At 38.2% G+C, this 144179-nt stretch overlaps 4 protein-coding genes across 8 annotated transcripts; all 4 read left to right on the plus strand.

Annotated features, from left to right (window-relative positions):
* The first annotated feature begins 743 nt into the window (after positions 1-743).
* Positions 744-4748, plus strand: ZNF770 (zinc finger protein 770). Its single transcript, XM_050897489.1, has one exon. It carries the CDS (start codon positions 875-877, stop codon positions 3065-3067), a length of 2193 nt encoding a protein of 730 aa, XP_050753446.1. The 5' UTR covers positions 744-874; the 3' UTR covers positions 3068-4748.
* Positions 4749-14214: 9466 nt separating this feature from the next.
* On the plus strand, positions 14215-73939 carry AQR (aquarius intron-binding spliceosomal factor). Its single transcript, XM_050897231.1, has 35 exons — positions 14215-14325; positions 15213-15269; positions 16448-16488; positions 17506-17541; positions 18534-18654; positions 19969-20109; positions 21755-21823; positions 22316-22416; positions 23095-23171; positions 24421-24485; positions 26446-26562; positions 27531-27644; positions 28468-28571; positions 28805-28907; positions 29981-30101; positions 33048-33189; positions 33985-34163; positions 36031-36198; positions 36641-36810; positions 42567-42808; positions 44460-44603; positions 45173-45242; positions 48400-48510; positions 50028-50137; positions 53374-53509; positions 55273-55482; positions 56071-56208; positions 57100-57171; positions 60609-60796; positions 62470-62641; positions 65347-65517; positions 66251-66336; positions 67731-67905; positions 70089-70202; positions 73413-73939. Exons 1-35 carry the CDS (start codon positions 14242-14244, stop codon positions 73659-73661), a joined length of 4398 nt encoding a protein of 1465 aa, XP_050753188.1. The 5' UTR covers positions 14215-14241; the 3' UTR covers positions 73662-73939.
* A 31479-nt stretch (positions 73940-105418) lies between these two features.
* ACTC1 (actin alpha cardiac muscle 1) lies at positions 105419-110252 on the plus strand. Of its 5 annotated transcripts, none has more exons than XM_050897180.1 (7): positions 105419-105562; positions 106687-107011; positions 107666-107827; positions 107943-108197; positions 108376-108411; positions 109327-109553; positions 109924-110252. In XM_050897180.1, exons 1-7 carry the CDS (start codon positions 105434-105436, stop codon positions 110065-110067), a joined length of 1278 nt encoding a protein of 425 aa, XP_050753137.1. In that variant the 5' UTR covers positions 105419-105433; the 3' UTR covers positions 110068-110252. The 5 variants fall into 5 exon arrangements, with proteins under 5 accessions (XP_050753137.1, XP_050753134.1, XP_050753133.1 ...); XM_050897177.1 differs by lacking the exon at positions 108376-108411 and having other exon boundaries at positions 105426-105562; positions 106687-106813; positions 106925-107011; positions 107943-108134; positions 109372-109553; XM_050897176.1 differs by lacking the exon at positions 108376-108411 and having other exon boundaries at positions 105426-105562; positions 107943-108134; positions 109372-109553.
* A 20042-nt stretch (positions 110253-130294) lies between these two features.
* On the plus strand, positions 130295-131866 carry GJD2 (gap junction protein delta 2). Its single transcript, XM_050898047.1, has 2 exons — positions 130295-130365; positions 131023-131866. The coding sequence occupies exons 1-2, from the start codon at positions 130295-130297 to the stop codon at positions 131864-131866; spliced, it is 915 nt and encodes a 304-aa protein (XP_050754004.1).
* The last annotated feature ends 12313 nt before the right edge of the window (positions 131867-144179 follow it).

Genomic DNA, 144179 nt, shown 5'->3' on the forward strand with positions numbered 1-144179 from the left:
GTGTATACACATGGTTAGGTATCACAACTCTGATATTTAGCTCTGTGGTGAGATAGTGAACATAGCCTGTGTTCATCCTTGTTTTGGGGGTTATCCTCGTTCTGGTTGTAGTTTATGATTAGTGTGTTGCTCTTGCTGACTGGTTCTGGTGTTTGCCATTTTGCGATAAAGCAAAAATGATTACGCTACTGGATACGGTTGATAAGATGCAGCAATGTGAATAGTAACTTTAACAATACACTGAAACTAAGTATTTTTACTTCTCACTAACACTGCATTCATTTAATTTTTATTTCTGAAGCCCAAGAATCCCTAGTTCTTCTCTATTTCTCTCATCTTCATAAATATTATATCTGAGAGTTGGAATTACTGCTGTAGGGAAGAAATTTATTACAGTAAGTTCTTGTGGCTTGTTTTTTTTAAGAATATGCTTTATTTGTAAATAACCGAAAATATCATGATGTAGCTGAACTGTATGTTATTTGGAAGTATAGCTGCGTTTACAGCACAGATGACTTAAACTTGTTTGTTTCTTCTGGAAAGTAGTCTAGTTTTTCCGTATCATGTAACATAACGAGTGATTACTCCGTTACAAGGAAAGCATTTTAAGCTAAGTTAAATCAGGAGTATTCTAATCTAGATGCTTTTGGTCTCTTATGTAGGAAACAAGAGACAAACATACGCATTATTGTATTAATATAGGCTAAAATAATACTCTCTTTCTTATTTTAGGGACCTGTGGGATTTAAGAATATCTCTCCTAAGAAAATTTGCTGCTTCTACAGCCTTCCATCTTAGTGTGCAATTGATGATTTCGCTTGAAATGCCTGTCTGAAGAAACTGACAACAGGCGAGGTGTAATTGCTTTTTAAAAATGTTAAAAGTTCAGCAGTGTGTAACAGCTGACAGGATACCCAAGAAAAAGCCATATATTTGTGACATCTGCTATAAACAGTTTGAAACTCCATCAAAATTAGCTAGACATTATCTGATACATACTGGTCAAAAGCCATTTGAATGTCATGTATGCCACAAAACATTTAGGCAGCTAGTGCACCTGGAGAGGCATCAGTTAACCCATAATCTGCCTTTTAAGTGTATTGTTTGTTATAGAAACTTCAAAAACTTAATTACTTTCTTAAAGCATCAGCAGCTTCATAATGAAAATTACCAGAATGATACCAAGCATGCAGAAAACTCTGTGAATTCTGAGCAAGACAGGGTCACTTGTGGCGTATTTCGATGTTCTATGTGCTGGAAATCTTTTACAACTGAAGAGAGGTGGATGCTGCATCAGTGTCTGAAGGCAGATCATCTACATGGTGCCAGAAGGAGAAAGAAAACTCATGCTTGTGAATCGTGTAACAAGACATTTCCATCAAGATCTAAGCTAGAAAGACACTTCCTTATTCACACTGGCCAGAAACCTTTTAAGTGTTCTTCATGTGGTAAATCTTTCAGACAGTCAACACACTTGAAAATCCATCAGCTCACACACACAGAAGAAAGGCCTTTTCAGTGCTGCTTTTGTCAGAAGGGGTTTAAAATACAGAGCAAACTCATGAAGCACAAACAGCTTCATGCCAGAAATAAGACTTTCCCCAATATTGTATACAAAGCAAAGACTCTTAAATATCCCAGACCACACAACCTGTTGGAAGGAAAGAGGGATAGTTTCAAGAATGCTGACACTTACGAGTTGCAGGAGAATGACCCACATGATGTTCACTCGATTTATATTGTACCCTTTCAGTGCCCAGCATGTGAGCAGTGTTTTGAAACAGAGCAGGTTCTAAATTTGCACAAGTGTTGTTATCTGAGAGATGGCAAAAGTTCAAATAATGGTACAACAGCATGCAGCCACACAGTCAGCATGAAAAATAAGATCCTGCTGAAGCTGAAGCATACTGGAGGAAAGGCAACAGATTTTTCTCTGACTGACAGAAAAAAAATAAAATCAGGTCACTTTAAAAGTCCTGACCTGGTTGCAGCTAGAGATCAGTGTTCTGATCAGCATGCTTCCACTAAACCTTTCAAGGATTGCCATACCAAGCTTGACATGCACAAGGCACTTAGTAATCGGATGAAAAGAACATTTGCTGTGCCGTTACCTTGGCAAGAGCACCCGCAACCTCACGACTTTGGAATTAATTTAAAAGGTATGCTGACTGGTGAAAGCATGTTAAACATCGATGATTCGCTGGATAATAAAGATGACGCTTTTTATGGTTCATCAGATGATGGTTTCTTTGATAATCCAGAAGTACTTCACTGTGCTTTTTCAGCTTCTGCTAAAAATATACATAACAGACACAAAGTGTGTAAATGTGACAGATGTGAAAAAATCTTTCCGTCTTCATCCAAACTTCAAAGACATTATCTTATACACACGGGACAGAAGCCCTTTGGCTGTAATGTTTGCGGGAAGACATTTAGACAGTCAGCTCACTTAAAAAGACATCAGCTCACCCATACTGAAAAGACACCCTATAAAAGCCCTGTTTGCCAGGTAGAATTTGAAAACCTGAACAAACTTTTCAATCATCAGGGAGATCACATTGAATTTAAGTCTTCTCAGCCTGTGGGTTATTCGGGTTATTCTCAAACACCTTCACAGGCATCTGGGTTTCAAGAATTTGAGCTGATTCAGTCAAACCAAGCAGCTGAAATCAAAGTTGAAATTGAGTCAGGGGACTTTGTTCTTGACACCAGCAGTAGAAACACACAGCCGTATTTGTGTAGTAAATTGCTGGAAACAGAGCAAAGCTGTTACAGCTATTGGCATGATTTTTCTGAAGGTACTGAAAAAAGTGAAGTTGTTAACAAATTGTATCAATGCAGTATCTGCTTTAAAACTTTTAAATCGCCTTCTAAGCTTGAAAGACATTACCTAATGCATGCTGGACAGAAGCCGTTTGAGTGTTTAGTTTGTGGTAAAAATTTCAGACAGGCCCCGCATTTGAAAAGACATCACCTTATTCACTTCAAAGAGAGCTTAAAGCTGAGTTCCACTGAGCAACAACCGGAGAATATATTGTTTTTATCAAAATTGGATAATGTCCTATGAAATTATATATTACAATTTTTGGTTGCATAATTATTAAAAGGCTTATGTTAGACCGAACAATTGACTGAAGGGGATTATCTTTTTCTATTATGGAGATGACCTGGTGAAGAGTTGATTTACTGTCTTCAGAACTGTCTGCTTGATATAATTTGTGATGAATGTGAAAAGATGTTTAAAACAAAAAAACATGTAACAAAAAAGCCACTTTGCATTTATTTTCCTAAATTAGTTTATAAATACATATTCTTACTGTATTAATAATGTTGCAGCAATCTGCAGTGCTCCATGAATCAGATATTTTAAAAGTTATACCTTTTCCCGTATAGTATTTTATGACATTATGCTGTCCGGTGAAAACTATCAGAAAAGTAAAGATAAAAAGGTAATTTCCAGAATATAGAAAAAACAGTCCTTTTACTTTCTTCTGGCTCCCTATATTTTGCAAAGGACACTTGCTGTATTTATTTCATGCTTTTTAAAAAAAATAATGTTTATTTTTAAATAAAAGATGCAAAAAAAGAAAGTAGAAAAAGGGGAAAAATTTAGTGAGAAAAAATGTTGATGTGGCATTATAGAACAGTTAATAGAAAAAATTTAACTGCTTTGTAATGTGCTTGGAGATCGATGGATGAGGAATTAGATCTTTTCCCTTTTTATGATAAAGTATAAGTAGACTGCTAAAATAGCAGGGTTTATAATCAATCCATTTCACCACTTCATTATCTCCACTTCTTTGTATATCCCTTGCCTTTTCTAGCTTTTTTGGCCAATTCATGCAATACTGAACTATTTTTCTGCAAGAAAAGAGGACAAAAAATTATCATTAACATTACAAATGGGCTTACTATCTGTTCCAGTCCTTCTAGCATACATGTTGCACCAGTAAAATAAATGTTCTCTAAGATGTGATAATATCTCGGACGAGTAGTTTTTTCGGGAAGTCATGTTCTCGTTACATTAAATATAAGCATCTGCAAATGACTTTTAGGTCAAATTAAGTAATTCTGATTTTGTGTTAATAGAATCTGTAGTTATACTTTCTGGTAAGTACAGAGCTTTGCCCATTGTGCCTGTGGGGCTGGCAAAAAGTGTAAGTGCAGTGGAGCTTTATTCATTATGAACAAGAATGAAGTTTGTTTCTTTTTTTTTTTCCCTCTGAAAAACCTACCTTTTAGGATATTTTCCTTTGTTATGCAACTTCTGAATAGTTGAAACCTGAAATTTTAAATCCTATTTCTAAATTAACATATCTGTAAGATACATGGCATTCTTTTCACTATTTAAATAGTTCCATATTTATTTAAGTAAAATGGGTCTGACTTTTTTTTTAATTTTTGAAGTGATTTATCTAGGTTTTGCTGTGGCATGAGGTTTGTAGTATTTGGTATAAATGAAGTGAAGGGTGAAGAGTTTTTATTTTATTTTCGTACATGTTATACTTTCCTATTTGCAGAGAGAATAAAAACAGGAAAGATACTCAGAAACAGTCTGTAGTTACCGTGATTTTTGTATGACGGACGAATTCAGTATGTTAATAATGACTATAGTTATATATTGAGATTTTTTTCTCCCTATGTGAATCGTTTCATATTGAAAGACAGAATACTGTATAAAATGTTTTGAAAGTGTACTGTAGAGCTCTTTTAAAATACTTGTAATAAACTATTTTATTTATATTGTACTTTTATTGTGTACTTCATGTGCAAACCAGAGTTTTGAAACTACATAACATTCAATATGCAGAAAAGTTTAAGACTACATATCAAAATAACTAACTTTGCATGTTAGAACAATAGGTTTTGTTTCAGATATTTTTTGTTATAGAAATAAAATAGAAATATGTTTAAAGATAGTAAGATCTTTCTTAAGGAGTCACAGTCATTTTAAAAAATGCTATGTTTGAGAGTAATGTTTAGAGAACACTTAACTTGGTATGTTTTGAAAATACCAATTTGAGTAAAATGAGGGGAAGGTAAGAAAGCTACTTTTCAGGGATGAATAGACATATGTGGGAAGTGTTACTGTCTGATTAATTTGGAAACTAATGTAATCTTTGGGCTCCATGGGATTTCAGAAGGGCAGTAAGGGCCACTTTGTTTATCTGGCTCTCTACCCCTTTATGAAAAGTTTTGTGTCAGTATAAATTCACAATTTTAGGGGGATTATAGCATAAACTAGCTAGAATGGGGTAAAACGGTTTCTAAGAGTCAGGAGAAAAAAATCTAAGATTCAAATCCTGTTTCTTTTGAAGTTAACAGTAAAATTCTCCAAGTACCTTTGAGAATTTGAGCTAGAATGGTTTTCCCAGTGTTAGCAATAACACTTTGTGTTGTTCATTAGTATGTTAGTCATTTTCCATAACACTTCAAGGCAAGTTCAAGCCATCAATCTTTGAAGTATCTTTGGTGGCAGAGACATTGCCTGTGGTTTTGTTAGAATGAGCTGATGGCTAATAGTAATAATCTCATAGTACTGAAGTAGTGGATTTTTTTAAGACTACATGCAGAACCAAAGCATATTGTAAACAGGAAAACAGCAGGTCCTCCTGTGTTAATATTGAGCTCCCCCGCAAGGAGAACTTCTCAAACTGCGTGGATTCAGCTTTGAGGTAGTTCTATGTGGAATAAAAGAAGGGTCAAATATTTTAAAACAAGCAGAAAAAGGTAAAAGGGATTTTTTTAAAGACAAATAAAGTATGCAATACTAAATTCACTGGAACTGCAGTACTAACTGATCACATTGTCCATTTTCTATCTAGGAAATGTGGCTATGGATAACTTTAAAATGTTTATGATTTTGATTTCTGTGCTATCCTTGCAATGTTTGCAGAAAGTCAAAACTTGCAAAATATATATATATATATAAGTATTCCTATATATGTCTAGGGAAAAATTCAAAAAGGAAAAAAAGCCGTCATAAACCACAGAAAAACTGTTTAATCACTTTTGTAGCTGCCTCTCACTGAGTGTTTGGTTTCTCACTTGTCTGTGATCTGCTCTCGCTATTATACCCAGAGCCCACAAGAAAAGTTAGTGAGGCAAATGGAAGATAGACACAAAAGAAACTTAACTGGAGTTAATGAGACCTTAGGCTCCAAATTGAGATGCTGGATCTAACGTTCAGTTTTCCTGGCTGCCTTCTAGTATAAATGTGAAACTTTCAAAGCCATAATCACGCAACAGTAGCTCACTCAAGTAACACTTAGATAAGTACAGTTGGATGACTCTTAAATCAATAAAGACTATGGATTCAGTCCTTCTAATGGCCCCTTGTAATAATGTTGAAAATGCCTAGATCTCCTAAATAACTAAAGGGGTCACGGTTCATATTCCTAGCACAAGGTTTTGTGGATTTTTAAAGTGCAAGTTTTAACTTAATAGCCTAGTTTTATGGTTTGATGGCTATGGATGAGATGTGTCTGAGAGGCAGTTATCATAAGGAAAACTGAAATTACAGAAGTGACTTTTCTGTGCTCTCATACACCCTGTTTTCTCCAGGTTGAGCAAATTAATTGTACTTCTTCATATAATGACTAATTCTGTCAAGCAGCTTTTAAACAGCATCTTTTTTAGTATCTGTTAAAAAAGTGAATCTTCAAAGTCCATGCAAGCGAAGGAGAAATCAGCCTTATGCCAACAAAATCACTCACAAGTAGAATTGATCATTTCCTTGTTCAGAAACTGCCATTGCAACATGAAAGTGTCATGTCTGCCCTGAGTTATCACAAGTCTTTGAATGCTGTTTTACTTCTGTACTCTGCCATTCCAGTTCCTGTCTGCTTCCAGGATATGCTAATATGTGGCTTGATTCTGCTGTACACCTGACATAGTTTGGATATGCGGCTGAAATTTTTCCTCTTCACTGGAATCCTTCCAGTGTCCCTGGTCGCAATTTGTATGGATCTGTGAAACCCCGTATGTGACTTACGGAGAGTCATGGAGCTGGTTGTTTTACGTGTGCTGCCACGGCATGCGAAATGGTGCCTGAGGATGTGAGTGCATGAAGATGTGAGAAGCTGACCGGCTATGATGTAGACTGTGGCCTGTCATTCTCCACTGAAAGTGGCCTGGGTATGTAGGGTAGTAAGAGCATATGGAAATGGTGGCTATCCAGCTTTGCCTATGGCTTCTTCACCAGATGTGGCACTGGAATGTGCCTTGCTGACATAGTGAAGGAGGGGAATACGGAGAATTATGTGGCCACTGCTGTATAAAAAAGTAAAATTCTATTCCTAAGCTAAAGAAACCAGCTACGCATGGTGTCTCCCATTTGTACTGCTAATGCACTGCACTCAATTTCTTTTGACATCAAGGAAAACACTATCTTCCTAGTATGCAAATTTGCATTATTTTATTTGTGCATTTTTTTAAAGAGTGTAAATTTTAATGCTTAGTATCTGTTTGCAAAAGTAGCTTGCTGAGCTACAGAAACTCAGATGATTTCCTCAACTTCTACTTTACTTTGGTTCTAAGAGGATCCTGAAAATACAGCTGAGCAGATTCCTGTTAGTGACAACACAGTCCTACCAAACTGAGTAGAAATCTGCTAAGCCATCTAGACACCTCAAGTGTATCAGTCAATTTGAGGATAATTTTTAAGATCAAAACACGTTATGATTTTTTCAGGACATTGAGAGTAACCTTGGATTAGTATCTTGGCAACCTTGTTTGCCGTAGTGCACTTTATCTTGTATTTTATACTCTGTGTCTTAATAATAGCAGGTACTTGGGTAGTGATAAGAGCTTCATAAGAATTCCCTCAGGCATCAAATAGCATGTCTGATGCTAGTGCAATTAGCAGAGGAAAAATGTCCATTTGCCAATAAGCTAAAATGATTTGTTGTGTAATATTTTAGTTTATATCACAGTAGAACGGTTTTTTCAGTAAAAGAAATTATTAAAAGTTAACAATTTTTTTTTTTTTAATAACACCAGTGTGAATTTTGCTGTTTTCAATAGGTATTCTGTTTTATTGCCACTTTATCCTCTCTTAAAATCCTGACTCGCTAACAGAAATGTCTACCAAAAGCTTAGAAAATATGGAGAAAGACAAGGATGAAAGCTTTAGGAGACTGGAGCTAGCTCTCAGCATCGTAGAATTGTTCTCTCTTGATTAAGTTTTATGCTGCATATTAGATATGCTTCAGTTTTGTCTGCAATCTGTATTTTTTTTCTATATCGTGAGAAAGGATATGTGATTGAGAATCTACTTTTACAATGATGCTGCAAATAGACTCAACTTTCCATAACATTTCTCATCCTAGCACTAGCAGAAAGGAAATTATATGCCTTAGAATCTCATTTCAGTGACGAAGACCTCATGTTCCATCAAACAGATTTATCTCACATTCATCTTTTTGCCCCATAGGAATTTTATCACCTAACAGCCTCTCACAGGACTTCTAGCAAGTATTTCTAGCGCTTTACTGGCCATTGGTCTCTTTTCTTCATACCACTGTTCTGCTCCAGTTGGTAGGAACCTAACTAAAAGTCTCTGAAGAGAATTAGAATAGCCCAGAGTCTGCTCTAACTTGAGCTGTTTCCCAAATGTGTGCCCAGCAACAGAAAGCTAAGAATGACATAAACTCTCGTATTTCACCACCTCCTTCACTAGAGGCACTGCTTGCTATTCTGGGATATACAAGCAGCTGGGTTGCTGAATAAACCATATTTTTCTCTAGTCATGAGCTCAGAATTTCCATTGAAGTTACTGTAAGTTTTGCACAAAAATCAAGGGCAGTACATTGGCCAGAACGTGTGCTAAATAAATATTTATACACAAATCAGAATGCTACTGACGGCTTCTTTACACTTTAAAATTCTAAATATTTTAAGAAGCATCTGTTACTAAACTGAGGCATCATTTTTGAAAGTACCCATATTTACTGAGTGGAAGTACACATATTTACTGAGTGAGTACCCATATTTAATGAGATGAACACAGTGACAAACTCTTGGACTAGAAGAATGCACATAAATAAAATAGTAGAAGCAATGTGATGTGATTGAATTAAAACTATAATGAACAGGCTGAACATTTAGTTTACGTGAATATTAACTGCTATGAAGGATAAGCTATAACCAAAGGAATAACCTCTGTCATTGTGCTTCAGCTTTTTACATGTTGAAAGATTCCTCTGATCTTTTTTGAGAAGCTTTTCCAAATTTTATTTACCTGAAAGCAGGTTAAATCAATATGTTTCTTCTATAATTTCAACAGGTAAGAGACACAGGAGGTTTCTGGTCTTCTTTGAATAATGTACATATTTCATTTTTATGCCATTCATCCCCCCATCCCTTTCTAAAACTTATTTCATATAACTTTGCAAGTAATATTTCAAAATGCTGCATATTCATAGTCACTTTCCTTCTTTGGTTAGAAGAAAAGCTGTATGTGCAAGTTTGTACATATACATGATGAGACTTGAAATTCTCATGTTTGGAGCTTTCTGTTTCAGAGCTTTTCAGAGGGATGCCTCTCAAAAAAACTTGTGTTTATGTGTAAAAGTCAACAAGCTAGAGATAAAAGCTGATTTTAAAGAGATGCAGTCTCCTAAGCTTTACAGCCTTGCCTCACAGAAAGCCTACCCAACATGTGGCTTAATGTCACTGGGGCTGGGATTCATCTGCCCTAAGTTAAGGTATCCAGGGTGCAGTTAGGTACTTCCCAAAGCTAAGCTTATGTATTTAGTATAATGCAATTATATATTCCTGTACAGCAGTGAGATGCACCCCAGATATCTAGACCTCCATCCTGAGAAGCATAGTTCTATTAAAAATCACCTGGACCACCTCGATATTTTTAAGTTTAAGTTGTGCACAGGGAAAGCACAATTCAGCCATCTCCCTCTAGGACTTATGTGTTTTTGTCTTTCTGCATACAGAATATTGCTGTCAGAACAATCACAGCTGACTTTTGAAAAAAGTAATGTAGACTTCCCTTGGCCTCTGAGTTATGTACCACAAGGTCCAAGAAACACTAAGGGTATTCAACATACATAGAAAAGAGTAAAAACTACTGTTGTAAGCGGAAGTACAGCCATGTTCAATGATTTTGGAAGGAAGAAGAGGCCCCTGCATCTCTATCATGAAGTAATGCAGGCCAAAGACTCAACAGCCTTGATCATGCACTGGAGCTTTAGGCCTAGCTTGAAATTGTACTGGTGGACCAGCAGGAAAACAACCCCTGGGCGGGAGAGTGTGGAGCAGTGTGACAACGCTGCCAGTGAGCTGCTTTTCTGTTTCATCAGAGCGGTGTTAGCATGCCCTCAGCTATGAGGGAACAGAGTCCCCACCCTGGCAAGAAGGTTTTGATATCTTCAATTCCATCTTATGTTAGGGGAACCTCCGCCACCTCTGCTCCCCTGGTGACTGGGAGTTCAGGTGATAGTAGAGTTGTGATAGTAGCCACCCCATCGTTCCAGATCAAAGAGCCAGGAGTAAGCGCTGCTGCTGTACGGCAGTGACCAGGCTGAGGCACATGGGGAATCATCTGTCCCTAGCACAATGCTTGCTTGGAGGAGGAGGAGGAGTCAGCTGATGCCTGTTCATAATTTTGAAGGAACCTGATGACTAGAATGGGTAAGGTAATGCCATTTTGCACTCTGAGCGCAGTGCTGCTATTTGTTACCTGCTTTGGAACAAAGCTTGCTCACCAGAGTTTACATAGGTGCAAGATGGTATCCATACTGAGTCTGCATCTCTCAGTGCAGGGTTTATTTATGTCTAAGAAGCTGAAAGATAAAAGATTCAAAGGATAAATCTCTGTATTTGTGTGAAAGAGAAACAGTAAAAAGTGAAACAACTTTTATATTAGAAGTATGTAGCTGCTGAATCTAGTTTCACTGGCCATGTCTCACTGAAGACCCTAAACAATAACAAACCTTAAAATCAATTAATACTAGAAATCCTTATAGATTAATTGTTTGGAGTTTTCATTGCTAGAAATTAATCATTTGTGTGACTCTAGGTAGAACCTAAAATAATCTAAAGGGTAGACAGGACAGAACATAGAATCAACCCCTGCTGATTATCACTAGATACTTCCTGACCCACTGATACTGTATTCGGGAGAGTATCATTGAGATAAAAGCAATGGCTAGCTTATTGATGACCTTGGCTCGTATAGTTTACGAAGAGGAGAAAAGCATATTTTTCCTGACTACAATAATATAGAAGGGCAAGCATCCAAAACAAGAAGAGCTAATTAAGCAAGAAAGCAGCATTGAATATAAATTGACCAGGACTGTATGCAGCTTAGAAATTAATAATGGTCTTGAAAACTGCATCTACTCAAATGTGTGACTTTTTAAATAATACATGTCTTCATGAATGAATTAACAGATTTTTGAAGAGAAAGAATATTTGATTTTCTTGACGTGTTAAGTCAATGAGTACAGAAAGATGGAGAACTTCACAGAAGGCTGCGGGGATGACAGGGTGCAGGGTTTTGTTTTACCCCTGACTACAAAGCCGTTTGGGGTGGAAAGTGACAGATGTGCCTCCACTCTGGGGGAAACTGAGACCAATCTTAATAGACAGTTGCGAGCTGGGGTGAGAGTCACAGATGGGGACACAGGTACAACACTGGGTGCCATTATGCCCGGTCTCACCACAACTCCTCTTTAAAGGTTCAGCTGCTCTTGAGGCTTGAAAGCGATGTATTTTGCCAAAGCACTCATTTTTACTTTTGCTATTCATTTGTAGTCCTACTGTCCCAGCACTTTGTAACTAAACAATACCCCTTAAAAAGAAATATTTAATCCATTATTTATAGGGAGGAGATCTTTATCACTTTATTTGACATTGCCACTGAGGGATGTAATCACATTGCCTAACATTAGGCATCTAATATTAGTTTCTGATATCAGAAGCTCCTTCAGAAAACAAGTCAGAGCACTTAAATTAGTTCTGATTTGCCCTCTGGAAGGACCTCTGTCACCACATTGACTGTAGTGAGGTTTAAGACAACTAACCTCCTCACTGGGACACCCAAATGCCAAAAGTTAGGTAAACACAGATTCCTCCTTGAGCTTTCGCAGCTTTGATACCATATGGAAATTTGTGGATTTTGACACATGCCTGATGATCTATCATAAGCATAGGTCAGAAGGTTTAAGTTAGTCTTGCAAGGCTGTTCTAGAACATTTACCAGGTCCAAAATCTCTTTGCCTGCCTACTTTTTGGCATGGTAATAATTAAAAAAAAATGTCACCTTGTGGGCAACACTTGAGCATGTGATTAGAAAAGAAATCTAAGGTCATCAGTTACTGTCACCTCTGATCCCAAGAAATCATCATAGCCTCTCCTAATTGTCCCATGGTCCATCTTAAACACAAGCCAAACTTTTGGCTCCTATCTGAAAGCCAATTTTAGAAGCTTTCCTATTTTCAGCCTATATTTATAGGTAATGAATTTACATTCCTTTATCCTTTTTTATCACTGATTTGTAGCTTCAATAGTTCCTTCCCTTCCTGCCATTTATCCCTCTAGTCTACTTATGGATAGTAAAAGTACTCTCTTCTTTTGTTTGCCAAACTGACAAGCTGTTACATTTCTACTTGTTCTGAGACATGCGAACATAAGCTATGTATGTTGATTTCTGAGGTAGTCAAATATAGAACAACCTAACTGTGGAGGGTAAGTTGGAGAGGACACTGTAGGCAGTGTTACCAGCTAAGATGCAGCAACATGCTAATATGGCTCAGCTAGCCAGCTCAGAGCTTAGGTAAATTTTACTTGTATTTTCTACACCTGTCCATGGATGCAAGTGCTAGCAGTTGTACCCAGTGATGGAGAAAGGGCAGACACCAAAAGGGGTAGTCATATTTGCATAGGCTTATCAAAATCTAAGTCAATCACGAAGCTGGAACCTCTAGGTTGATTAATTTAAATTGAAGCATCTTCATACACCATATTTTACCAAAATTTAAGTGTCAGATGGGGTACATTGCTTTCAGTGTATTTTAAGTAAGTGCTTTGCATTTGCGTATTTTTCATCAAATACAGATCTCTCCGAAGGTTTCAATCATTAGACAAGACAATGCTCAATCCTTGTTATTTACAGAATTTGTTACTGGTACTTTTGTAACTTTTTGATTTTACTGGTTTTCATAGAGAAAACTTAAATTTTCTGGATCTTTTAAAGCAAAGGCATGCAGTAGGCATATTTATTTGAATGCAGCCATTGTCTGATCCTATTCAAGGTACTGTCATTACTTTTTCCATTCCCACTGTACATTCTAATTCATCTTCAAAAAGAATATTTAGTTTAACCTCTGCTTGAAGAAATGAAATGGAGATCACCTTGATATCAAAACAAAGGAGGTCATATTCAAACAGACTTCAACGGTATCTGCCTGGAAGTTTAAAGTACTCAAGTGGCAGGTGCCGGATAATGAGCGCAGAAACAAAGCACCGTAACTTCTCCAGGGAGTCTGCTAATTTCCTCCTTAATTAATCCGTTTACCAAATAGAATAAGTTAATTGCAAACCATTCTAGATCATTACCAAACCACTGACTTCTGTGAGCGTGTAATCCTTCCCTCTTACCTTTGCCTCTCCTCTCCTCCACAGATTTCCTGAATTACAGGGACGCCTACCAGGCAGAGCACGCAGCTATGCTCAGGTCTCGGTGGCGTTTGTTTGATGTTAATAAGAAACTTTTGCTCTAAATGATAAATAAAATAGAGGGAGTCATCCTAAGCGGGTTTACAGAGCGTTTGAAGGGCGAGCGTAGACGCAACCCGGTGCGTTACCTGCCTCCCTCTTCTTTTTTCACAGCCTTTCGGCTTTTACAGACTCCTGAACAGCTCGTTGAAGTGCTCCTTGCAAAGGGCGGCTGCGCTGACGGGGACGGCCGGGCCTAGCAGCCCGCCCGCTACCGAGGCTGGCCCCGGGACAGGCCCTGACAGCGGCCGCCGGCCCAGGCGAAGCTCGCCGACCGGGAGGGCACGGGGAGCGCCGCCGGCGGCAGTGGCAGGGAGGGCGCGGCAGGTGGCGCAGCCGCCGCCGCTCTAGCGCTCCTCGCCCCGGAAGCGCTCCCCTCTCCGCTGCTCCTCACGCGGAGGTTACTTCCGCTCGGCCTCCGCTCCGGGCAGCGGTGCGCTGGGCCTGGCCGCGGGGCTGAGAGCGGCGCTGCCCGGCGTGTGCCAGGCGGCTCGGGCCGGCGTCACTATGGCGGCGCCGGCGTCCTCGGCCCCGCCGAAGAAGATCGTGGCGCCCACCGTGTCGCAGATCAACGCGGAGTACGTGACCCAGGTAGGGCGGGCGGCGGAGCGGCCCGCGGGGGTCTGCGGGCCGCCTCTCCCGCTGCCGGGCCAGGTCCTGGAAAGGCCGTTCCGGCAGCGGCGGCGCCTCGGCGTTTAAATAGTCTTTGCAGTCCGTGGGTGCTAGGGGAAGGGTCTCATTTTGTCGTAAGTGAAGAGAGATTTAGCGCCTGTGTTACATATGAAAGGGTATGTGCCCCCAGCGCTTCCAGACTAGAGGGATTTACAAGAGCAGTGCTACAAAATAAATCAGGTTTGCTATAATACGTGAAAAGCTGCTGACAGTTTCTGGTAGCTGAGCGTTTTAAGTGGTTTTATACAAGTGTTCATTTTTTGTGCTGCAAATGCTGCTTTCCTTCCTCTTCTGCAGCATAAAGAAGGTTGAATAAAGTTGGTTAGGAAGCTCTTGCCACCATAGCTCAGGAGTTTCGGTGAAGTGATGGCTACAGTGAATTGCTTTAAAATATTAGACGTTTATATATAGTCTCTAGTTCCTCGTGAAATTCCTCAATGGGAGCGTAATCACTTGCAATCTGGGGTTTGCAGTCCCTGAAAGATCATGGTATATTTTTGAGGGATTTGCTAGAAGCAACTTAGGAAAAAAAAATTGTTTATTATATAGCAGTATATGCAGCTGAAATTTTTACAGAGAATTGCACCTCTGTTGGAAAAAGTTTAAGCGTAAAACCTTAAATGGTTGAAAAGCATTGCTGTTGGAAAACATGATTTTGTTACCTGTAGTTACTGTAAGCTGAAATTAAGCAGTATACTAGTGAAATAAAGTTTGGGGATGGGATGTGTTATAGAGTTATTGTATCATTACATCTGAAATTGTATATATTTAACCTTTTTTTATTATTTATTTTTTCTCCCATACAGTTAGCAAATAAATACTGGGCTCCACACGTGAAGAAAAAATTGGCTTTTGATTCAAAGGTAAATACTTCTACTGGAATTGTGTTGGGGTGTAAAAGAATGAGGATCAATCCTTTTCTGATATGCCAACCTCCAATGGTGCTTACTTTATATTAGAGTATAGGAGGCTGCTTGGAAAGTCAACAGTTGCTTAACACACTGTAATTTGTTATGTATTTGTAGTTTATAAATGTAGGCACTATTATGAAGGTGTGCTATAGCAGTGCAGTTCTTTTAGATGCTATTTGTTCAGTTTATTTTGGCCAAAAACTTAGGAGAGTAAAAGATTTTTGAGCATCTCCTTTGAGGTTAAAAGATGTTTGAGGAGGGGCTACTCTTAGAAATCAAAGAAGGATAAAAGATGCAAGTATTACTGCACTGTATACTTCTTTCTAAAAGCATCTTCAGAGAGTTTTGATCAAACAACTTTAGTGCTGGTGGATATGCGTGTTTTGAATGTTTAAAATTTGACATGATGTGTTTGGTTTTGTGTTGGTTTTCTGTAGTGCGGGATTCTTGAATGTTAGGTTTCTTTCCCTTGTGGGTATTTGGCTGAATCTCCCTTTCCAGCCTCAGTTTAGTCACTCTATTTGTAGCATTTGTGATAGGATTTGTCTGCAATTATTAGAATCAGGATGTATATAAGCAACAGGATTGCATCTCTGTGTCATGGGATGTCAAAGTGTGCCTACTGCAACAGGTAGTGCAGATTCTTTCATTCCTGTTGGAAAAACTAGGTAAAAGTGTCTGGATTTGGTTAAATGTCAGTTAAATAAACAGTGACAACAGATAACTGAGTTGATGCAGACTTGACTCTTGAAGACTGTTCTTTAAATTCAACAGTAAGCCAAAGATTAACAATAAAAAAGTTTGTGTATCTGTTTGACTTTTATATAAAAATGTCAGTGAGATGTAGGTTGTTCCTTCAGAATAACTTGAATGAAAGTCCTATCAATTCTCTATCATTGTGTGCTTTCCCCTAAGTTGATTTACTTTCTTTGTGAGAATGTATGTCTGTGAAGCTTTTGGACTCCTCAGAGCTGAGACATAATTGTTACATTCTTGATCAAATAGCAGTAAGCAGAGACTAACTAATTCAGCATAACTTTGAGTGCATAAGATGTCTTAATGCATTTTTAATCACTTTATGAAGTATATAAAATTCTTAACCATTTTTTTTGAAATATTCTTTCGCATAGGTTATAGAAGATGTATATATAAAAGAAATTGTCAGGTCAAAGTAAGTACACTAGTCACTTTTGCTTACAGACAAGCATTCCAACATTATCTGTATTGAAGTGGTTTCTAATGTTTCCTAGAATATTTTAAAGTACATTAACATGTTGAAAGCAGATGGAAACAACTCGAGTGCATTTGAGTCGTTTAATCATTACAGGATTTCAAAGTCTGAATGTGGCAAAAAGAAAGTTCATGAGCTCATGATCCTTAAATGTGATGGTTGAACATAATATTGTTTGGTTCCTTGATGTGGTAGTCTGTTGTGTTTTATGTTGGTTTTGTTGTGATAGTTATAGAAGGCTGGTCCCTTCTTTTGTCACTAAGGTATGTAAAGAAAAAAAAACAGTTGAGGAGTGTGCTGCCTCTAGCTTTTTACTCTTTCTCTAATTATTGTTACCAGGTTTATAAAGGGCAAGTCTCATTTCAATGAACCGTAATCTTAGATGGGGAACACAAAGAATTCAAGATAAACTGCACTCTACAGCTGTGTATACAGAAGAGAGTTGTAACCATAGCTGTTTGGAGCTTTTCAGGGGAAGTTTGAGGTCTGAAGAGAATTCTGTTTATCGTTCCTTTATGAAAGTAATCTAAGAATTGCCATACAGGATCAGAGCAAGCTTCCATTTCCAGTCACTAAGAAGAGATACCATTACGAACTGATTAAATATATAGTTGTAGTTTTCCAGAAGACACTCTCAGCTTCTAGCAGTTTATTTCTTCAAGACTATTGGAAGCAATGTCTTCATATTTAAAAGATCTAGATGGATTTTTTTTTTAATGTGAGTTTGGTTGCTTAATGAACCTGCATGAACTTTAGCTTCCACAGTGTTATAGCAGTTGCTTCTGCATTCAAGTGGTTGCTCTTGGATGGAAATGGGGAGGCAGAAATAATTCCTAGATGTTTCTGCAGGTTTCGTTATATAACAAAATAAGGGAAAATATAGCCATTTTCCATGCAGCTAAGATGTGTATGGGAGACTTTCTTTCCTGTGTTAATTGATTACTTTTTCCTTTTTAGGTTTGCTATTAGAAAGATAATGCTTCTTGAATTCAGGTAAGCTAATTGGAGTGAAGTTTTAAATTATTTTTCATAGGAATCTGTAAAGATGAGAAGCGAATGCAGGGCAGTAAGTCAGTTTGAAGGTAGTATACTTGTTTGTTCCTACTTACAAAAGCTTTGAATTGTGTGCCTAGGAAAATTAAGTGAGGAGAGCTTAATTTAAGGAGGAAGTAATTTAATAACATATCAGAGTATCTTGGTTTATGATTCTGAATTTCTAGTGTAAGTGAAGCACCAAAGAAGGGAGTATGAATGAAATAGGTGAAAAACTTGGGTCTGTAATTTGGAATGTGTCATTAAGCCTTAAATCAGAACTCACCAAAGTCAGAGGAAGTTTTAGGATTAAGTCTCTTACTGTGAGGGTAAAAATGAATTGTGCTGCAGCAGCATCACTAACATTTTTTTCACTTGAAAAGAAATGGAAGTCTGTTTAGAAGATTCTTATAGCTAATTCAGACTTTCCTGGAGGAACTTATAAAGCATGTCTAAAATGATGTAAAATAAATACCTGCAATATTTACATATTTAAAACCACAATATTTAGTGTTCTGTTTGGCTCTGTTTCATTTAAGACTACAACTATAGTTCTACAGTAGTTGTCCTTTGCATCTTACGCTAGGAAATGCTGCATGTGGCATTCTTCAGACAAGTGAAGTTTTTTCTTTTTTTTGTTCTCCTTTTGGAAAATAAACATGAATTCATGCTATGACTTTGTATTCAGCTGTGGCTACTTGTTACACTTGAAAACCCTCTGGTGAATGTGTCTTCCTGATAAGAAACTCATCTGTCTCTTGTAGCAGTTACCGAGTCCAACAAGTTTTGCTGCAGTGACCTAGATGAGACATAACTTCAGGAACTACTCACAAACTATAAAGATGGCTTTAAGGAGAAGGAGGAAAAAACCCCTGTGGATAACTGCTCTTTTGAATGAGTGACGGATTATGTGGGTGGCAGCAACTAATGAAATATTCTTTGTCTCTTCACAGCCAGTACCTTGAAAATTACCTATGGATGAATTATTCTCCAGAGGTGTCCAGTAAGGCATATTTAATGTCAATCTGCTGTATGGTGAATGAGAAGTTCAGAGAGAATGTCCCTGCGTGGGAGGTAACCAATTTCAATTACAGCTAGTATTGACTTTGATGCACAAGTTGCAGCTTTTGCGGTGTGCTCACTTATACTGACAGAAGGTAGCAAAGCTTGTAGTGTTAAAAGTAAACGGTACCTCAGCTGGAGTGTTTTAAAGTGTTTTAGAGTGTGTGTTCTTTTTGGAGAAAGCAATGGACGGATGAAAAATCACCTGATCCTTCTGGTGCGTGAGTCCTTTGTTCTGCTGTGTGACGCCTTTACATCATCATTAGCATTTGCTTTTTTTGGCACTTGACTAAAGTCAGGCATTTGCAGAGAAGTTCTTGCTCTGATATTGGAAAAAAAAAAAGAGGATTTTTATATCTGTGGATATAAGAAGGCACCACTGGAAGTCTAACATATTATCCAATAGTGTCTTGCTTAAAACCTGTGAATATGGTTTTGTAGCTTTCTTGCATGAAATTTTATACTAAGGTAATCTCTTATTCTGCTTTTGTGTGTAGTGTTTTTTGTAATAATAGGTTTAGAAATGATTTAGTGTTTCTACAAACAGTCCAGTTCTCACAGGCCATCTCAACAACATGAGCCTCGTTAGAAATTCTATGCAGGCATTATTTCAGAAGCATACTTACTCTGATAGTAGTGCCATTACTTCAGTGCTGGCAAAGCACAAAGGAGTAATAACTTGCTCATATGATATCTGTGTCTTTTTTTCTTCTGGCATACGTACTAGATGCAAAATGACAGGTGCATGTTACTTTCCAAGCAGCTTAGTTAAATTTGTTATTGGGTACATGGCTGCCCTTGTAAAGAAACCGTTTTATCTTGACAATTATTTGATTTATCTTTTTCCTGCTGAGGTAGCTGAATGGGAGTTCCACAACTGTAATTAATATCTGGTGGTTTTTACCTGCTCACTTTTTGCAGATCACTAAACAGCTGCCATAGTTTTGGCCAAAATCTACCAATTCTCATCTAACCTGTGTCATTTTACAGTAATTCTGTGCGATCACCAGTTGAACATTCCCACAACACAATCCACTCCACTTGTGCTTCTTGTTCGGTGTGTCCTATGCATCACCTGTGTTAGACTACGCAGAAGGCAGTAGTCCGACTAAGAGCATTCCCATAGTGCGAGGATCCCTGGTCAGGAGGATATGATTAGTCTGTTTTGCTTGTGCTGCCTGGTCAGAATAAATAAAAAAGAGAGAAACTAATCCTTCCTTTTATAGATTTAAATGGATTTAGAGAACTTAAGCTATGTTATGTGAATGAAGATTGAAATTATTTGTATCAACCTGACTCAAAATCAACTTGCTCTTCTATTCCTAGACATTCAAAAAAAAGCCAGAACACTTTCCCTTCTTCTTCAAATGCATACTGGAAGCGTCACTGGTTGAAAATGACAGTGAATACTCTCTGCATGAACAGACAGTCCTGCTGCTTTTCCTTGATCACTGCTTCAATAGTTTGGTATGTTAAAAGTAACTGTAATACTTCCAGTGTGTTTATGCTGTTCTGTGTTAATAGCAGTTTAGTTTGAGCAATTTCTTCTTATGAGACAGATGAAGCAAAATTCCCATTTAAGGAGGAAGATGGTACTGAAGGGCTTTTACCCCTCTTTTTGACTCTTGCTTTGTCTCTCTCATCACGTTTGCTTTTCTGTGACACAAGGTCATAGAAGAGACTTGAAATTGGAGGATTGGCACTTACTGCAATTTAAAGGCATGTATTCAGACTTATATTTAAAATGTTGCTTAAAAAAGTATATTTGAAAAGCTGCTCTACACTTAAAAGCAGATTACTTATTACTGTGCTCTTTTTAGTTTGGCTGGGAAATTGCACAAAATTATTTCCATCAACTATTGAGAAAGACAGTAATTTTTTTCACTTTTGAAACCAGGTTTAGATAATATTTCAATCTGCATTTCTCCTGAGTTAGTTTTAAGAAAGCATTGGACAAAGTTGTGTTTTCAGTCTATAGTAAAAACACAGTTACAGATCTAGTAGCAGTTACAGGTAGCAAGTGTGGAGAATAATTTACAATTATCTGTTATATGACACAGTACTTTGTTACGTCTCTTGCTACTGGGCTTTTTCTTTACTTACATTGCACACAGGATGTATCAGTTAAAATCAGGGTCTGCACAAGTAAAGAACAAAATCGTGTCTCGCAGACAAAACAATTTAGAAAGTGTATTATTTGATTTTGGAATTAGGAATGATTATAGGAGTCAGTAATCATCCTGAACCTTATGTGTATAGCTTATTGAGGTAGTATTTTTCTGCGGTGGCCATGGTACAATGGATCTTCATTTTAAAGGAGGGTTTGATAGTGACTGTATGGAATCCTACTTGCAGAGCATGTTTCTCATATAACATGATATGGAAGCCAGTAAAAAAGTGCTTGTAAAAGCATACTGCTATTAGAAGCTGCCCTTCTTTGAGAAATGTGGAACAGGATAGTCACAGTAGTGTTTTAAGTAAGGAGCACTGAAGTGTGAAATTTTAGAATGCTGAGAAGAGTATTTGTCCATGAAGACGTATTTAAGATGTTAATGGAAGTTTTTCAGTAGTTTAGGAAAGAAAGAAAACTTCGTGGATCCAGATCACAGGCAGAGTTGGAGAGAGAACATTTGAAACAACAGTTGAAGTTACATGAATGATAGAGAAAATTAGTTATTTCAGATAATGGGAAGAGTGTAGATGAAGTGGGAGAAACTTGATAAATGAAGGGCTTCAGGAGAGAACAGAGTAAAAACAAATAGAGAAAGCACAGTAAGAAAGGTCAGTTCAAGAACAAGAAATGACTGAAGAAGGAACATCAGTTCTCATCAGCTTCTATGCTAAAAATACTTACATGGATGGGGCCTCTGCTGAAGTATTAAGGACTGACAGAATCCATGAAAAGAACCTAAAATGCGAAAGTCATCAACAGTTTTAAGTGTTACTGGGTAGGGCTATTGTGCGGTTTCCTGTTAGGAAATTGTGAAATCTAATATAACAACATACATACTTTTGTCAGATGGTAGTGTACATGGATGTGTTTTGTGAGACAGGCATGTCAGAAAACATAAGAATTTTTAAAAAAAGTTTTCTGTCTGTAACTCTCTAACAGGAGGTGGATTTGATCAGAGGTCAGGTGCAGCAGCTCATTTCCTTACCGATGTGGATGGCTCTACAACCTGTAAGCATAACACTGTAAACTGGCAGAGCAGTCTTCTGGGCATTATCCAAGTCCTGTAAAGTGAATTCTTATGGAATACTGTTATGGAAGTCTAATATTTAAAGCTGCCTGCATTGCTATGGAATTATGTTTTTGTGTGCTTGGTAAAATTTCTTGTTTCTTGTTAATTTCCATGTAATTGTAATTATTAATTAATTATGTAATTTTTCATAAAACTAAGCTTTGTTGCTTAGAGCTTCTTCAAGCTGTAATTTGTAGACAAGGTCATGAGATCACAGGGACTAGGGAATGGAGCTGACATGTAGCCATGGCTAGATTCTCTCTAGCAATATTACATTCTTGTTTTACAGTGATACTTATTGAGATTAGTCAGATACAGCTATTTATTTCAGTTTGTTATATATTTTTTCTTTTTTAATAAGACTGGATTGTATTTTTATCTCTCATGAAAACAAGGATTCTTGGTGACTGAATAACATTTTAACATTTCAGAAACGACTGGAACAAGAGCTGAAAAAGACACCAAAACTAAGAAAATTCTGGAATCTAATTAAGAAAAATGATGAGAAAATGGATGAGGAGACAAGAATGCGGTATGTTACAGAAACCTTTTTTCCTGTTAAATCCAAAGCCCTTAATGCGTTCATTGTGTTTCAGCTAAAATAAATTGTTTCAATAAAATTGTTTTTTAAAAAAACTGTAAAGATGGCTAGTAAAAATTGATCATGTGTGGTCTCCTGGAAACTATTTTGTTTTTCAGTAGTCTTTATGCAAAATACTGTTACAGAACTTCATATTTTATTTGATCAGTGAATTTGTGATACCAAGTCTTAGAGCTATAGGATTAAAGCTGTAAGAGAATATTCATGTAGTTACTTGTATTTTTTCATGACCTTTAGCAAATGTTTAGCTCTTAAGCAAATAGCTTATGCAAGTATTTGAATAAATTTGTGTGTATCTCACTAAAGTTAAATGTTCCAATACTTTTGTGTTGCAATGTGGCAAGGTGTAGGTGGTGACATACTTCTCTTTGACTCAGTAGAAGCATAGTTTGTTAATCAGTTCTGTGCCTAAAAATGTAGACTTTGCTAATCTGTCTGCCTGAGTGCAGAGAGAAAAGTTATCATGTAGACAGTTTAGGTGTGTTTCAAAGCAACCTGCTACCATTATATGAATTTTAAAGCAGCTAACTTTGTATTAGTGAAACATACGATGTACTTCTAGTCTGTATTTAAGGAATATTAATGCTTTTGTCACATATCTGATTTTAGAGCATACCAGGAGAGAAGATTTCTTTCACAGCTCATACAGAAATTCATTTCTGTGCTAAAATCAATACCTGTCTCAGGTAACTGTGGTTCTTATATTACTTTGGTATCTGGTAATCTGTCTTAAATTCTTTTCTGTTCCTGAAGCAACTACTCCTTAGGATACCAGCCTGAGGTTGGAGACCTTATCTGGATGGGGGTTTAGTGAAATCCATGCCTGTCTGCATGGATTTCATGCCAAAATTAGTATTCAAATCTGTATATGCTTTAAAAATGAAATAGCAGAAAACTACTTTAAACCTCTTTTCCTTCTGTTCAGTATGGACTTAATAAAAAAAAAATTTCTGGGTACTGATATTCTTTATTGTGTGCTTACAGCCTTCTTACAGCATTAAAGAATTTTATACATAGATGCCTTGTTAAACAGGTGGTATAAATGCATATAATAAGGCTGTATTCTGTCAGTACTGTTGATTTACGGTAAGAACAAAAGCGTAAGTGAAGTGAAATTTTGTAAGATTTGACTGCTCTTGATTTATAAGTCATTGTGACAAGCAAAATTATATGCTTGCCTGATTTAGAAAGGAAAAGTGTTTGTACAGGAAGGTGTTAGCCTTTTGACAAAAAAGGCTTATTATGCTCTAAGTACAGCACAGTTTGGGTGAAATCACTTCCTGGAGTTCTGTTTTTGCTCTTAAACTCTTAGCAAACTTCAGCTCTTAACTGAGCTCTAAGGGGAAATTCTGTGTATTGTGGCTTCCTCAGAAAGGATGCCTATCCCCTCTGTTTTCCCAATTATGCAAGACCTGTTTAGGAAGATTTACATTAACAGTTCTTTGGAGGCTTTAGGAAATAGATATTCATTAAAGCAGACTTAGTGTTGTGTTTTGAAATGATTCTAAAGGCTCCTTAGTAGTCACCGAGTACTTTTGAATATTGTCAAGGCCTTTTGCGCGCACCTTGATTGCAGCTTTTAAATAGGTATTTTTGGAGTACCCGGAGTTAAAAGTTCTTAAGAAGCTTAGCGGGCCATTGGTATCTCGTGGAAGTGTGCGTTTTTGTATGTTGTGTTGGTTGTTTTTTTCAGAGTGGATAAAATCACTCCTGAAACTCTGATTCCATTACTTTCTCATATCCAAAAATTTTCTAGTTTGCAATGAAAGAAAAGATTGTTTCAGAAGGAGAAGAATGTGCTAGTTAACTTTTTAATCTTGTTAAAAGCTAGTACTGATATATTAGTAGCAGTTACTATTAAAGAATAGTTCAAGTACAAATATATTGTGGTGTGGCTCAATTGCAAAAAAAATTTTTTTTTTTTTTTCTATTTAGGTCCTATTTCTATGGACAAAGTTCATTATTGTGAGAGATTCATTGAACTCATGCTAGATCTTGAGGTAAGTTATTAAATTCTTTCAACCTATTTCCAGGTGTACTTTTCTAGGTTTTAAATGTGTAAAGTCATTATTACAGCCTGATTCCAATTAGCAGTTGTGCATATGGTTGCTTAATGGTGGTTTTCTGTCTGTAAATGGGACGTTGTAGCAGTGCATCCACATTGGGAACTGACTAGTAATGTTTATAAACCAGATGAACTGTTAGAGAAAGCTAGGATCCTAAATTGCTCAGTGAAGACAACTTTGTTAGTTGAAGTAGTGGTAATAATTCTGGCAATTGATGAAAACGTGTGACGCTTTAATCCACTAGGAATAACCCAGAAGTATTCTTCCCAATGCATAATAGGTTACTTAAAATATCTTTTGTGTTGTAGGGTATAACCCCAGAAAGCGTCAGTAGTTCTGCAATGCAAACTATTTCTATTTGACTAGAATTCATTATTTAGAAGTAACATTTCTGGTGTTCTAGGTTTGTTACAGGCTCATAGGAGGCCAAGCAAGGTTTTGTGAAATTTTTCAGCAGGTACTGAGAAAGTGGGACAATTTTAAGTTTCACAGTAGCAGAATTAAAAATAAAAGACATTAATTTACGATTTCGCACGTGAGTAGCAATTTATTTAAAATAACTTCAGATGTAGAAGACATTCTGAAATAAGACAGAGTTTTCTGAAACAGTAAGCACAGGGAACTTTAAAATGGCTTGATCTTGAACTCATACAGGCTAACTGTCCTCTGCTAAATCACTTAAGTAGCCTGTGGTTGTAGTTGCAATAGAATGAATTCTTTAAATTAGAGCTTGTTGTCTTATGGGTGTAATCTACTCTCATAAGAGAAAACATGTATTTGAAGTTAAACTTAAGTCTGGCTGTTAGCCAAAATGCTTAGAGGCAGTACATTTAATGTTAGTTCTCACTAGGTATTACAGGAAGGTTAGAATTCAGACAGTTTATGAAGCCTGTTTAAGTGACTGGAACAAGCAAATGAGAAATTAGCTGTAAATCCAAGTCTTTTTGCCTCGATAGCGTGTACTGTGTTAATGGGCTCTTTTACCTATGTCGAGGCCTTTTTCAGAATATTACTGTTTCATACTACGGTATATAGACTACCATCAAAACTTGGTGATTTGATAATTTGAAAGGAATGACTCCATGGAAAGTTCTTACGGTTTTCTGAGTTTGTTTTTTGTAATTATTGTGCAGGGCAATTAACATTTTCTACTACAGATTCTTTTATTTTCTTTGTCTTAGTTCTAAACACTGTGTTGATGCTTTGTGGCTTTGTAAATTCAGTCTGTAGATTCCATTGAGATCAACTCATTTATCTCTTCAATTGTTGAGGTGTACTACTGTATGCTGTTAAACAGTTGCTACATATAGCAGCTTAAGCTATTTACATTGAGAAGATCTCTGTTTTGTTTACAAAAAACTTTTATAGGTTTTTAATTAAGATTTGGAAAATTCTTAGATCTAATTTGAGTATCTTACAAAGAATAGAAGATACCATACCATATTTAGAAGAAACACAGTTTGCAGTCTTGAGAAAGACAAGCTTACAATTAATGAAATAAGTATAGAAAGCAAACATTTAAAACAATGTTGCAGCAGTTTGACATATCTTTTGTAGCACACGGTCATTATGTAGACACTTAGTAGTAGAACAATTGCTTTATTTAATTTACTTTTATTACTGGCAGGATGCAATCTCACTAATGGCAAGTTTGTGCCGTGCTTCCAGTCATATAAAAGGCTGTGTTCATAGCAGCCTTACCTGCATAAAACCAGTGTCTTGGCATACATAAATGCTGCTTTAATATGAAAACCTCTGTTAGGGTATTAGATATGTAAGTAACTGTGCAGCAATCTTATCTTGATATGTCTTCTTGAAATGGAAAATTATAAGAAACCAGGATTTCTTACATTTTGAAGAATTGCTTGTATCAACATGAGGTTGTTTACCACAGGCTTTGCTTCCCACACGGCGCTGGTTTAATACAGTGTTGGATGACTCCCATCTTGTTGTTCACTGTTACCTGTCCAGTCTTGCTAAAAGAGAGAAGGAGGGTCATCTCTTCTGCCAGGTGAGATACAAAGCTGTTGAAAATAACTTCTTTATTCTGATGCAGTTCTGAATACTGCAATTGTTTCATTTTATATTTGTTTGTTAAGACAGGTTTTTCTGATGGATACAAACTACATTTATCTAAATCCTTCAGACAGTAGTTCTTTCTTACCTGTACCTATGTGTGTGACTGCTCTTACATTTCTGGCTCTGTTTTTGAACAGTTCTTAACAGTACAACCTAGAAAACAGTGCAGTTTCTGGCATGCTTTACCCCACGTATAGCAGATGTTGTCACCAATGCATTCTTCTGTGCTTTGTTTTGACCTCAGACTGTTCTACAGTGCAGCTGTTTTTCACTACTGTCCTTCAGTTTACTCAGTCATAGACAGTGTATTGGTTTTTATGGCAGGATCTGAAGATCAGTCCCCTTTCCTGCATCTCAGCTGCTTTTCCTGCTGCTTGCTGTTCCCCATCTGTGACATCTGTTCAGTTTCTCTGAGGGTCAGTATTGATGGAACACAAAGCCAGCAGCACATCTGAATAATTTTCTTCTTCTGAGTTAAATAATCTCATTGAACGGTAGGATGAATTCCAGAGCTGGTATCAGAGAGGGCAGGAGGGAGCAAGACCTCTCCCTTTTGGTAGCGGCAAGCCGTAAGTTGGATTCAGTGTCCCAGTGAACCTCTGGCTAGATCACGTTAGTGCAATTAGTTTCAGTTTCAAGTCCTAGTATGTAAAAGAAACCACACTGGTTGTGGGCTGTGCTGTAATTTCTATGGCTTGCAGATGAGATACCGAAACAAAATCATTTTGTGCATCAGCCAAGTGTAAAATTTAGATACCGGTCCTTAGTCCATTCCTTCAAGAACTTTGAGGGGTTCTTGTTTGTGCATAGTGCCCAGATTTGTCCTCTTAAATTGTGTTTTTGTTTGTGGTAGGGTGTCTCTTATTGTTAATCCACTAATTTATATGGATGATGTCTCAGCTTTTAGATATGCTTAAATTCTACACTGGCTTTGAAATCAATGATCAGACTGGAAATGCTTTGACAGAGAATGAGATGACAACAATTCACTATGACAGAATTACTTCTCTACAGGTAGGCAGACAGCAAAGTGCTTATGGGAGGGAAAGATTTGGTTTGGTTGTTTCAGTCTAATTTGCATCTGGAATAGGCATTAAGTTATTTCCCAAAGCAAACTCCTTATTTTTCCTCTTGACTTACAGGAATAGTTTTAACTTCACTTTCTATACCATATTGAAGACGCTTAATGCTTCAATGTTATGTATGTGACTATGACTAAGTAATATGCTCTAGCAAAACACCACCACTTTTGATTTGATATTGTCGAGATGAACTACTTCCATTAAATCTATTCAGAAGGGAAAATTAAGTGCTGTTGGAACTTAACTTACGATTATGCAGTAGGTGGCACCATTTCTTCAAGATCAGTGCACACATATGGTAGCAATAGTGGTTCCTTGTGCGTAAGAGACAAAATAAAAATTCACATCGCTTGTAGTCATGTGAAGATAGTTACGCTCGACAGAATTTTTCCCATCAGTTTTAACAAAAAAATTCAAGGAAGCATGGTTAAATTAAACTTGTTCCTTGTTTTCCTTAGTTGTCTGCAAGGCTACATATCTGCCCCCTTATGTTTTATTTTAATGACAGAAAAAATGCTGATAGAAGGATGTATAAAGAAAGATACTGTGTTGGAAGCACAGGAGTAGGAAATAAGTGGTGCTCACTAAGAAAAAAGGAGATTTCTCATGGTTTTTATTTCTATCCTGGTAGTGTCCATAGGGTGCTACATGTTATGAATCAGAAGAAGCTATGCTTTTGTATAAATATTTAGATTGTTACTAAATTGTTTCATTAATATGCTTACATTCACGTTTTGGGTGTGGGTCTTTTGTAGAGAGCAGCATTTGCACATTTTCCAGAGTTATATGACTTTGCACTCTCAAATGTAGCTGCAGTAGATACTCGTGATTCACTGGTGAAGTTATTTGGACCCCTTAGGTAAGTTATCAAAATGAAATTTAATATGGAATTGAAATTCTTTGTTCTCAGTTAATTGTTAAATATCTCAAACTTCACTTAAAATACTGATCTGTAATTGTTGGTCTCTGATGAAATTCATAGTTGGATTTTTTTTTTTTTTTTTTTTTTAAGAAAAAAAAGCTATGGTAAGTGCTCTCTCTCGGGTTTCAGTGCCAGTGACAGAAGCTTCTGTTTTTCCTTCTGCTGTGCAGCTCAAATATTCTCCATCAGGTGGCATCGTACCTCTGCCTCCTGCCACCCCTTCCTGACGGGGAAGACTCCAGCTATGAAAAGGAGTTTCTGCTGGAGTTGCTGGTAAAAACATCATTAATGTTGCTTGTATTTTTAATTTTGCAAACTCAAGGCATAGCTAAATCTAGCAACTACACAAACAAAAGTAGCCATTTAGGACCTTTTGCTGAACCACCTGTGGACCACAGCAGTGTTACAGCAAGCAGTAAATGGCATACTAAGATGGTTTAAAAATGTGTAAATTAAGTATTTGAAAATGTTTATTTATAAATGTAGTTTCCCTGAGAAACTAGTATGTATGTGTTTGGTGTAATTGTAAAGGTCAATAAGCAGAGTCTCAGCAACAATTTTGAGTTCTTCTGGAAGAGTTGCTGCTCTTTATGTAGTAATCTGTTTGTCCCCTTTAAAAACAAAAAATCTGCTAAAGTAGATCTAGATATTCAGTACCTGTTTGGTTCCTCAAGCGCATTTGAAGTACCATTTGATGCACATAATGTTTTTTTGGATATGCAGTGTATAACAATGTTACTGTAGGCTTCTAATCTGATATCAGTGTTAGAATGGCATAGCTGTTTTTTAAAATCTTTTTCTTAGGCTTATTTTGTGGTTGTTGATTTCTGTAAAAATCGTTCACGTAATTTCCTAAGGTTTAGATGGTAGTAATATGATACTTATGGATGCCTTGGAGAGATATTTGTTCAGATGACATATTGTAGTATTGGATGGCTTTTTTTACTCCCAAAGAGAGAATTAAGACTAGCTGTTGCTGGATGAGCAGTGTTAGTTAGCTATTGACCATATGTTTAATGGAAAGCAAAATAAATTTTATTTGAAATTGATTCTCTGCTAAGCCTTGACTGAATATTTTCAGTTCTGTTGTGCCATTTTTGGTCTGTTGAGTAGCCAAACGATTGTTTAACTCTAGTACTATGACCGATAGTTGGACTATGTGTTTGTTCATCTTCTGATGTCACGTGTGCATTTAGTTATATTTAATTAAAAAAACTCAAAACTTATTAAAAGAGAGGTAATGACAAGTGACCACCAGCAGTCTTATGGATTAATGTGTATGTTTCAAAAATAGCTTTGTTGTCCCTTTTTGCTCTATGGAAGTTTAAAATGCATCCTTTCTTTAGGTTTCCCGTCATGAGCGACGAATATCTCAAATTCAGCAACTCAACCAGATGCCTCTTTATCCCACAGAGAAGATTATTTGGGATGAAAATATTGTACCAACTGAATATTATTCTGGAGAAGGTATGATCAGTAGTTCAGTAAATGCTGAACAGGACAGTAAATGCTGCAAATAAAGCAGTTCTGATGTCTGTTCATTCTGTCTTTGGAACTTATATGCAGTACTTTGGCATCTTCCAGTATCTTAAGAGTAAGGCCAACTTTTTTTGAGTTGTGAATCAGGAACTCTGAGATGAAATTGTTAGCAAATTTATAGTGGATTTAAAGAAAAATCCAAAGGCTATGTTTACACAAAGACATTTATTTGCTTCTGATGTGGGTAACATGTTCTATACCACCAGCTGTGGCACAGGTAGTTACTGTAAGGTGAAACAGGTTGTAAACATGCAGCAGAAAAGCTGTTGTCTGTGCTTTGCTCTTAAGTATGTTGAAGAAAGCCTTTTAAAAAAGAAAAAAAAGAGTGGTGATGGGAGGAAATTAACGCTAATTATCTCGTTTATTTCAAGGTAGAAGTGTACACATAGTCACTGAAAGGTAGTGTATGCACTCTAAATTCAGAACCTAGTATTCTTGCTTGATGTGCTCATGATCAAGGAAGCAAACTGCAAGTATTGCAAACAAAGAATTATATAATTTTAAGCTTTGCAATAAACAGCACATGAGTTTTTTTTCTGGCTACTTTAAAAAACTGTTGTTTTAATGTGGATCATGAGAATTTTCATTAGGAATGTGAAAAATTTAATTTCGAACGTGGAAATTCCAAATAACAACATATATCTTCAAAGACTAATATTAAGTATGTTTCTGGTTTGAGCAGTGAGTATTCCGTACCCTGCTCCATGTAGTTTTGATTCAGAGTTTTTTTGTGTAGGTATAAGCCTTAAGTTCAGCTGCTTAGCATAAATTAGTTTTTTTGGATAAATTCTCTGTGTACAAGCATTAATGAGAAGAAAGAGATTTTTGAAATTTGACCTCTTTAGATAGGCAGGGTTATAGGCAACAAAGGATCTTTTTCCAAACAGATATGATACAAATGCCATCTAGAGATCTGTCCAAGAAGAGATAAAGTACTTATGTTTAGTATGATGCAGGTAGTTAAAAGCTGACTCAGATTCTTCTGAACAATAGGTCTCCTGATGGGGTTTATCCTTAAAAAAAAAGCCACGACAAAACAACAAAAAACAGTCAAAAAACCCCAAAACAAAACAGCAAAAAACTAAAGCAAAAAAAAAAACCTCCACAAAAAACCCAAAACAGGGTGATTGCTGTAATGTCTAGGAAATTAATATATAAACCAAGATTTTTTTAATTTTATTTTTTATTTCCGTGAACACCACCTAGCTTGTTCTAATGCTCTGAAACATTCAGGTTCTTAAATACAAGTCAAGGTAGCTTTACTGTCATTCAGACCGTATTGGAAGGCTGACTTTGCAGTACTTAATTTGTTCAGGCACTATGTGTTTATTTTGTGTTTTATTAACCAAATATATTAATCACAATATATGTGTTATTGCTGGGGGAGGGGGGGAAGGGGGAGAAAGAGCAGCTCATCACACCTGTTTCTGCGCTGTTTTGTGACTTTATAATAATGCGTTAAAGAAATTTTATTAATGGTGAAATATAATTTTGGCAAGTAACAGTGGTTGCTAGTGGAAACGTTTCCTCCTTCTGTGGTGAACTCTTTTGCTATTATTCATGTATTGATAGCACTGTTGTGAAGCATTTCTGTTGCTGCCAGACTGTTACAAGTACTTTTCTATTTTGCTTCTCTCGGTTTACACTTTCTGTTTTTAATCTCCATGTATTCTCCAGCACGGATTTCAAACAAGACAGTTTTGTTTTCGTGGTCTTGGGGTTTTTTTGTGTTCTTAATTCTTCTGGTCTAAAACTTAAACAAGACTAATTTAGCCCAAGAAAGATAGGAGTATTGTTTCTGTTTTCTTTCGGAAAACGAGGGAAGAAGAATATCAGTCTGATAAATGCTGTGCAGCCTTAAGGAGGTGTTGCTACAGGCCCTGCCCTTTGTGCATATAACGAGCTTTACAGGACAGGATTTGCTACGTGGTGTTGGGAAATGTGTTAAAGTATTTTATCACCATGAGGCTTTCCAGAATAGAAATTACTGTGTTCTACCGCCTTTCTTTACTGCCGTTGTATCTCAGCACATGTGAAAGCCTATATGTAGTACATATACCAGTGAAAGGTTTCAAGGATAATATTGCAAGTTACAAAAGCCTGATGCTTTCACAGGTCTTAAGCATAGGTGTCAAACTGGAACGTTAATCCAGTAATGGTAAATGAGTAACATGTAAGAATTTTTATTACGGAAAATTTGCATCTAAGACTACCCTAAAGCTATGCAAGCTTTAGGACCTGTCTAGGAGTTTTAATACTCCTTGTTTAGTTAGATCTAATCTTCCCATGTTTTTCATTCTCATTTAAAAAAAAAAAAAATCTATAATCAGTAACAGAAATTTTTGAGGAAAGTTGTATATTAATATCTGATTTCTTGGCTTAAAACTTTTTTCTACATTAATGGTTTTTGTGGCTTCTAATAAACATAAAGGATTGGAATTGGAGAATTGTTGGATAATGCATGGGTTTTATTAGTTAATGAGCTTTTTTCATCGTTATTTAATGCTGGCTTAATTGTTGCGTTCCCAAAGTACCATTACTTTGCCCTGCATTTGATTTTATAAAAATCAATTTTGTTGTAGTCTGAATACAGGGAAGGAGTCAGTCTTTAAATAGTTCACTGTATTACTGCCAGAAGAATGAAAATTCCTTTAATCTTGTGCAGGTTCATCTAGAGAAAACCTGAAAAATGTGTGCTTTTTAGTGGCGTATATTTATAAAAGGAGTAGTTCTTAGAATCTCCCAGGATAACAACTATAGCAGTTAAAGAATAATGTGTGTATGTATTTATGAATTCATAGAACCAATGTATTAATTCATCTTCTTTTTGTTTATCCATCAAATACCTCTTCCCTTCCACCCTTACCCCTTTAGGCTGTCTTGCACTTCCCAAATTGAATCTACAGTTTCTGACTCTTCATGACTACCTGCTGAGGAACTTCAATCTTTTCCGCTTAGAGTCTACCTACGAGATCAGACAGGACATTGAAGATAGTGTCAGTAGGATGAAACCATGGTAATATTTATTAACTGATGCAAACCAGTCAGTTCAATTGTAATCAAAGTGCATTCGAGAATGAATAACTGACATTGTGTATATACTAAATACATAGTAACAAATATATTTTAAGTTATTACATAGATACTATGTTTTATACTAACTTCTTCCATAAGGTGTTGCCATCCTGTGGGATGATTTCGTAAGGGTGTGTTGATATGTGTGTGCGTAGATGTGTTAAGACAGTATGTTGGATGCTAACAACCAACCTGTATTGTGTTGAGATGGATGAGTTAGTTTTCCAAAAGTACTAAGCCTTGGCTGACATTACAAAATCTGGAAACTTAGCACCAACTCTTCTGGTTTATGAGAGGTGTTACTGAGTATTCTTGAATTTGCCATCTGCCACATTTTGATCCTTTTTAGATTTCAAGGAATCATTCGGTGTGATATCTCTTATACTCAGTAGTTGCTTTTTGTTATCTTCCTTTTTTCCTCTCTGTCTGTGAGTTGTGTTTTTTTTTTTTTTTATAATGCCGGCATAAGTTGCCTTTGTTTCTTGAAATTTAAGAATAAGTCAGTTCATGTTATGCTTCACTTCTAAAATGCAGGATTATGTGAATCTACTTCAGTAGCATGTAAAATTAAGCTTCTACTTTTGTCTTAGAGCTGACTGTGAGGTAAATTGTTTCACAGTTTAACAAAAGAACTGAATCTGTTATCAAATAATGACTAACAAAACTTTGGTGTTTGGGGTTTGTTTTTGTTTTGTGGTTGTTTGACTGGGTTTTTTTGTTGTTTTTTTTTTTTTAGGTTATCAGAATATGGAGGTGTGGTCTTTGGTGGATGGGCTAGGATGGCACAACCCATTGTCTCTTTCACAGTGGTCGAGGTGGCAAAGCCCAATATTGGTGAAAACTGGCCCATGCGAGTACGAGCAGATGTTACAATTAATTTGAATGTCCGAGATAACATCAAAGATGAATGGGAAGGTACTTACATTCTTTGAAATAAGGTGCTCAAAATAGGTGCTCATCAAAATACACTTTGATGTAATCTTATTTGTAAGATACAAATCTCAGGTAAAAAAACCTGAGATACAGATTTGCCAATGTTAATACACTGTTGAAAAGTCAGTTACTCAAATTCCAAGTCGAAGAAATTTATACTTCCCTAAATTGAAGGTTGAAATTATTAAAGTATTTACACATCCATTGGGAACAGAGTGTTTACTATTTCAGACTGATGTCATTCAGTTTGTAACTGTAAAATTCTGCCCTTTACAGGCAATGTGGAAAAGTAACTTAGCATTTTAAATTAATATGCATGCTAATAATGTCATATTGGAAAAGTAGTGGGGAATGTGCTATACAAGTGGAGAGGACAGATTTTGATGTAATGCAAACCAGTACATTTTAGTAGTTTTCAGTATATTTGAATGTTGTTAGGAAGTGCTGACTGTACCAAATACTGTTTCTTGTAAGTATCCACAGGCGACACTTCTTTTGCTTGGGGAATTGAACTTTAGTTGACCATGTTGGCAAGTGGCATAGAAGCATGTACTTGTACTTGGATTATCAGTAAATGTCACTCCCTTCTCTTTTAGAGAAACCTGTTAAATGTGCTGGAGCTGCATAGTGTCATTACAGGTCACGTAGCACAAATGCTAAAGCCGGAGTGTGTAATAAATAAGCAGATACAAGTTTGGGAATGTAGATTTCTATTAAAGTAGAAAAGCTAGGAGGATGGCAGCAGACTTCACTATACTGAAGGTAGCTATATAGTGGTGCACCTAGCTTTTTAAATACTAGAACAGCCTCTGTGATTTCAAAAGCAGTAATGCTTTAACTTAATCAAAACTGAGGTGAAGAATTCACGAATCATTGCCTGACATAACAGGGTCTTGATGAAACTGCTCTAGGTTGGATAATAACTGGTGCGTAATGAGAAATTACTTGTCTCGTATGAAGAATGCAGCATGTGTTTACTAAATTTTGAAGGTGTCTTCGATCTGTGAGAATCTGTAGGTACACTGGAGAAAGGATTAGTGTTCAAAATTACATTAGTGAATTGGAGAAATTGCATTTTAAAAGTAGGGTGTAGTTCAACAGGGATGAATATTAAGATACTAAACTTAAGCAAGAACAAGTCACTGCACAAATGCGTGTTGGGGGAATAACTTGTTAGGCAGTAGCTCTGCAGAATGAAAAGAGTCTGAGGTCATCATCGCTCAAAGGCCAGTGTGACTCCACAACATGTTACTGCTGAGGGAAAAATTAAAACACTCAACCAAGTCATATCGGGATTTATGAACTGGAATGTAGCATGGAAAACAAGTAATTTGTTTAAGTGACCTTTTACCCTATTAAGTAGATAACTAAAGTAACTTTGTTTAGGATTTTGTGCCCAGTTCTAGGCACTGCACTTAAATTGTTGTGGAAAAAAAAAAAAATTGGAGGTTAGTCCAGAAGAAAGCAATGAGAATAAGAGATTAATGACACACTACTTTTGAGATAAGACTGAAAATATCTAGGTTGTATAACCTAAGTAAGATTATTGGGAGACAAATAATCTTGAAATAAATAAGTTTGTTGTCATGAAAAAAGCAGTCAATTTCTCCTTTTCGTATCTGAAGTCCTAGCAGATATTCGTGTGTAGGTATAGTGGAAAAGATGACAGTATCCTATGGTTCTGTATGCTCTAAGTTAAAGGCATATTTTGAAACAGAACAGATTATTCTCTAAACAGGTGGGGTTTTACTTAAAAGAAATTTTCATGTATTCTATTGTATATATGTTAAGGACCGGATAAGGAAAATGGCATTCAATCAAATCACTGAATGTTCCTTTTTGGAATCAGGTCTGCGTAAACATGATGTCTGCTTTTTGATTACGGTACGTCCCACGCAACCTTATGGCACCAAGTTTGACAGACGACGACCTTTTGTTGAGCAAACTGGCCTCGTGTATGTCAGAGGCTGTGAAATCCAGGGCATGCTGGATGAGAAAGGACGTGTTATTGAAGAAGGTAAGATATACAAAAAATTGTTTGAAAGAATTTTTTTCTCCCCCCCCCCCCCTTTTTTTTTTTTGTTAACAGCCTAATCATTGCTTGATTCTCTTTTAAGCAGTGTTCATTGAATTCATTACCTACTTGAAAAAACAAACTAATTCCATAAGCAGCCTGAGAAAGGTTAACTAGTTTCCTCTGGTAAAATCTGATGTAATTAGATTAGTTAAATAAATCCAGTACACTTTGGGTTTAGGAATAAAATAACTTATATTCAAAAACTATTAGAAATGGGATGAAAACATGAAATAAGAATGTTTGTAATGCCACACAGAAATTAGTTTCATCATGTGAATTTGTCTAAATTTCATTTCAGGAACGATTATGGATCACTTAATTGAATGATAATCTGCTTTTAGCACTACTTCAAATTCTAATCTTACTGTTTCATTATGGGCAGGACCTGAACCCAAACCAAGACTTAAAGGGGATTGCAGAACATACAGAGTATTTCTGGACCCAAACCAGTATCAGCAAGACATGACCAATACAATCCAAAATGGAGCAGAAGATGTTTATGAGACATTTAATATAATAATGAGAAGAAAACCAAAAGAAAACAATTTCAAGGTGAAGTATTTGCTCATTGACTCTTAGGATGAGAGTTGGTCTGAATATGCCAGCAGTACTGAGACATGTTCATTTTAGATGCATGTAGTTAGGCTTTTTAGGTGGCGTTGGATTACTTCAGGAAGTTAGAGCATGTCAGCTGGTGATAACTTCCCCCTGCAGATAAGCATTGAAGTAACTGAAAATCAAAGCACTTCTACTTCATTTGCGTATATAATAAAACATTAGTTTATAATTTCAGTCTTTTAACAGGTAGTCTACAGATTAGTTGTATTTGGCCTTTTGGGTTAAGAGAGTATGTGGAACGTTTTTGTTACCTGATGTAATAGTAGTCTGTAGGAAAAGGAGGAGTAACTAGTCAAAAGGTGAAAAATCAGAGAAACCTGTTAGCTTTTGGGAGCATCACTGGATCAGTTTCTTATTGGGCTTTGGAGGGTGTCAGACAAGATTTTTAGCACAGATGTATTTGATAGTCCTTATAGAGATTGTATGCTAACTGGAGCTTTGTCCATTGAATGGTGCTTTTTTCCCTGCCCTAACAGTTTTCACACAGGTGCAGTGCAGTGCATTTTACTTCCTTGGGTATTCAATGTTGGAGAGCCTTCAAGGAATTTGATCAGAGTTCAAAATAAACCTGTTGCTAATGCATTATGATACTGTATATTGCATATAAGTAAGATTAAAATTATGCACACAACTTTAATTCAGTTTTGCATGTAAATTCAGCAAATGTTTTTTGGGAAGCTTATCAATAACTTAGCTTTCCTTACCCTCTGTTAGAGCAAGAAGAGGAAAGTTTTCCAGCAAAGTTGAAATGTGTATTTGAGTTTCTAGAATTGTGAATTGACGTAAATTTAACTTTGACCAAGTGGTCTGTGTTGCCCATAGTAAACTTTTTTGATCAGGTGGCATAATTACAGAATCACGGAATCATTTAGGTTGCAAGGCAACTCTAGAGATATCTAGTCCAAGCCCCCTGCTCAAGCAGGGTCACCTGTAGCAGGCTGTCCAGGACCATGTCTAGTTGGGTTTTGAATATCTCCAAGAACTAAGAATCCAAAACTTCTCTGGGTGACCTCTTCTAGTGCTGAATTGTCCTCACAGTAAAAGAAGTGTTTTCTTGTGTTCAGATGGAATTTAATGTGTTTTAATTTGTGCCTGTCTCCTGTCCTGTCACTGGACACTACAGAGAAGAGTCTGGCTCCCTCATCTTCATTTCCTCCTATCAGGTATTTATCACATTGATACGATACCCGCTGAGCCATCTCTTTTCCAGGCTGAACAGTCCCACCTCTCTTGGCCTCTCCTCATGTGAAAGATGCTCCAGTCCCTTAATCATCTTTGTGGCCCTGCACTGGACTCGCTCGAATAACTCCATGTCTCTGTTTTTATTGAGGAGCCCAGAACTGAACACAGTGCTCCAGATTCAGGGATGGTATGCCATTCAGAGGGACCTGGACAAGCTTGAGAAGTGGGCCTGTGTGAACCTCATGAGGTTCAACAAGGCCAAGTGCAAGGTCCTGCACTGGGTCAGGGCAACCCCCAGTATCAATGCAGGCTGGGGGATGAAGGGATTGAGAGCAGCCCTGCCAAGAAGGACTTGGGTGTACTGGTGGATGAAAAGCTGGACATGAGCTGACAATGTGTGCTCACAGCCCAGAAAGCCAGCCGTATCCAGGGCTGCATAACAAGAAGCATGACCAGCAGGTCGAGGGAGGTGATTCTGCCCCTCTATTCCACTCTGGTGAGACCCCACCTGGAGTACTGCATCCAGCTCTGGAGTCCTCAGTACAGGAAAGACATGGACCTGTTGGAGCGGGTCCAGAGGAGGGCCACAAAAATGATCAGAGGGATGGAACACCTCTCCCATGAGGAAAGGCTGAGAGAGTTGGGGTTGTTCAGCCTGGAGAAGAGAAGGCTCCGGGGAGACCTTGTTGTGGCCTTTCAATACTTAAAGGGGGACTTACAAGAAAGATGGGGACAGACTTTTTAATAGGGCCTGTTGCAATAGGACAAGGGGTAATGGTTTTAAACTAAAAGAGGGTAGATTCAGACTAGGTATAAGGAAGAAATTTTTTACAATGAGAGTGGTGAAACACTGGAACAGCTTGCCCAGAGAGGCTGTGGATGCCCCATCCCTGGAAACATTCAAGGTCAGGTTGGACCAGGCTCTGAGCACCCTGATCTAGTTGAAGATGTCCCTGCTCATTGCAGGGGGGGTTGGACTAGATGACCTTTAAAGGTCCCTTCCAACCCGAACTATTCTATGATTCTATGATTCAGCCTCAACAGTGCTGAGCAGAGAGGAAGGAGCACCTCCCTTGACCTGCTGGCAACTTCCTAATGCAACACAAGGTACTGTTGGCCTCTTTTGCTGTGAGGGTGCATAATTTTGTACACCTGAAAATATTTCTTGTACGCATGCTCAGTTTCTTTGCTGTTAGATCATTTGGACCTTTGAATCTCTAACGTTCCTTGGGTTTTCCATGATGAAAATGCAACACAAATGAAAAACTGCCTTTCTTTTGGTGCCTTAAAATCATGCGTTGCATAATTGAAGTGATTTTCATTTTAAAGGATTCTGCAGCAAGTTTAATTGAAGTGATTTTCATTTTAAAGGATTCCGCAGCAAGTTCTATGCAGATGGATAAAGAGGGAGGCAGGAAGACTTTGACTTTTTCTTTTCTGTATCTGGAAAGATGCCTCTGGTGTGCAACAGTAGCTTGTGGTCTGCACAGAGCATTCTGGTGCCATCCAGCTGTGGATTGGTATACTGGCAGTACTTCATAGGGAGTCCTTTATAACTTTACGTAAAAAAAAACCCCAAACCCAGAACTGATTGTTAATGTTGTGTGTCTGTGGCAGGTTCGTTTTACATTATAAACACAAGTGCTCTCTGCCAAAGCCTGTTGGTGTGCCAGCACTATAGATGTGGTTTTTATTCGCATATATATGCACTTTTGTGTAGTCAGAAGGAAAGTGCTGCAGTGAATACTTAAGTTTGCTCAGAATTGCTGTTAGATGTGAGTGTAGCTTTCAAATTTGTACTGTGTGCTTGCAGCTAATCTACAGGCAAATCACAATGCTAACCATTGTATGCTGGTTTTTACTTAAGTCTCATACATTCATTTGTCAAGAGAAACTAAGGTATTTCCAGATCTATTACATCGCTACCAGTTTGGGTGCAAGCATTCCATGTCACTTGCAAACCTTTCTAACTTCAGCTGGATAAAAGAAAACAAGGTATCACTGTGATTAGTGTTGATAGTGTATTGAGCAGATAGAAGGCAGCTTGAAGTTTTAAGCTGAGCTTGTAGGAGAGAAGACGAGAGAACTCTTGTGCAGTCTTAGTAAATTAAGCAGATGAGACAGCAGGGGAAGTGCAAATACAATGTGTTTGCTGGAGGTGACACCACTACGTCACTACAATTGGTCAGCAGTGTTAGTTCTTGCAAGAACTAATCTTACCATTTTTAAGTCTATAGAAGTTACTTTTGAAAAGCTGAAGCAAAGTTTTTGTGATATAAAACCAAAACATTAGCTGTTAGGGACATATTAAACTTTCTTCTGAGAAATTGATCATCTAGATTTAGAAATACTACCTGAAGAAGCCACGTTTTCCAATTTATTTGTGCTTTTCTTAGCACAAATGTATTATGCTATGCTTAATATACATTTAAGCCAGAAACACTTGTTTTATATTTGCAACAAAAATATATTTGTCCATCAGTATATTTTGGGCCTTTGAGGTAATTGCAGGGCCTTTAGGCTTCAGAAGTTAAGTGCAGGACACCTCTGGTCCTGCAGGTCACATACTAAAATGTTTGTAAGACCAAGACCAAGAAGAAATACACTATGTGCCTTGGAGAACCAAAGGGAGAGGAGGCTTCTGGAGTGGTTTGTAGGCATCACTAAGATTCTTTGAGCCATCCCCTTTATTATAAAATGGGGCTGAGCTTGAGAGTATACTTTATGTCACAGTGGTATTTGATGCCAGCTGTATTATCCCATGCAGGTTCACTTCTTCCAACAGCTAGGAATTTGACTATCCAGAGGTTCCTGTACAAGGACAGACTTGCTATGACGTGTTTCCTTGGTATGAGAATTAAATTTGAAACAGTAGAAGCCATTCTGCTGTTAGACAATCAAGCAACATTTTTTGATAAGGAAAGGATGGAGCATATAACTTAACATCAGTCTTAAATTTTATAGTGCTAAGTTGCCTTCGAGTTAATAACTTTACAGAGGTATCACAGAATCCACAGCATGGTTGAGATTGGAGGGACCTCTGGAGATGATCTAGTCCAAGCCCTGCTTAAAGCAGAGTCAACTAGAGCAAGTTGCTCAAGATCTTGTGACTTTGTACCGTTGGAATTGGATATCTCCAGCGATGGAGACTGCATAACCTGTCTAGACAACCTGTTCCAGTGCTCAATTACCCATACAGTAAAAACTTTTTCACGTATTTAAGTGGAATTTCCTGTATCTCAGTTTGCATCCATTGCCTCTTGTCCCTTCACAGGGCACTACTGAGAGGAGCTTGGTTCCATTGTCCTTACTTCCTCCCATTATTTTTTTTTATTATATAAACTGATAAAATTCTCCACCACCCCTGGAGTCTTCTCTTCTTAAGGCTAAACAATCCCAGCTCTCTCAGCCTCTCATATAACAGATTCTCCAATCCCTTAATCATCTTAGTGGCCCTTCGCTGGACTCATTCCAGTGTGTCTGTGTCTCTTGTCCTGAGGAGCCCAGCATTGGACACAGCACTCCAGATATGGTCTCACCCATGCTGAGCAGAGGGGAAGAATCAGAACCTTTACAGAGGTCGACTGCTTAAGCAGGAATGATGATCACATTACTTTGATTCCTTGAATGATACAACACAAGCAGGAAGAGGGCAGAGAATCCTACCCTTTGGAGCTGGATATGTAAATTTAGACTATCAGAATAAAATTCCATACTTTGTTTTGGCTGACTGTTCTTTACAAGATCGACATTTGGAAGATCTGTATTATATCCTGGTGTGGACTGCTGATGCATTATGTTTGCCATCCGTTTGTGTCCGTGTTTGATGGCGTGGTAAGTTGGAGGATCTGGAAATCAGTGCAGATTTCATATCCTGTGTTTCTTCTGCTGAAAAGCGGATGCATGATGTCCTAATACCAAGTTTCAAGTAAGGTGGTTGTTGAAGACTTGCCACTAAAGTAGCCTTTAACAGGAAGACTAAAGTTCAGCTACCTCTTAGTAAAAATGCACACACTCTGTGCAAGTCCAGGGTCTGGAGCATTAGTGTTTTCATGGGAAAGGGAAAGGAGAGAAAATACTGACATAACCACAGATGAGTAGAGAAATTAATTTGGGGGTGAAGAGCAAGCTTTTGGAGGGAAACTTAAGCTGGCTGCAGGGATGAAATTTATAGGGTTGAAAGAGAAACCTTAAGCTGCATGAGTGTCTTCTATGCCTTTTTTTCCCCCTTCTGAGTGTTCTGGAATGAAAACTTTACTGATGGTTATGGTCCTCTTTACTAGCACTTTACTAACAGGATAGTTTAAGAATTACATGGTTTGACACTGATGTTTTGTTGCATATATACACTGTATATATAATGACTCAATCTAACCAAACACCTGTCAATTAAAGACTATTCTATTCTAAGAAGTTAGCATATACTTGATTAGTCTTCAGTATGTCACGTTTTCTTGGTAAAAAGTCAATCTCTCTAATCATATTTTTTCTATTTTTCTAATTTGCAGGCTGTTCTGGAGACTATTAGGAACTTGATGAACACAGATTGTGTGGTTCCTGACTGGCTGCATGACATCATTCTCGGATATGGAGACCCAAGTAGTGCACACTATTCTAAAATGCCAAATCAGATCGCAACTCTGGATTTTAATGACACTTTCCTGTCCATTGATCACTTAAAAGCCAGCTTTCCTGGATACAATATTAAAGTGACCGTTGACAATCCAGTTCTGCAAGTACCCCCCTTCAGGTGATCTCAAAATTTCAAGTACTCCCGGTCTGGTATTCTTGCTGATACACGTTGTCAGGTGGAGTTGAATTCAGTGGTTGAAGGGAGGTGCTCTTCTTTTAAGAGAAGATGTTAATATTAAGATTTAGGTAGTTAGAGTTAACTGTACTACAGTTAGGCTCAGGATCCGCGTTTGCTCTATTCTGTACAAAAAGGCATCAGAGCATTGCTTGTAGATCAGCCTATTGAATGTATGGGAAAAGCAACAGTACGAGATAGAATCAAGACACATAGTATTCACTTCTGCATTATGGTATCTAGCCTCCTCAAGTTCAGCCTAAAGATTTTTAATTACATAGTTTCCTTACATGTCTCATTAAAGTAAGCTAAGAACAGCAATTTCAACATCAGTTAAAATTTGAGCTTTTGGAAACACCATTCAATCAAAATAAAGAATTAAGTCTGAAATCCCATATTGCTTATTTTATTTTAGAAATGGTTTCTGAAATAGGATGCCTACCTTTGTGACCGCTAAATGAGATTTACATTTTTTGTTTCAGTGGTGCCGTTGTCCAGCATTTTTAGACTTGACAGTTCTGTCCCTCCTGGTGGACCTCGTTGGACTTTGGCAACTGAGTTTCACAGTGCATAGTGTTGGAGAATAGTTTCTTCAGCTGGACTGAAGAAACTGTATCTTTTCTCCCTTATAAGTTAATGAGCATTGAAATATGTTTCCTTTTGAAGGAATAGATTTGACTGGGGAAGGAAAAGATAGCTTTCCCCCCCACACCAGTCAGCTCTTATCATGGCTAAATTGAATCTTGAAAAGCAGGGAGGTAATCTTCCATGCTTTTTTTTAAGTACTGTATGCAGAATATATGTGGAGAAGGCACTAACTCTATATAATGATATAAAAATAGTCTGAAGGTATCAAGACAAGAGACAACGCACAATTTCCCTTGATGAACTAGTGTTCATTTTCAGTTCATAGGTTAAAATACAGATATTCCTCTTTATGAAGAGCTATTGCTCTTCCTGCTGCTGCATTTGTCCTGTAAAGAGACTAAGAGATCATTGCTGTTAAAGACGTCTGCATTGTTGTCTCAAGGTAATTGGATAGCCATTGGAATTCCTTCACCGTGATTTGTTTCTGAATTAGAGAAGCTTGCTAACATATGATAGAGGGCTATAAAAAAAGTTGAAATGGGGAGATAAAAGGCTTCATGTGTTGGAGCAGTTTAGAACATTGACATATCTTGTGTTTAAAAAAAAAAAAAAAAAAGAACAAAATCAAGTTATTACTGCTGAACAGGCAGTGTCGGTGGCTTTCTATTCTAACTTTACTCCTGTCCCTTCCATTTTCATTTATGAACTCTTTGCTTTCAGTGTTTTTCCAGCTGGCTCTCAGCACTGCTTCTGGCTTTTCAAGCTACGTAAAGAGCACTTTTGGCATACTTTTTGTCAAATATGCTTTCTTAAAATCAGCTTCATCAATTTATATGTCATTCCTTTTCCTTATCCTCATTACTACTATGTCGTTTGCAACTCTTGTTTCCCTATTGTGTGAAAGTTTGTCTTAATGGTGACAAAAAAATCTTTCTGTATAAACTTCTAAGACAGTCTGGTATCATAGCAAATGTGTTGAAGTGTAGTCTTAAATCATGTGTTACAGGATAACTTTCCCAATAAAGGGAGGTAAGGGAAAGAAAAGAAAAGAGGATGGGAATGAAGAAAAACCTGAAGAAGCTAAAACACTGATTGTAGAGCCTCATGTCATTCCAAACAGGGGACCATATCCATATAATCAACCAAAACGGTAATAAATGGGTGAGAACTTATTTACAAATGGTAACACATGCATAGCAGTTAATTTTCAGAAATACTTAAAAAATAATATTGTTGATTATAAATGAATGTCATTTTGATTTAATTACCGACAGATTTGAATATGAGACTGTTTTGTTTTATATTTAAATCAAACTATCCTATTATCCCCTCTCTGTTAAAAAAATTCCCTTGAAGAACAATGAGAAATACTGTCTTTTAGTATTGTGTCAGGACTTTGAATATTAGGAGGATCATACCTAAATAATTTTACAGCATTCTCAGCAAATAATAACTAAAGACAGACAGTCTTTTAGATGGGATGATTTTGTTGTCGCGTGCACAATGTGATTTACTGTCTTGCTTAGAAATTGCAAGATTGTCATGTCTATAAAGAAGATAGTTGTAATGTTGATTTAATTTATATAAAAGTTTGCAAGCATATAGTTCTGGAGAAACATGTAGCCAATTAATTTAAATCAAACTTGTTAAAAAAATTGCTTTTATCAAAACTGTTGGCAAAATCTATCAATTCTCTGATCTTGTTTTGCTTTGTTACAGCAATACTATTCAATTTACCCATACTCAGATTGAAGCTATACGTGCGGGAATGCAGCCTGGGCTAACTATGGTAAGAATATTTTTAAGCATTTTATACTCTTATTTATTTGATTCTGGCTTTAGGTATATTCAGTGAAATACCCAATGCCCATTTCTGTAGCTTTGCTGAGGTCACTTCTATTAATAGTTTAAAAATATGAGAAATTAACATACAAAGGTTCAACATCCTCCCATCTTCACAGAATCATACAGAAACACATTTGATCTCTGTATAACTGTATCCTGTGTTTCAGTGACTGAAGACTTTTGTCCTGGTTTTGGGAGGGATAGAGTTAATTTTCTTCTTAGTAGCTGGTACAGTGCTGTGTTTTGGATTTAGTGTGAGAATAATGTTGATAACACACTGATGTTTTAGTTGTTGCTAAGTAGCGCTTATCTTAAGGATTTTTTCAGTTTCCCATGCTCTGCCAGCAAGCAGGTGTGCAAGAAGCTGGGAGGGAGCAGAGCCGGGGCAGCTGACCCGAGCTAGCCAAAGGGATATTCCATACCATAGAATGTCATGCCCAGTATATAAACAGGGGGAAGTTGGCAGGAGGGGCGGATTGCTGCTCGGGCATCGGTCAGTGGGTGGTGAGCAATTGCATTGTGCATCACTTGTCTTTTCTTGGGTTTTATTTCTCTCTTTTTTTTTTTTTTTCATATTCCTTTTCATTACAACTATTATTATATTTTTATTATTATTGTTAGCATTATATTTTATTTTACTTCAGTTATTAAAGTGTTCTTATCTCAACCCACGAGTTTTACCTTTTTTTCCCCAATCCTCCTCCCCATCCCACTGGGAGTGGGGAGGGATGAGCGGCTGCATGGTGTTTAGTGCTAGCTGGGGTTAAGCCACGACAACTTTCCACAACAACTGAATTTGCATTTTCAGTGGTTGGATTGCTACTTTTAGACTGTAAAGCTTTTGCCATGTCTGTCATTTTTGGCTGTTTTAAATTGCATCATTTTTAGTTTGATCTAACTCCATTAAAGGAAACGAAAGTCATTGAATTGTCTTCAGGGAGCTTTTTTCTCCTGTCTTGTGAAATGTAATGTGCAATCCTTTTAGAACTAAGAAGTTACAAACCAAACCAAAGCTGTAGATTTGTCATGAAAATAATTTTTGATCAGTGAATTTCTGTAAAGGTCTTTACCACTCTCAGTTAGACTTTGACTACAAGTACCTGTCTCCCAATGAAGTACAGTCTATCCTGATAGTGACTCAGTGGAATATTTGAATGACTTTTCTCTGATACTCTTAATTTCTTCTTGCTCTAAATAGGCAATAATGCTAAGTTTTAGGTTTTTGTATTGGTATTCATTAATACCATACTCTTCCTTCTCCCCTTCCTCCTTATGTTTTACCACTCCCTGTACACTCTGTAGCTAGCACACAAAAGATGCGAGGCAAAGGAAAAACTAAACTTCGGTAGAATTGTATGCCTTTTGTCCCTGCTGGACTAAGTGTGCTGAAGTTAGTAGTGTTGTAAAAGCGTATAAAAGTTACCTGAATTCTTGGCAGTGTTTTTTGAGTATGGTATGTTTTCTAGTAGAACACAGCAGAACTTTCTGGTTGTTGATAGAATGTCAACCTTAAGGTCTATTTAGAAATTAAAGCTCTTTTTTTGACTGCTGTGAAAATGCCACAGTTATAGATGCTTTAAATTTGGTTATTAAAACAATGTTGGAAGGGGTTTTTTTGGAATGATTTGAACTGCTACGTTTTACATAGAATGTTTGTCTAAGAATACTCACTCCAGTGTGTAGGAGTATTGTTTTATATCAGTAGTATTGTCAATAGGAAAGAAGTTTGGGGAATTAAAATCTTTATTACTGTTTTGTAGTATATAATTAACACACAAAATACTAGACGGGGGGTCTCTAAGTTATCTAGTTTTTATTTTTGTCTTATTTTTTTTAAATAGCATTGCATACTGTTTATTAGTATCATGTCTGTCGTGCATAATGCATTATAAACTACCATCTACCTTACTTTTGGAGGGCTTTAAAGAAGAAAAGTAACTTCCTGTGGCTGGTACTCCCATCAGCTTTCATAAATAGTTGAGAAGATGGTCGTTATATAATTTGAACTTTTCTACTAAAACCACATTTGTTGATGTTTTAAGAGGTTAGAGAATGAGAGTCTATTAGGTCAGAAGGGAAAAACAATGATAGTGTCAGCTTTTTGTTTTTGAGGATGTATTTCTGATTTTTTTTTTTTTTTTAACATCACCACCCACTTTTTTGCAGGGAGAGAAGGCAGAGTGAGAAAAGAGTTACATAATACAGGCCTATGTTTTATTTTCTGTCATTGTCATGTATTTCTGTCTTAATGTTTCGAGAAGTACAGTCCTACTTTTGAATCCAGTGATCAATGAGATTCTTTGAATAAAGCAAGCGTGATTTCATAGCAGTTTGTAATTTTATGTGTAGATACATATGAAACCTGCTATTCTGTGCTTCTTAATGCTGAACAAATTACTTTGAGATGCTTTATAATACGTGGATACCTTTAAAATGTCTCAGGTGTCAATTTTTGAATGTTGTTGGTATAATCAAGCCTATAAAAACATTAGTTGTCAGTATTACTTCTATATCATCAGTTGTAGATTTTTGAGTAAATAAAAAGAACGGCCTCTCTTTTTCTGTTCTTTATAGCTGCCTCACCTTATTCTTTTTCAATTGTGTGTTTTGATGCTTTTTTCACAGTTTCCCCTATGTTTAGCCTGTCCTGAGGCTAAACAGCCTTTTTTCTCTGAGGAAGTCTGTTTTCATGGGTTGTGAAACAGAATAGTACTTCCTATGCTGGATTACCGTATTTCTTTTAGGCAGGAATCTGCCTAACTAATCTGAATTAGTCTTTTATGATATATCGTATTTGTTCTTGAAGTTCACGAAAGCCAGCAAGTAATTGCTGGATTACTGTGTTCCTCTTAGGCAGGAATCTGCATTAGCATTGGGCTAAGTCTTTCATGGTGTATGTACGTGTTCTTGAAGTTCACAGAAGCCAGCAAGCAATTGTACACAAAACAGAAGATTTTTTTTGTTGTTAATGTATGGTATCAATGTCTTGTGAGATTGTTCTGTTTTTTTCTCAACTGGCTATATTTCTGTATTGTGCAATATTCTGATAAATTGTGTGTTGATTTTTGTTTGTTTTTAATTTTTTTCTTGTCTGTTTATAGGTAGTGGGTCCACCTGGTACTGGAAAAACTGATGTAGCAGTCCAGATAATATCCAATCTTTATCATAATTTCCCAGAACAACGAACTCTTATAGTTACCCACTCTAATCAGGTAAAGTGTTAGTCATATATGAAATTTTCCTGTAATTAAAATCAAGAACAGCAGCAGGTATTGAGATCAGTAGGTTTGGGATTGCAGTTGTCTCTTAACAACGAAAACTTGAGTTGGCTTTGTGCAGTTTTGCCAGTTTCATAATGTTTGTAGTTCTGAGCTACTTATCAGAAGTTTTCAATATATTTAACTGGTTGGGCGTAGAAATTAGGAAGTATTTTGAAAAAGTGTCTGCGCAGTTCTTACAGTTGCACATTCACTGCATGTGTGCCGGATTTTTGCTAACTAGTTTTCTCGGGCTCTGTGCTTTGTGCTTCTAAGGGAAGGCCTCTTCAGCTGAATGATTGCTTCCCATTCATAAGAGGTGGAGTCTAGCTGCTAATTCTCAAGCATATATAAGATAAGAATAATAATTATAAAAGTCTTAAAGATTCTTACTCTAAATCTGCATATGGTTTGGAAGGATTTGCTTGGAAACCAGGGTAATCTATTTCCTGGTCTCCCTAATTAGCCTATCCTATCTCAGTTATGAGCTATTTTAACTAAACATACCACTTCGAAAATATTTCATCTTTTTCCATCAAAGCAAGATCAGGCACTTATGCTGTTGATCGAAGAATGGTGAATGGGTTCATTCACCCATTTTGGTGAGGAGTTACAACCTGGAATAATATAGGCCAGTCTACAATGGGTTGCGGGAGAGTAACAGGTAGTGAAGTTGAGAGAAAGGGTTGAGAGCATGTCCATTGGGGAGAAAAGGAAGGAAATGATTTGAGGCAGGTAGGAGACTTCTTACCAGACAAGACTTAGGTGAGAACATGAACTTGAAATTGTACTTCAGGAAATAAACTGAATCTCAGCAGGGTTTGTTCCCTGTGCCTTCATGCTGTACTTCAACATGTTTGCATGTCTTCCAGCTGACTTGAAGTACAAGTGGAGCTTGCTCATGTTTATTCTTAGTTTCATAACTTGATGATCCAGTGCTTACAAACTTACTCCTTTGAAATACACTGAATTGGACAGTTGATATTAAACTGTTAGAGAATTGAAGAGTTTAAGTCAGGAGACATAGCACACCTGGAAGTTTAGTTCAGCAAAATTTATTACCAGTACCAGATCACACTCTTCTAATGTACAGTAAAAGTTACATGGTTTAAAATCATCTAACAAAATCAGTGTTTGCAAGGTGTGCTTCTTGAGACAGTTTTATGAACTGATAGCTTTATCAACTAAATTAAATAGGTTACTGAAACGATTTTAAAATTGTTTTGAAGTTGTAAAATCAAATTTAATTGTTGTATAAAGTATGCAAATACAAGAGTTTTGATAGGCTAATTTCCCTGTTGTCAGGATTAAGAGCTCTAGTTTCAGTATTAACTTCATGTTGCTTTGCCTTCCATTTATACCAAAATAGGCATAATTGCCTAGCTGGCTTACCAGTAATTCTTCAGTTTTCCCCTGCAAGAGCCTCTGAACTTCTAAAAACTACGTTTTGTCCTGTTCTTGTCAATCTTTAGGCCTTAAACCAGCTGTTTGAAAAAATCATGGCTCTAGACATTGATGAGCGCCACCTCCTGCGTCTGGGTCATGGAGAAGAGGAATTGGAGACAGAGAAAGATTTCAGCAGGTGAGAAAGGAGGTGCTAATGATAAACTTGCTTGCATAAGCATTGTAGCAAGATGTATGTGTTGAATCCATTCTGCCTCCCTTGTAAATGAGCAAGGAGCTGTGCTTGACAAGTTTTACCTTTCTCATATTATTGAATCCCAGTAATGCAGAGTGCACTTGTGTCCTGGTTTCGGCTAGGATAGAGTTACTTTTCTTCCTAGTAGGTGGTATAGTGCAGTGTTTTGGATTTAGTAGGAAAATAATGTTGATAACATGCTGATGGTTTTAGTTGTTGCTAAGTAGTGTTTATACTAAGTCAAGGATTTTTCAGCTTCTCATGCCCAGCCAGCAAGAAGGCTGGAGGGGCACAAGAAGTTGGGAGGGGACACAGCCAGGACAGCTGACCCAAACTGGCCAAAGAGCTATTCCATACCATGTGACATCATGCCCAGTATATAAACTGGGGGGAGTTGGCTGGGAGGGGCGCGGATCGCGGCTCGGGAACTAACTGGGTATCAGACGGTGAGTGGTGAGCAATTGCATTGTGCATCACTTGTTTTGTATAGTCTAATTCTTTTAGTATTACTGTTGTCATTATTATCATTATCATTATTTTTCCTTTCTGTTGTATTAAACTGTCTTTATCTCAACCCACGAGGTTTTTTTTCCGATTCTCTCCCCCATCCCACTGGGTGAGAGGGGAGTGAGCGAGCGGCTGCGTGGTGCTTAGTTGGCAGCTGGGTTTAAACCGTGACAACTTGTTTTCAATACAGGGTTAAGTAATTTTGGTTATTATTCAGTAGAGAAACTGTGTTTCCTTGAGAATCCAAAGGCAGAATCGGGCAGTTGCTTGTTCACAAACTCAACTGCTTGAATAAAAGTAGTACATTATATTCTGGGCCCATATACGCTTTATAGAATTGATTTGTTTTGTGAGAGGAAGTTGAATAATAAAGGTAGGTTTTTGCAGTTACGAATTTTTTGTACAAATATGATATGACTTCTACTGGCATGGTGAATATTGCATTAATAAACACAAACATGAAATTAAACTTTCTGCTTTTAGTTCTTCAGAATATTGCTTAACTACAAAGTTGCTTATTTAATTCTTCAGAATATTGCTTAACTACAAAGTTGTGTATTTCATTGGTAAATAACACATTTTGAAGAATACATACCTAAGGAAAGCTATCAACACTGTATCAGTACAAAGACTTAAGAACCTGTTCTTGTAAATATTTGTACGTTTGTTACATGTTAGTCCAATTGATGTCAGTAGGATTACACACATTCATAAATGTAAGTGGGAATATTATGGTCATGCACTGGAAATAACTGAACTGTCCCAGTACTGGATTATTATAGCAATACTTTGACTTCAAAAGCTGTAGTAAAAATGTATATAGTCACTAGAAGCTACCCACATATGCATAGTTGAGTTTCATTTAGCAAAATAAGTACTTTGTGTTTGGTTGTTTTTTTTTTTTTAAATTTGAATGCTTTGACATAGTCAAATTATTCCAGAAATTTGATAGCCAAACTCTTTAGTGAAATGCCATGGCAGATATTTATTTAGTGATATTCACGGTTTAGTATATTCCTTGAACAGTAGTGCTCACCATTAAAAGGAATTTTCTTTGAGACACTCTACATTGTCTATTTTCATTCTTTTTCAAGGTGACTCCAGATCTATGGGACGTTACTGCAAGTCCTATGGGTTCTGGCAGTTTGGGAGGGAGGGATAGGGGTTGAGGAATGTATTTGAAGGCGGGCTGCACTACTGTGAGAAGAGAAGTTTATTTCCCATATGCCTTTTTTTAGTTTTTAGGTTGCTTCTGAGTTCGTGATTTTTCTGTGTCAGGCTGCTTTAGAGGGCACAATACTACTTAAGGAATTTCTACTGCTTGCAAGCTTAGTGTTCCTTTTTTGCTCCCTCTGCAGGCACAGCAAAACAGGGCAGGGGGTATAAGAACATAAGGTGGAGAGGAGCTGATTAAACTGGTACTGTCACTTAAACACAAAGGGAATCGCAGCTAAAGAAAATTTTTGTAGCAATGAACAAATACATAAAAGAGGACAGACATATGATTTGAATTGTGAGAAATAAGAGGACATTGGAAGTGTGAGGAAAAAGAAACCAACTGGTTGCAGTCACTTGTAATTATAATGGATTGGTTTTGTTGAAGAAGAAAAAAATATTTAGTATTCCAAGGATCTTAACTGTCATAGTTCCTGAGGAACTTGTTTTTTCCAGTTGTGAACAATATCATATTCAGTTGTGTCTTAGTAAATTCAAATCTCCAGCTTTAACTACTCTCACCCTTCTAAATAAGACAATAGAACCCACTGTGATTACCACGGATTGTGTCATTTCTTTTCTGTGCAGAAAGCATATTTGATGAATAGTAAGTTTAATAAGAACTTGAAGGTTAGCCTTTATTCACATTTGAGCTTTTAACTACGCATGCATTTTTAAAAGAAAGTGTCCTTTTCTTCTCACTTCTTTAATGCCACCAATTTATACCACTTTTTAATTTGTTTTCTTTTTTAGAAAATATGATTCATTGGTTTTTGTTCTTCTTGTACTGCTTCTGGGAGGGGGGTGGTGCATGGAATAAGGAGATTGATTTATAAAGGAAAAAAAATTGGGCTTGAATTCTGTAAGAGGAGGAAGAATGGAAGGACTAGGTTACAAACTAATCATAAAAGTCATAAAAGTTATTCAACAGGCAGCTATGAGTACAGGACCTCCTATGTGTGGATGCAGACCTGTCTGTTATGGGGGCTAAGCATTATTGCAAAACATTTGGTCTGTTGCCAAAGGAAGTCAGCCTTATCATACTGAAACTTCGGGTATAGGTTCTGTTTATGATTTTCCATAGACTTGTATAACTTGCTTGTGTTTGTGTAACGTGTAGTGTACCATAGTTCCCAAACAGTACCTTGGAAGTAATGCTTTTCTGCTTTACAGGTACATCATGAGAATGTTTTACTAACACTTACGAAGCTTTTGTTGAAGTGATAGGATAAAAGGCGCTTTTTCTACAGTAATGGCTCTTGCATGGCTTTGTTAATTATTAGGGCTCAACTGATAGAAATACTCGGCATGTAGCAAATTGTTGGGGTTTGGCACTGGGTAGTAGTTTTGGGGGATGTTGGGGTTTTTTATGATCTCTCATTGTGATACTTAGATAAAACAGTTTTGAATTAAATACATTTAAATACAAACTACATTATATTTAATCCATTTTGTAGGTATGGAAGAGTTAATTATGTGCTGGCTCGAAGACTTGAACTTCTACGAGAAGTTGGGCGATTGCAAGAGAGTCTTGGAGTCCCAGGAGATGTTTCTTACACTTGTGAAACAGCTGGCCACTTTTTCTTATACCAAGTAAGGACTGAAATACTTCTACAGCGACTGTATGACCTCAGTATGTTATGAAACACTTCGTAAAAAATTGGAGTGAATTTTTCAGAATTGGGTCTAAAAAAGAAACGCATTTTCTTTGGTGGTTCAAAATACAATAACAGCTAAAGCTATAACTGCAACATTACTTCTGTTGCTATTGTTTTAAATCCTGCCTGATGATTCAGCAATTGAAAGGCTAGCATTGCAGCTCTTGATGATTGCTGGCAAAGATTCTAACCTGAAGTTTCTCCTTCAGATAGGAAAATCTGTGGGCTGCTTTACATTTTGGACAAGTGTTAGAGCAGCTACTTGATGGTCCTGCTAGAAGGCTTTTATGGCATTAAATGCCAGTGTGAAATCGGATGCATAGTACACAAAATAGTGATTTTCTGTATATTGTATATCCCTCATTTCCCTTCCATGTATTTTTCAGTGACATGGTCTACATTAGCAATTAGTGTGGCTTAAGGAGACTTGTAGAGTGGTACTTAGATCAAGTGCATACACTGTATGTGTTTTTACAGAAGTTACTCTAGGCTAGCTGTAGAGTGGGCCTAAACATTAAATGGACATTAGTGTTGGAGAGTGCTAAGGAGCACTGCTACAGCTCATCTTCTGGTTCAGTTTCCTTGCAAAGGAATCCCACTTGGTATTTAAACCAAAGTACTGTAAGTGTACTCAAGAGTACTCAAAGTACTCAAGAGATTTGCTTCTGTATTGGGTTTATGTGGCAAGGTTTTGGTAGCAGGGGGCTGCAGGGGTGACCTCTGAGAAGAGGCCAGGGGCTGCCCCGTGCTGGACACAGCCAGCTCCAGTGGCCCCACTGCTGGCCAAAGCTGAGCCCATCAGCGGCACTGGTGGTGCCTCTGTGAAAACACCTTTGAGAAAAGGTCAAAAAACACTGTGTAGCAGCTGGGGGCAGAGAGGTGTGAGAAACAACCCCACACACCAAAGTCAGAAGGAGAAGGAGGGGCAGGAGGTGCTCCAGGCACCGGAGCAGAGATTCCCCCATAGCTCATGGAGAGGACCATGGTGAAGCAGGTTGTCCCCCTGCAGCCCGTGGAGGACCGTGTCAGAGCAGATATCCACACTGCAGCCCATAGAGGACCCCATGCTGGAGCAGGTGTATATGCCCTGAAGGAAGCTGCAGCCTGTGGAAAGCCTGTGCTGGAGCAGGGCAGAAGTGTGAGGAGGAAGGGGTGGCAGAGATGCGGTGTTATGAACTTGAATGACAAGCCCCATTCCTCCTGCACTGCTCAGGGTGGACAGGAGGTAGAAGAGTTGGAAATGAAGGAGTGAAATTGAGCCTGGAAAGAAAGAACGGGTGGAGAAGAAAAGTGGTTTTGGTTTTGTCTTTGTTTCTCACCATCGTACTCTATTTTTAATCGGCAATGAATGAAATTAATTTTCTCCAAGTCAAGTCTATTTTGCCTGTGATGGTACTTGCTAAGTGATAGCAAGTAAAGACCCTGTCTTTATCTCAACCCATAAGCTTTTCCATCTTATTTTCTCCCCCTGTCCTGTTGAGGAGGGGGAGTGAGAGATGCTGGGTGGAGTCTGGCAGCCAGCGAAGGTCAACCCACCGCAGGTTCAAAAATGTTATCCTGATGCAAGGTCAAATGCTAATTTAGACACACCTTGCTTTTGTGATAATTTTTTTTTTAATACTATGTGTGCAAGACTACACCCTGCCAATGACTTTATGATATAAAAACATGTCGGTATGACACTTTTGTTTGCTATAGGTAATGTCTCGTTGGGAGGAGTATATCAGCAAAGTGAAAGTTAAAGGTGGAAAATTGCCAGATGTTACGGATGTCTCCAGTTTCTTTCCTTTTCACCAGTATTTTGCAAATGCTCCTCAACCAATTTTCAAAGGCAAATCCTATGAAGAAGATATGGAAATTGCTGAAGGGTGTTTTAGACATGTTAGGAAAATATTCACTCAGCTTGAGGTAAGCTGAAACATGTAACATGGTAACATGTAACTATTAAAGGTAAGTGGATCTGGCTGATCCTATAAAAACTTTACACAGTTCCAAAATTCTCCTTTGCCCTACATCCTAAAAGGAGTATATACCTCTAGGCAGCTTCATTAGCTTGCAAGGCATTCAGGTGAGAATTTCCACCTTTGAGTAATATAGGCGTGTTTCACAATAGGGACAAAGATCTAATCTGTTTTATTTTGATTTTAGGAAGCAGTCATTCTGCGTGTTCCATTTTCACTGATTAGGTTACTAGGGTTGGTACGCCTGTCACTGGTCCTCTGATCCTCAGAGGGTCTTTGTATTTACAGTGAATTGCCTTTAATCAGATAACCTAGAAGTAACTTAAACAGATTATCTTCTGTTTTGAAAAGATTGGTTTTTGAAATATTTAGTTAGGTTTAGCATAAAAAAATTATTCAGATGGGATTGTTAACAGTAGATACCTTCATAACTTTCTTACCTAATTATATTAAGAAGGTGGCCAGATAGTTTGAGTGAATACATTTTATAAGCAATAATTTTTTGACTTTCAAGATTTTCTTTTCTCCTTCATAGGAATTCAGAGCATTTGAACTTCTCCGCAGTGGCCTGGATAGATCCAAATACCTGTTGGTGAAAGAAGCAAAAATCATTGCCATGACTTGTACTCATGCTGCTCTGAAACGACATGACCTGGTTGAATTAGGTTTCAAAGTAATGATTGTACTAGTGTTACTACACTAATTGTTTTTTGGGTTTGCGCCATCCCGTCCCCCCCTTGTATAAACCTTTTTATCTGTCATAAATCTAGGCAACTAGATTATTTTGAGTTGCATTTTTTTACCAGTAAGTTTCAATTTGTAATTTTACTGAAAAAAAATTTAACTTCTGTAAGTAAAAGATGAGATCACTTTTAAGTTATTGTATATACAAAAATGCTTAATAGTGCATGTCTATTAAAAAAAAGTTAGTTTTGCCATATTAGATGATGAACTGCAGTGATACAATTGAGTAATAAGAGGCAGAAATGAGAAAAAAAACATGGCCTTTATAACTTTGTTTACCTAAAAAATGAACAATTTGAGGAAAAAGACCGATGATGCGATGCTGTTTTCACTCTGCAGTGTTAACCATAGGTATTAATTTAGTACAGACTTTTACCTGAAAAAAACAAAACAAAAGCCCACCACCAGTAATTCTTTCAGTATTATTTTTCTCCAATACTGCACTGTATTGGATCACAAAAGTGCTCCTTTTCTGCTTCAGTGCAAAGATACCAAATTAGTTTGCTCCACTGCAGAAAGCTTTTCTCTTGCGGATGGGTTATGGCATATGGGAAGCATGTCAGGTGGTTCAGTCATGGATTCCTTCTAGATGTAAGCCCTGATTGGTACAGATAGATCCGCCATTGATGTAGTAGGATTTTACCCGCTGACATTGATTTTTGGTAATACTGATACTTTGCCTATAAGGTAAAATCCTGCTGTAACTGTCCCACCCATCAAAAACTGAATGAGTAATTGATGCTTTCTTTTGGTAGGCTGAATAACAGCATTAATTTGTATTACTTGGTTGATGGACATCTCTTTACTTTTTCGTTCTCAGTATGACAACATCTTAATGGAAGAGTCTGCTCAGATTCTGGAGATAGAAACCTTTATACCTCTCCTGTTGCAGGTTAGACATGAATCATAAAACATATTACAAAAAATGATAAATTGAAGTCTGTGTTCTTGAACAACATAGAATATTAAAAGGAAAATATCTTGTGCAGAAAGTAACCTAGAACTGATATTTGCCATTTGAGTGGACAGTAAGAACTTTGACATTGCTCTACATTAGTTGTTTATCCTTGTTTTTTAATATTATGGAGTAAGCTAATAGCTTCTAAATATGTTGCTTTTATTGACTAAATAGTAGGATTAGCAGGCTTTCATTGTGAAAATGAAAAAGCGAAGATACTTATGTAAACTAGGTCCTGGCTTTATTCTTTCTCATTTAGTAGTGATTATTGCTAATTTTAAAAATTGTTAAAATTATTACTTCTTATTAAATAACGGTTTTGTTTCCCAAGAATGTAAGGCTTACATAATTGCTCTGTGTCATCCTGTCTGCTTGTGGTGTTTGGTCACTTTCAGTCAAGATTAACAGAGATAGAGAGACACCAAGCACTTACAACTTTCAGGAAAACTGGAGCCATGTAGAGAGGAGACATTCCAATTGATGTTACAACTCCACAGCAAGAAAAGAAATCGTTACTGGTTCTACTTCTACTTTTGCCCGATAATTATGCACCTTTTTTCTAGCTAATTGGTAAATGTTTAGCCTGGATCAACTGCAGCTTGTACTATGTTTGGCAAACCAACAATTTGTAGATAAAGGAATGCAAATGTGATACAGTTGAATGTAAGTCTTGCAGCTGGAAAGGTATTGCTAACACAGGGAAGGAAAGAAGGAAACTGAAGCTAATGTGGCACAGGGGATATTTATAGCACAGTCTTTAGGAAGCCAGGTAGCAGTAGCTCTGTAATGTAAGAGATTGTTGTAATAGAGGGCCAACACTGCTACTTTTGAAGTTGAGTATCTTTCCCTAAAAACATTGCTCTGATCGTTCTAAACTCAACACGTTCACTCAGACTGTCTTGAAATTTTTTGTGCCTCCAGTGAAGATTATCTGTGGTTGCTTTTAGCAACTTGAGCTTGAGAGACATCACTTTCCTCTTTTAAGAGCTAGAGGATTTCATAAGTAAACAAAATGTGCTTCTCGCACAGCTGTGGCTCTGTTATCTCTGTAATCTCAGACTATCACAAGATAAAATTTCACCTCTGGAAGTGAAGAATGGGCTCCCTCAGGAACTCTGTGCAAACTCTTTAGCTGCAAATCGGAAGCTGATGTGTGGGAAGTCAGTAAAACTGAAGATGGTCTGTACTGTTGATTTGATTCTTACTCTAGTGGCTTTCTGAAAAATACACAGTCTGCATTTGTTCATATTCTAAAATTAAATTTCCTTTCAGAAGTTTTGCCTGGAGCAGATATTTTCATTGAAAAGCGATAGTTTTAAGTCTTCTAGAAAACCACATCCAAGCTTTTGGATTTTCATTTTAAAATTAATCTCAATTGAAAAAGGCATGATAGAAGCTCCATGAAATATTTGATGTATTTGAATTGCAGCTCATAATTTTTCACTTTGCTCTTTAACAATGGAAATTAGAATACAATTGCAGGAACGTAATTCAGTATGGGCCTAGTTTACAAAAGAATGTGCATGTCCAAGTTAACCATATTGCTATTAAAGCCCAAATCCTGTTCTCAGTTGCTGTTTAACTCTGTAGGTTTTTAAGTTTTAGGGATATCAATGTAGTTCTTCAACACCTTCTCGATGTGTTAAAGACTGCTGAGTTTTGATAATTCTGAGCAGGCAGGCAACTAATTCACCCTCTAAACCGCAAATACTGCCTGAACTCTGAACAGGAGCACCTATTTCTCCATCTTGTTTGGGGTGTTTGCAGAGCAAACCTCTATTGGGTGAGGCTTCTTACAAATCATAACACAACATTGTACTGCAGTGCTGTATAATGAAAAATCCTGTGTGGCTTTTACCATGGTTTTCATTGATTATGAAATTATTCTATTTAGTGAAATAAGCATCTTATAGTGTTTTTCAAATGTTTGAATGAACATTGAATAACCGGATGCATCAGGCTGGTGAGGAGAATTAAGTGTATATGACCCATGCAGAAGCTGAAGAGTTTTGTGTAATTAAAGCAGACCATTCACCATAGAGCCATATTCTGGGGATATTCCATGACCTAATTTACAAAAGCCATCCAAATAGTCCTTGAAAATTGAGGGTTTGGTTTTTTTTTAACAAAAGCTGAAGAACTAGGCTTACAGAGTAGTAGTACTTGATTTCTTGCACTTGCAATTCAGAGTAAGAAATTTTTAAAAACAGAGTTCTTTGGAGCACTCTTTGTCCAAGATCGAAATTGCTGATAAGAGCAGAATGATTATATACAATGCTTGGTCTTCTCCAAAGCAGTAACCTTTTGGGAGGGCAAAAAAAATTAAATATTTTTCCATGCCATTGAAAATAATTTCCATCCTCTTGCTTTCTTACTAAGACATCTTCAGGTTTGATGAGCTGGACAGTCCAGAGTTCAGTTTTCCTTCCTTGCTCTCTGATCAGAGAGGGCTTCAGAGCTCTTCCACTTCAAGTGGCAAGAAAAGGTACTTAAGGCTCTGTCTTGAATAGTGCTCCTATGGGGAAAGGGAAATATCACAGGAGCGTGTAACAAATGAGAGCCTGAATTGTAAAACTGGCAGGTGGAAATCTTCAGGATTCTAACTCCTGGATAATGTTACCCACACATCTGTTCCTTTTTTGTCCCTATGTTACAATGTTCCTTCATGAGCTCTGTCAGTATATAACATAGGTACTCAAAGGATGATGAGGAACTGGAAAGAGATATACCAAACATACTGAAGAGCATTCAGTCCAAGAGCCAGGGTGAGGATTAATTAGAGGCACGTCCTGGTCATGGAAGAGGCCATGTGGGAGTTCCAGAGGTAAACAGGTGAAGCACATGAACTACAGAGACACATGAAAGGCAGGTTCAGTTTGTGCCTCAGACATGTGAGCACTAAAACTGTTTCAGATGCTTCAGGCACTTCGTAGTCACTATCTCAGAATCCAAAAAGTAAAGTTTAAAGGACTGTTCTAGGGTAACACTACTATGTAGAAATCAGGTTTTTTTACTACTGTAACTTCTGTAATTGTGGTTCTTCCTTTTGTCCTCTGATAATATGTTACTTCTTGCCTTTGGAACAATGTAATATGATATTTATCCTGATCTTTCTCTACTGACTTTAATAGATAAACTTACCTGCCGCTTTATAAGAAACAAGACTTTATTTAAAATACTACTCCCTTTTTCTGGTAGTAGATTGGAAAGAAGCTAATAGTCTTTAAAATGACTGCAGTTCAGTGTAGGTTAAGAACAAATGTTGACATTTAGGGCTTAGACTAAGACAGCCAATTTGACTATTCATGTGTTGTAATTGAGTGCCTCGATTATATTGTAATAGTTGTAATTGTGTAATTGTTTAATTCTAGAACCCCCAGGATGGATTCAGTCGTTTGAAGCGGTGGATTATGATTGGTGACCATCATCAATTGCCACCAGTCATTAAGAACATGGCTTTTCAAAAATACTCCAACATGGAGCAGTCTCTTTTTACACGGTTTGTTCGTGTTGGAGTGCCAACTGTTGATTTGGATGCACAAGGAAGAGCAAGAGCAAGGTGAGACAGAGAAAATTGCATGTCTAGCTTGTAAGAAAATACCAGGTTAAAAATTGGAAAAGTGCACATATAATTTTGGAAACTTTGTTTTTGTTGTTAGGACAGGAGTTTGCAAAACTGTAATTTAGTTGTTTTGTTCCATTTGTTTCAACTTAGACTAGGAAGGCAGATTTTACTTTGCTGAAATGCAATCAGATTTACTTTTTTTTATATAGTAGTACTCTGCTATTGTATGAGTGCTTTAATGAAAATGATATTTAAAGGAATTTTAACAGTCTTAAGTGTTTGGGGTTTTTTTACAGCTGAGGCTGTTTTGCAGAAGCTTCCTTTTCTAAAGTAATATATTTAATACATTCAAGGCTAAATAAAGATTTGATTTATTTAGCATTGAATATATATTTCCCTTAAAGTCTGCAAAAGGGTGCTTTTCTTGTAGTATTTCAGCAGAGGTTCAGCTTTGATTAGAGACAACCAGGTTGTCCACACAAGGGCGTAAAGCCTTTTTTTATGTTAAAAGAGATACTGTGTCTCTGTAGTAAGATAACTTTTCTTTTTTATCCATGTATTTGTCATTTCACTGTGGTAATTTACATGTCAAATTTATTGAGTAAAGTGCATATTTGTGGTGTCATATTAAGAAGGAAAAATAAAACCAAAGAAGAGAAAATTACTGCATATAAAATCTTGCTACTCCAAGTTTAGTTTTACATCCTAATTTTTTTAGGCATAAAATGGAGTGAACAATATGAAGGAGAACTTTTTTTTTTGTGTAGGAAATGTTGGGGGTGGTAGAATATTATTTTCTAGTCATACGAACAACGGTTCAGTATGATTTTTAAAATGCAAATTATATCTAAGTATGATGATAAATGAAGTTTATTTTGCCACCTACTATTTTGCAACATCTTAGCGAATTTCTTAGAGATAAGAAAGCATAAGAATTCCTTCACTTTGCAAGCAATTTCTTGATCAAGGATTTTTTCTATACTTTCCTACACTTTGTCTTTTCTGATCATAGGTAGCTTCCTCATGAACTATCTGCTACTTTATCTGGTCTGGATATTGTTGTGCATTTGTGAATGAGGCATTCTGGTTATATTACTGTCCTTATAAATACCAGAGATGATTCAGAATTGGGTAGATTTTGGTTGCTTCCCTTCACGTCTCATGTTAATACATGGCAATACACAAAATAAGAAAATAAATTTCTTTTTGCAGTAAGAAGCTTTACAACAGATAATGCAGAAAATTCTTTTTCCCTTTCTCCTTCCTTTTTGTAAAGAAGCATTAATATTCTGTAAGTTTTGTTACCCATGAAAATTCCTACTAGATTTCTTTGCAAAATTTGTGCCCTTCAGTGTAAAGCTGATGAAGTGGAACAGGCTTAAGGCTGTGTGTGCTGCACTGAAGTTTTCTGTGAGAGAGAACCAAACAGAATCAAAACTTAAAAAATAATATTGCTGGATAGCTTGTACAAGTGTTGTTTGTATTGTACAAGTATAAATACGTTCATTTATGTACGTACAGGCCATCCAGCAAAATTATTTTTTTCATTGAAAATGTACAGAAGCATTAATCTTGAAAGCGAGGGGTTGTGTGCATCTGAACTTTTTGATTGAGTTCAAGAACCGGCTTTAACTATTTGGGGTTTGTCTCTGTGTGTTTTTGAACAGTTTATGTAACCTCTACAACTGGCGTTACAAGAATCTGGGTAACCTGCCTCATGTGCAGCTTCTGCCAGAGTTCAGAACAGCCAATGCTGGGTTTTTGTACGACTTCCAGCTTATAAACGTAGAAGACTTCAATGGTGTGGGAGAGTCTGAACCCAATCCTTATTTCTATCAGGTAAGATCCTTATTTCTATCAGGTAAGAGAAATATTACATGTATACTTTATTTAATCTGGATATGGCTTATTAAATCTGCAGAGAAGACAGACTGTCAAAATACAGTAAACTGGTGGTTAATTCATGTTCTCAGATACATGAGTCATGCGTATGCATGTTTTTTTTCTCCTTTTAATGAGCTTTGAATGTTGAAAATGATAACATACTATGTTGTGCTTTTTGCTCAAAGTGAATGACTTTGCTTGATATCTATGTTTTCTCAGTGTTATGGGAGGGGTGAGATTTGGTGTGTAGTTCATTATGAAACATTGTTTTGGCCTATAGCAAATTAAAGTCCATTGTAATTCAGCTGTACTGCCATGATAGTGAAATAAACAGTAGCATTGCCCCTGTACATGAAGGATCAAAGTTTGCTCTGTGGCACATATTTGAGTTTGAAGAGTCACTCTATTGATTTGATCTATATGTAAGAATGTTACAAAGCCCATTCATAAAAGAATGAAACAGTACTGCAAGAAATATACATAAGAGGCAGAGAGACATTGAGGCTGAAGTAAATTGCCAAAACAACCTTAGTCTTGGAATTTCTCAACTAAATTTTCAAATGCAACCATCAACAACAGCCTCCATCTATTTCTCTTAAATATAGGAAAACCTTTTACACTTGTAATGAGATACTTATATTTTCAATTCTCTTATTTTTCTTGTTCTAAAGACAGTGATGAAACAAGCTCTGGTGCCTAAATCACCAGTTTGGGTTTTGGAAAAGTTAGAAGCTGGAGCTGTGTGCAAGTTAATGAGTTTAATTCAAACATGGAATTAACACTTTATATTTTGCTTAATATTATGGAAAGCAAACAATATACTTTAAGATGATAATATTCATGGTCATTTTTTTCCCTGTGAAGATCATTGAGAGTTATGTTAATCTGTATTTTTTAAAAGGTATGAAAGGTATTCATAGGTTTTGCTTGCGTTCCTCTCAATTTTTTTAATACAAGCTAGTGTGCTGTTAGTGAAGAAAGCAATGGTGAGTCATAATCCACTTTATCTGACTTCTCGATTGAGGACAGAGTTGTTTCGAGGGGCGAGCTTCTTTTGATTTTGTTTCTTAAGCTGCAGCGCTGTAATGTACAAGTAGTAAAAAGTTGTCCTGTGGAACAGGAACAGCTGAAATTAGTGCCTTAAAAATAGCATTCGATAATTGAGAATCTGAGCGCTGCTTTAGACCACTCCTGGGCCAAAGAAGACTGAAAACACTCACACAAGGACACAGAACACCTTTGTCATTACAGCAGTGCTTTCATGAGCAAACTCATTCTAATACTTCCTACAGTTATTTTTTTTTTTCATGATCTTGAGGATTGAGAGATATTAGCAGAGTATGTGGGTGGCATTGCCTGGTTTTTCATGAGATAACAGATTGCCGCCATGTATTATTTCTCTCTGTGAATTTCGGCATTTCTTTCCAGACTGAAAGAGGATTAAAATTTGTAGAATAGCTTTACACCCACAGGTGTTTGATATTGCAATGCATTTTCCAAGTAATGCAGAGCCCACTTAATAAGAAAAAATAAATGAGGCTGGTATGTCCAGCCTAGTCAAACATATGCCAAGTGGGGATAAAATTCCCAGTATAGATAGAGCAGGAATAAATGTCAGCAATTGAGAACAACTTTTTAACCTGAAAGGTAATTTTTGTTGACAGAAGATGGATTTAAACAGGCTATGAATAACCTCAGTCTGGAAACAGGACAAAACTTCCTATAGCCAGAAGAGTGATGCTTTGGGACAGACATTATTTACTATAAGTAATGGCACAGAAAAAACAAAATACAAACAACAGCTGGTCATTTGAAACTGAATAGGTATGGCCTGCAGTAGAAATAACTGGATTTGATAATCCAGATGTCTGTCTCCTAATTAATAGTTGAAAGGAGTTTAGTTATTCTAGTTCAACTAGTTCTGACTTTCAGCTTACTGGAGAGTTAGTCATGGCAACTTTTTTGCATGCTTATTTGGATCCATGTTATATTGGTGCTAAGTGTTTTTTAAACCCTTGTATTTAAATACAGGTATCTGTAGATTATCAGCTTCTAATATTTTTAACAAATAATAATTCCACAGTTTTACATAATGGGTGTTTTTTGGAATGTGACCTTTAAGGAGGAAAAAATGAAATATTGTGTTGGTTAAGTTCTGTAATAATGCAGTTAAGGTGGCAGTTCCTTTGGGCAGACAGCTATAAGCATATAAATGCATTTAGATACAAGTGTGTAAATATTTAATAGTCCATAAATATAATTTAAATGTTTTAGCATTTAATTATTATTATATTTAAGGACTATTAAATATCTAGAATTTAATCTTGTTCAAATAAAACAGGGAGCTTCTGAGTAAATATTGGAAAGTGTCAGTCAATGACTAACAATAATATTGGTGTAGATATTTTCAGGAGTTCTCTGAAGACGAATCAGAATGAAGTTATTAAACCTACTTGTGGTTCTTCTGTTCTTTCAAAGTGGCTTTTATTAAGTGAGCAAAGAAACATCAGACCTAGAGACATTTCTCTCAGCACTGAGATTTTTGTCTAAATACATGATAATGTCACAAGTGTTATTCTTTCCAACCTTACAAGTTGAGTAACTCCTTTTTTTCTTTTTTTTTCTTTTCTTTTCTCTTTCTCTCCTCTTTTAAACTTAAGAATCTTGGTGAAGCAGAGTATGTTGTGGCACTCTTCATGTATATGTGCCTGCTTGGTTATCCTGCAGACAAGATAAGTATCCTGACAACATACAATGGACAGAAACACCTGATCCGTGATGTCATTAATCAGCGGTGTGGAAATAATCCACTGATTCGACGGCCAAACAAGGTCACTTTGAAAATATATCAGTCATTGGAGGGTTCTGGTTTGTTTGTTTTTAAATTGTCATCTTATAGAACAGACTAATTTAATAGATTCACAGCTTTCTGCGCAAGTATTCCGTGGTTAACTACACATTTATTAACCTACATTCTATGGAATTTCATAGAGTAGTGCCCTTGTATGTCAATTACAACAGGAGAAACAAACAAAGTGACGTTGGTGAAGTTGGAAAGACTACAGACTACATGGGACAGAATAACTCTTTTCTTTGTCATTTATTTTGTCCTCAAAAAAAAACAAACCAGAAAACACACCTTTAGGAAGATCTACCCAGAGTGGAAATGATTTGATAAAATGTATGATGACGAATCTGATGAAACAAAAAACATAGTTATAAAAATCTGGTGCTAATTCTGCAGGTTAAAACTCTGTATTATAAAACTGATGGCTTTCCACAATCTTTTCGTATTAGCACCCTACTGTTAGCGGTCTGAATTGAACAAAAATGTAAAAGAAACAGTATATGGTCAGACAAAAGCTCCTTCCAGCATCTCCCAAAAAGAACAGGCTGATGATTTTTGGTTAGAGGCCAGCTAAAACAGAGTTAAAGCGTTTTCTTTTCTCTTCCCATTTACTACCATCTCAGTCCGAAGTTGATGTTAAAATTTTGGTGTCATGTTTTAATTGAAATGGCAAAGATTAACCTATGGAGGTTTTTTCTTGGTTTTTGATTCTCTAGGTAACAACTGTGGACAGATTTCAAGGTCAACAAAATGATTATATTCTCCTTTCACTAGTGCGTACCAAAGCTGTAGGCCACCTTAGGTATGTAAGAAGATACTTTTGTAGTGTCATTAAACTACATGTTTTCTGTATCAGAATGTCATGGTTTAACCCCAGCCAGCAACTAAGCACCATGCAGCCACTCATCCCTCCCCCTTCCCACTGGGATGGGGAGGAGGATCAGGAAAAAGAAGTAAAACTCATGGGTTGAGATAAGAACAGTTTAATAACTACAGTAAAATAAAATATAATGCTAACAATAATAATAATAATAAAAATATAATAATAACTATAATGAAAAGGAATATAACAACAACAACAAAAATAACACCCAAGAAAAGACGCACAATGCAGTTGCTCACCACCCGCTGACCAATGCCTGAGCAGCAATCCGCCCCTCCGGCCAACTCCCCCCAGTTTATATACTGGGTATGATGTCTATGGTATGGACTATCCCTTTGGCTAGTTCGGATCAGCTGTCCTGGCTATGCTCCCTCCCAGCTTCTGTACACCTGCTTGCTGGCAGAGCATGGGAAACTGGAAAATCCTTGACTTAGGATAAGCGCTACTTAGCAACAACTAAAACATCAGTGTGTTATCAACATTATTCTCACACTAAATCCAAAACACAGCACTGTACCAGCTACGAAGAAGAAAATTAACTCTATCCCAGCTGAAACCAGGACACAGAAAGATGTTTGTAGTACATTATACAAAAGTGTTCAATTATTTGAGTATGTAATAGAAATGAAGATTAATGCTATGTATTGAATGAAGTTCAGACATACGTGCTTTTATAACTGTCTGGTACCCTCTTCACAACCACTTTATCCTTTAGTAATGGCTCTTATACTATAATTAGTTTATATTACTGCAGATAGGCTGAACTCGGTTTCACCCTAGTAGAACGATAGGAATGTAATGCTTGTTGAACAAATGCAGGCTTAAATTTTCTCATAGATTCTTTCCTGTAAGTGAGCTTTTTATTTGTTTCGTATCAGAAGTATTTGATCACTGCATAAGTTGCATTATGATGTGTAGTTTAAAATGTTTGCTCTTCAGTTTTGGGGTGGGGTGGTGGAAGGCTTGTCTAATCAGCAGTAGTTAGATGAGTTGTCAAACTCATGTTTACTCATTCAGGGATACAGAAATGCTGTTGTGATTTGTTCTCAATGTAAATCTTTACCTGTGAAGTCTAGGAAAATAGTAAAGGGTGATTTTTCATATCATTATCAATACAGTGAACTCTCTTTTATATAAGGTTCTAGGATTTGGTAGTTACTGACACAGTACATAGGGCAAAAAACTAAAGACAAAATAGTATTTTAGCAGATGATTTTATATTTTTAATTAAGACTTCTGCATACTTCAGGTTATTTTTACTGCAACTATGTCATCAGTGAAAAAGAACAATTGATTTTGTTTGTTTTCTGAAGGGATGTCCGACGATTAGTTGTTGCCATGTCAAGAGCCAGACTCGGGCTTTATATCTTTGCAAGGGTATCACTGTTTCAGAACTGTTTTGAGCTAACTCCAGCTTTCAGCCAACTCACAGCTCGACCACTTCACCTACATATCGTTCCCACAGAATGTTTTCCAACAGCGAGACAGGTAGGAACAGCTGCTCTGAATTCTGCTATCTGTAATGGGCGTGTGTGTTTGCCCACTTTTTTTGAGTGGATTATAAGAGGTGGGACCGTCTTCTCTGCTAAACCAGTGCCTCTTGGATAACTATGTCCCTGGAGTTAACTTTTATCATGATACACGCTAGCTGTTTTTAATTGATTTTTCCACAAAACTTAGTTATCAATATAACTCTGTTGTGCCTGCTTTTTCCTAAGTTCTGCCTGTGTAAGTGATTCAATGTTTTTCTTTTGTGATAAATAGGTAAGTTTTTAGTGTTACATGTATTTTGGTCTTGCCATGTGTCGTGGTTTAAGCCCAGCCAGCAACAAAGCACCATGCAGCCACTTGCTCACTCCTCCCCCCGGAGGATGGGGAGGAGAAAATACAGCCAAAAAGCTTGTGGGTCGAGACAAGGACAGGGAGGGATCACTCACCAGTTACGGTCACAGGCAAAACAGACTCGATTTGGGGAAAAATAAACCAATTTAGTTTGCTAACAACCAAATCAGAGTAGAATGATGAGAAATAGAACCATATCTTAAAAACACACCTTCCCCCACCCCTCCCTTCTTCCCAAGGCTCAGCTTTGCTCCCGATTCCTCTACCTCCTCCCCCCAGCGGCACAGGGGGACGGGAATGGGAGTTGCGGTCAGTTCATCCTGCATTGTCTCTGCCGTTCCTTCCTCCTCAGGGGGAGGACTCCTCACACTCTTCCCCTGCTCCAGCTTGGGGTCCCTCTCACGGGGGTCAGCCCCCCATGAGTTTCTCCAATGCAAGTCCTTTCCACACACTGCAGTCCTCCATGAACTGCTCCAGCGTGGGCTTTACCGTCAGAGTCACGGCCTTCTCTGGGCCCAGCCCCCTGCTCCGGCGTGGGGTCCTCCACGGGCTGCAGGGGAATCTCTGCTCCAGCGTTAACCTCCATGGGCCGCAGGGGGACAGCCTGCATCTCACCACGGGCTGCAGGGGAATCTCTGCTCTGGCGCTCCTCCTCCCTCTCCTCCTTCACTGACCTCAGTGTGTGCATGGTTGTTTCTTTCACATCCCACTCCTCTCTTCACTGTAGCTCCTCTTCTTCTTCCATCTTCTTCTTCCTCTCCTTCTCTTTTTACTGTAGCTCTTCTTCCTCCATCTTCCTCCACCTTTTTTTTCTTTTTTTTTTTTTTTTTTTTAAGCAGTCTTTTCCCCTTCTTAAATATGCTATCACAGAGGCACAACCACCATTGCTGATTGGCTCGGCCTTGGCCTGAGGTGGGTCCAAGTTTGGAGCCAGGGAAGCTTCTAGCAGCTTCTCACAGGAGCCGCCCCTGTAGCCCCTCCCCCACTACACAAACCCAGCACACTATGAAACAAAATAATGTTATTTCTCAAAAAAAAAAAAAGGCCACACAAAGCTAATCACTTCTCATTTAAAAGAGGTAAAATTACATTTGACTGAGTAATTCAGGGTAACCAATTAACTTTTTTTTTTTTTTTAAATTGGCCCAGAATTGCAAGAGTTTTGTTGCTGAGCTAGGTTCATAAGTACGAAAACGTAATTTGTAATACTGCACTAGATCTTTAGGGAAGGGTTTGTATTAAGCATCTAAGCACAGGACACACAGAGTAGGATGCTAAATGAAGAAATGGAGGAGCATATCTGCTTTGCTTCCTGGAGCTTGAGAAGGGGTGCCTACGTGAGCCCAGAATTCAGTTACAGATCTTTCCCTGGTCTTAAGTGCTGTTGACAAGTTTAGGAGGGAGCCCTTCAGTTGAAACTTTCAGGTCCACTGTGCAACAAAGAATGCAATGTGCATGGTCAGCGAGTGTGAGCAAGAAGGAGCTGGACTGTGGTGGACAAGTAGGCTAAGCCCTAATCTGATTGTAAACTATTTGTGCCTTTAATATGTTAAATGACTCAAGTCCAAAATGTACTTTATGGAGTAAGCATCAGAACCCAGCCTTTCCTTTTGAAATTTCTTCGTTGAGCTGCAGTATCATGATTAATCCAGTTCCCCAAAGTGTAAGACCTACACTTCCTATCTTTCCAAAGAATTGAGCTATTTTTTTCTTTAAAAAGCATTATTTAATTTCTTGGGGTTTATGTTTTCTAATATAGTTAAATAACCTTTGAATAATGGTTGTTTTGCTTTGCTTGCTGAATGTCTATGTTTTTTCCCCTTCCTTAGAATGGAGAAAGACCACCTCACCAAATACATGTTATTAAGAACATGCCTCAAATGGCTAACTTTGTGTACAATATGTATATGCATATGATACAGAGTACACGCCACTATCAACAGGTAAGGATCTTCTAACTTTTGGAAGGTGTGCATTTAAAATAAAATAGATTTTTAGTAAGTGACATGAGATGCTGTTGAGGTTTGAGACTGTTCCTGTTACATTTAAAATTCAAGAAGGTTTTATGACTGGGATTGAGAATATTGAGGTCTTTAAAATCTTGCAGTAGCAAGAGCTGTATCTTTTAGTAATTTAAGCCCCAGTTTAAGGCCCCGAAATCAGCAGTAATTGATGCTGAGTGCTAGCCATGGCTCTGTCTGGGCCCAAAATTCCTCATTAATACTAAAGAACTAGCCTGTCCAGTATTTACTTGAAATAAACTTGTGTGTTATGTTTCAGGTAAGTGCAGCTAGTGGTATTACAGCACCACTGCATGGTGCAATAAAGTTTTGTAATAGAGGTTTTCATGACAAGCCTGCAGTGTATAAAAAGGCCAGATCATGTCTTGGAACCATTTTAACCATGTTAGCTCACTGCATTATCCAGGCTGGTTAGCAGCTGTAGTGTTTTTATTCTGGAGCAATTTTTTTCAGCACTAGTTCAGCACCAAGCAAAATAGCATGGGGTTGGAAGCAGTTGTAGATGCTTTCTCACTTCTGTACCTAATTTTGTCAGTGTTTAATCCCTGAAGCAGAATTCAGAACCCAACAGAAACGCCTTGTCTTCTTATGTATGTGAGCAGAGCTTTGAGGTAGTTTAGATAGTATACTGAGCAGAAAGCTGCCTTTGCTCAGCATACTTGCATCTGTAGATGCCTAGAGGTCATTGATAGTAAACAGAAAGGGAGAGGTCTTAAATGCTACCCCTCAACTGCGTCAGCTTTCACTTAATGTCTGGGGTGTATTGTGATTACATTACCTATAATTTATTCTTTCATGGTACTCTGAAGTTTCCTTGTTGGTTTTTGCTCTTCTGAAGGATTTCCAAAAGTGGAAAAAATTGATGTAAAAGGACACTACTCACTCTGTATTAGCTGGCTGCAGGAAGAGAGTGTGAGCATGGCTCTGTATCCTTGGACAGATTAGTCCAAGGTACTTGTCTGTGAGATCTAGGTTCTGTTCTTTAATGCAAGGGTGTTTCTATCACCTCCTCTTCCTTCCTTCTTCCACTGACTGTTTCATCTAATATGGAATAGTGCGATCAATAGAGATCAGAACCCCAAACTTCTCCTTTAACTGCATGTTAGACTTTCAGATAGAAAATTTCTTTTTCTCTGCAGTTCTTATCCAGTGAATCTTGGATTATTTTTTTGTCTTCTGGGAGGCATAGCTTCAGCCAAATTTGAAGCATTTTGCTACCCAGAAAAAGCCTTTGCCAGGTGGACAGGATACTTTCTCACTATTTTGGGGAAGTGCTCTAATTATCTGTCTGCTGTAAAGAAAAGGGGATAGAGAAAGAGGAATGACACTACTAAAATCTCTTCTTCTTGTAACTGTTTTTTTTTTTTAAAGTAGTGAAAATGCACACTGTTTTGTTAGAAACCCAGTCCTATAAGCACATGATGAGACTTGTTTTCGAGCCAGTTTGTCTAATATAGTGGAGATCTCTCAACCGTGCAGATCGTATGTGATGAAGACTCAGTGGACTGTGCAGTTGGTCACATTCAGATGCAAATGAATAGCCCTGTCAAAACTGAGAGGTGTATACATGTCCTGAAAAGCAGATGGTAGCATCTAAATTTTACCAAAAGATGGGTTCACTTGACACCTTAATCAAATATGGACCCAATCCTTCTGCTAATACCAGTTATTCTTTTTGTCATCCTAATCTTATCCATTGCTAGCTAAAATGAGTTAAAAAACTGCTGTTTTCCTACTGTGGCAATGAATCACATTCTCCTTGCAGAAAAAGGCAAAAAGTGAACAACCAAAAAAAAAACCAAACAAAAAAACCCAAAACAAAACCCCAAAATGCAGGCATTAAATTACTTTTACCCTATGTAGTACAACAAGATATTTTTCCTTTTCTTTTACACTACTCTTAACAGTAGTAGTCACGAAGCACAACGTGCATCTAACTAAATCACAGAAGAAGTCTGAGTTTGTCTCATGCATTAAGAATATATTTTTGTAATTAAAGGATCTCAGGTCTTGAAATACACTTTTTCTGTGGACAGATGGATTATAGAGACCAGTATAATAACTTCAAAGTCTATAAAAAAATGCTTTTCGTATCTCTGCTGGTAGTCATAATTGCTTCATAGATTTGCCTATGCTTGTCAGAAATTTGTAATATTAGTGTCATCTAATTGAAGATAAGACTTCACTGTAATTAAACAATTAATTTGTCATGTGAAGCCAAGTTGCCTTTAAGCAAAACAAAACTAAACAATCATCCATGGGAGGTTTATCGAGATTTCATTTCGTTAAAATGCTTCACAATATTCCAAGGAAATATCCATCATAATGTCAGGCTGCAAGAAGTATGAGTGTTTCTGTAGAGCCTGGAGTTGCATAGCATTCATCCATACTCTTCAGCTCACTGTATTCTTGGTATTTTTTTTCCGATGTCTGTAATATGGCTACCATTGCTGCTTATAATGTTTTGCAAACTGCTTTTTTGGTTGCGAACAAAACACTTTGAATATACTAACTTACTTTTCCAGAAGTATTTCATGAAAAATATCTAAGCCTTGCATTAACTGTTACTGGAACTTGCGTTGTTCTACGTTTACAGCTGTGGGTGAAACTTGTGTAAGTCCAGATAACGTTCACATAGCATTTTATAACATGTTTCAAGGGGAAATTACTGGAATGAGTTGTTAAAGACAGGCCTGTTAAAGGCCTCAAAAAGCAAGTTAAACATATCTAGGAGTTTGAAATGGTAATAGATGAGATTACGGTAGGAATGTGCTTGTTGCTCCAAGCAGGGATTTACCATAGCCCTATTACTTGTCTGGCTGTTTGGGATAATGAAATGTGTTTGATGTCCTTGAATTGGAAGTACTGAGTTTTTAACACCCTCTTTTCAGGCAAAAAATGTGTCTAATAAGACCATTGTGTGAGCCAAGATTATTCTTAGATTTTTTTTTTTATACAGGAGTTAAGTGCGTACAAATGATTAGGGCTTCTAAATTTTAAGTCTTTGTTGTTAACTTACCTAATGCAAAATCCTGAATATGAGGTGAACAGTTCAAGCTAAAATAGGAATGGATGCCCGAATAGACGTATTTGTTGTAAAAACTGGAAATCCTTTCTTTTTTAATCATCTAGCGTTTACTGCCCCCACCTGCCATGACTGAAGAACCAGAAACTACACAAACTCAGGAGACTGAAGTAGAAGGTGAAGTGCAAGGCATGCAGGAAGGTGCCGAAGAAGAACAAAATAAGGTAGGCGAAGAAACGATAAAGGAAGGAGAATTGAAAGTGGCCGAAGTGGATGAACATCGAACAATGCCAGAACACCCTGGAAGAGACAGTGATAGTGGAGACAGTGAACCTGAGAATGAGACTGAAAAGTGATGCACGGGATGTTTGTCCTCACACGTCTTGGAAAATGAATGGGGAAAAAAGCAGTTAGAAATATAATTGCTATTTTTACATTGACTTTTTTAAATGGTTGCTTGTGTAATGTGACCTGTTTGGTATATTTTTCACTGAATACTTTGTGGACAAGCAAAATGTTTGGCAAACATTTTACTGAGTTCTTGTCAGTATCAGTAATGTAATTTGTTTAATGGCCTCAAATAATACACAATTTCCTTTTCATAAGTTGTTCAGTAAAGATGCTTTTTATACCAGTTTTGAATATTTGACCTTTAATTCAGTCACTGAGTTATCCATTAAACTTCACTGATTAAGTATATTCAGTATTGGTCAGACACTCTTTATAGTTTCCTTAATATTTTGCAATGGAGAATTCCTTACGCAGAGCTGTGCTCCTGTACACTGAGATGGTATTTTAGGCGTAGGCTCAAGTTCAGTAAGATATTTAATTGTATGTCTGAGAAATGTGAATTACCATGGGACTTTGAAATGTTTAAAAGCTTTATTGAATTGGGACCTTGGCAGGTTCTCAGAATTTCATAAGGCCCAGGTACTTGTAGCAATTTCTCATTGTTGATTTCTGATGCTGTTTTTAATTGATTGTTATTTACAGAAGAAGTAAGGATGCAGCTTTGCAACAGCACTGTTTTTTAAATTAGTGTTTTGAAATAAATTTCTTTTGCTTTAAGAGGACACTAATTGCCCAGGATAAAGCCACATGAGGAAGAAAAATGAAAGTAGTTCCCTGAATGCAGGATTTGCAAAACATACAATATTGATATTAATGACATAATGGTTGAGTGGTTTTTCTAGGGTAACTTCCAAGTGTACATCTTTCATGAGGTGATCAGAGAAAGGTTTTTCCCTGGTTCATTAAGAATATCTGCCAACTTGGCAAATTATTCAATGGTTCAATGAGACTTATGAATTTCCAAGTAGATTTTCAAATAAAGCAATAGCCATAGGAACACCTTTTATTGCTGGCAAAGGGAAAATGCTTGGTTTTCAAGTGTTGCAGTTGTGAAGCTGCCAGAAGGAATTCCTCATTAAATTGACTAGAAAATAATTAACTTACGAGCTTTTATTAATAGCATTGAAATTCTTTTTTTTCTTAATATTTTTGTAGTATAATAAGGAAAAAAGAAATACTATAAAGTTAAATGTAAGCCAAGCTCCATGAAACACATCTATTGCACACTTGTGCATGCATGCTGCGATCTCATCTGCCCCTCCCCCTGAAATCATTCTCCCCCCATCAGTTAGAGGGGAGCTCAGGAGTAACAAATCCTAATACTTGCTATTGGTATGCAGCGTTCTCTTGTTTTTCATTCACTGAACTGAAGTTTTCTCAAACAAGAAGACTAATCATTTGAGCAGAATGTGTGTTCTTTCATTGCTTGTTTTGATTGGAAGGGAGTGTACTGTTTATTACCAAATTGTCTCCCTTGGGAGAGCAAATATTAGTGTTGAACATTTGGGTGTTAAGTTTCATGCAGCAACATTCACATGTTCATGCAGGGTCAAATAATACAGGGCCTTCAGGCCACAAGAGACTAGCTCAGCTGAGGGTTGTCATCTTTGTTTTCCAGCCTACTTTCTATAAATACTCAAGACTGACAATCACTTATTGTGCTTTAGTATTTTAAGAATTGGAAAAGGATTCTGGAGGTTTTTTCTAAAATGGATAATTTAACTGACAGAGTTTCTATCAATAATTAGGACAGAATGACTATTAGCAAGCACCCAAAGGAAGGAAGCTCACTGAAAGCAGCTGCGAAGACCTCTCTGGGTTGTGCACAGTTTGAAATGAACTGTGACCACATGTGCCTGTGTGGTGCTGTGTTCTGTGTGCAGGCCCCAGGTGTACGTGGTCACTTCTGGCTCAGCCCTTGTGGAACAGCAGCCAAGTATAGAATCGTCCTAGACTTCAGTGTTGCCCTAAAGTGGTGAGTGGAGTTGTAGTGAAGGTTGTGTCTGGCTAAGGTGCAGGAAGAGGCAATTGAACTGCAAACAATTGCAAAAGCTTGAACAGCCTTAATATGCGGTTTTCTGAGGGACCAAGCACCACCTGGAAAAGAGTGGAAGGTTTTGTTGAGGTGCTTGAGCTGAGCAAGTGGTTCATTATCCTTGCTGCCATCTTCCATATGTTGAACTTTACTTTCTTCAGGGACGTGATAGCATTAGGAGAATGCATTTTCAAAAGTCTGGAGAATCATGTTTTTCATGTAGCAGTGGTTGGAAAGTTCTTGAGGCTTTGATTTGGAAAACGAGATTAGGGGTTTGGGGCTTTTTTCCCCCCAAAGCTTTTCAGTTCTGTTTTTCATTTTTGGTAAAGGATGAACTTTGACTTTTCCACCAAAATAGTTTTTATGTTCTATTTACATTTTCTTATAAGAAACAGTAGGTGGGAGAAGTGAAGCAGTCTAAAACTGTAATTTTGATCTGCATGGTTTGTCTTCCAATGGCAATATTTACTTGGGATTTAGCATCCCCTTGTGATGTCCCTATTTTATTCTAGTGAACAACAAGATCCAGTTAAACTACATGTATTGAAATTTTTTAAAAAAATAGACATACACAAATTTAATTATTTTTAAAAGACAGAATATGTACGTGAACAAAACCATTGTTCAAATAGCTTTTAAAAAAATTCTATTCAAGCATTATTGCAAAGAATTATTATAGCACTGCATGAAAACCTAGCAAACAAAATCTTTGTGAAGACAAGATCCTTTAAGGGTATAAACCAGAGGAAAAGACATAAAATTACTTTCTTTTCTTGTCCCAAAGTGATGTAATAAAAAAAACCCACTAAGGACTCTTTGAGTGAAACTACAGAACTATTAGTGGTTTTTCTTCATGTTTAGCCAACACTTCCATGAATTGCTTCATTTTCCTCTGTTAGACTGAGCCTGTAAAACAACCTAGGCACTACTTTCCAGATTTATTTAAACAGAGACTAGTTTAGAAACGGCTCAACCCTTGGACTCTAATATTGTGCTGATATAAAAATGATACTGTAATTCAATGTACTGTTCATTTCTGTAAGAGCCAGAAAAACAAGGGCAAAGAGCAATTTACTTAGGGTTCTGTCATCCATACATAGTGAGATAGTACTATATAAATACAGGCCCCTCTCCATCTGTGACTCTGAAATAACGCAGTAAGTATAGGTTTCAGTATGATCAAAGAAAATGCCGTAGTAACACCCTCAGAGCATGGCTTGCATTTGCTTTAGTCTGTATGGCACTTTGAAACGGCTTGGCAACGTGGCAAAGACGGTGGATAACTTAGTTCTAAAAAGTTCAGGCCAAAGTTTGCCAAGGGAAAAAGAAGAGACAAGCTGGAGGTCTCAAAAAGCAGTTTGAAATAATGAGTATGTCCATAAACTCCTAAAGATAAGGCCATGACTTTTTCCTAGCCTACCTTGCATTTGATTTAATAGTGGATACCAAATACTGCTCTATGTGTTGGATAAGGTAGGTTCTAACTTCCTTCAAAAGGGAAGCAAACATCTGGCCCCTTCCCCTCCTTCTTGGAATGGATCTCTGCAGTTTCCTGGGACATAAAAGGATATGAATTCTGAAGAAAAGTATTCTCATGAGGAATAGAAGTTAAGTTTTCCTGACAGAATGGCTTTGCTGACAGGACAAGAGACACCAGTTTTATTCTCTGAAATCGCAGAATTCTTTTTTAAAAGAAGACCTAGAGGCGATGTTGATCAGATACTGGATAAACATGATGACGTACAATTCCATTGAAACAAGAATTAGGTAACATTTGAAATCTTGTAGAGCAAGCAGACAAAAGGGAACGTCCTAGCCAACAAATGAATCACAACCCACAGCAGTCAAGAAGCTGTGAATGGCATTAAGACATATGGCAGTGTAGTTTCTTTGCCAAACATGGTAATCCTCTCAGTAGAAACAATAGAAAATGAATGTTTTGGGGGGAGTTTTGGAGGCTGTTTTTATGGCCCTTAGTGCTTCCTTTGGTATGTGGTTTCTCAAGTGTAGTTCTCTTACCATCCTTTTTCTCAGAGGATTGGTTGGTTACGTACCTGTCAAAAAAGCCCAATAACTGTGTAATGTTTATGTGCTATAGTACTGATAAACACATTTTAAAAGAATGCTGTTTCCATTGCAAATTGAAAAAGAACTTTCTTAAAAGACTTTCATCTAAGCATCCTCTGTAAGTCCATGTATTTTCCTAACTTTTGGGAGGTTTCTGAAAAAGTACAGTACCCAAACTTCCAAAATAAAATTCCTCCTTGCCAACACAGGCATCTACAAAATTACTACAGTGAAGAGAATGCAAGAAAAGAGGGAGAAACAATACCTGCAATACTACTCCCTCTCAGTTTGTAAATAGTAATATTTCAGGAGACTGAATACTACTACTGTAATGAGAAAGTGATCTTTTCCCACTCCTATGGTAGGTAACAAGGACAGATTATTTCTCCGGGCCTTGCTCTGGCAGGGCTTTAATTAGCTTAATCTAGCCCATATCAGGGATAATGTAATATGTTGCTATTAAGAAAAACAGTATGTTTCACGTGGCTTCCGTACGATTTTCACTCACCTTGAAAAAAAGAGCAAGGACAAGGATCTTTGAATCAAGTAATAGCATTACTTCGGTGTAATGCAGAGAAGCCTGTTGCTGTACTGTTATATCTGGAAAAGAAGATAAAAGCTGAAGAAGAGTTATTTCAGCTATAGGTAAGAAATTTTCCAGAGTTCAGGCATTATCTCTCTGCTTGAGAATCGCTATCAGAGCAAACAGAGTATGTTTCTGTATGAGTATATTTTAAGAAAATGTAGACCCAAGCAGAAAGTTGAGCCAGCTGCTGTCAATTACATAGTTCATCTGTAGGTGTCAGTGAAAAAGCATATACAACTACAGTACATGTTTGCCTAATGAAATATTAGGATTTCATGATTCCAAAACAGCGTAAAAGAATAAGCTGGAGAGCCAAATAAGGGTCAGGAATATGTCAGTCCTGGCACTGTTTGCAAGAGATAAAAAGAAGCCGCCCTTATTGCATTTATCAAGTGTGAATTCCTAAATTGCTGCAACCCAATGTAAGAGAAGCCCTGCTACGCATCGAGAGACGCTTCAGCATCCTGCTGTGCTAGCCTGACATCTCTTGTGTGTCAAGAGCACTTATTTTTAGATGGGACAGTCATTAGGGACATAACGTATCTTAACTACTGTAAAGGAGTAGTTCAGGGGCAGCAGAAGTGGTTAGGGAGCAGCTCAGTATAAAGGCACTAAGATTCTGTTTCTGACCTTAATCCGCAGCAGTATAGACTTGCCCTATTTCTTCAGAGTGATTTTTGGCAGTAGCAGTCACATCCTATTGGGCGATACCATGCTTTCTAAAATGAGACATGCCACATGTTTTGCATGCTGAGTCAGAGAGGGGAGAAAGTGCCTCGCCAATAATCCTCTTGTGCTGAGGACACATGCAAGAACACTGAAACAAGACTAATTGGGAAAAAGAAAAGCCCAGTTGCGGAAGAGCTGTCTTGCTGTCTGTCACTGATCACCTCTGGAAACATGAGCAGAGTTAAATAAATAACTGCTGTATTACAATGCATGTAAATATGACCGAAGTTTGAACAGAACTCATGCATATCCAAATATTACCTCTGTATGTGTCTAAATTAAAAAGCTAATAATGACTAAAGTTAAGAAGAAGTAATGGTTTTGCTTATTGGAAAGATAGGCTGAAAATTATTATTCTTTGGTTGATAGAAATCTTTACTGAAACTGAAGTCTCTATTAGCAGTTTTGTGGTTTCATACAGATCCTAGAGGAGAACATTACATATTCACCTTCTAGAAAATGCTGAGTTCTTATTTTGTGGACTGGCTTTTACTGATACCCTACCGTGTATTGGTCTGGATTTTCTCATCTCTGTAGGTGTGTAGTAGTGAAAAATCATATGGAGTGGAAGGGCAGGACGCATGGCATCCTGATCAATTCTGTATTTACTATAACATTGTATCTAAACTGTTGTAATGAATGTGAATTACATAAACCATCAGTGATAAACTAGGGATTTTGAGAACAGAAGACATGTTAGGGAATTAGGAAACTTTTGTGGGGTACTGTTTTAGGAAATAATGCAATTGTAGAGTTGATGACAATTTTCCCAAAGCAATGCTTTTCCCGAAATGTTAGTTAAATGTTGCACTTTGTTGATATCATATTTAAAAACAAACAAAAACTGTTCAAGCACTTGGCTTTAGTAATGCACTTTTCCCTTACATGAATCATACGTTATTAGAAAGTCAAGTGATAAAATAGAAAGTAAAAGATACAGTATTCCCAATTAAAAAAGAAAAAAAATCACAAGAAGACCCACACCAAAAACCCCAAAATATTTCAGAGTGTTTAAAAATTCTGATTTTTTTTTTTGTTTCAATTAGCACTGACAGGAAATTTTAAAATTTGGAATTTCACACAAAATGAAAACTTGAAACTGTGACCAGCTCTGGTCAAATACGTTTGGATGTTGAACCCTTCCTGCGGTTCCACTTGAGTTCCAATTTTGAAAACTGACTGACCTAGACACAGAAGTGAATGATTCACTGTAATCTTCATGAAGTTCAGGCTATTAAAATTGTCCTCAATGCCCTGCTTTCCTGTCCTGGTACAGGATGTAGTAACATACTATTTCTTTCCTTGTTCAGACTGACCACGTTTCAGGCACCTGCTGGTTTTACTCAGAGCTAAGAAATGCTCCTGAGTAGCTCATTATTTTCACAGGCTCTGTTCTTTATCTCATTTGATCTCTAATGTACTATGAACTAATCTGGCTCCTGCATACACAGATACTTCAGTGATGGGGCAGTTGTCCTAGATTGCTCCCTGCTCCTGCAGCGTTCACCCACTGGCGTTGTGTCAGTCTGAGCTGCGTAATGAGATGAGGCACTGAGGACAGCTGCTGCTCCTGACTCATCTTAGTGCTCAGTCCTATGCACAGTACCTTCCTGTAACTCTAAGCTAAAACAATCATTATAAATTGGAAAGAAAAACTGAGCAAACACAGCAGGTTTAGTGTTTTAAATTTTATTTATTGAAACACAAATATCAGTGGAAATACACACGCGTACCTTGTGTAGCGGTAAAGTTATATAGAGAAAGTTGATTCTTAAGAGGATGTGTTACTATAATCACAAATGTGATATGCTTAATTTTGTCAGTATGAAACCTGGTATCTTACTTAATATCAGGTAAAGCCTATTCTGTAAACTATTAGTTTAAACCAGGGCTTAAAATGTTTTTGGTATTATTTCAATACACGGAACTATGAATGAATATATACCCATGCTTTCTCCCTATGGGAATATATGAAAAGCCTTTCAATTTAAACAATGTAATGCCCTTTTAAGTGGTGTTTTGGCATCTCATTTTCCCAAAAAGGGTTTGTCCTGCCAAATTTAAAGTTACTCTATATGGATTTATTTTATTATATTTAGAAATGATGCCTTACAGTGTTCCAAGATGAATACAGTGGAATAAAGAGCCAATGTAAGTTATTGCTAATGCTCCTGTACTATGGAGGAGGAGGTGTGGAGAAGGCAATCCCTCTCCTAGGTTTCTGAATTCTGCCAGCAAAGGAGAGTACTAGAGGAGACCATGTTCCACCCAAGTTAATGAGGGTTTGGGTCAAGAATTTTTATCTTAATCCTCCTAGACCTTAGCTAAAGATGCTAAATTTACATACATACAAATATACGGCTGTCCTGAAAATTGCTATCCAAACTTTTGTATAAGGGATTGCATGACTGTTGGTAACTGGGACCTGGAAGGCAATAGGTAGAAACTGGTGGGGCCATTAGATCAGAGGTGAAATAAGCATAATACACCATGAGCGTATTATGAGGAGATGCCCAGTAATGTGTAGCAGTAAGCTAAATATATACCTCAGTGTTTTAGCTTTAATTTATGAATGTAACAACAGTTCCATGTTTCTTCTAGCAAGCTCTTTTAGATGAACTGTAAATACATCTGCTTTGATCAAATATTTTCCCAGTTGGCACCTGTCTCCACGTTAGGCTACCTTTCTCCTTTGAGAAGGGAGGGAAGTGACTGTGTTCATGACTCTTCTCACGCTCATGCCTGCAGAGCAAACCTCCCTTCTTCAAGTCAACCAGAAAAGCCTTAGTGGGAATCTTCCCCTACCCTCCACCTTCTGACATGGGTTCACTGTCTCAGTTTGCTGGTGATGGGACCTTTTTCCCCCTACTTGGTAACTGTTTGCTGAATGAGTTTTGCTGCTTTTTGCTGCAGATTTTTGCAATCTGGATATGGCCACGTTAAACACACAGTTGAGGGGAAAGACATAAGCCTTGCTTGCATTTTGGACTGGTTATGGTATGCCTCTGAAAGATGTGAAAAAGAATGAATGTGCTCATCAGTAGAAATTTGTATTAGGGTAATTGGCCTAAATTGCCAAACTGCCAGTAACCTAATTAGCCACTGCCTGACTCTGAATGTAGGCAGTGTACATCAAGGTCTCTCCTGAGCCATACAACCCTTTGGGATTAGGTAGGAGCTATGTGCAGATTTTCAGGTTACGGGGTTAGATTTTGATGTTTACATGCCGCTGTAGTCACAAAAGTCGTCCCCCGTCCCCCCCCCCGATCTGGCTCTAGGCTGTATAGATATCAATAGATGGAGAAAAAACAGTGAGTCTTGCAGCACCCTTTTCAAATCAGCAATCTTGGAGACAAGGAACAATTATTCATAACAATCTTTTTGGCAATTCTGAGAAAAGACTTGAACGTATTCATAGTGTTTTCATTAAATTTTGTGGACTATCAACTTTTCAGATACCCTAGTATAATCTGCTTAAAATAGGGAAGTCATTCAATAGAACAACAAAGACTGTACTTTCTTGTCTTGTTCTAGCTTGAAGCCAGATTTAGGACATCTTGAATATATTGGCAACTGAGATGTTTGAAGACAGTTTTAATTAGCTATTTAACTAGTTTGTTTATGAAAGGCAATCAGAAGTCGAGCACTAATTTGCAATATTATTTCAGTGAGTACATGTTCAGAATGAAGATTAGCCAGTTTGTTTTCTAATGGAAGAAAAAAAAAAGCAGTCTACAACTGAATTTTAAGGGCTGCACAGCAAAGACAAGACTGAAGATATAGTGCCACTGTTTTGCTGTGTCCTGTGCAGTTTCTTTATTTGAATTCATTCTTCTGCTTAAGTTGACTGGGTGTTTAAAATTTCAGCTGGCAAGCTGTCAGGCTTGCCAGCAGCATTTTAACTGTGAATACCATGATATCCGTATACTTACATTTTCAACCATAATATTTGTTTAGCAACTTCAGTGCTGAAAAAATTTATGAAGAAAACCCACTTCTTCATACACACTGTGAAAAAAGTGTTGACATAATTCAGACATAATTTTGACATAATTCAAATCACCATGTATTTACCTTGACTATAAGATGTTTTGTTAAACTAAATGCTCAAATCATGTTGTGGCTAAGACTTTCTTTGAGATATCTAGATAATAAGAAAATTACTTAGAATATCTTACAGCATTTCACTCTGATATGATTTAATATAGCCTAAGTGGATTTTACCAGAATTTTCTGAAGCATAAACATAGTTGAATTATAAAAAGCTGCCTGTACAACAGCATTTGTAAGCTGTCTTTTAAAAAATTACCAAATGTGGTAACAGAAATACACACTGAAAATTCCTTGGAAATTATAGAATGTTCTTGTTATCTAACAAAAAGATGGAAAAGACAAAATGAAGGAAATTGGAGGATTTGAGGAACATCCGAAGTGCTTGTGTAACTGACACAAACAGAAACCTTCCCATAGGGACTGTGGGACACATGTTCTCCTCCCTATTTGGTTCTTTGCTGTTTCTATTGTATGTCTGTTCCAAAATGCACTCTCTTCCACTGGGCACAGTGAAGTTTTCTGTAAGATCGCTGCAAAACTTATTTAGCCATCCTTATTTCTCTATCCCTGTCATGGAAGGATGGGGAGACACATTTTTAATCTCTCTAGGATATGCCAGGTCTCTCCTCCAAAAGTCTTCACTAATCAAAACGTGACATGCACATGCATTAGTGTCTATCTTTAGTTTCCCTGCCTCATGCTTTTTGTGGTTGAGATCAGAAGATACTTACCGTATCAACTAAAATGCAGCTGCCAAAACCACGGCTAAGTGTGGTTTTTCAGTACGATATCATAAAGCAGCATAAATTCAGCTAAGAAATCCACACCATCCTTTCCCTGAGCCCTGCTATAGTCTCTTTTTCTAAACAGGAACAGTGAAAGCAGCGTTAGTAAGTTAGTATGAAATATTACTGTGATTGGTATGAAATTAGTCCATGAGCAACACTATCTAGGTAGAGTTATATTGTTCAAGAAAACGTTCTTTCTGGTCATATTTTAAATGTTTTGTAAACAGAACTTGGCTGAAGAAATGGAACTCTTTAGGCTGCCCATAGATCCAGAGTTACTGTTATTTTTCATGACATTGTTTACTCTGTCATGATTTTAAAGCAGTGCCTGCTGCCATGTTGTTCATGTATTTTATTAGCGTCTGAATTAGAGCAACCTCTTTAACTCAATAATACTGTGCCTCCCACAGTGATCGCTCATTAGGCTGAGTAATACTGCTTTTTACTACCCTAACTTCTGCTTCTCCTTCTCTCTTCTTGATGTTTAACCACTTTATCACCTTGTATATACGGCTGGTTAACAGCAGTCCTTTGATAACCAAAGTGCACATAGTAAACGCTTGGGTTTTAATTTTAAAATAATTTCCTGTGCAGTTTGTATTTTTACCATGAAATCTCAATTAAAAATTATTAATAATGAAACACTGAGAAATGTTTCAGTGTTTTACGTATGATAAATTTATTTTTCCATTGTTTGATTTTTCTTGGTTTATTTAGCTGCTGGGCATCTCACAAGACTAGCAGAAAATGCCAGGTTGTGTTTTGGATTGTGTAGCATTTTCATACATATAAATATATCTGCAATTTTCCAGACTGCTGAAAGAACGAACAAGGCAGCTCACAACACATCTCAGTCATTGGGGAGATAACTGTTAATAGTCTTGGTGGATAATAGGCTTGATGGATCAGTTAAATAAAGCACATAGTGTCAAAGCTCAGCGTAGGGAGTAGGTGATAATGAGAAGGACCAGCAGATATGTAAACTCAATTAACCTGGTACTAGTTGTGTGCAACCTGTTTCTCATTAAGCCAGAGAATAAGCAATGGGAGGTGTCCTTCTTAGGTTGCCTGTTGACAACCTGAGAAGTTCTGGAGATTTATGGGCTAGCCATGGTCTGGACCTCAGGATTTTCTTAGTGTATTATATTCCAAACATTAATTGTATTCATCTATACCCATATTTTCTCATGTGTTGAAGGAACATTGCAACTTATCTCTGTAGAGCTATGTTAAAAATTTGCATCCAAGTCATTCTAGTCTAGAAAACTACTTATTAAAGTGCATCTGAGATTTCCCTTTCTTCCTTAGGAAGTTTCCCAGGAGGCATGTGTGACTCGGTATTTGTTACATTAGACTTTTGGTAAATATGGAAAACAGATTTTTCTTGGCTGAAAATATCTATCTTTCCCCCAAAATAAAATTTTCAAACAAAAGAGAGTTCCATCTATATATGTCTGTATACACTTGCAGTCAAAGTTAACCCTTCTTTTCTGTGTCACTGGGTTTCAGATGGCAGACTGCAACTGCTTAGTGCGGGGATTATTTTGGCTCATTGTGCTGGTGTTTCTTGGCTGGCCCATAGGCATAGCCTTGTGTGCCCTCTATGGATTCCTTTCTCCTCTCGCTACTTTAATAGGACTAGATGAATTAAGCAAAGTGTTGCTGAAGGGCGCATGTTTGGGGAGGCAGCATGCTCAATGCGTGCAATGGCAAGTGCCTGCGTTAAGCAATGGAGACAGCCCTGCATCAGACAAGCATTCAACTGTATGCTGTTGGATTTCATAGTTTCCTCTGTTAATCTTAATTTTGCAGTTTAAACAAACTTTTCTTAGTTTTTAACTGTGTACGTTTCTCTTGAGTGTCTAAGAAACCTTAACAATCCAGAGGTTTGTCTTCTAAAATATATGATAAAAGTTGTAGCTATTCTTTTGACAATGAGTAATGATACCATGTACTTGGAGAAGGTAGCTATGTATGCATCTCTCAGGTTTTGAGCTCAGTGTCAAAATCTAATTAAATAGTTGAAAATACTGCGTAAGAGGTGGAATGCACCTACTGGTTCTGATCGAGACACTTGTGAAGAGTGGATACCGAACTAGAAATTTACTCTTGTGAATATTTTAATCTACAGTACACATTGCTCAGTAATAAGAAAAGTGAAATTCTGATCTGATGTCTTTACAGTACGTATTTTTTCATATATACGTTTCAGTGCCTGTTTAGTTCCTTTGCAATAGACATTAGAAATCTTGTGCATTAGCATCTCATTTTGTGTTAATTTCCTGTGAAGTGCAGTTTTTCAATGGAACAACTGCACTTCATGTGGGTTCCCTGCACTGATTTCAAGTATATTAAAATAATAAACAATTTCTGTAAACACCCTTATTGAAATGTCTCTTCCTTTGTCCTTTGTTTGATGTATTTTATATTTTTATGATCCATTGAACACTAAGCATTGTCCAACCATTTATTTGTAATACTTTGGATTTCTAAGAATTTTAGTAGGTCTCTAGAGAAAATATTTTTTATTTTGCTTTTTATGGCCTGCGTTTGTTGGTTCTGTCATCTCATATTTTTATTATAGTGAGTATTTATATGAAAAATAAGATTGGTTTTCTGAAAGTTTCTTTTCTTGCTTCAAAAGACATTGCATAGCTTAAAGTGACCAGCTGACAGAGTGACAGTAACTACAATTTCCTGTGTGTTTCCAGAAATGTTTTAGAAATGAGCAAGTCTAGAAGGCAGTTTAAAGAGGTTTAATTGATCCAGAGGAGGGTATGATTACATGAAACAGTGTTTCAATGCCATGTCAACGTACCAAGAAAAGAAAGAAGTTGCCCTCTGAAAATCAGAAAACCTTCAGAGGTCTATAGTGGTTGCCTAGTAAGTTCAGATTTATACCCAATGATACAAGTGAACTCACTGAGGATGGAGAAGACTTACTTTCCTTTGTTAACCATTTTCATTTGTTTATCACTTCATCCAGTTTGTCACTAAAAGAATGTATCTTGGCTAAAAAATAAAAGAAAGCTTCCCCCAATTAGCTGTGAGAGACTAGAACAGACGACACAGTGGGATCAAATGCCTCACTATTTTTGAGTAGGACTCTCATTACTTCATGAAAGGGGTAAGTAACGTGACATGGTCTCTGGGGCAGCTGGAGATTGGACTTGATAGTTTAAGAGAGCTCCTTAATCTTGCCAAAACTGTAACCATTTCTTCAGAAATTTTTCATGTAAAAAGTCTACCTCAGGTTGGATATTTTGGAAAGTTTGACCCAAAATTACTTAGCCATTTTTGAAAGCAAAGCTGGGGAAAAGTATGTATATATTATGTAAAAATAAAATAGTACAGCCATTTTGTTGAGAGGTTCTAATCAGCCCAGTACTTACACATTTGAAATTTGACAGAGGGAAGTGTAAGGGTGATGGATGACTTTTTTTGCTATGTTGGGGAAAATGCTGAAATTCAACTGCTTCATAAGCTCTTAGAAAAGCTATGTGTATGTGTTGAGCAGCTGAAACCTCTGAAGAGTCTGTCTTCTCTGCCTATATTCAGCCATGCTCATCTGTTGCACAAGACTGGCCTATGTCCACACCATTCCTATAGAACAGGTGAGCATGCAATATTTGCCTGCTCGTGCACAGGGAAGTTGGTGATTTCCCCTGGGTTATGGTGGGGTCAGATATCAGAACTCAGACGAGGGAGATTTCTTCCGTTTCTTTGCAGTAGTCTTCCCAACGTGAATGAAGAATGTTCTTGACTTAACTGTAGCAGGTAAAACTAGTGAAACTGGGACTGGGAATGAAAATGTTTGGGTTCAGAGATGGGGCAATCAGGGTTGGCCACTATTTTCAGCAGAGTTATAGATTTCTGGAAGAGGATTGAAAATGGGAGACTAGAGAAGCCAGACAAGATTATATTGAGGAGCTGGACTTGAATGTGAGTAGGTAAGAATGAGGTTGTAGGGTTGAAGAGACGTCGTTGGAAGAGTTGGAGGAAAATAACACCCCCAGGAATGATACTTGTCTCCAACATGGTTGTAGAAACCTGTTACTCCTGTGACAGTGATATCGGTGAATGTAAGACATCAGCCTTGCTGGTGAAAGAGAGTGGCATTATGATGCTATACGATGTCACTTCTGAATTTCAGCTTTCTTTTTTTAACCTCCCCAAAACCTTTGTGCAAAGGCAGTTCAGTGAAAGTATATCATGCTTGCAAAGTCAAGCACTTAAAGTCAGGAAAGGTCCTCTTACAGCTACTGATTAAATAGAACTTAAATGACTGCACATTTTCTTCAGCAAGAGTCTTGGCATCATTCTGAGTAGTACAGGGACATGCTCTGGGTGTAATGCTTTGGATTTTAATGTCACCAAATCTATTCCAGAGCTTCTCATATGTGGATAGTAATGTATCATCTGGTTCTGCAGGACCCTTGGGAAACTCTGTGGCAAAGAAGGGTACAGCAAAATCCCTGAGGAAATCAGCGAGTCCATCTTCTCTAGCCTACAGCTTAGAGAACCAGCTCCAAGGCCAGTTTACAGAATTTATGTACAACAATTACTTGATAAAGTACTGAAAGGGAAGAATAGGTACAGAAGCAGCCCCAAAACATCTCTCACTTCTTCTTTTTGAGTAAGCACCTAATCTTTAGGGTATAGCAAGAGATTCAGTCTTGTGTATATCTAGCCATAATTATTCTTGTAATAGCTCCTGCCTAGAACTGCCTGTAACTTGGTTCTGGGAGGTAGGGATATGTATTTCTACCACAGTAGGAACACAAGAGGATTACATATGCTATTTACCAACAAGCTACTGCAATTAAAAAGCCGTTGTGAAATAAAATTGGCCATAACGGAATTATTTTTTGTTTCTTTCAGTGAGAATAGCAAGGGGCTTGAGCACTTAGAAAGTGGTTTCAGGGTGTGAATCTGGACTGGTAAGAAAGAGCATCTAAGCTTTGGAGACGAATAGTATTTCAGAAAGACCCTTGTCCTCATTTAGCCTCAACCATCAAGCATCATCTTATGCTGAATTAGGTGACGATACATAGGAGAAGTTGAATATTTTAGAGGATAGGATCAGAAAAAGTAGAATGCTGACTGAGGTGATTCACTTGGGGTTTTTTTGCTGATTCTGTTCTCTGAAACATTTAACTTCCCCTGTGTATTAGCACTGAACTCAGGAGCTGTGAATTTTGCTAGGGCAGAGCAGACAGCTAAAACTTAGGCATTAAACATCATCTAACATGCATGTGAATACAAAAGGTGGAAATATGAGATTTAGATTGACCACAGTATGTGTTCTGGATATGGAAAAGGAGAAAATAAATGCACCCAAACTCAAACCCTAAAACTACTATGTGGTTCATGTGATGGACTCCCTGTAGGGAGCCTTCTAAGTGCTGGAAGAAAAGAATATTTTTTGTTTGACTTACTCAGCACAAACAGAATGACTTGGATATTTTCTCTTTTCTCTCTCTTTTATAGCTCCACAATAATCAAACAGAATTGAAACAAACTTCTGAAAAATCAGATTTTTGTTGAAAGCTACTTTTGAAATACCTACCTGTGGTAACTTTTTCTTCTGCATAGAAATAAGCTTTCTGAAATCAATGTTATAATTCGATTACGTTCTCAATCATAAATGTTACTGTGTGACTTCCAACAGCAACTGTACTAGCTGGTAAAATGGAGCCTGAAATGTACAAACATTTTTAAGTTACTGCTTAAGCCTAGCAGCTACGTTCTGGGAGTACTGGAGCATTAGTTGTTTTGCTCTTCATTTTGCTTCTATTACGTATCTGGTTGGTACCACAGAGGATCTGTTGTGTCAAGGCTGTGTCTGTGATGCTGAGTCCCAGAAGGATTTGTGAGATACACCGGGAGTTAGAATGCCAAGTGATCCCTATGAGCATCTCTTTAAATTGCTCTTCCCTCCCCATCTCTCTCAAATTAGAAATTAGTGGGTGATTGCTCAAATCCTTTTGGAGTGCAATGAGTTTTGGAGTCCAGCAAGCAAGAGAGATGTGAATGTTTGCCAGAATAGCCTCCGTTCTTCTCTCTTTTCTTTCAATCCTAATCTAATTGTCCATCTTTATTCTCTTTACCTCTTTCCTCTGTTTTTTCCTATTTTTGTTGCCTTTTATTTAATTCATCATACTTTGCATCCTCTTATTTTTTCCTGTGAGATTTTTGATCTGTTTTTGATTTAGGTTTTCATTAACTGATTTTATTTTCCTTCATTATGTTTTCTACCTTCCCCTTTATCTACTTCATTGAATTTCCTTTTATATTTATAAAGTTGCTTTCATGCCTGACATAACTGCTGTAATTCCTTGTGCTGAGTATGTCTTAAGGGGCTGTTGTGTTTTGTGTTTGGATCTCAAGTCTTTAAACCTTGTTATTAAGTTTATTTTTCAGCTATCCTTGATCAGATTTTGGACTGCATCCTATTGTTTATTATTTCCTTGTGGGAATGGACCTTCAGCAGTAAATGTCTTAGACTGGTGGTCTCTAAACTTTTGTGATCACGCACCCCTATCAGTAAAAAATTTTTGAACGTGCATCCCCAATATATGTATATTTATTAATGTATAAATTATGTACAGGTACTACTGTACTAACACATTCTGTACATTATAAAACATACACAAAAACAGAAATTAAAAAGAGAATGAGATAAAGATGAAATAAACACTATTTTAAAATATTTTTAGATTTTATTTATTAATGGTACAAAAAATATTTTCCTCCTGCAGCCCAATGGATTGTCTTCCGCACCCCCTGGGGTCCATGCACCCCACTTGGAAACCACTGTTCTAGATATTCCCAAAACAAGCATCAGCACCCCGAAACACACTTCTTCCAAAGAGCACCTGAGTACTGTAAGTGTTCTTAGTTTGTTATTATTTTTTCCATATCTGATAAAGGAATCAGATTTTGTAACAGCTCCAGAATAGCTAGCACAGCAGTAAAGTTAGTTGAACCAATAATTCCTTACATTCATCTTCCTCTTCTCCATTTTCTTACCTTTCTTGTGTATTTTTGCCCATCCTTTTAAAATAAACAATGAAATACATTTACAAACCAGTCACCCTTTTACGCAAGGCCATATATGATTCTGCTACTAGGTTAGAAAGAATTCCTGTTATGTTCTAAACCAGTCCACACTTCCTTCATTATTAATGGTGTAACAAAACTTCTTTTAACTTCATTCTAAGAGAACTTCTTATGCTGTTCTGTGCTAGTATTAGAAACTATTTAGGTCTGCATTATTAGTGTGTAATTCTACAGCGAGAAATTGTCTCCCCTTGGTTATAGGAGGGCTTGATTCTGAATAATGCCAGGTACTTTAGGATGAGTAGCACTGCTGCTCTTACTGCTTTACCAGTTTTGATCTGTGCTTTAATGATAGGAACAGAAAAAATAACTGGAATCTCCCACAATGAATCTAGAGATCTAAACAAGCTATGTTTTTGTAATACTTTAAAATTTTTCTTTCATTTCCTGTAAGAGTAATGGTGCATGACAAATAGATAAGAATTGATGGAGCCTGATGTATAAATATGCTATATATGATAATTTAAATGAATATGCATTACAAATAAAAGGCCATTGAAACTCATGAATATTCAAAAGCAGTAACGTGTTTAGCTTTATTGAAATTTTACTTGCAGATATATCTACCCAACTTTTACCTTTTGTAACATTCTTTTCCCTGACTCAAATTTCTATGGTACTATGTAGAACCAGGATCTTTTCTTCCTTTAGTTTTCCTTTTAGAGTTCACCTATCCTACACAACTTTTTCCCAGGTTAAATAATTTATCTACTCATGACAATATATTAGTTGTTTTGGCAGCAGTGATGTTTTTATATCCAACTGCATTTTCCTAACAGTTCCAGAAGCAGGAGGCAAAACAAGAATTTATGTAAAGTTGTCGTGATTTTCAGCTTACTTGTGTTTCTGTGCTCATTTGAATTCCAGGATTGTCTTTTTTCTTTTCATTTGAATACTGCAGAGATATTTTTCCTAAAGGTAAGCTCTTCAGTATTTCATTTCCTTGTTGTTACTAATTGAACTCAGAATCTCACTCCTCTGTGGCTTCAGCTGGGTATAACTTTGCTGACACCGGCAGAACTTTCTATGGCTTTCAAGCAGATCAGGTTGAAGAATCTGGCTGAGCAAAGCAATTTCTTCATCGTAACAACTATTTGATCTTGTTAGAGTCATCTGTAAAATTGCATGCCCCAAAACACCAGTAGGAATGGGGTGATAAGTGGAAAATTTGAGGACTACTGGTCTGATGCTTAAAACACTAGAGTGGTACTTCGAAGAGTCTTTTTTTTTTTTCAGATTGATCGACAATTTCCTGTTTATCATTAAGTCAATTAATCTATACCTCATTGCCTTATGTATAAAAACCTCACAGGAATTTTGGGAGTTTAAAATTCACTAATAAATACAAACAACTTAGTTGTACCAAACTGGAAGGCCTCTAAAGAGCTAGAAAGCTACTGACTTTGGGATAGATGCAGGTTGTTAGCTAACACAAGACTGTAATTACAGTGCATATTCTAGCTTTTTCTCTTAATGTCTCAAGCTTTAAGGGCTTACTTAGTTTATATGCTTCCAGCCCAACTGATCTAATTTTCAGAATATGCTTAGACATGATATTTTCAGCATTCACCCTATTATTTATATAATCTTGAATTTATTTTATGCTTGTATGGAATTTCACTTGCTTCCTGGTGCTATAGAGATCGAATCAACAAAATAATATTTCAATCACTTAGTTCAATATGAATAGTCCACTTCCTGCTGGGGTTTGAACTCCTGCAGTATCCTTTGAAGATGACAACGTAAATTAACAGCTTTGTAGGGTACACAATGATTCATAATTAATGGCCAGAGTAAATTTGCTAGTTATAGTTCTGCCAAATAAATATTTCTTTATCCTTGGGTATTTATGCCTTTTATTTAACTATAAATAGTTGTTGTGTCCTCCTTGATTTGATAGGAAAGCAGTATACATAGACAACTCTTCCTGGGCTTATTCCAAAGCCTATAAAGTCAATGAGAGTTTATTAAGAATTTTGGTGCCGTTTGTATCAACTCCTTAAGCTTTCTTCTAAGGATTTTCTCTCAAACATATAATAATCTTCCTGAACTTGCTGTAGTTAATTCCCATTTTTCTTGCACTTGGGTACTTAGAACTCCCTGCAGTATTCTAGGTACAACAGTTTAATTCTTACAGCAGCCATTTAGATAATTTTCACTTGAGTTGTCATAGGGTCTTCATTGGGAACCAGCTTGACCATCAGTGATACAAAAAGGAAACAGTGCAGATGAATCTTACAGAACATAAAGTATTTCTTCTCAGTTTCCAAAAGTTTTGACACAATTTACATGTCACAAGAGATTCTGTATCAAAGACCTTTACCTTTAAAATGGTGTATTTTTTGAAAACACCACAGATTTTAATTACTACTTTCAAAAAACATATGTAGTGTGCTAAATGTAAGGAAGGCTGGAGGTGCTGCAGTACCTAATTCTTAGTTGCCTGTCACTCAGACAGGAATCTAGAGAATTGGCATAGGTGTGTAGATTCCACCTAAAATATGAGATGATTTAAGCACTGGAACATGCCAGAAAAAGCTAAAGTAATAATAAGACATTTAGAGCTAATATATTGGAAACGCTAAATCCTGGGATGTATCTGAAACCTCCTTCCTTTCTCAAGTTAGTGCGCTTGAACTGGAGAAGTTAGCAGGTAGATACTCTGTTCACTTGGGAGCCAGAACCTGAAATCCTTGTAGAAATTGCCAGCATCTTTTCTTCCTGAGAAGGTAAATAGGACTTATTCTTTATTGTTTCTTTTGTCGGGTTCCTTTTTACGTGCCACCTGGGCATGAAAAAGGAGGTGGAGGTAGATGTAGAGAGGAGGCTATTCCTTCTCCCTTTTATTACAGATTAGAGGTCAGAGTACTCTGGTGGGATGAGAGATACAAGTTTAATGCTCTCTTCAGCTCTTAGGTTAGCATCCTAAGCACTAGAATGCCTTTGAAGTTTAACAGATAAAATTCTGCCTCATTCTGTTTCATGTGGGCCTCTGGGTACGAAAAAGCAAAGGGAGAGAAAACAAGAGATGAAACATGACTCCACAATCTGCTAGCTCTACTTGGCTGAAGGTGTCCTGGGTATCTGCTTTTCTTTTTTTAACCCAATGTCTATGCAAATCCTCTGTGAATGGTGGTGAGCGGAGCAGACGTAAGTAATATCGGCTAGAAAAGCTGAGCGGTGACATGGCTAGCAAAGAGCAACAACGAATGGGTGGTGCAGCCAGCAAGATCAGCAGGAAGGCTTTTGGTGTGGCCTACAGCATCCTACAGCAGATGGGGGATCCCCTGGGGGATAACAAGGCAGGCAGGGCAGGGCAGGGCAGGGGTCCCACCAGCCAGGTCCCAGTCCCACAGTGCCCAAGTGAGGCAAGCAGGGCAGGCCTGGAGATCCAAGCAAGAGTCCAGATCATAAGGCAACATCATGGTGATGAGGCAGGTCTGAGGTCAATCCGGGAAGTCAATCTACAGGACAGGGTTCAGATCCACTGGCAGCCAGCAGGACCATAGCAACAAGGCTGGGCTGAGACTTCAAGGTTCAGATGGGGATCAGGAACAGGGCTGGTGAGGGGAAACAGGCTCAAACATGGCCCCAAGATGGCTGGGCAGGGCCATGGGGATGGGGATGGGCCTACCTCAGCCCAAGGAAAGCTGGAGACTGGCCCTGCTGCGGCATTGCTGGGGCAGGGGCTGACGGCCCTGGGGGTCTGACATGGGGTCCTGGGCTGGGCAGGGTGGGGGGAGCCCTGGGGTCTGACATGGGGTCCTGGGCCGTGAGCAGGGAGGGGGGAGCCCCGGGGGGCTGACATGGGTCCTGGGCCGGGCAGGGTTGCGGGAGCCCCGTGGGGCAGACATGGTGGGTGGAGCCGTGGGAGAGGCCAGGTAGGGACAGTCAGGGCTGTGAGTGCCCTCAGGGCCATGGCAGATACAGTCTCCAAATGCCATGTGGTTAAACAAAGTTAAATAAACGTGGGTTTTTTTCCCTTTACTCTGTCAGTCAGCCTGAATATAGTCTGAATCCTTAGAAACCTTGGTCCTTGCTATCTCTATTGGAGGATAATGTCAATGCCAGCCCATCTGTGTGCCCCTGTTCTCTGTAGAGTATGGCTGATTCAAGACTTGGCAAGCTCACTCAGCAAGTAACTTTTCTTTTTTACTGATATTTACCGAGTTCCTTGTCTTAGGGATATTTTTTCTCATTTTGAAGGGCAGTGTGCTATATTTTGAATTTTTCTGCATGTCAAGCTTTGTCAAATGTCTATCCAATACCTTGGTCTGTCCAAGACATTTTGCACTGGGAAACAATTGCTTATCATGAGAGTCATTCCTCTAAGGGCAATCACGTGGCCCGGTAGTTTTGATACTGTTTTGCAAAGTAGGAAAACATCTAGATTTTCTTTGTGGTGACTGCCTTTGGTTGTGTTTTGTGTATTATTTTAGAAGATATTTTATGGGAAAATAATTGCTTTATGAACCATCAAATTGACCTTTTTTCCCTGAACATCTACTATGCTTAAGGCAACAGATTAAAACTGTATTTTCAGCAACATTTTCCCCAGTTGACTTAAATGATGAACTTTTGCCAATGAGATTTTACTGATGCCATCTGGTACTTCCTCTGATCTTGAATCACTGAGATTTTAGGTAGATTACCTTTTCCTTAAATATGCATTTAACCTTTCAATTTTAACCCTCTTTTTCAGAAGTTTTCCAGGTTTTTGTAATGGTTCAAACCCCCACCTACAATGGATCATTGTTCCCAAGTTCAAGACAGTTTCTGTCTGGCCATTCTTTACAGGAAGAACGACAATAAACAGAAATTTTAGCTATGCCTTAGAGATATTTTAAATGGAAGAGTACATTGCTGCTGTCCACAACTCTTTATTTATCTGCAGGACGTGTTGAACAGCTTTATACAAAATGCTAATTTAAATTTGACTTTTAAACATCTTTGTATCAAGCATAAATAATTACTAAGTCAGCTGAGCCAATAACAGATCTTCCTATGTTAAGGATGAGAGTGACTAGAATAAAGTATTCCAGTACATTGGAAATCAAGCATTCTGTTCTACAGGTAACTCAGAAATGCCCCTATGACATTTTTCTGTGATATTAATGAAGCATGTTAAGTGAAGTCTGAAATGCAGTGATTATTTACAGAGCATGTACAGAATAGACAGTACAACCTTCTTACTAAAGCCTTGGTAAATGCTTAGTCTTGTCTAGAACAGAGCCTTTTTACAAGCAAAAGGAGGTAGACCCTGATTTATTTTTTCTGTAGGTAGGACTTTGTATAAATAAGTGACAAAATAAGTACTGGTAGAAAACATTTCCCATTGTCATCCTAGAATACTGTTTAGAAAATTATTAAACCCTAGAAGTAATCCCCTTTTAGTCCCCTGACATTGCTTCCATCACCAAGCATTCTAGAATGGCTCCAAATGTGGCTTTTCTATTTTAATTTCAGTTGAACTCTGTTTCTTCACTGTGGTATTTTTTTTACCCCATATGTATGTAATAGGAGCAGCTTAGTAAATGCTCTCTGAGATCTGAAAAATCTGTTGGTACTGTTATCATGTTACACATATATTTTACTGTTAAAATGAAAAATGTCAGTCTGGTATGGATTCTTTTGAATCGTACTGAACATATTATGGGAATGCTGGATTGAAATGAAGACTACATTACTGAAGATAACTCATTGTAGGATATTGATTTTGTAAATATTTGGATATTCTTTATAAAACACACTATGCAATTAACTATTCATAAAAGCTAGTGAAAAATGTACCTAGGCCATACCTGCACAAAAAAATGTACTCATATTATGAATTCACCATGAAAGTAAAATTTATGGTCCAGTGGCTGACTGAAAATCCAGAAAATTGAACGCATATTACATACCTATTGTCTTCACTGGAAAGTCTAGATTTTTGAATGATGCTTTATCACTCCCTCTCTGCTGAAGTCCAACTGGACATAAAGAGAAATGAATGGCAAAAAGTGGATAAAATTTGCATTTGCAACGTGCCATGTAGTCAGAATATATCAACTTACACTTGTAGTATGTTTTTTATATTACCCAAAGTCTCTTTATAAGGTAGCTTTGTGGAAGCTTCTGCAATCTTCTAGCTAATTGCTTAATTGGTAATTGCTTAATTTTCAAGGGATTCTAATGGTCAGCAAGATTCCAGAGAAACTTTATTTTGATTATCACAGTTTTAGCTTTGATTAATAAATTGTTATCCTTGAGGTAATTTTTCCATCTTTTGAAAAAGGTGAGATAAAAATATTTTGCTACTGAATTTATAAAAATCCTGAAAATACTCAGAAACAAAATTTGGAAAAAAAATTGTTTCTGTCAATTAAAATATTTTTTCATAATTCAGATAGTGCTTTTCTGTAAAATAAATCTGTAGATTTGTGGATTTTTTTTAACCTATAAGAAAATGAAATGAGCTGACTTGAGAGCATTCTTTGAAAAATGGAGTACAAAACTTCTGCACTAAAATGTATTTTGAAGAATCTCTGTTTTTCACTAAAAGAAATAATTTTGCCAGAAAGTTCCAAGCCAGTCTCAGCATCCTCCAGTTCTACTCTTGAATTCACTTATTGCAATTTTTTCTCCATATATCATGGTCCAGCTACATCCTTTGTTAATAACTGAGATGCTTTTATCTAAATCATCTTACAACTTTGCAAAATTGTAGGTTGGAATCATCACATTTTTATGAGACTCATCAAATATCTTTATGTTCCTAATACCAGCAGTAGAATCCCTTGGTCTTGTAAAATGGTGTTTCTTGGGAAGGATATATCTATCAATTGTGGCAAAGCAAACTGTTTCTGTTGACACCACAGATTCAGAGCGCCTTATGTACTCATATTTGAGAACAATGGCGTGCCTCTTAACAACTGGAATTAGTCTTCAGAAGCAGGTTTCAATTCTTACATAAACTGCTAATTTCCAATGTGATTTCAGTCAAGTCACTTCATCCTGCTGAACCTTAGCTTCTCATCTCTAAAGCAATAATTCCTTTTCTCCTTAGTCTATACAGATTAAGAAGTGTAGGTCCTCTCGCTTTAACACACAGTACAAGAGAATGCATGTAGAGAGGTTAACAGAAAAGCCCGTATTTGATGGTTTCCTTTATTAAAAGTTAATTCCTTAGCTAGAATGCAATTAGAATAGACTGCTTCATTGTTGTTTTTCTTGTAATTATGAGACATCTGTCTCTGATTCTGAAAAATAAAAGGCAGCTGAGAAACAACCTGGAAACTCACACAGTGCTTTGCAGCAGCTGGTAGATTCAGGTTCCTTTTGTTTCAGATTATTGAACCCTACTCATTGCAGTGGACTTCAAATCTGCTCATGCGGATCGGTGAGACCAAAGTAATGTGGTGGGTTATGAATAAGAAGACCGGCCTGTGTGATAAGCCACTAAAGACAGGATATATGTATTAGATTTCATCTTCCTACAACTGTATGCTAGTTGGGGAAGAAAATGGGTGTTTCTTGTTTCTCTGGGAAACTTTTCCTTGGCAATATTTGAATTCTCTTTTCTCTTATCTTCACAGAGCTGATGTCTGCTCATTTTGCATATAGGTGGCTGCACACAACAATCTATGCGTGCTGGAGAACTTACAGATACGTAGTGAGGAAAACAAAGATGGGAATTACAAGAGAAGGGAGGTGATGAAATAGGGGATAGTGGGAAAGTGATAAAAACATAAATAAAAGTGAGGGAACTTGATGAAGAGAGGGCCATTAGAAGCAGTAAAGAAGGGAAAAGATCAATTCCTAGTATGAAACGTTCTGAATAGTTCTTAGAAACCGGCTTTGACATGAATTACCGCAGGTGGTTGTGACTCAGAGACCTTGCAGAAGGACTTACAGTAGAGAACTGGACTAAATTGAAAGGTTACAGCAGTGTGCTAGAAACACCACCATTGGTAGTAGATTTGCATCTGCTCATGGCACTGGTCTGGTAGTAGTTGTGATGCTAAATTTGAAAAGCAATACATAGATAGGCTATGAAGTCCTGATCACTTTCTATAGAACATGACAGGTGCAGAATCTATGGCAAAGAAACAAGAGTGCAGTGAGCTTGGAGGAGACTGAAGGTGGACTGAGACGTAAATCAGGGTGAGGAAGTGCCTTTGGCTGCAAATTTCTAAGTCTATGTCTTGTGTTCTTTCTCTCTCTCTCAATGTTCTCCTTTGTCATCTTTAAGTATCTAGGTATTGATCTACATAATTTATATACTAATGCAACATCTACTAAGGTCCCATGTCATTTCATTACGCTCCCTGGGTGACCATTCTGCAAATCTGAGCTTTTTACAGTCACATATAAGAAGGAAATACAATTTAAATAAAAATAATCACAAGTGTCAGTTAACTGGGCAGAATTTAGCCTTAAGCATTGGTGGGTTTTGGAAATATTCCTAATATAAGATATTGTCAAACCATCTTTGGTACATCTAGCAATTACCTATTGCTTTTGGAATTGTTATTTATTGATACTGTACTAGCAGCCAGAGACTCATCAAGTATCAAATGATGATTGTGTGATACTGAACAAACATACATGAAGGTGTTTTTCATGTTCTATCTTTTCTGTTGTTTAGGTCAGATGTGTTTTCTAACTGGAAAAAAAAACAACAGTAGAAATGAGGCTTAGAAATACTGTTAGAAATACTGCCCATCAGCTTTCTAATGTAGGGCAGGTATCTCTCAGAGACACTGCTCAGGACTGGCAACCGAGATACATGCTGGCAACAGCTGAAGTGTTCAGGACATATTTCTGTCCTCTTGAACTACTCCATGTCCCTCAGTGCATAAGACAGCCTGAGGAGCCTAAATTGTAGCAGTTTCCCTGGGCTGCATTTTATTTCAGAGCAGACTGCAGTCTTCACGGTATGAAACGCTGGAGTCCTACCCTGCCATGCCTGCCATGCTCTGGCTTGCGAGAGATGCACAGCACTTCTGGAAGCAAGACGTTCCTCCTGTGCAGGTGCAGTGCTTTTAGGATCTCCTAGCACTCTCTGAGCCCTCTTTCTGCTGCAAAGAGGGTGTAATGGGAGTGAGAGTCCTGGCCTTTCTTTGCAAGTGACGTGTGGCAAATGATGATTCTGGAGAGTCAGAGACTCAGAAGCACAAATTCCTTTCACTGCCACTCACCTCCACTTATGTTGCCTGTGCCTAATTCTCTCAGCTTCATAACAAGATGTTTTAGCTGCATCTCTAACTCCCGGTGCCCACCTCATTATTCTACCATTTCAGTGCACACTTAAGATCTTTTAGGTTAATTATAGATGTGCAGCAGTACATGAGTGAGTGAGAGAAAGACAGAGAGATGATAACAGCCTGCAACTATGCAAAAGGTTTAAATGCTGAGAAGACAGGGAATGTATTAAGTATGAAACACGGGCTATTACTAGCGTGAATGAGACATAACTAAGAAAGGGAAATACCCAATGAATTCTCTGGAGAAGTTTGCCTGATAGTGTGATTATTAAATCAAGAGACTCTCCTCTAGCAGAACAGGAGAAAGATTTCTCAGTTGGGAGGTTCAAAATCTGATTGGAAAAGTGTAATAGAGCTTTTCATAGCAAACAACTTCAAGTTGGTGGTGACTGCAGAATTGTCTTTTCTGGGTTCTCTTTGTATGTCTGCATACACACAGAGACAGATTCATAACTGCACAGATATAGATAACCACGTATGACTCCTTCATGACAGTGACTCATTCATGACAGTGATATTCATCATATATTGTATGTTTGGCATTCTCATCTCATCCGGACTCCTGCCCATCAATAAGACTCTGCTGCAATGCTTCTTATATTTCTAAAGCCCATATAGCTCCAAACAGCTGTCATGGGACAAAAGAAAACCTGTCAGAGTGGCATTTGCTTCTTATTCTTGAAAAACTAAAATTTCTTCCAAAGATTACACTGGCCTGAGGCTTAAGAGAGGTAACATTTGGCTCTGTGCTGGGACAGATTTTATATGTCATCATCCATTGGATTTAGAAATAGCAGATTTTAAGTGAGAAGTCATCTACTCTAAGGCCTGATAGGTCAGGGTATGCTGTACATGCAATGGTTTGGTATATTACGAAAAGTTTATAGTTTTTATTGGAACATGTACAGATAATAAAAGAATAATCTGAAAGGCTGAAAAAAAAAATACAGAGAGGGCCTGACCCTACGCATTTTCAATTTCTGAATGCAATGTTACCTACTGTAAATAATCTAAGTCTGTGGTAGTAAGTGCTTCAAAGTTTTTGAAGAATCAAGGCTTTATTTTTGAGCTAAATGGTTTTTTTCATTCAAAAGCTGAATAGCAGTTGTGAGGATTTCTGGGCATCGTAAGACCACAGTGTGATTTTTTTATTCACATTTTTACCACGCAAAGGTAAGAACTCATGTTCTGATTTTGGCTGCAGTCACAACAGTGTCTTGTTGCTTGAATAACACATCCAGTTTTGCCCATGTGCATGTGTCATATATATATATATATATATAATTTTGCTACCTCATTAATATTGTGTACACATTGAGGCTTCACGCTCCTGTGTGTTCAGGCAGTTTTAGGGTACATGCAGATCATGTCCACTGCAGATATGTGTGCTCTTCCAATACTCCTTACTGCCTGTGTCTCCTTTGTCTCTGGGGTCACTCCCAATAGCTAAGTCATGAGAAATGTACACAGCATGTGGGGACCCTGGTCAGTCAGATGCTAGAGTATTTTTCCTCTAGATTACATTGCATAACATACTTCAGTAGGTTTTTGCTTCTTTGTTTGCTTGTTTGGTTTATTAGCTTTGTGTAGGCTGTAATACCACTTCATTGCAGAAAGCAGAATGATTTTGGCCAAAGGAATAACTTTAGCTGGGTACTTTTTGAATGGCTATGAGGAAGCAGATGCGATTTTGGATTTACATACATTGTGTGGTGCCCTTTTCATTTGACCTTGCAATATATGGGGGGGGGACACAGGGGGGACGGGACGGGGACAATTGGTGAGCTCTCAAGTGCACTGGGATCCTAGATATGAGTCCTGCTGGATTAGAAATTTAAAACTTGAGGAAAGAGTAGAGAAAGCCAATATTTAGTTATAAAATAAACAAGAAAATACAGACTGTTTTGTGTAGATTTTGCAGCGAGAGCTGGCTCTGTCTCAGTTTCAGTGGAGTCTGTCTCTCTCTAGCCAAAGGGAATGTAGGATGTGACAGGGAGGGTCTGATTGGGGAGGAATTCAATGCAGCTATCAGCAGCGGGCTTCTATGTAAATACTGTAACACCTCTGAACCGAGGAACAGCTGAGATAACACTGTAAACTAATCTCTAGTGCCGGAGAAGCTGGCCAGTCCCTCACATTATATGGTTTCTGTAGAGAAGATGTGCTAGGGAAAAAAAGAAGCAGATTTAAATTATATATGGCAACTTACCATGGAGTAAAATATGCTGACTTTTTAAAATTGGAAGCAGCATATGGTGAAGTATTTTTTCTTTGAAATGGTACTCTGTGCCAGGGTGTATATGCTTATACATCCTTGCATATATATTAATTCTTACATAAATAGGCATCATTATCACCAAAACATTTTCAACTCTCTGTTACCTGTGCCTAATCAACTTAGATCAACATATACTTACTTGGGGTCCTTATCCCACCTGTATTGATTTTGGTTGATTTTTCATCAATACCAGGAAAACTAAGAGCCAAAGTTTGTCCAGAGCAGAGGCACTGAAGCACCATCTTTCCCTGCTTTGACCTTTTGAGGTCACTGTATTTCACAGTCCTACACCTTCCTTTCTTAGGTAGCTAAGAAAAAATATATACATATGTATATATACACATATACATACATGCATATATAATATATATGTGCATACATATCTATATATATACATATATGAAATATACATACACACACCTTTATACACAAATAGTGTCTCACCTGAAACAGGTTGTGTCTCCTCAAGGCATTTAAAGAAAAGCAGGAGCTGTCAATGGCCAAGAAGCTTGTTGCCACATCTGCTTCAGAGTTGTGCTCATAATTGGGCACAACCCCAAGATAAACCGGGGCTGGGGTGGAGCTAACCGCCTCATTAATTGTGCTAGAAACGAGGAAACTGATTCCACTATCTCCGATTTCAGAAGAAATTAAAGTCTAAGGGTCTCTGACGCCCCCTTTGGATACAGTTTAGAAATGAGTAGTCGGCGATTTCCAGTTCTCACACCCTTTGTCAGAGCCAAACCACAGTGCAAAGATAGCTCTTACACCAACACTCTCCCAAAGCCCCCGAACTGCAGGCTGGGTTGCATTCACAAGCTCTTTCCTTCCCCGTCATTTAAGATGTATATAACCATGTGATGCCTGTCAGCCCTTGTATGGCATCTAACAAACTGGACCTGTGTTTAAGCAGTTGATCCAGTTTACTGAGTGTTCCCTTCTTGACCTTTACATCCCACCCTTCCCTTCTGTCCCAAACCTCAATTCTTTTTCCCCCCCGTTGTGTCTTACACAGGCAGACGTTGGGCAGTTTATAAGCTGAGCTCCCGAAGGACACTGTACTCTGTGTTATAATGCAGTTCCTCTGGGACACACGTGGACAATCTCTGCCTTCGCATACCAGGCCAAACCCACTCAAGGGATGCCTCTCCAGTCTTTCTATTTTTAACTAAAAAAAAAAAAAAAAATCTTGAAGATACATGGATTTTCTAGGTTCCACCACTGGAACTATCAATGTGGATGTTTCAACAACTGAGCAGGAAAACAACTGTCACATTACATTAATACCATAGCTGGTTTTTGTCCAAGCTATTCCCATCTCTCATCCTCCACCCTATACATATCACTAGCGTTAGCAATCTGGTGTGCATTAAAAGAGCAAAAATGGGGAGTTTATATGTATAATAACGTAAATGAGCAGATCCCGTTTTGTGCTACAGATGTCAGCCAAAAGCAGGAAAAAGCAGGATTTTTGCTGCATGTGCTCATCAAAGTTTAAAAGAAATTGAGTGTGCGCTGCGCCTTCCTGAGGCAATGCAGGCAGCAGATGCTGCCTCCACGCAGTAGAAGAGCCGCAGTTGTTGGCACCGAAGTAACCTCATGGGTCGTTGATTAAATAGGAGCTCGACTGGCTGTTTTTCGGTGGCAGAACGAAAAGCCGGGGCAGAAAACACCCGCGCAGCTTCCCCCGCGCCCTCCGCCAAGCCCGAGCATCTCCAGTTTATCGCGCCGCGTTTCCGAGTCCACCTGGGCCGGCGCCCGGCGGGTGTTGACGCCTCGGGGTGCCGCCGGCGGCCGGAGCGGAGCCGGGCTCCGGGCGTGCCCCTGGGAGGCGGCCCGGGAAGCCACCTTTCCTCCCAGCTCCCTGCAAACCCTGGCCCCCGAGGGGCTGCGCGGGGCTCCCTATTTGGCCATGCGGCGGGCCGGGGGCGCGCTGCCCCGCGCCTGCCTTACATGGGCCGGGCGGCCGGGCTGCGCCGGGGCTGGCCGGGCTCCATTCATGGCTGCGCGGCCGCTCAATGGCGCGGAGCCGACCAAATAAGGAGAAGGTGGCTGCCCCGTCCCGCGGCGGCCCTGGCCGACGCTGCCCCTCGGGGGGTATAAATCGGGGCGTCTCCGCCGAGCCGGCACCCAGGCTCTCCTCCGCAGCCCCCCCGCCGCCGGTGCTGGTCTGGTGAGTAGCGCGGCGGCGCCCGCAGCCCCGCGGGGCCGGCTCGGGGCGGGATGGGATGGGATGGGAGGGAGGGAGGAATGGATGGATGGATGGATGGATGGGAGGCAGGCAGGCAGGCAGGCAGGCAGGCAGGCAGGCACCGGCGGGCCGTGGATGCCGGTCGTGCGGGTACAGCCGCTGCTCTGCCTGTGTACCTCCCGGCTTAGCGTTATTTCTGCCGGGGACACCGCCACCCTCCCCGGCCGCCCCCCGCCCAGCGCGAGCCACCGCGGCCCGACGGGGCGGGACGCCCCGCCGCCGGTGAAGTGCTCTGGGCAGGGCCGATCTCTCCGATTTCAAACGCTTTCCCTCCCGTTCCAATGTGCGGCCGGAGGGTACCGCTAACGATGCCCTAATAAGCGTCCTGCAAGCTGGGGCGCCTTTTGAAGCGCGGAGACGAAAGCGGCTGACGGATCCCATTTAAAGCCCTGCCCACGAGGGTGACTGAGCCATCGAGCATCCTCCCGGGACGAGTCAAATTCCCCGCTCCCGCCGACAGCTGTCGGTCTGCCGCCGCCGCCCGTGCGCTCCGGGATGGCGGGCGGGAGGGCACGGAGGGGCCGCCCGGGGGCAGCGGGGCCCGGCGGCAGCGCCGCGCTGTCCGCGGGGGTCTGGACGCGCCGCCGCGCTGTTTTTCAGGTCCGTGCCTCCCTCCGAAGATGTGTGACGACGAGGAGACCACCGCACTGGTGTGCGACAACGGCTCGGGGCTGGTCAAGGCGGGCTTTGCCGGAGACGATGCCCCCAGGGCCGTTTTCCCGTCCATCGTCGGCCGCCCGAGGCACCAGGTAAATACGCAGGCAGGACCGGGGCGGGACAGACCCTTCCCCCTCTCCCTCTCCCCAGGAGTCGCCTCCACTCGCCCCTTCCGTCCTTAGTTCTTCTGTCCTGTCCCAAATACCCTGGCCTTCCCCCTGCTCACTTCTTGTGGTAGTACTAGCAACACATTTCCGGGTCTCTCCCGTGCTTCCCTCAACTCCTCTGTTTGGCTGCCCCTTATCTCCTTTCCATCACTTTCTCCTTTTCCCCCTGCTATTTCTAACTCACCCACTTTCCTCTTGACTCTCTCCCTATTCTCTCTCCCAATGAGCCCAAACCCAGCTTCCTACAAAGCTGCTGCCCACTCCATCCCCTAGGCCAGACCTGCTGCTGGTGCTAGTTCAAAGGCATCTCCGCTGGCTGAATTTGTGCACGATGCAGTTTTTTTAAGGCCCTTCCCACCCATCCTGTCCAATGTTTCACATACCAAACACCTTCTTTCAATTTCCTCTACTTCTTTTGTCTGTCTCTGATCTTACCTTCTTACCGCCCTCTAAGCCTCCTTTTCTCTGTTCCCATGTCGTTCTCCTTCTCTTTTGTCACAGTTAAATCAGTACACAGAAAATACAGTACTTTTTCTCCTACAATTTCCTTGGTAAAAAGTTTGTAATGCCTTTTTTTTTTTTTAACTAAAATGGTTGCAGTTTGTATTTTGTTATCATGAATAAATTACTGCTGAGGCTCCATAGTAATATGGGGTATCTTCCTCCACTAGAAGGCTAATTTCCCTCTGTATCTTCTTGTTTATAAACTCTCTTTGTATGTCTCTCTGTACCTTTTCCTGCTAATGATATTGTGCAGTTTACTTTCAGTCAAATTTTTGGACTAGAAAGACGTAATTGAAAATAAGAGGTGCATTAAATAAGGGGGAAAAATCCTTTCATCTGATTAAAGGAAAAATATTTTACGAGAAAACTTCGAATTCTGTTGACTCAATATTTTAATAATGCTCATTTCTTTTCCTAAACAACCTTTTAGTGGTGTGACTGCTTGCACCTTTCTCAAAAATAGCATAGTTGTCTGTGATGTAATTGTTTGGGCTCTGTGATGTTGTCTTCCTCAAATGATGCTTTTCTGTATTTTCTTCTCTTAGGGTGTTATGGTTGGTATGGGTCAAAAAGATTCCTATGTGGGCGATGAAGCTCAGAGCAAAAGAGGTATCCTTACTTTGAAATATCCCATTGAACATGGCATCATCACCAACTGGGATGATATGGAAAAAATCTGGCACCACACTTTCTACAATGAACTCCGTGTGGCCCCTGAGGAACACCCTACCTTGCTCACAGAAGCCCCCTTGAACCCTAAAGCTAATCGTGAAAAGATGACCCAGATAATGTTTGAGACCTTCAACGTACCTGCTATGTATGTGGCGATCCAGGCCGTCCTGTCCCTGTATGCCTCTGGTCGTACAACAGGTAAAATAAACAAACAAACACTATTTAGATATTTCCTTTCAGGAACTCTCCTTCCTTCCCACTCCAAATAGGAAGAAAACCGACCATAACTCATTCAAATTTACAGAAAACTAGGTATTTTTAGGTTATAGCGATTGGTGATAACAGTAGCAGGAAAGCTAGTACAAAATAGTCTATGGAAAGAACAATGTGAAGCTGTCTGCGTTGCTTTCGGAGAGGCACTGTGAACGGGCTCTCCTGCTGCTTGTGACGCAAACGAGGAGACATTCCTGTGAAGATACTGCAGTTACACAAGTATTACACCAGTTTAAGGGTTTAAACTGGGCCCAAAAGATGCCCATTATCGGATCAAGACAATCACTATTGCAAATATACTTACTCCTCAGTGTAGTAGCAGTGGAAGGCTGCTCATATGGATTAGCTTAAAATATGTACACAACAACTGTTTTAAGGGAAAGTTCACACCAAACAGGAATGTCCAGGCAAGCAAAGACAGAAGGAATGGGCAAGATCTTTATGGCTAAAATAGAATGATGCTACTTTATACTGCCTGAAAAATCCTGTATTTTGTTGTGTTTGTTGCTGCTTACTGTGCCTAAGGGCTCTAAGCATTTGCTGGGTGATTCCAACTGCTCTCTGATATTTCTCTCCCAGGTATTGTTCTTGACTCTGGCGATGGCGTCACCCACAATGTACCTATTTATGAAGGTTATGCTTTGCCTCATGCTATCATGCGTCTGGATCTGGCTGGCAGGGATCTGACTGACTACCTCATGAAGATCCTCACGGAGCGTGGCTATTCCTTTGTGACAACAGGTCAGTCCTTCAGCTTTGCCCTCCTGTGAAAATCCTCATGTCTCTCTCTCGGCCCATCTTCTTCCTCTAGTATTTTGCTTATCCAAACCTTGATTTGATTCCCATATATCTGCAGCTGAACGTGAGATTGTTCGTGATATCAAAGAGAAATTGTGCTATGTTGCACTGGACTTTGAAAATGAAATGGCCACTGCTGCCTCTTCCTCCTCTCTGGAAAAGAGCTATGAATTGCCTGATGGTCAAGTGATCACAATCGGTAACGAACGTTTCCGCTGCCCTGAAACCTTATTCCAGCCATCCTTTATTGGTAAGTGTTCCCAGGAAATTCTCCTTTCTGTAGGAGGTATGAATGAATCAGAAGATCTAGAAGGTGTCCCACTCCTCTTCCTGCTTATCTAAATTTGGCACGAAATCAAACATAAGTAAATAACGAGTTAGATCCTCTGGTCCCTGTAAGCTGTGCTTGAGGTGAGCTCAACTGGTAATTAGCTGAGCTCTGGGCTCTTGCTGCAAGTTTTAGATCAGGTTTCAGGGTCACAATTTTTTAGTGATAAAATGTACTGTTAGAATATCATCATTAGGGAGTTGGACTCGATGATCCTTAAGGGTCCCTTCCAACTCGAGACATTCTATGATTCTGTGTCACTGATGGCAAGAATAGCTTTCAGTGCTGCATTTGTAAGGCTTACACTTAAACCAGTATCTGACTCCGTGAAGAAATAAAGTGTCTAGGAGGGGAAAAAAATGGAATGGAGGTGTGTGTATATTTATATGCACTGTAATTAAACATTGCCATGGTCAAGATGGTAAGCTTTGCTGTTTGTGCGTGCAGCTGGCAGATACAGCAAATGCTTATACTCTAAGTCCTGAGCAATAAATGCAGTTGTTCATCAGCTGACATCTTACTGTGGATCTAGTGTCAGCCCTTTCAGGAAGCACCTGTTAAAATTAATAAATTGGAATGCAACCTACAAACACTTGCTTCTGGTTTCTTTTTCCTCACCACCAAGTACTAATGTCTTGGTCCATGTCTTGGTTATGTCTTGCCTTGATGTTTATAAACAGTGTAGACTGTATTTTGAGTAGGCTGAAAAAGAAATGAAGTTACTATTGTCTTCTTTAGTTCTACTTCAACGGTTTTCATTGTCTTTATTGCTGTCTTTACTATATTCAACTAATGCTTTTTGTGAGACTGTGACACAACCAGATACTCATGTTTTCTGTTCTATATAACTTTCTCCTATCGCCATATACTAAATGAGTTTATCTTGTGTGTCTACTTCTTCTCTTACTGTATATTTTGAGTAGCTTTCCTTTGCACATGCATTATGATTCTTACCTTTTCTAACAAATAATTTTCATTTTCTAAGCTAGTTCGGTAATTCTATTTTTTATATTTTTCTATAACATTTAATAATCAGTAAGTAATTTTACAACAAAAAGATCATAGAAGTGCATATTAATGATGAGGAGAAATACTAGGAGTTCTTTTCATGAAGACCTCTTGTATAATTTACTGACCTACTGTCTTCTTTCTTCTCAAGGTATGGAATCTGCTGGTATTCACGAAACTACCTACAACAGTATCATGAAGTGTGATATTGATATTCGTAAGGACCTGTATGCTAACAACGTCCTCTCAGGTGGTACGACGATGTACCCTGGCATTGCTGATCGCATGCAGAAAGAAATCACTGCACTTGCTCCTAGCACTATGAAGATCAAGGTAAGGAATTTGACTTTGTACTATAAAATGCGGATAAAGATGGAGAAAATGTCCACATCATTAAACTGGGATATAGGAACAACTCAAAAGTAAGATCAACAGCTGATGGACAAATGAGGAGAAATTCCATTTAATCAGAATAATTATATTGGTTAGAAGCAAGTATTAGAAAAGAGGAAAATATGGTTATAGGTTTTCCTAAGGAATAGTACATGTATTGTACCAGCTGCTGAAGATCAATACTGTTGTTACAGAAAAATTCTTTATTTACTTAAGGAAATATCTATTGGTTTGTTACATTGGTGATGGGGGTTGGTTGTTCAGAAATGTAACTGTTAAATGAGGATTTCGTTGCTTTTCTTTATCCTAGATCATTGCCCCACCTGAGCGCAAGTACTCTGTCTGGATTGGTGGCTCCATTCTGGCATCTCTGTCCACCTTCCAGCAAATGTGGATCAGTAAACAGGAGTATGATGAGGCTGGTCCATCCATTGTCCACCGCAAGTGCTTCTAAGCACTTTTTCCCTCAATTTACTTCCCACTCAGGATGACGACAATATGCTTCTTGGAGTCTTCTGGCAACCCTTCCTGAACTCTTCAGTCATTGTACAGTTTGTTTACACACCCGTGCAATTTATTTGTGCTTCTAATATTTATTGCTTTATAAATAAACAAGATCTGGGACTTGCAACCTACAAATGATTGTCTTTTGTTTTATTATAAATATTCTTTGGTCAAAAAAATGAGGCTAAACATGCTGGGATTTGGAAACTCCCATCAAACCTATCAATGCCTTCACTGCATGCATGTCCTAACTGATGTAGGCATGTTAGGTCATGGTTTTCTATTATTAAGAATTTATACTTTATAGTTTTAATTTTGAAACTTGAAACAAAAGAAGCATCATGTATCAAGGCTTACAAACAAATAGCCTTGAGGGTAGACCCAGTAAGTGGAACAAGTGGAAGGAAACATCTCATATTCACTCACTGGGTTTAGAATTGTTTCTTCTGTTGCATTTATTATAACTCAAGTATTTTAATATTGATTTACTGAAAGCCGAAGCTTCTGTAAAAGAATTATGCTAATACATTTAGAATGCAATTTGTAACGAATTAGCTAAATCCTAAAGAGTCATACAATTGTTTCCTGTGGGCTATAAATATTTATGACAAAACATTAATTCAAACTGACAGTTTACTCATCTTCCCCCATCTCTTCAAAGCCAGAGGTAAAGAAGTGAAAACTTTATTGTACTAAAGCACAAGAATCAAACTTTCGCTGTATAAACATACAATTGTTATAATCACGATTATTTTCACATTATCATTCATATGTCTTAGGCAATATTTAATCCTTAATCTTTGCTATCCTTTGTTGCTATTTGACCCAGATACTACAATCATAAATTGCATACTTTCCATGGGCTTTTGTGTTCTTCACCATGACTTTTTATAACTGTGTTCTTTGATTTTTTTAAAAAAGTAGTATCTAAAAGGTGAAGTGCAGAATGATCTGGGACATTTTCATTAAAATAATGGAACCAGTCAGTGTTACAGTTTGAACTATGTACAGACTGGAGTTTGCCTAAACTTGATTTAGGAAATCAATTAAAGCATTTATCAAACCGTGCATGTAGTTAGTTAGGCAAGTGTCATTGCAGGTGTTTGAAAAGATTAGATTTCATGCTAATGTTATACTCAAATGCTAAATGAAAAAAAAAATAGTTTACACAGTTGCAGGGAAACTTTTTGTTTCTCCCACCTCTTGTTTTCTTGAAAGGCATTAAAACTGGCCATTAGATATGGTCTGCAATTAAGTAGAACTGATTTTACTCTTTGAATATGTGAAGATATATTTAGTGTCTGTCTCCAATTTACTTGTTATTAGAAGACAGTTTATTGAGCTGCCACTGTAATTGCCTACCATTGGCTTGCAATTGAAATATTCAAATATTTCTAGATATTTTTGCTTTTGGGCAGAGAAAGTGGATGGCGTTGTTAAATATAAATAAAATTTAAAGATAAATATGAAATTTTAAACATCTTTTACAATTTAAACATACATTTAAACATTTTAGACAAACATAAAAATGAAATTTTAACATAAGTATAAAATTTAAACATAAATATGAAATACTTATTCTCACACTGCACACAGTATTACTGAAATGCTGCTGCAAATAGGCCTTTTCACAATACAATACAAATTAATTAACCTGTGAATCTGGTAAGGCAAAGTCAACAGCCTCCACTGTTCTCAAGAAAGTTTCCAGAGTAGGGAATCACTCTGAAGTTCACACCATGGAGAAACTTCGTATGTTCTGAAAACATGGGAACTTTTCCAGATTTCTGATCAACACAAATTTAATTACTCAAACTTTAAGAGACGTTTGCCAATGACGTTTGCACATTGTTCAGAACAATTGCACTTTTCTTGCTTGGTCTTGCTTGGTAATTTGAAAGATTAGGCTGGTCAGAAAGTCATCTCAGGTATTAGTGTGAATTAATAGGGTGATACTGGACATAAATTGCAACTAATTGGAGCTTATAATGTTAAGCAAGTATGCAAAGGGCATGCTAAGTCAGACCCAGTGGATGCCTGACTGACTGGCTCTGACTGATAGGCCAGGAACGGCAGGCATACAGCTGGCACCACTTTCACGGCTGTGATCAGTTCACCCTTGAGCATGGGGGCATGAGGAAGGAACTGAAGAAAGCCACTGATTGCATGACTGATGGAAAAATTCCTTCCATAGACATTTTGGGGTTTGTAATTCACAGTTTATAGAAATGGATATGAGCAGCAAAGATTGTGCAAAATAGTGATATGCTTGCATATATGTAGGATATGACTAAAAAGTAGCAATGCCTTACCCTTTTTCTCTTCTTACAGCGTGTTTCCAGATGTATCCAGTTTTAATGCAATAATCTCATATTTTGCCATTGAAAAATAGGTATTCACGCTCAGTGCAGTGAAAACTTTAATAATTCAGTGGGATGGGAATTATGATAACTATTTATGGAAGCAAAACCAGGTCTTTTAAATATGGATAATGCAACTGATCAATTTGATTGAGAGGAATTTGAGTGTTAAGCCACATAAGCTAGGATTCAAAACACTGATAAGAGATGCCACTGTCAAAGTTTACCCTCCATTTACATTTTACAACAAGCCTTAATTACAGTGGTATACATTTTGTATGGCAAATGAAGATGGTGGAATGGGATGAGGAAAGTAACTGGAGAGCACCTATATGATAATCAGTAAAACTATTGCAGATACTTCCTTGAAAAAGGCAAATTAAAAAGTAGCTGTACCCAAACCCTGCCGTGATCATCAATCTTCACCTCTGAAACACCTCAGCTAATGAAGACATCGACATAAATTTTGAGACTAAAAGATCGCAGCTAACCTTCATTGCTCTTGATGAGATCTCTTTGGATGGAAGAAGGAAACTTAATGTTTAGCCAAATTTATAGATTCAACATGCGCATTTTGAAAAGCAGTGCAGATACATGGCAAAACGTCTGTCTGCCACACCGAAGAGTGTCCTGTTATCTGACTTCGCAGCTCCTTGTGGCTCTATATGGATAATGGACTGGAAATCATTCTGTTGAAGTCAGTCTGACGTGATTTTCAAGCTACATAAAGAGGCTTTATTCAATAATAAGGGCTAAAAAGTGTTAAGAAATACTGACATACGTCAGTAAGAGCTGGGACAAAATCTTATGGCCTATTCTGGCAGCCAGAACAACGCAGCCCAGTACTTCTGCTTTTGACTGAAGGGCATTGGGGTATACCACTGTTGCCTGACCCACAGATCTTATGGAAAACTTTCCTTGTAGATCGAGGAGCATGTTGGTACTTAAGGAGTATTGAGGGGTAGGATTATGATCAGAACAGAAAGCTTGTAACAGTAAGAATCTGAAAATCCTGTGATTCTGCTTTAAAAGATGGATTTTTTGACAGGAAATAAGGAGATGTTTCAGAGCTCACTTGTTAGTGCTTCAAGGCTCCTTCAAAAAAATTGGTAGGACAGTCATTATAAATTTGATAGAGTTGTCTACTTTGCACTAATCTTCTCTAAAAAGGCTGTTTTAACTAAAGCTTTAAAAAAGCCTGAGGCAAAGCACTAATACGAAAATTTTTAGCTTGAATAATTGAATTCTGTAGAGTGATAATTTTTTTAATGTAGAATAAGAGGCGTTCATACTTAAAAACATTAGGTGACACTAAATATATGTGACAGTCAGATTAATCTACAATAATAACAGAACAATAGAAAAAATAGAGAAAATCCTCTTCTTTGCTGGTTGGACAAACTGAATACGAGGCCTAGGCAGAAATTGATGCTTTCTTCCAGTAACAGCTGAACCCAGTCCCACCCTGAAGCATCCTGTGATAGAAGCCCCTGTCATTATCAAGACACAAGAAAAAAGAAAAAAAAAATTATAAAATTGAGTGATTAGTAAATCTCACTCATTACACTCAAGAAAGAAGCAATTCAGGCAGTTAACATACTACCAATTACCTTTGCTTTTTCTCCTGAGGATGACTACGATTGCTGAAACTTGCAAACTCAGCATACAGAAATGTTAATTATTGGAAAAAAATTATTATGCTGATATATAATTAAAGGATGGATTTAATTTGTGATTAAGCTGTCCTATGTGAATAATGTTGGATTAAATGAATTTAGTGGGCATTAGCAAAAGTTAATATACCTGGTGACAATCTTATTTTTCGTCATAAAGAAATAATTCAGAAAATACAATATATCTGAGGTCTACAAAATATAGGGTAGTATGCTCTCTTAGAGGAGGTGAATTGTATTTTAGAAACATATTTTAACCAGGTGATATATATATATATGCAGAGGAAAAAGTGGATGTGGAATAGCATAAAGCTTATTGACATAGATTTACATAACACGTAAACGATATAATAAGTCTGGGAAGGTACTCAATAAAATCCAGGTAGCAAGGTGGTAAGAAAGAGCTTAAAGATTAGTTCTGAGTCTCTAAGCCCCTCAGGTTTAGATCGCCAGAAAGGGTATTGTCAATGATAATGAGAACTACATGAGCTTTCTTTCCAAAGGGTCACAAATACCTTATGAGCTGCAACGTGGCTTCTGGACATGCTTTTCCAAAAAAGCGATGCTCAAAGGGAAATCGAGGAGCTCCTGGGTGTTACAGAGGGCCTGCAACTCCAGCTCTTCTAGAGAGAGTGGAAATGGGTGGCTGTAGCAGCACAGCAACTCCTGCCACGTATTCCTCCCTCTCCCCTAGCTCTCTGTGTCTGCCTCAGCTGAGATGAGAAAGCAAGCAGGTGAAAACACTAGTTCATTTCGTTCTGGGGAGGAAAGGGGCTGGGAGGCACATATTGCTGGGCCAGTCGGGATGGGGAGATCTTCCACAGCATCCAGAAGCACAGGGATTTTACAGTAGCTGCTATCAAGGAAAAAAGATAAGTTTAGGGAATTCAAGCCATATCCTCATACTTATGTAATAGATGAGTTTTGACACTGAATTTCATACTAATTGTTCTTTTTTTTTTTTATTTTGATTATATAAATTATTTTCAGGACACAGGCTGCTGTCTTCAAAAGCTGTCTCTATTTTATAAAAAAAAAAAAGAACCCAAACAGGATAAGAAACATTAATCTTGAGCAAGAAAATTGTCTACCCTGTGTGTGTGTGTGTGTGTGTTTGCAATGCTCTGATTTTAAAGAGAAACCACTGAACAAGTCATAAGAAAAAAGCACTTTACTCTTTACTTCTTTAGCATAAATTATGTCTTGAATTTAGCACCTAAACTGGGAGATTCTTCTTTGTCAAGGAACACCATCTACAAGAAAACACAGTTTTCCACCAGTTAAATCAAGGCCATTCTGTGGCTGTAACTTTACTTTGGGTAGAAGATTAAAGGGAATCATCTCCTCCTCAGTCTTCTATTACAGGCTAAACAGAAAACACCTTTCTTGTGCTAAACTTCTGACTTCATTATCTGATGTATTAGTTTCACAATTTGAGTAACTGATTATCGAAATTAGTATCATTAACCAATTGAGTTACTAATTCAGCACTGGTTGTGAATTCAACTTTATTACCATACTGTTTCATTCATAATTAAAACACTAAACTCATAGCAGACAGCCTGTTTGTATATGTAGAAATGTGAGTTGTGAAAAATACAGTCTGTGGTTTTATTCCTACAAATGTTTAATGATTTCTTTGATGCATATTTAAAAAGCCATATATATATTTGCAGGAATGAATATATAGTAGGTATTTAATCTATATTATGGCTTACTAAATGTCACTAAATGTCCATTACGAGATACTACAAAATGCCCAGATATACTTTTAAATTGTAATGTAGTGTGTTGTAAAAACCAAAACCTTTAATATGTGACAAAAACTGTAATATGTGTTGCACAGGTTTACAAAAATGGTCTTAGGCCTTACTAGTCTTAATAGTGTGGAAATGATTTTAGATTTATTTTTAATTGAATTGGAGCTCTCTTGCGCAGCTCAGCTCTGTATGGCAACCAGACAAACCGCAGTAATGCAGTAGCTTTTGACCTTTTGCCCATATATTTTGGCAGCTAAATCGAGCGGACTTTGAAAGAGACTTAGATGGAACTGATATCTTCACTGTACATAGGAAAATGAGCGATTATGCCGTTGCTGGTGATAGTTTCTCTTGCATTTGGTTCTGGGTTCTCCAAAGTGTTTGCTGTAATAACATATATATACACACACATATATATTTATACATATGTGTGTATATACATCTATAAATATATTTACATATATGTATGCATATATATGCATACAAATATTTTCCCTAGGTCTTCTCTTTACCTTTGCAATGGAAAAGCATCCCTGACTTGGTAACAAGTTTCAGAGACCACATCTCTATGACATAGCATATGAGTACCGCCCCTAGAAAATTAGCATAGTTGAAGTTGGAAGGACAAATATTACATGTCAGAAACATCACAGAGAGATTTGACTAGGACAAAACTGTGGATATTTTGTAGCCTGGTTCCTAAGACAGAAGTTAATTCCTGATTTAGTTTGCTGCTCAAGGGAAAACCTCAGAACTTCAGAATTTTGAGAAAAGATCACAACTGAAGTGTTTTTAGTGATAATGTGAAACACTCTCTCCTTCTTACAACCTACAGTCAAAGTGCCACAGAGGTATGTTCTTCAGATGTAGCCTGAATACATCACATACTGCTGAAAGTGTAAAAAATGCCCCAAGTCGTGTAGAGAGTAAGTTTGCAATGTCTGGTGTCACATTCTGTATTTTAATGGCTGCAGCAATAGTTTTGTAGACTTTTCCTTTCTGATTGAACGTCATGTCAGCTGTTGTCATCAACTGGGTGGACAAATTCGTTTCTGCCCTTTCGTTTCAACTGAGGCCATGAATTCTGCCCATTGTACTGGCACCTAACAGAAATGGGAAACTACCTTCTGACCTTATTTTTGTAAATAAACAGCATATGAAATTATCAGGAATAGTATCCTGCAGGCTCTTCTTTCTGCCAAAAGACATACAAAGGGTTCCTTTGCTCATTCTATCCATATATATTATACAAAGCAAATATATTGCCATTTAAAATGCTAAAAAGACTATTTCTTTTGTAAGTAATAATACAGAGATGGTGATTGTGCAATCTCCAAATAGGGTCATGTGGTGACGGAGAGACAGGGGGTGCTATTAAAAGCTTGACATTTATCACTCACAGTGGTTAAATTTGTCACGGTATTTGTGGCATTTGCCAATCTAAGTATAGAGAATGCCACAAATACCACAGAACAGATAAATACTGCTGTGCAAAAACCAACAAACTGCTGGTAGTGCTTTGCTAAACCTACAGTGCTTTATGTTCTGGAAATGCACTGCAGGTGCTACTAGCTAGGAATTTCTCAGTATGGAAAAGGGAAAAATTTTGTTATGCTTTTCTTTTCCTTTATCTTGCCTATTTAGACCAAAGGTCTCTTGTATAGGAAATGTTTCTGCCTGTCTGTCTGTAGCCTCCAGAACAATGAAGACCCTATCAGAGTCTGAGTGTCCTAAAGCTAATAAAAACCAGATCATGGCATATTGTTCACACAGTCAAAATGGAGGCTGTCCAGTACATGAAGTTTAAGGAATGTTCCACTGGAAAATATGTCATGTATCTTGTGACAAACTGTGACGCTGTGCAAGTCTTGTTGGAAAAAATGGCTTTTTAAGCAGAAAGTTGTTCTCTAGGACATAATTTAAGCGCTCTAGAGCTCTGTTTACATTCTGAAGGACAGAATGGATATAATCAATCACATTGTACACTTATACTAAGACACACAGAAAAATCATCATTATTTTCTTTGCAATAACTGCAGAAAAGGCATGAAGATAACAAAGTGCATAATGGAACTATTTTTTATTCACCTAATAAAACAACTTTAATGGTGGTAGAGGAGATAAAGGCTTTGCCATTGTCTTTACAGTCTGGGGTTTTTGGAGTCTAGGCACCCAAATCCCATTTGTACCTTGGAAAATATTGTTTCTTGACTTCTCCAGGTTCACAGGGTGAACATGAAATGGACAGCTGCTCTCAAGTCTTATCCACAGGTGCAGTTCTGTCCCTGCTTGACTGGAGGAGGTGCTGTGGCACTAAAGCCACAATTCTCATAGGTATTAAGTCGTATAAAGGGTATTTTGCTACGGCTTAAGAAAGCGTAGCAAAAAGTTGAAAGAATGTGGCCATAGTTGTGACCAAGTTCTTGATCTTTGATGATGATGGGCACTTGATTTCTTAACGGGATTCTACCCTTGTAGGACAGACCTAAGCCTAGAGTTAGATAATTTCCCTGCCATGGAGCTGTTGAGACTGGCTATTTGATTATCTCTTAAGTTTTTGAATGCATCTGGTTACAGCAGATGGCACTGAAGAGTATATAATGAAATTCCTGGGCTATCAACAAAACCTGTGTGTTACAAGGCAGTCCTGCTGTCAGTCCTTGACATGAACTTTTCACATTCGTTTGGCGTTCTCCCCCGAATTCCCTGCTCTTTCCACAAGCACAATTTGCCTAGTGAAAGCAATGGAGGGAAGTATGCTAGGGCAAGAGGGTACTGTATCCAACTTCAGTCATCTCTATAATCGTTTATAATTTACCCAAATCATAAGTAAGTTGACCTCTAAAAATCTCTTGAAGAGTGGAAGATATTTTGCTTCAATGAGTATCATTTTGGAAGACTAGAACTTCAGATATAACTGAAATGTAGAAAAAAATCCTGCACTGTATTCTTAGGTCCATTAAAAAAAAGGTAAGGGCCAAATTCTCAGGTCAGATAAATTGGAACGCTGCTCTTGTTTTGAAGCCAATGATACTATTAGGACTGTCTAAAGTAGGTGAAGGTATGGCTATTTTCCTGAACAAGTTTTTTTTTTTTCTTCCCATGCTGTAAATCTCCAGTGTGTGCTTCTAATTAACCATTGAATATAGTGGCTGAAAAGAGTCACGTGGAGACACTCTTTAAGTTTGTCTTTGTGAAAGTGCACGGTGTGGATTTTTTAAACTGTATGTCTTGATCTAGATTCTAGCGCAACCTGCTGCAGGCACTGAGAGTTAACTTAAATGCTGGTGTGTGCAACTTTTGAATTGTTTACTATGCCCACCAAAATGCTGGAGGTTTTATGTGTTAAAAGCAGCTGTATACCTCTGAATGTACTTTTTGACTTCTGAGAAGATGATTTTCATAATAAATATCAAACTTAAGAAACACTTTTGTGTTCTCTTAAGTAAAAATGCAATGCTACACAGTCACAGAAGACCACTTAGTCATTGAGTCATGTATTACTTTAACTTTGCCTTTTCTATGTGTATTGTGATTTGGTTTTCCTATTTACACATTAACTTAATTAAAAATAAAAATATTTTAACAAGCTCTTCATAGCCATTGTAGCAGTGCACTTGATTTGTTCCAGAGGCAGCTGTGATAGGTCATACTGTTTCTGCAGGACAATCATCACTGCCCTGTGATGCCAGTATATTGGCACTTCCTAGTCCTGGAAAGATTGTTTTTCCCTGCTGACAGAGAAAAGAACAATTAAATATCTTTTATTTAATTCTGTTGATATATTCACTTGATATATTTCTCTGACCAACCCTCCCAGTGAAAAGAAAGGATAGCTCTTATTTATCATGTCAAAAACAATGTCTTACTTTACACTATACTTCTTTTTTTTCCAAAGTTTCTTAAAAACTGAAGAAAACCACATTATTGGGAAGGACTCATCGCAAGAGGAGAGACCTTATAAAAGTGGAAGCTCAGTCCCTGTTCTCTGCTTGAGGATGTTGCTATCACCATGGCACAGGTAGGAGGCTTGCCACGCAATTTAGTTTAGCTTGTTGGCCTCATTGTCTTTCACAGTGAAACATGCTGTATTCAGTATATTTTCCATTTAACAGGAACTCTGCCCGCACGGTGTGTATGACTCATCCACCTGTCTAGTTGGTGTTCTTTGGATTAATTGATCTATCTTTGAGCTCATGTTTTCTCTCATGCCTTGTTTGTCTTTGTGGCAGTCATATTTGGATTTCACACATTCATTTTTGCCATACGTAGTGCCTTCAAGCCCAAGGAACAGTTTGCACTGACATTTCAGGTAGCATGATGCTGGACTTTGATAACTAGTTGGTGTAATTAAACTAAATATGCTTCACAAATATTTATTAAAGCCCTGTGGGGACTTGGCTGTCATTTTTTTTTCTCTCCCCCACTGCACTAGCTTTCCTGTAAGCCTTTTCTCTTTACAATACAATTTCTGCCCGAAGGCAGATCCTTCACTCCAAGAAAATATATGAAATAATGAAATATATCAAACAACACTAATGAAAGAAATCAGATCAATAATTTATCCATGTTAACACACTACTTATTGACATATTTTTTAAACAGGTCAAGTCTTTAAGTGCTTATCAGCAGATATTTGAAGCCACATGCCTGTTTTTTGTCCATTGAAACTATAGGATGGATATACTTATATGGTGAAATCAGGGCTGGAAATCTGCTGATTTCCATTCCTCAACATCAGAAGAGGTCTGGTTTTGAGAAAACACTGGATAGCTGCGTCTCAACATGAGGCCTTGAAACCCCTGTCTGATAATACTTGGTGTGTAATTTTCATCTATTTTAACCATGCGAAAATCTTTATTAAATCTAAAGCTTAGGAGCCCTGGTCCTTCTGTTTTGTTGATTCACTGTAACCCATCTTTTCTTTTTAGGCAGAGTGAAGCCTCTGGGATGAGACAAGTCCTCCATAGACTCGTTCTTACAAGTTTCCACCAGCAAGTCTGTGTTTCATCGTGGCTCTGTGCTGAAGAAGGAAAATGACAGTAAATCCAGATTGAGAAAGGGAGGCTTACTGTCCCATGTCAGGAGGTATGACCTCCTTATTGGTTTGAATACAGCCTGAGTGAGTCTGCCCTGAGGAATCTGTGTGCAAAATGGAGATATTCTGGAGGGGGTGACTGAAGAAAATAAAATTCTGTATTTCTTTTATTGTGTTCCCAGCAGGTACAGACATGTACAAACGTAAGAGATGCTTCAAAACCTGAAAAAACAGAAAATGTAGATAAAACCTGATGTGGTATTTGCAATAAATCTTAGTAATTGATACAAAATAATAGCTGATAAAAATGTACACATAAAATATTTACCCATTTGCATGTAAGTGTAAAGATATGACACTGTTCTCGCTCTGTTGTGGCCTTTGAAGTTCAACTGGCAAACATTTTAAATGGCAGATTCTGTGGTTCAGGGTCTGTTTGAGGTGTTCAGCCTGGCGAGAGGTGGGTAATGGAGCCTTTCGGTTTCCCTTGATCCTCAGCTAGGTGTAGAGCTGGGCAAGCACTAGCGGGAAAGGTACCCAGGGGTGACTCAAACAGCTGCTTGGCGCTGCTGTTAGTGTGAACCAGCCTGCCCACACCAGGCCCCCGAGCCTCCCGGGAATGTCGTAAAGAAGATGTGGACACAGTAAGGGAAGGTACGTCTTTCCACACTGTTTCCCACTCAGTAGGACAGACACAACCTTAGATTAAGGAAATCATGGAGCAAGGTACCATGAAATTCCCCCCCCCCCCCGTAAATCACTGATAGTTTGGTTATGTTTCTCACAGGAAAACAGTCCTCACTTTCTTACAGGAAAGTGTGAAAGAGGTTGCAAACAGCTACAAAGCAGAATTTCTAAATCTGAAATGCAAAGTAAATACCTTATTATAATGAGGACAGATTTGCATAGGATGTGTGTAAATCAATGCAGCCCTTGAGCAACTCTGACCTATGCGAGAAATTACGTGGATTTCACTGTTATCTAGAAAAATAAACTGTAACTTCCAGTACCATAGCAACATTACACGTAATGCTGATTTGTCTTTTTCTTAAAAGCACAGAAATAAATAATGCACAATTGTAGGTGTTCTACAATGTTTTATGAATGATTGAATTTATCTTTTTCTCTTGCTGTGTCACAAATTCTTTCCTACAGCATAGTTAAAAGTACACCATCTCTAATAGATTCTGGAAAATACAGTTACGAATTGAATATTTCAGAACATGAAAATTTTTGCAAAAACTATAGGTAACCACTTCAATTTTCTGTGGGATAAAAGAAATTGAGTACTGTAATCACAACTTTATAAAACTCAGGGCTTTTGATTCATAGAAAATTTTGATATTCGAAATTTGATTTTCCTCCATTTTGGAACAGAAATATTACAAAAATTTAATGAAATGCTCATCCTGGAAAACTTTTTGTTTAGGAAAGATTAACAAATGGTGTTCTGAAAAAAAAAGCATGCTCCACAGCACTGAGCAGATGCTGTTTGTTAAACAGTTGTGTAACTCAAAAAAATGCCAGTTTAAATCACCACCTGTGAAACTCCGGATGTGCATGACTGGAATGGGTCTGGGAAACTATTCTGGGTCTATGAATTGGTATTTTCCAGTGAAAGTGTGTAGATCTATAGACTAGACTAAAGATTCTAGACTAAAAAATTAACACTCTTGAATGTTTATAAAACTCAAATTCACTTGAAGATTTTTTTTTAAATATGCCATGAACTCTACAAAATATGTCACATTCTTCTCTCAAACCCATGACTGTATATTCTTGATCCATACGTACTAATGTCACTGAAAAGATAACTCAATAGCTTTTATCTAGGGCCTTACCTAGGACAAAATCTAAAATCATGTGGAATTTAAATATATTCTCCCACACAGGCCGTTTATATCACCTCAATAATCTTATAGAAGAGGATTCCTAGAGAATAGGAGTTCCTATGGAATTCTCTATTAAGTATTATTTCATATTTCTTTTTGCAGTCTGTCATGCAAATAGACACTAATTATAAAACACATGCATAAATAAATGCATTTGCACAAACATGCGTATGTGTGTGTGTACACATTTATACCTTATATATCTGTAATGGATTTAATATCAAGTATATTTCGTACATTTTTATTGTAACTGTAGAATCTTTGAATGATAGAAGGATAAAAACCCCTCTACATTTCTTACTGAGATCCCGCTTTTCACTCCCGTTCAGTGACATAGTTTACTTTCAAATCAATCATTTGACTGCCCTAGTTATTTCAAGGGATTGTTTCAGCCTGGCCTCTGAGGGATGCTTTAATGTAATGTGAATTCCCTTCTGAGACTGGTGAGATGGGGAGGGAGAGAATGAGAGTGAGGGGCACCAGGAATACTGAAGACATATGGTGGTGTAACAATCAAAACAAAGGAAAGCAACTCTGCCGTAAATCACATCACTGAACTGAAAGCAGCTGGGAGTACAGAGATTCAGCATTTGGATGAAGACAAATGTAGACAAGGCAAAGCAAAGCAGTAGGTCTGAAAAAAATGCTTGATGTAATGCATTCATATTGAAATACTGAAGCATGATTTCTCATAAATATTTTTTTTTTCCCTACAGAATTTGAGAAGCATCAAAATGCTCCTTAGGGTTCCAATGTAGAGGACTCTCTTCTTATTAATTGATCTTATTTTTTGCTGTTCTGGGTATTCTGAAGCACTCACTAACTTTCTCATAATTCATATTGTGCCATTAGAGATTTAAGAATATTCTGGTGTAAATAAGATCTTAAGGGTTTTTAAATTCTGGCTCCACTAAAGTCAGTGGGAATTGCCATTAGTACCATGAAAATTCACTACCATAGGATGAAGATATTATGACATAAATTAATTTTTTAAAAAAAATGTATTATTACAATTAAATTTAATTAAGTTTCTTCTGATTACAATTTGTAACTCCTTTTGATTTGTAAGAAAAAGAGGAAAATAAAGTTTACCAAACAGAGTCTCACCAATATTCTGTATTGGTTCTGGCATAGTGGCTGTATAATTGGCTGGTATTTTACCATAATGCTCTAATCAGTTATATAGAGCTGCATATCTTTTGTAATATGTATCTTTGAAAGAATAGACTCTAGGAAAAAAAATCAATTGTTCATCAGTGAAAGATCATTTTCATTCCCATATTGAATTTATTATTATGTTAGTATGTGCCTATTTCTTTGCATCCTTACAATGTGTACTAAATCTGATTATATGGAATCCTTCATACTTTTCCGTGTCCAAGGTATTTTTGAAAGGCTTTTTCTTCAGTGAGTATGGAACCTTAAAGTAGACTATAAGGGGAATCCACATAAGATTTGCTCACAAATTTACACTTAAGCCATCATAGTCCATGAAGCTGCATTAAGTGGATGCTTTAGCACAATGTGAGTGCTCTTTTGAGACTGGTGAAAGACAGAAGGGAAAATCAAGAGACTGGCAGCAGATGATCTGGTCCCTGGAATATTTTACTTCTTTTGTACTTCTTTCCAGAGCCTGTCAATTCACAAGGATTTGATTCAATGAAGTTTTCCTTCTTCTGGCTGCAGTCTGTCTGCAAATAAGTCAGAGTTTACTCTCAGGAGTTTGCAAGAAGTGCAGACCCTGCTGCATTGGGAGCCGTATATATTCCAGAAGTATATGCAATTGTGATTCACTGTATAGGCCCAAACTATTTCCAAGGAAATTGATTTGAGCTGTTAATTTGTGCATGAGAAGGTCCTTGTGTACAGCTGACAAGACGCCCATGAAACTTGAGTGATTTTGTCTGTCAGGGAATAAAACATTCTGTAACTAGAAAAGCATGATACTTAAAACTTGTTTTCTAGTTAAAGCAGTTACATTTAGATGTTTTAAATTCTCTTAGTTCAGAACATTGTGGAATATCTACTTAATACCTGCCCCCCTCATGAATATTTCTTATACTAACCCCCCTGGCAAGAATAGTTATGGAAATTCAACATGACTTATGAGACCTCGCTTTAAAAGCTTGCGAATATTCATAGATTTATTCCTTCTTTACTGATAACATTCATAGATTTTCCAAAGAACCTTCCATTTACAGCAATCTTCAGTTGTAGATATGGACCTCTGATGCATAATAGAGTCTTAATATGATTATTAGGATAACTGAGTATTTTGTCTGTTCATGCATTACAGAAAGCCCCGAATTCTGTGCACTTGACACCTTCCTATTCTCAAGCTTGAAGTGTATAAATGCAGGCTGTATGCCATCCTCACAACAAGGAACACAAGTGCTTGCCCTGCTTTTGACAGCTTTGACACAAACACTGTTGACCAGATGCGAAGAGTGCGCTACCTATTTCTTGGCAGCAAAATGACAGTGTTCTTGAAATGTAGCTTTCTCTTGTGAAGGACTGAGGTCATTAGTACATCCAGATCTTGTACCTTTTGGGAAGTCTTTACTTTTCAAACTGTAGGAAAAATACACTTTCTGTGGTGTGAAACACTAGAGTTGTCTTTTGAAGGAATTTGAGAAAAAGCACAGAGAGGGATTTCTTATCAAGATGCACATAGCAGCTGACTGCAGCTAGGATTGTACTCATACAGTGAGGGGAGAACGTACACACAAATGCTCATTTTAATGAGAGAGAAAGTGTAGGTGGAAGCAGATGACCTAGATGATTTTATGAATAAAAGATATAATCTGATGCAATCATTTCATTAATACACACATGGCACCAAATGAAAACAGAGCATAGCAGATGGCTATGAGAGGTCTTAAAAAGGCATTTTCAGTTCAGTAGCTAATGACTCAGATTTCATGGACTACACCAAATACTATCAGAAAGGAAGCACTTATGATCATATCAGTCTTCCAAAGAAAGTTCTACTGCTTTATGAAAGTAATGTTGAAAAATCTCTCTTCTGTGACACTAGCCAGAAAATACAGTCACAAAGCAGATATGGGGCAACATGTTTCACAAAAACTTCTAAAAGAAAACCCCATTATTTTCTTGAATAATAGCTTACAATTTTTAATTAAAAGCTCTTTCTTTGCTCCCAGTTTGCTACAATTGGTGGAAACAGTGGTTTGCAACATAATAATGAAATACAGTCATTTGTCATGCAGTTTTGGAATCTAAATATGACATTTATTTATTTGCTGCAATTATGGATCCACTACAAAACTGCAAAAAAAGATCATTGAGGAAGGTCATTGGGATAGTATTAAAATATGTAGCTTTATTTTAAGATAAAATCTTTGGAATAAATTTAGGATGAATGTATAACTTTAAAAGGAGGTAGTACGTGGGAAGGCTTGTGTAAGATCTGGATTGTGTTTTTACGTTAGTAAACCTCAGCATAGAAAATAATGAAGCAGGGGAATACCGTTGTTTAGCACACTGTCTGACAGCAGGTATGGCACTAGCCATGTGGCTTCTTCATCCTGCCACAGTCATGCCATCCATGTCCAGGCTGCAGGGGGTCTGACAGGAGAGCCAAACGTGTCAGCTCTGCTCCCAGTCTGATCTGCTCCATACTTGAGGAATGTGCAGCCTGCGAGATTTAACTGCTCTGCGGACCCTTTACAAAACCAGATCAGGGCAAAAGGGCTGGATTTCTTAGAGAGAATCTGGCCTACAGCTTCTTAGAGACAGATTAACCTTGGTTTGGCATCAAACTGAGGACACATACAGTCTCATTCTTCAGACCTAATCCAAGATCAACTTAGTCTATATTATTTTATCGTGAATTAATATTGCAGCAGTGGCATCTCTGAACACATGCAGACTCTGAAGTTTTCTTTTTGCAAAGCTTGTTTGAGCTCCTATTAGGAACAACAGAGTTTATACTGAATTTTGTTCGCAGAGGAATACTCATTCTCTTTGAATGCAAAGCAAAACAAACAAAAATACACCCTCCCACCCAAAAGCCTATGCAGGGAGTGGGAAGCTGATTTTGTTTCCTTTGTATGCAACTGATAAAAATATTGAACAAGACAGGCTTGGCCCTGCTGCAAATTGGTATTGCTGCTTCATTAGGAAATGGTTCTTTGTAAGCCAGGAGGCATAAAGCTTTGATAATCCTGAATGCTTGTGAGTGAAACGTAGGCATGGTTTTCCAATGTGAATACCATACACTGTGCAATATACATCCACAGCATTCTTGGCAGCCTGCTGCTCTGCAAATCCTGGCTTTACCATAGGCTGAAGCATTCAAGGGAATGGTGTAAAACCTAAGATGAACCTTTAGAAGCTGAAAATCTTCTTACATCTACAACTCTCTCTTACAATCACGACTATACATAGTCTGAGCACTTTGTGATTTAGACAATTTGTCAGATAAGTCCACAGGTTGCTGTTATACATGTAATGGATAATGGAAATACAAATAATTACATTCTTCATATACCTTTCACTGTTGCACTAAACACTCAGAGAACATCACGTTGATTCTTATTATTTCTATTTTGACAATGTCAGGGCTTAAATTAAGGACAGCAATTCATAGTTCCAGAAATTGTACATGTAAGTTTGAGATTTATCAAACTCCTTTGAGTTTTTCCATCACTTAAAATGTATGTTAGCATCATGAAAGAGATGTTTACACTGAAATTATTTTTTTTCCCAAACTCACTAAGGTCTGAAGCTCAGTAAACTTTCTCAAGTCTAAGGCCAAGTATCCTGCATGTAAGTACGGTTTTGGGGAGGCGTATGAGGTTACTGTTAGAAAAGGAGAGGTCAGCTATCTCGGAATGAGATGCAACTCCTGTAAGAGCAGGCCTGAAAGTATTTAACTTTAAACCATATTTAAATCAAAAGTAATTTCATAACAGTGCTTACATGTTTGTAGCATTCATTTATGATATATCCCTTCCATGTCTCCACAGCTGGGCTGTCAGTAGTAAGTAGAACTCATCACACAGAGCGAACACTGACTAACTGTTCATTAATAGGCTGGTGTTTGATATGATCAGAATTTAATTCCTTTTTATTTACTGGTCCCAAAAGCTCAGATAAGTGGGTTTTCTATCCCAGTGCTAGACAGCAGCTTTCCTTTGTAGAAATTCTTATATTTGTCTATGAATCAAAATTTCCTCTCTTCTCTTCAGGGGAAGAGAGGGTTTTCCCTCTCTGGTTTGCTAAATAGGATTATCATCATTAGCTTCTTAGTATATTCCCTGCCCTCTCTCCTTCTACACATGCATTACTGCGTCCTTTACTGCTTTGATTTCTCTCATTTTCAGATCCATCTCCAAACAGATACTTTGGGGTCCATTTGAGACACTCAGTTGTCAGGGTAGTTAGACAGATAGTACAGTCCTCTTAAAACAAAAGAAACAACCTCTTCTTTTTAGTTGTTATGGTGTTGCTGCAGCAGCAGGTTTTACAAACTACACGCAAAAAACAAATGCGAGAATTGTGAGAACCGGCTTTCAAGAAGAATGCAGTCAGATTTTAAGGAAAAACAGTGATTATTCAGTCTTCCCAGTAATTCCCAACAGTGTGGGAAGGAAACAATCCAGGTTATTGAATGCTTCTTCACAGACTCTTGATTGGGAGAGAAGAAAAATCTACCAATTTCTGTGCAGAGTTATTCACTGATCTTCTCTTATTTGGTACTTTCCTAATTCAAAGATTTGGGGATCCAATCAGGCAACTGTCCCAATATCATGTGAATCAGAGACCATCTGCACACTCCAAATGAAAAGACAACAAACCTTGGGGTGTCTAAAACACACAGATGTCCTCTGCACAGATGAAGCATGGTCCCATCTATTCCGAAAACACTTAACATCATTAATACAACATGGAATTGGTTCATGAGAGAGCTGCAAAGAAAACAAAGGACTACACTGTTTACAACGGCCTGAGCAGTTCTGCTTTTGAAAGAGACTGATTTTGCTGAGTTTAGCGGTAGAGGCATTATGATCAGACTGACTAGAATTTTTCTTACGTTGCTTTTTAATGAGATTAGTTGAGCAAAAAGAACAGCAGGTATGAAGCTATACTTGATTTTTATGGAAATATACAGAATACATTTTCCGCTTCTCCACCAGAGAACAGTCAATTCCAATTGGTGCCAATGTTTTCTGTGGACTTGTTTGGTGGTGTCGCAGGTACAGTCTCTAAGGGTATCTGTAAAATAAAAAAATATTTTAAACACAGTATAGTAGTTTATGGGAATAAAATATATGGACTGATTATAATGCAGGGATTTATTCAAGACACTTCATTCTTGTGCTGTTTAGAGAAGCTTTGTGTGAAGGTTTGGTGTCTTTCCTAGCATAAATCCAATCTCAGTCTCAGAATTCTCTGAAATGGCTATATATATGTTTCATTTCTCCTTAGTAATTCTTACATCTGTAATCAGGGGAGAATAAAGATGCAATTTTAAGCCCAGTATCTTCCAAGGGTAAGCAGTTCTAACAGGTAAGGTTACTGCTGTATGACACCGCTGTTTTGTGAGCGGCAGAAAACACAGTCGATCTCTGGGAGAGACGCAAAGCCTAGCAACCCCTGGGAATCCCCCCGGCAGCCGGGCGTTCGTGGCTGGAGGGGCCACGGTGTCACAGTCACGCCCTAGAGCAGCTTTTCACATCAGCAGCCGAGGGGCAGCGCCCGTTCCCTGGCGGGGCTGCTCTCCCGGGGCGGGCCGGGCTGGGTCGGTCCCACCGGCGGAGCGCCGGGGTGTGAGCCGGCGGGCGGGGGCCGCGGGGGGCAGCGGGTGCCCGGCCGGGGTGCTCCGGCAAGGAGGCACTCGGTTGCACAACGAGCCTCGTGCCGGCTGGGGCAGCTCTTCCTCCGCCCTCCCTCCTCCTCCTCCTCCCTCACTTATTTATTTCATTTATTTTATTGCGTTTATTTATTTATATTCACCGGAATAATAAAAATGAGAAAATCCGAGCGCTGCTTTTGGCTGCTCTCCACCAACCTGTCAGTGACGCAAGCGGAGACTACTTAAAGGCAGATTAGAGGCAGCAAGACATTAAAAGCCAACCTTCCTCCCTCCACGCCGCGGGGCCGCCGCGCCGCGCCGCGAGCCGAACGGGCCGGGCCGGTGGCGGCCGCCGCGGGGCCCCGAGCCCAGCCCAGCCCAGCCCAGCCCGGCCGAGCAGAGCCGGGAGTCCTCGGCAGGGCTGCCGCCTCCAGACGCCTTCCCGCCACCGGACTGCGGGCGGTAGAGAGGGGTTGCTCTTTTGTTTGTTTTGACCCGCCCTGCTCAAAAAAAAAAAAAAAAAAAAAAAAAAAAAATAAAAAAAAAAGAGAGAGAGCGAGAAGGGGAAAAAAGGAAGGAAGAAGTGAAGAGATCCTCTCCGCTTGCCAAAGTCTTTGTCTCCGGATGAACAGCGATGGGGGAATGGACTATTCTAGAGAGGCTACTGGAAGCTGCCGTGCAGCAGCATTCTACTATGATAGGGAGGTAAGGGCTACGAGGGAGCTACGGGGGCCACGGGGAGGGATCCCCTTCTGTCCGAGCGGGTCGGCTGGCGGGTCGGCGGCACACGCCGGGTCCCGGCCGTGCGGGGCACCCTTCGCGCGGGGCTCTTGCGGTGTGTGCCTTCAGTGCGTGTGTGTGTGTGTGCCGGACAGGTCGCCGAGGCGCGGGGACGCCGCAAACGCCGCCGTCCTTGTCCCCGAGGAGCCACGGGGCAGCTGGCGGTCGTCGGGGAGACCCCGCCGCCATCGGGGTCCCGCGGCCGGAGCAACCCCGTGCCGCTGCCTCCCGTGCTTTCGGGGGCCCCGGCGGCCCGTGTGATTGCTTTTTCTCCAAAGGGAGGTCGGGGCGGGGGGGGGGGACCGCTGACCGCCGCCCGAGATTTTTGACAGCGGCGGATTCGCACGGCCGCACATGGCCGCGCCGAGGCGATGCCGCGCAGGCTGCGCGCCTCCCGCGCGGGAGCGGGGCTGCCGCCGCCGCCGGCCGCTGGTGCCGGGCCGCCGCCGCCGTCGCCGCCGCCGCCGCCGCCGCTGGCGGGAGCCGGGCTGGGGGCGGCGCGGCCCCGGGGCCCGGTCAGCACTGGACAGCTCCCGGCCGCGCGGCGGCGGCGGCGCGCACTGACGGGCTTCTCTGTTCCAGGATCCTGCTGACCGTGGTGGTGATCTTCAGGATACTCATCGTGGCCATTGTAGGGGAGACGGTGTACGATGACGAGCAAACCATGTTCGTCTGTAACACGCTGCAGCCAGGCTGCAACCAGGCTTGTTACGACCAGGCTTTCCCGATTTCTCATATAAGGTACTGGGTGTTCCAGATCATCATGGTGTGCACTCCCAGCCTTTGCTTCATAACGTACTCCGTTCACCAGTCTGCTAAGCAGAGGGAACGGAGGTACTCCACTGTCTTCCTCACCTTGGAGAGGGACCAGGATTCAATGAAGCGTGATGACAGTAAGAAAATCAAGAACACGATTGTCAACGGGGTGCTGCAGAACACTGAGAACTCCACCAAAGAGGCAGAACCAGACTGCTTAGAAGTGAAGGAAATCCCCAATCCTGCTATCAGAACTACAAAGTCAAAGATGAGGAGGCAAGAAGGCATTTCTCGATTTTACATCATCCAAGTGGTCTTTCGAAATGCCCTAGAGATTGGATTCTTAGTGGGACAGTATTTTCTGTATGGATTCAATGTCCCTTCCATGTACGAATGTGACAGATACCCTTGCATTAAAGAAGTAGAGTGCTATGTCTCTAGACCCACTGAGAAGACTGTATTCTTGGTGTTCATGTTTGCTGTCAGTGGGATTTGTGTGGTGCTCAATTTGGCAGAACTGAACCACTTGGGCTGGAGAAAGATCAAAATGGCAGTGAGAGGAGTACAGGCAAAAAGGAAATCCATATACGAAATCAGAAATAAGGACCTGCCAAGAATGAGCATGCCTAACTTTGGCAGGACTCAGTCAAGTGACTCAGCTTATGTGTGAGGCTGTGACAGAACTGAAACACTGTGCCAGGTGGAACAGACTCAGATACCATTAGAGAAAGGTACATTGCTTAGGCAAGCATTTTATCAAACCACCAAGAAAGCCATTAAGGTATTGGATCTGCACTTACTGAACTAGCTGCAAAATGCAGTGCTATGTAAAAGACTGAAAAACCAGCTATAAAACCATGCTTGATCTAGCCTTACAGAACAGCTACTATTATTCCTACTTTTCTTTCTAATGATCGGGTGTTATCTGTCGGTGGAGCAGCTTTTTGGTCGTCATTAGGATAAGTTTACAGTTTGGACTGTCTGACTAATTGTTGTAAACGTGTAGAATGTTCATATTAAAAATCTGCAAGGATACTCTATATGGGGTGGGATGGGGTGGGAGAAACTGTTGCAATGTGCAGATGTAAGCATGTTTTAAAAGGAGGGTAATTGCACTGTAAGGAACCTGACCACAGCTCATTCAGGATATCTGCGTTCAACTATCTCACAGATGTCTTATACTATTTTGCTTGTCTAAATCACGGAGTTTATTCCTGGTGTGTATTACTAGCTATTTTCTATCATAGTTTGTGCATCAATTAGTTATGCTAAACAATAAATGCTGAATATAATTTTGCCATTTTTTTTGTTTGCCTGTTCACACACACACACACACACACACACCAGAGACCTTAATCATCTTACATTAGTTGTGATCTGCAAAATTATCAGTACATTTCAGTTCATTCCCTAATATATGCATGAATAAGATGGAGTTGGTTCATGCCAGCCAAGTTATGTATTTACCTACAATCACCTATGATGACACACATACCAAAGGAACAGAGTTCATTGCTTTTAACTGTGAATATATCACCTTCTCTCTGCTCTTATTCATATAAGTGCCATACTTGAAACATCTAACTCTGTACTTAGTCAAAAGGTTGTCTTGGGATACCAGCTGGAATAAAGTGATTTTATACTCTTCTCTGTTTATTTTATGCTATTTGTTTAGTCATTGCAAAGGTGTAAAAAGCAGCTAAAATCTCTATTGATAAATAAAGTACTTGCCTTTTTTTGTAAGCCAGAGAGATTTGTTCTTCTTTATTACTGTATACAGTTGTAGAAATGTACAGGGTCAAAAAATTGACTGACTTACAAAAATTATTCTTCAGGGTTTAAAGTTTGTTGTTGATATTCTAAACTCTAGGTAACAAAACCTGGGAAACCAGGCATATGCGTTATGTCTATTTTCCTCCTTAAGCAAGCTTTCTCTGTCTTTAAAGCCTGATCCAAAGCCCACTGACACCAAAAGCCTTCTTTCTGCTGACACTAAGGGCAAGGCAGTTGGCCGCCAAGGTCACTCTGGGAATAGCCAGAATACATTTACCTGTAAATGAAACAATTGCAGCTTTTCATCAGGGAATCCAAATAGTAACCTCAGCTTTTCTGACTTACAGCTGGTTCAAGAAATACACTGTTCATGTCCCGTCAACTTACTGGTAAGCCACTGGGGCAGTCACAAATAAATCTCTGTTAACAGCAACCATTTTAATATAGGATACTAAGTTTTACTTAAGGACCTTGTTTTTATTCCCACTGAATTCAACAGAAAATAATCCCACTGGCAACAGTAGGAGTTGGATCAGGACTAAAATACCATACAAGTGCATTTCTAACTAAATAGTATCTGCCCTTTAAAGAAAAGGGCCAAAATGGTGCTGGAAAATTTGGAGATACTTTATAACATAAGAAGAGACAGGGGCTCAGAGTCACAAATGGCCTTTTGATTGTATTTTATTTCAAGCCTGAAAATGGATTTTATTGTATTTTGGCTTGGAGATAATGCATATAAATCTTTTCCTCTTGGCTTACAGTAAATACCTTAACATTCCATTCTTGTGGTTTGCCAGCATTGTCACTTAAAAAAATGTCGATTAATTCTTAGATAGTCTATTCATTATCACTTTCATCTGTGGTCTTTTTTTCTTCCACTGTGAAACATAGAAGGACTTTGAGATGTGTCATGTTTTTAAAGATTTTAAAAATATTTTTCTTTATGTACGAAATGAACAGTTTTTCCAATTATATTATAGAAACCTATAAAGATGGATTTCTCAAACGATTCTTTGTGATATAAATGCACACTGATATTGCTAGTTGACTGCATGCTCACTGGAAAACTGCATGTTATTTTTAGAAGGACGACATGGCAGCTAAAATCTCCATCTGCAATATAACAAGCTTCTGAAGATTATTATTTGACACACAAATCCAAGTCTGATTTTCATTTTGCAGAGTCCTGGGATGGTTTTCAAAATCTCCTTTTGAATAGGTATTGAAAGGAAAAATGTTGTTTGACAGTCATAAGCATTGCTTTAATGTTGAAGAAATGGGAGATTGTGTGCAAAGGGCTTGATCCAGTGCCAATTAAAGTTGAAGGAAAAAAACTCATACTGAATTCACTGGGCTGTGGTTCAGGTTCAGCATAATTTCCTGTTAGGCAGAAGCCCTAACGCAAGTTATTTCCAGTGGCTGCGTAGCAACGTTCAGTCAAACTCTAGTGAAGGTGCATGTCTTGAAAGCTGTAAGGTTTTAATACCTTAAAATTCTTTAGGTAAGACAAACAAAGTATCTGTTTATAATAGTCAATGCCAGTGACTCAGTTCATTCAATTATTTTTATGCAGTTGCACATTTTGTACTCCAGTAAGTTGGGATTCTTCGGAATTTTCCTAAGAGAAATATATCAGGAAATGCAAATGTTAATTTGTGCAACAGGATCAGTGATAAAGTAGGCAAAGACTCATATTTTGATCAACAACAATGCCATCCTCCATATTTATACTAAATAGAATATGGCTTTTCATATTTCAGAAGAGAAATGAAATGGTGTCAAGAGATCAGTTGTTCTAATCTTCCTTTTCAATTGTTGTTTTTCATTTCTTATCAACTACTTATTTGTCATGGACAAGAGAAATATCACAAACACTTTTTTTGTCAATGTATCATGTGAGAGTCATCTGATTAATGCTAATGGACTGTTTGCATGAAAGCTGACTATTCATTTACAGAATAAATGCTTTAAAACTGTCACAGCAATGGAAAAGTGTGTTAACTGAACAGAACTGAGTGAATATGAAGCTGAAGGGCACATTACTGGCCACTTAGGTCTTGCTCCTGCCTCAGTGAAATAAATTAGTCTTGCCATTGACATCTATGGAAGAATCAGACATTAATATGAAAATTGAGTTCTTGTTTGTTTTATTCATTTTATACCCTGATTTGTACTGGTGGACAATATTGTATGTCATCATATGTGCAAACATAAAAATTATGATGTTCACTAACCTCTTATGGAAAACTGCAATAGAATTTAATACACTGTTGGTTCCATGGAATTTTAAAATTTACATAAAATAATGGCATTATTTCATTTTTACAGAGGCTTGATCTTGTGCTTCTTGAAACTGTGTGAATTTCAAAAACTATTTACATAGGGGTTTTGAACCATTTCACTAGGTATGTATAAGTTGCAGTGAGATTCTATAAAAAGATTTTTAAAAAAAATAGGAATTTTTTTTTTAATAATGAAAAGTAGCTACATTTTTACATGGGGAAGCTGAATTGACTGTTCCCATAAATAGTTTAGCTTTAGAGACCATTGACTTTGAAGAAATAGAAGGGTTTCATCTTTCTTAAGGAAAATCTGAAGAACAAAGTGATCAACTGAGATGAATGATTCACAGAAGTGGTGAGATGGGTTTTAGTTTGTTTTATGCTAGAGAAGTCAGAAACACTCAGAAACTCCAAAGTGGGCTCAGTGCTTGTCCTCCATTATATCTAATAGGGTAGGACATAGCTGCTGCTATGTACAACCATAGGAAAAGATGTACATGAAATGTTAAAGTTAAATGTGAGGAAGAATTCTTTTCATCCACATCTAAAAGAACACATTTCTTGTAGGGCAAGAGGATGGATCAGGTGGACATTGTCCCTGCATCCTTCTGGCTTTATTTTGTTTGAATATAAATGTTCTGCCTTACTCCTTCAGTGAAAGAGGTTAGAGGCTTTTGTTTGGTCTACAATGATAGAAATGGGAATAAAAAAATTGAGACATATGAGGAGAAAACAGGCATAGGTTTTCCTCATTTAGGGTCTGGTCTTGTTCTTCATGAATTCAATGATGAGACTTTGTTTTCTGTGGGACCAAGTCAGTTCCCAGCTGGGGGAAAACTCAGTTCCATTATTTCATGAGATTAACAGGAGAGGTTACACTATTTCTATATCACACACCCATCCCTGGACATTTTGAGATACTTTTCTGAGAAATTCTATTTTATTGTAAGATTTCAGAAAACGTACTAGGTTAGTATCAACTACTAATACCAGATTCTAAACCCCACCGTCCTCTCAATGAAACTCTGATAATATCTCTGTGAAGAAAAATTGCACTAGGAAGTGCTTCATATTATGTCTATTAAAATGTACTGAAGAAGTCAATCAGGAGTCAGCAGCCCATGAAATAAGTGCAGATATGGAGAATTCCATAGCAGTGCACTAATAATAAACCATACATATACATGTGTGTATATATATCTATAGCTAAATATATGCAAAATTGTTAAAAGAATTTTACCTAAACTATATTACTGTGTTACAGATTGAATTTCAGAGATGGATACAGAAGAAGTCACATATCCAGAGACAGTTAAAAACTGTGCAAGTAATGCACAGGCGTGTATTCTTACAACTATGTGCATTGACCTGACCGAATATTTAACATGCAAAAAACCCCAACAATCACCCTTTTCCTGTGAAATTCTGGGGCTATGGGCTATACTAATTGTTTTAGCAAGTTTAACTGAGCAGCTGTGTATCTAACTTATAGCTAAAAAGAGGCTTGCCTTCATTGCATTAAAATCTATCAGCTTTTTGCTAGTGGTGACTGAAATACAGGATGAATCAGATCTCTAGCTTGTGGAAACCCACATATATAATGACTCTCTGATGTCCCCTCAACGTGAGAATCTCTCCTGTATTCAACAGGATGTGAAAGTAAGGTAATTTTCTACTAATCTACCTCTTTTTGTGTATGTGGTGTGGCTAGAAAGGACAGAGAAAGGTTACTAGTACCTGGAGAATAATTAATACATCCTAAAGTGATTAAGCAATTCTAGACTTCTAGTTTCTTTCACTGAAAACAGCATTTGCTGCATATGATTCTCTATAAATGTATTTCATGGTACATAATTAAATGTAGCTCTCATTTTTGAAATATTTTATGAAGTTTCTGATGCAATCGTGATCAATATTTTCATTTTTTTTTTTTTTCAGAGAAAGGTCAAAAGATTGTTGGTTGAAATTGACTCAGTCTCTATTTTTTAAAAAGTGTCATTAATAGTTAATCCTATATTTTAAATCTGTTAACAAAATATTTCTTTTGGAGGAAAGTTAAAGTAAAAAACTATTTGCACCAGTAAAGCAGCATTGCTTCTAGAAGAGATGGTTTCCTTTTCAATGACAAGCTTTATTTGTCAAATCTATAGGTTTTTTTATAAAAATAAACATTGAGCGGAGATTTTATAATGTATTAGTATTACAGATTGTGAGGAGACAAGATTAAGGAGGCATATATAACTGCAAAATTGGGAAAAAAGTAAGGATTTGTAGGTATTAAGGAAAAACAGGTGGGCTATGGACTTACTTTTCTCTACTTATTATGCAGTTTAGGGATAAAAGCATGTTCAGAACACATTCATGAGCAAATATACAAGATTCCTTGCACTATCTCTTATGTAAACAAACCAATTCTAGAAATTATTTACAAATATTTTCCAGCTTTTCTTTGAAAAATCTAAATGGTACATTATACTATCCAAAGCCATCATGAATACTAATGTCCCTAGCTTCACCCCTAGCTTTAGTGAATTTAACATATCTGGATGTTTTTTGAAATGCACCACATTCTTCACCACTGGTCTGCAATGAAAACCATTTTGCCATCAGAAAACAGACAGTAGTTGACAGGGATATCTGGCAGACTTAGATGGAGTGATCGGACTTAAAGCTTCACATTAAAGGGTGACTTGTGATGAACATGCGTTACGGAGTCACTGCATGGTCAGAAGAACTTAAATATAAAAGGGCTTTCACATTTGCACTGCATGTGATGTACTAGAGATTCAGGTGTTTTGTAGAAAGATAATGTCCGTAGGAATTTCTTAACTTTCTCCTTTGAAAAAAGAAAACAAAACCTGCTCTAGCAATGTCCTTTGTGTAAGAAGGTGTATAATTTTATATATGTACAGCTTCTCAGAGGGAAGAGTCCATATCTGACATCATTGTTAAATGCCCACAAGCAAGTGTTCTTCAGCAATATTTAGTTTACATATATAGACAGAGAATGCATTCAACTCTACCACCATTTTCTCACATGCAAGTGGGAACATAATTTGTAAGAGCAAGGAAATAATTTGTTGTATCTGCTATACACTTGTACTAATTTCCCCAAAGTGAAACACTTCATATTTCTGTCTCATGAAACTATTGAGGTTTCTCTATTTATAAAAGGAGTGGAAACATGTTTCTAAAAAAAGATTTGACATTTCTACATTAATTTCACAGCTTCTTTGTTTTTTTTTTCTATGTGGTGCAAATTTTCTTGATGTATTCTTCAATTTAATATTCTGGTTATTATTTGGATTGTGTCTCCAGAGATGTGTAATTTTCCTGTTTTTCTTTTTTAATTATCATAATTAACTGAGATTCTGCACATATTTTAAGGTATTGTAATTCTTAAAGAGTGTCAGCAAATATAGTCAGGTTTTTTTTGCCAAATTTGCATGAGGCAGACAATTATGTGTCATTGGAATTGTGGGTTTTGATTAAAAAAAAAAAAACCAAAACCCAGAAGGTTTCCATTTATCATTTTAATTATTACTCCATTTTAAGAAATTAGGTCTCCTGCATTTATTCACGTAATTTGTATGTAAGTGGAGAATGAAGATTTTCTCTACCTTCAGCTATGTGGTGTGCATCTCAGATTTTGGCTTACTTTTAGACCAGTAAGACCACAGCACATGAGCAACCAAGGGAATCACAATGCTTACTGGGACACATCAAAAAAGGAAGTGAATTTTAGTGTGACATTGATCTTATAAATAACATATACTAAATGAAATCAGTCTTTATGGTTTAATCACACATAAATAAATGGATATCATTGTATATTATCTGCAGTCTTACTAACAAAAAGGCAGTGTTAGCGACTACTGAGAGATTTTTGTTTTAAAATAGCTAATTTTTAAATTTCTTGAATGGTTGTTTAGAAATCCCTTAACATGATGCAAAGATTGGTATGTAACTGTGAAATTGGCCCATCTTCTTAAGTTACTGAAGCACAAATGATAAATACATCTCTGTTGATAAAAGATTGCTTTGCTTGGATGCATGTACTCTTCAACTTTGCCTAGCTGGCAGTCAAGAGAGAAGGGGCTTTAACTGTACAATGTTTGTTAAGACTGCAGTAAGAGCACAGACAGATAAGATATTTCTAGTATGATTTTTGAATTTGGCAGCATGACTCCTATTAACATTAACAGAGGTTGTACAGCTGAATCTTAGTGTATTAAGTAGAAAATATTCATCCCTGCTGTTTCCTCAACAACTTGATCTTTCTACTGTAAATTAATACAGTATTTTGAATTCACTTTAATTAAAGTTTGAGGCCCTCCTGTACTCTTTCATGAAAACACACATCAGGGAGAAGCTAGCTTGTCAGCATGAGCATATGGTTATCTAAATTTAGCCTATTTTATTGAAAAGGTGTCAAATTCGATACATTGAAACTGTCACACCATTGGAATAGCAGCTTACACTTTGCAGTATTACAGGGTTTATAGCGATACACTGTGCCAAAGAGCTATGCAGCATTGGATATTTGATTCCTCTCAGTACTGAAAAGCCTATGAATTCCTTCTCTATTTGTTTCAATGACCTTCTGCTTTGAATAAAGGAGAAAAAAAGGAATCATGCCAATAGCATGGTCAGGAGGTCTGGCTATGCTAAGGTCCCTGATCATGCTGTCTCCTTAGCAAATGTGTGAGCTTCTAAAACAAAAATACAAAAATGGAACTGTGTTTAGACTGTCAGCCCTAGTCAAACAGGAATTCTGCTCAGAAACTTCCCCTGCTACTCTACTATAAGACTATGAATGACACTATAGAGCTGTGACAGCTACCATAAGGCTGCTGCACTCTTGTGTGCAAATATTTAAATGTAATTAGCACCTGAGTGGCCACTGGTCAAGTGCCTGTCTTAAAGATACTGTGCGGCTTGCATACCTGTTAAAAAGAGCTAAATCCTCTAATTTTTTTTCAGCCAGCATCACTCCATGCAACTACCCACCACGAGGTAAAACTCTCATTCAAGCAACTGTGTTTTCTCAAAGTTTATCCTAGGACAGTGGATCATATTCTCACAGGAACTTAAAAACACAAAACTGGCTCCAGTCTGTTCAGCAGCATAAGCAAAACCACAGGAGAGAGAGAGAACAGGAAGAGCTGGCTTTGCCAGTTTTCTGCTGCTAAGGAGAAGTGGGGAAGGAAAGCTGTGATTACTGCTTGTCCTTGCCTTCACCCCTGTCCGCACTTCTCAGAGGCGGCTGTCACCTCTCAGAGGCGGCCGTTCCCTGGACCCAGCAGCTGTGGCCAGCTCTGTGGTTGTGTCTGTTGTTCTGTCCTGCCTGCTGGTGCCTTTGTAGGGACTGTAATGGGCCCAGCAACTGAAAGACCCTGACAGTTGGTAGTTCTTGCTTGTCCAGGGATGGCTTCATTGTTCTTCAACAAGACATCAAGCATTTTTCTTGTGCAAGACAGCTGCCTGTAATATCATGCCCAAGGCATCTCTTGATAATTCATGCATTCAATCCATAGTGCAAAAAAAGGGTTTAATAAACACAAGAGTGGTTTTATGAAATTAAGGCTGTAATTTCTCAGTTGCTAAGAGATATACACAAAGTTCTTTATGTTGGATCATTCATCCAGAAATGCTGACTCATTACAGAATTAAGACGTATTTCAAATTGAATTCTACCTGAGAAAGTGTGAGGGTACTTCTGTCAATGCCAATTGGAAATCCTTAGACTTATCTCAAAAAATGTAATGTCACATGCAAATCAGAGTGAATAGTAAAAAAAATAAGGGCAACATTTTCTAAAAAGTTCCCTTTTATTTTAAAATAAAACACTACACACAAAAAAGATCATCCTTCTTTACTTCTGATGAACATAATATGCAATTGCCCCCTTACTAATTTGTTTTAATACTTTTTATAACACCTTTTTTTGGCACTCAGCATACTCAGAGCTCCAGGATAGTTCAACACTAAAGATGAATATACTTAAATACATAAATATCCTCAAGCGAAAAAAGATGAAGTTCAAAAAGTCTTTGAAAGAAGAAGTATATAGTTGACTATACTCTCTAGAAACACTTTGAACTGTTTTTTAAAACAGAATGTATCAAGAAAAATTTTAAAGAAGTGCCAGGAGAGACTAACTTAAAGTTTTTAAAGAACTGGGGGAGTGAGTTAAGATATCGACTAAAAACTATTTAACATATTGTTAGGTGAATATATATTTTGCTGAATCTGACAGCCCTGAGAGGGGTAAGGCTGCTGCAGCTCCATGCCCCAGGTCCAACCAGTAGCAAGACTGAGCACGTATTCCCAGTAGGCACATGCACACAGTGCACACACATGTACATCACATATATATATGGCTGGCCACACAGATCAGACAGACACACAGAGCACGTGAACCTCATCCCACTCCCCTCTCTAGCTGTGCAGGAAGGAGGTACACTAGCAGAAATATATATATACACACATACAACTTGGATCCCTCCAGCAGCCAGACTCAGACACTCGGTCTGCCCAGCAGCTGCCCCTGGGTCCCAGTCTCCCCAGTTGCTGTCATCTGGACATATGAGCCCCTGAGGCTGCAGCCCCACTCCAGTTGCTGGTGCAGACCCCGCACTCACACAGATATGCACATGCACATGTACACACACCCAAAGCTGGCCGGGACTCCCCCAGTCCCTAGTAGCAAACCCCCTTATGGTCCTGTCCTTAGGGACACACACACACTGGCAGGGCTCGCTCCTAGAGACCCCCAGAGCCCACGGTCTCTCCAGCAGCAGGCTGGGACTCCCCGGCCCCTCCAATAGCCAGCTCCTGGTGTGAGCTTGGCCTTAGAGACACATCCCCCCCACACACCCCAGCTCCTCAGCCACTTCACCCGCTCCCCAGCTAGTCTGGCTTGATCTTCAGTCACACAGTCACTTGCACATCCCCCAGTCGCTGGCACCTGGGCCTCTGAGCCCTGGTCCCAGTCCTGTAGCTGGCACTGGGTTTCTCTCACTCAGGTCTCTCCAGTCGCTGCCACGCAGGCACACAGGCCCCCCAACTCATGGTCTGACTCCAGTTGCTGGCACCCAGACCCCCATACAGATACACTCAGTAGAGAGTCCCTCACCCAGCAAAGAGTTAGAGAGGAATTTAAAAAGAAGATAGGACAGATTGAGCTGGTCAGGTGCAGGGTATGGCCAGACAAGCATACCAACCAGCAAACTACACCCAACTGGCCCATAAGGTCTCCCCTTATCCCCACATTTGTTCCTCCTCAAATTGTCTAGATCCCTCCCTTTCCCTACCTTTGGTTTGTCCCCTAAACATCCCATAATAAATCTTGAAATGCACTTCCTCTGCATCCCATAATATGCCCCTTATCCCTAGGCAGCCCTCCCCCCCCACCTCAGTTGGGGCAAAACCATCAAAAGGTGCTCTAGGCTTAGCTCATCTTGATGGGCTTAATACCCAGACTCTGGTGCTGAGGCTCTCCTGGGGCAGCCCTGGGAGGGGCCTAGACAGAGTAACCCTTCCTTTGAGTCTTTAATTTAGGTTCCCTCCTCACTTTTGTACTCCTCTAGGCCTGTGGAGATGGGCCTTTTACGGGCTGATGGCTCTTGTGATGGGTGTAGCAGTAATTGGGCACGGCATTATTTAGGCCCCCCCACCTGCCATTATCTCTCTGTCCTCTTTTGTGGGTGTGCAGATGAGCTTTGACCACATAAAAATCTTTTATCAGATATAGATGTGGCTTTTAGAAACTTTACTATTCTTCTGTCAGAGCTTATAGCAGAAATGTGTGATAGAAAAACTTCTAAAATTGCCTCAGCTGTATCTATGTGAGATCCTGCAACGTATTTCAAACTGCTGAAGAAGGAGTTTTAACTAACATGATAAGCTTTGTAAAGAAGAAGCTGAGCTGTGCAAACATGGAAGGTTTTTTTGCTTATTTTGCAAGGGTAGTCAATCACTTTTTGTCATTTCTTTCCTCAACTAAGCAAAAGTATTTCACAGTAACTTGAGTGAAAGTCGGCTTCACATTTGTTAAGGAATTCAGTCCTGACAAGTCTCCGGCAGAGATGAGGAACTGAGAGCTGGGGCCAGCGACTTCTTAAACCATCTCAGCTGGTTCTTCTGCAATACCTGTCAGCACCCTTAGATCCAATTCTCAGTCAGCAAAGCAGCTTCTGTCCTTCAATGGCATGTGCTAAATTGCTTTCCTGGATTGAGACATTAAGCTCTAGGGCTAAATCAACAGGAAGAACGCCATGGCTTCTGTAAAGGCAGCAGGGTTTCTGAGCATTTAGTGTCATTTGCATCTGAAGTTTTCATCTTAAAGATGAAAAAAATTACCCTTTTATCTATAGTGTAGTTTCCATGATTTTATTCTTATTGACAACTGTGTTATTGATACTACGTAGTGAAAACCTAAAATCTGGAAAATTTTTACAATCTCTGATTTACACCATCTTAAAAACATAAAGGGATAGATAGGCCTGTCTTGTTGCTTTTGGTCTGGTTTCATTCATTTTATTAATCTGGTTAGTTAAAATGATAGACTATCTCAGACCTTACTCTTGTAACTCAGTCCCTATTTTTCAGCTCGATGGCTGTTGACAGGCACAGAAGAAAGTATTTCAGAGCATATAAAATGCCTCTCATAAACGTTCTGTTAGAATCCCAGCAGTCATCTACTTGAATAATTTTGCACTGTTTTATTACAGATGGCAGGTCTGAGATTACTGTGAAACAGACAGCAGCTCACTGCCTGCCCTCTTGCAAAGGCAGTGCAATAAGTGCAGCACGCGTGGAACAAATATGAGGACATAAACACCTCAATGAAAAAGAACGTGCAGAAATGATTGCAGTATAGGTTGTCCATTGTGGTCTGGACACCTTTCACCAGCATACAGA

Source organism: Gymnogyps californianus, chromosome 5 (assembly GCF_018139145.2).
Source record: "Gymnogyps californianus isolate 813 chromosome 5, ASM1813914v2, whole genome shotgun sequence".
In the NCBI taxonomy this organism is placed as follows: Eukaryota; Metazoa; Chordata; class Aves; order Accipitriformes; family Cathartidae; genus Gymnogyps; species Gymnogyps californianus.

Coding starts and splice junctions, on each gene's coding strand:
- GJD2 (XM_050898047.1), top strand. CDS start 130,295: ATGGGGGAATGGACTATTCTAGAGAGGCTACTGGAAGCTGCCGTGCAG. Junction 130,366..131,022: donor CATTCTACTATGATAGGGAG/GTAAGGGCTACG, acceptor TCTCTGTTCCAG/GATCCTGCTGACCGTGGTGG.
- AQR (XM_050897231.1), top strand. CDS start 14,242: ATGGCGGCGCCGGCGTCCTCGGCCCCGCCGAAGAAGATCGTGGCGCCC. Junction 50,138..53,373: donor ACAGAGAAAGATTTCAGCAG/GTGAGAAAGGAG, acceptor TCCATTTTGTAG/GTATGGAAGAGTTAATTATG. Junction 57,172..60,608: donor TTATACCTCTCCTGTTGCAG/GTTAGACATGAA, acceptor GTTTAATTCTAG/AACCCCCAGGATGGATTCAG.
- ACTC1 (XM_050897180.1), top strand. CDS start 105,434: ATGTGTGACGACGAGGAGACCACCGCACTGGTGTGCGACAACGGCTCG. Junction 105,563..106,686: donor TCGGCCGCCCGAGGCACCAG/GTAAATACGCAG, acceptor TTCTTCTCTTAG/GGTGTTATGGTTGGTATGGG. Junction 109,554..109,923: donor CTAGCACTATGAAGATCAAG/GTAAGGAATTTG, acceptor TCTTTATCCTAG/ATCATTGCCCCACCTGAGCG.
- ZNF770 (XM_050897489.1), top strand. CDS start 875: ATGTTAAAAGTTCAGCAGTGTGTAACAGCTGACAGGATACCCAAGAAA.